General features: G+C 40.5%; 9 protein-coding genes and 1 long non-coding RNA gene across 33 annotated transcripts; 5 read left to right on the plus strand and 5 right to left on the minus strand.

Annotated features, from left to right (window-relative positions):
* Window positions 1-8,608: 8,608 nt before the first annotated feature.
* On the plus strand, window positions 8,609-14,773 carry LOC126973481 (uncharacterized). Of its 2 annotated transcripts, XM_050820809.1 has the most exons (3): window positions 8,609-9,179; window positions 11,663-12,134; window positions 14,532-14,773. In XM_050820809.1, the coding sequence occupies exons 1-3, from the start codon at window positions 8,796-8,798 to the stop codon at window positions 14,687-14,689; spliced, it is 1,014 nt and encodes a 337-aa protein (XP_050676766.1). In that variant the 5' UTR covers window positions 8,609-8,795; the 3' UTR covers window positions 14,690-14,773. The 2 variants fall into 2 exon arrangements, with proteins under 2 accessions (XP_050676766.1, XP_050676765.1); XM_050820808.1 differs by lacking the exon at window positions 14,532-14,773 and having other exon boundaries at window positions 11,663-12,401.
* Window positions 10,489-14,205, minus strand: LOC126973479 (uncharacterized). The gene is made up of 2 exons (XM_050820805.1): window positions 12,477-14,205; window positions 10,489-11,521 (listed from the first exon to the last, which is right to left on the minus strand). The coding sequence occupies exons 1-2, from the start codon at window positions 12,909-12,911 to the stop codon at window positions 10,838-10,840; spliced, it is 1,119 nt and encodes a 372-aa protein (XP_050676762.1). The 5' UTR covers window positions 12,912-14,205; the 3' UTR covers window positions 10,489-10,837.
* Window positions 14,774-44,567: 29,794 nt separating the features above from the next.
* LOC126973484 (uncharacterized) lies at window positions 44,568-47,892 on the plus strand. The gene is made up of 2 exons (XM_050820812.1): window positions 44,568-44,953; window positions 46,752-47,892. The coding sequence occupies exons 1-2, from the start codon at window positions 44,812-44,814 to the stop codon at window positions 47,561-47,563; spliced, it is 954 nt and encodes a 317-aa protein (XP_050676769.1). The 5' UTR covers window positions 44,568-44,811; the 3' UTR covers window positions 47,564-47,892.
* LOC126973478 (uncharacterized) lies at window positions 45,288-48,734 on the minus strand. Its single transcript, XM_050820804.1, has 2 exons — window positions 48,091-48,734; window positions 45,288-46,611 (listed from the first exon to the last, which is right to left on the minus strand). Exons 1-2 carry the CDS (start codon window positions 48,417-48,419, stop codon window positions 45,807-45,809), a joined length of 1,134 nt encoding a protein of 377 aa, XP_050676761.1. The 5' UTR covers window positions 48,420-48,734; the 3' UTR covers window positions 45,288-45,806.
* Window positions 48,735-50,154: 1,420 nt separating this feature from the next.
* On the minus strand, window positions 50,155-111,065 carry LOC126973475 (uncharacterized). Of its 23 annotated transcripts, none has more exons than XM_050820785.1 (6): window positions 98,116-99,825; window positions 94,663-96,043; window positions 93,821-93,971; window positions 79,631-80,668; window positions 75,952-76,870; window positions 73,607-74,817 (listed from the first exon to the last, which is right to left on the minus strand). In XM_050820785.1, exons 5-6 carry the CDS (start codon window positions 76,248-76,250, stop codon window positions 73,938-73,940), a joined length of 1,179 nt encoding a protein of 392 aa, XP_050676742.1. In that variant the 5' UTR covers window positions 76,251-76,870; window positions 79,631-80,668; window positions 93,821-93,971; window positions 94,663-96,043; window positions 98,116-99,825; the 3' UTR covers window positions 73,607-73,937. The 23 variants fall into 23 exon arrangements, with proteins under 23 accessions (XP_050676737.1, XP_050676738.1, XP_050676741.1 ...); XM_050820798.1 differs by lacking the exons at window positions 73,607-74,817; window positions 75,952-76,870; window positions 79,631-80,668 and adding exons at window positions 90,232-91,421; window positions 92,556-92,672; window positions 92,898-93,130 and having other exon boundaries at window positions 98,116-99,830; XM_050820802.1 differs by lacking the exons at window positions 73,607-74,817; window positions 75,952-76,870; window positions 79,631-80,668; ... (1 more) ...; window positions 94,663-96,043; window positions 98,116-99,825 and adding exons at window positions 90,232-91,421; window positions 92,556-92,672; window positions 92,898-93,130; window positions 100,037-100,187; window positions 110,944-111,065.
* LOC126973485 (uncharacterized) lies at window positions 73,167-75,915 on the plus strand. Its single transcript, XM_050820813.1, has 2 exons — window positions 73,167-73,670; window positions 75,138-75,915. Exons 1-2 carry the CDS (start codon window positions 73,484-73,486, stop codon window positions 75,749-75,751), a joined length of 801 nt encoding a protein of 266 aa, XP_050676770.1. The 5' UTR covers window positions 73,167-73,483; the 3' UTR covers window positions 75,752-75,915.
* On the plus strand, window positions 89,792-92,519 carry LOC126973487 (uncharacterized). Its single transcript, XM_050820814.1, has 2 exons — window positions 89,792-90,295; window positions 91,742-92,519. Exons 1-2 carry the CDS (start codon window positions 90,109-90,111, stop codon window positions 92,353-92,355), a joined length of 801 nt encoding a protein of 266 aa, XP_050676771.1. The 5' UTR covers window positions 89,792-90,108; the 3' UTR covers window positions 92,356-92,519.
* Window positions 101,635-107,091, plus strand: LOC126973488 (uncharacterized). The gene is made up of 2 exons (XM_050820815.1): window positions 101,635-102,060; window positions 105,429-107,091. The coding sequence occupies exons 1-2, from the start codon at window positions 101,883-101,885 to the stop codon at window positions 106,022-106,024; spliced, it is 774 nt and encodes a 257-aa protein (XP_050676772.1). The 5' UTR covers window positions 101,635-101,882; the 3' UTR covers window positions 106,025-107,091.
* Window positions 103,872-107,378, minus strand: LOC126973474 (uncharacterized). Its single transcript, XM_050820779.1, has 2 exons — window positions 107,086-107,378; window positions 103,872-105,392 (listed from the first exon to the last, which is right to left on the minus strand). Exons 1-2 carry the CDS (start codon window positions 107,376-107,378, stop codon window positions 104,474-104,476), a joined length of 1,212 nt encoding a protein of 403 aa, XP_050676736.1. The 3' UTR covers window positions 103,872-104,473.
* Window positions 111,066-115,352: 4,287 nt separating the features above from the next.
* LOC126973490 (uncharacterized) lies at window positions 115,353-119,772 on the minus strand. The gene is made up of 2 exons (XR_007731360.1): window positions 119,606-119,772; window positions 115,353-117,892 (listed from the first exon to the last, which is right to left on the minus strand). It is a non-coding gene; the product is annotated as an uncharacterized LOC126973490 (long non-coding RNA).
* Window positions 119,773-121,896: the final 2,124 nt, after the last annotated feature.

The following is a 121,896-nucleotide window of genomic DNA, read 5'->3' on the forward strand; positions in this document are numbered from 1 at the left end:
ACTAAACAATAACAATTTATTACTTGTTTGCAATTTAAAGGAAACCTATCAAAAATCGTACCAACTTAGTTGTTCTCTGCTCAGGAAAACCAGTTTTACCAGTGGGAGGCTCCGATGCCGGCCAGATTATGGGTACCACAACGGCGCATATTTCTGCCGTAAAGCAGTAATGTGTAAGCATTAATGTGTTTAGGCGCTGTAGCTAGTCAAATTACTGGACAAATGAGACTTAACATCTTGTCTCAAGGTGACGAGCGCAGTTGTATTGTAGCGCTCAGAATTTTTGGGGTTTTTCAAGAACCCTGAGCGGCACTGCAGTGTTATGGGCAGGGCGTATCAACTACCATCAGCTGAACGTCCTGCTCGTCTTGTCCCTTATTTTCATAAAAAAAAGTATTAAACTTACAAAAATAAACAATTTTTTTACAAAGCTTATCCATCTATTAATTTTTAAAAATATTAAAACATTCGAATAACACAATAATACTAGTTTTTAATACCTTGTTTAGGTTATTGGTAAGTAATTGTAAATAAAATATCGATAGACTGGAATTGTGGGGTATGCCCTGCCCTAGTTACACCTTAATTTGTTTTCGCCATTTTAGTTTGTTGATTCAGTAATCAGTTTTCCGGGTATTGTGTACGATCTGTCAGAGCGTCCGTGAATCCAAGTGAGTGTCTTACGTACGGCGCGATTGTTTTAAGTGATGGACTGTATTTATTAATTTAACTTTCTAAAAGTTCAAGTGGAATGTTTAAATCAATTTTCATTTCTTCGCTTATAATTAAGAACTTGTTTACGAGAAGAGAAGTAACAACCGACGTTGTCACTCCTCGGGGTCAAAGTACGTTGCCTAAACAGACTGTTTTATTTTTTCTAATTAAATTTTGATATTTATTTTCTTTGAAAATTTCACTTTTATAATTTAGGGATTTTAATTTAATAATAATTTTTTCTATGCTTCTATGGACCAGTATGACTTGTAGTTTCATTTATTTCATATATATGCAAACCATTCTGAATACCAAGATCAGTTTTAGAAAATGCTCTAAAAAAAGAGAGACTGTTACTAGAAATAAACAAATCAATAGATACCCAAACTCTGGTTGCCACCGGTCTACCAAACTGCATAGTGGATAGAACAGACAGAGAAAGCCTTAAAGAAGTAAATGACTTATTTAACTGTATAAGAGGACTTAAAAGTTTAAAAAGGCAAAACGACACAAAGAAAAACTTAGGCACAGGAAATAAATACAAATAGCCAGAAATAAAACAAAAAATCATGCAACAAATAAAAATCTAGCAGGATTTGTGAGAATAAAGGAAAATTAAATAGAATTCATCCAGAGAATGTTAGCTGGTATAACTATGAAAATAAAACCACCTATGACAAAAACCTTAATTCTAATTCAATATTAAAACTTGAACTGAGTAATGAAGATCCAAAAAACTTAAATTCCCTCCACTTATTAAGATTACGGTGATGTTATTAAGAATACACTAGAAGCCAAGGGGCTGTATGACCCTGGTTCACGAATAACATTAATAAATTCAAGATTGGATGCGTTCTTATTAATCTAATACTAGGATAGATTCAATACATAAATTTGGGTTGACTCATGATGAGAATTTAAATATCCAAATACATATTAATAATATTTTTGAAGATAAACAGATCGAAAATATGGAAATAAATATAGAAGAAAAAGAATATGCAGTTAACTTCAATGTAGGTATAGATACAAATAAATTTTATAAAGACACAGAATACTTAAATACTGATCAAAGAAAAGAAATTAAACAAAAAAAAGATGTATAAAATTAGAATTGGTCCCTTTGAAATTGAAGAAAAAATATCGGATTCAGTTTTTTTTATATACCGGTCGTGGTACAAGATCTATTCAAATTAAGGTCGTGATAAAAGACTAGATCAAACTTAAACTTCGGCTCACCACGTCGAAAATCTATCTGGTAGATTAGCCCGTAGCTGTTTCGCCTCAAGTAGATTATCCTCGACATTGTCAAAGAATGCGCTTCGTACCTGTTACTTTGCAACTTTTCAGTCGCAGGTACAATATGGAATTGAATTCTGGAGACGGGCCGCGGACTATGAACGAGTTTGTCGCCTACAAAGGCGAGCCGTACGCATACTAGCTGGTATACCGTCGGACCAATGCGTAAGACCTTTCTTTGTGTCACTAAACATATTAACAATACCAAGCCTCCTAATACTACAGGAAGGTATTGTTTATACGCCGGAGCTCACTTACACCGGTATAAAAAAGAGGCGACACCAGCCCGAATTCCAGTCCCATGCACATAGCCTAGAAAAAGCTTCCCGCAGAATACACGCTATGACCCCTTGGGTTTATAATAAACTCCCGGACTATATCACAAGCGTGGCAAATTTTAATACTTTTAAATATAAACTTAAGAGATGGCTAATTGAGCGTTCGTTAAGTATGTATGACGTGTAATAGTATTTACGAATAAAAACCTGAACTTGAACTATATCATGTCACAAAGCTCATTCCTATGCCTGTTGATTTTTAGATTTCACAGCTAAATTTTACTCAACTAAAGTTGAAAAATTGCATTTCCAGGGGGGTGAGGTAAGCTTTGTGTTGACATTTGAGTATGTACCAATCAGTTCAGCCACCAGTGGGGAGAATCGAATAGTTACAAATAATCAAATTACAAATGTTTTTTTATAACTTCTTTAAAACTCAGTAGTGTTTGTGAATTTGCTTCAATTTAAAAGTGCAAAAGACCTCTAAGTTTTTATAATAAGAATAGTAAAGCATGAATATTTAATTCTCGATTCTTGTTACGTAAAACTTATCTGTATTTAATAAATAAAACTCTGTTTTAGATGAATCAAATTGTGTTATTTTACAGCAAGAAAATAACTCATGGTCTTATTTTTATGTATGTAAATCTTCATCCCTTTTTTTATGAAAAATGAAAAGAGCTCCTCGTCCGAAATACCTAGTAAGATGAAATTAAATGACACAACCTCAGAAACTGGTAAAGGTATAACAGAATTATTTGCTACTAATTTCCAATCAATATTTCAAAGGATAACAATCATCAATGGTTATAATCTTGATATTAAAACTACATTTCCCCAGTTTTCCGAAATAAGTGAAAGAAACATTTTTAAGTTACTTCGTTCTATTGATCCTAGTAAAGGAGCTGGTCCCGATGGTATTCCGCCATACTTTATTTTAAAAACATGTAGGCACTTATCTTTACCGTTAAATATTATTTTCAAAAAATCCATGCAAACCTCAATTTTTCCTGACTTGTGGAAGATAGCAAATATAGTTCTTATATATAAAAAAGACCATAGAGATAACATCAAAAACTATCGCCCAGTTTCAATATTAAACAAATTTTCCAAAATTTTTGAGCGACAAATTTTATCAGCAGTAACTCCCTACTTAAGTAATATAATAACAGACAATCAACATGGTTTTTTAGAACATCGCTCAACTACATCAAACCTACTTTTGTTTACAAACTACCTAAGTAATAATATAGAGAATGGTAATGAAATTGACGCTATTTACACTGATTTTAGTAGTGCATTCGATAAAGTGAACCATGAGATACTACTAATAAAATTAAAACATTATGGGTTTCATGGAAATCTTCTGAATTGGTTCAATTCTTATTTGAAAAATAGGACTCAGGTTTGTTCTGGGTGGCTATAAGTCCAAAGATTTCACTGCAGTTTCTGGCGTTCCACAATAGTCCCACTTAGGACCGACCCTCCTCTTACAAAACTGTCTCCTCTTACAAAATTAACAAGTCAAGTAACAGTCGTTCGTGATTTGGGAGTACTATTATAAAGTAGAGTAGTGGAGTATTATTATAAAGGCATGGAAAATGTTAGGTTTCCTAAAACGTAACTCTAAGGAATTTAGAAACACAACTACTCATATCTGTCTATTTAACACGCTTCTTCGAAGTACTTTAGAGTTCAATAGCATAATATGTAAACCTTTCTGTAAATGCCACATAAAACGCACGGAAAAAATTTAAAAATCAATTACAAAATTCTTGTCATTCAAAGATGCCTCTCAAATCGATCACGTTACTGTGACAGATTAAATCACTTTAATATTGTTTCTTCCAACGGACGAAAGTTTCTGGACCTTTGCGGCCTTTATAAAATTATACACGGATCCTTAGAACCTAACATAATATCTAACTTAAATTTCTCCATTCCAAGATGTTTACCAAGACAACCGATTAATAAAATATTTTCAAATAATTACTCTAGAACGAATGTGAAACAATACGGTCCTTATAATAGAATATCTACAACATTCAATGATATTAACGATCATGACGTTGACATTTTTCACGACACGTTTAAGTCATTCAGAAATAAAGTTTTAGAAAAAATAACGACCACGGTAGATAATAGTTTGTATTAGATTGTTAATGACTTATTATTCTTACTTTAATTTTTTGTAATTCCACACTTACCACTTTATAATTATTTACATTGTATGGTTTCTAGAATTAGGATTTATTACTAAGTTACTTAATTTTTTCATAATTAAAATGCTGAATGTACCTAATTAGAATAACCAACTTAGAATTAGTATGTAAGTGCAAATCAATTTTTAATGTTGAGTTATTGTTGGTACATCTTAAATAAATAAATAAATAAATCACTTAGTTGTGGCACCAATTTATCACTATTTATATCCTTAAAGTGTACAATGTAAGAAGCCTGTCATAGTTTTATTTTATTAGTACCAGTCCTAACACACACACACTGTAACAATACACCACATACAACACAAGTATGTAGTTCATTCAATTTATTTCCATTGAAAGTATAAGATCACGCATCTCATAATTTCTTTAAATAATATTCTTAATTAATTTCTGAAGTATTGTTGTATTGTATCGTGTAATTAATGTAGTATATAGAATCAGTGTTTGTGTAAGTTCCTTATAGTTTATATATTATTATGTACACCTTCTTAAAATGGCACGTATAAACGACAAAGGTACTGTACCCAAACTATAATAATAAAATTTATTGTCTGGAACTTAATTTAAGTGTACAATATCAGCTTATTACAAACATACATTAAGACAAAAGGGAGTAGGCTCAGATTATGCTGCTTGAAATAATATTTTCATGCAGCGCTGGTTTTCAGCCATCCCCATCTCCCTAAGGTGTATGGTGGGATACATAGTAAAGACGGCAAACTAATAACGATTACAATGCAGATAAAAAAATCTAAACTTTTTCTAAATGTATCAACATCTGTATAAATTATGAGTGTATTTGTGAGTGTGAGTGTCAATGTGTCAGTTTAAATGTAATATGAAACGAGTTGCAAATGTTTTGGTTAATTCATGAAAAATATTTATTTAAGGGAAGTTCTTTCCATACACAATAATTGAAATTTTCAGCTTCCTGTTGTTTTTTAACAATGCCATTTTATATTTACCCTTAAACTGATTTATATTTTTCTATTATATTCACACCCCCCTATACTAAATTGGTGACCCCTCTGAACGCATTATATAAAGAACTATGTCCAGTTCGAGCAAATCTGACCAAAACAGTAAAGTGAATACCCAACCACGAAAGTGCGTTACAATATCGGAACGGTCTTTGCACGTATCACCCGCCCAACAACCATTCATGAATTTACGGATCCTTTTAGGCCGGAAGAGCCCGCAATTTTGGTTTGGACAAGTGGAAGGACAATTTGCTCTAATGAATATTACTGATAATACTACAAAATTTTATCACATAGTAGTAGTAAGTAGAAGATATCCTTACTGGCCCTGCAGATTATAATAAATTAAAATCCGAATTCATTAAAAGATTATCTGTTTCGATAGAGAATAAGGTGAAACAGCTGTTAATGCATGAACAGCTTGGATTACGCAAGCCGTCTCAATTTCTGCGACATTTACAGCATCTGACTTGTCCCGAAATGCCTGAAGACCTTTTAAAGACGATCTGGACCAGTCGTGCCTACCTGCTGTGCATACCTGCTGGATTAGAGCCAATTATTGCGTCCCAGCCGACTTTATCGTTGGACGCATTGGCAAAATTAGAGGATCGTGTTAACGACATCGCGGACCCCACCATACAAGTTGCAGCGGCTTCTCCCTCTTCATCTACGGATGAATTGACTTGCCAGGTGGTAGAGCTGATGCGCCAAGTGAGCGCGCTATTTGCCCAGGTTAGCAGTTCCCGATTCCAGTCCCGTGAGCGCAGGGGCCCTAGACCCCATAAAATTCAACAGTCTTCTACAGGACGGTGCCAGTCAAAAGGCAAGTACCAGAAATGCAATCGGCAGTCAGTAATGGTGTCGAACGACTGCCCCAACCTCTCAGGTTGCCTGTTCATAACGGACCCTCGTTCTAAAATAGAATATTTAATAGATACGGGTAGTGATATGTGTGTTTTTCCTATATCTGCTTTGTGTGAACAGCGTAGTAAAACAAATTATCATCTGTGTGCTGCCAATGGTTCTGTTCAACATTCAACTGAATCTGAATTTAGGTTTACGTCGCGATTTACCATGGCGTTTTGTGTAGCCAACGTTACGAAAGCTATTATTGTAATAGATTTTCTATCACATTATAATATTATAGTTGACGTGAGTAAAAAACAATTGATCGATGGCTTGTAATGCTAATAATTTTAATATTTCTAGTGTTAAGGTTGTGACTAACGGTCATAGTAAATATTATAAGTTGTTAGTCCAATACCCAGAATTAACACGCCCCGCTGGTACTCCAGGTATTGTCAAACACAACACCACACACCACATTAGCACGACCCCTGGACCTCCTGTATCCTATTCCCCTACGCGGTTAGCTCCTGACCAGCTGAAAATAGCAAGGCAAGAGTTTGAGGCTATGATAGCCAATGGGACAGCCCGTCCATCTGACAGCCCATGGTCGTCACCACTTCACCTAGCTCCGAAGAAGGACAATGGATGGCGCCCATGCGGGGATAACAGACTCCTTAACGCAAGAACCATACCAGATTAGTATCCTATCAGGCACATTCAGGATTTCTCACACTGTGTGTCTGGTTGCACTATTTTCTCAGTTATTTATTTAGTGAAGGCATATAACCAGATTCCTGTTTTTAAAGGCGATATCCCGAAGACAGCAATCACCACACCCTTCGGATTGTACGAATTTCCTTTTATGACTTTCGGACTTCGCAATGCAGGTTAAACTTTTCAGATGCTATCCTTACTTGGATGATTTTTTAATATTCAGCAGATCAGTGGAGGAGCACGAAGACCACCTGCGCCAACTTTTTACCCGTATGAGAGATTTTGGTGTTCTGATAAACACAGCCAAGTGTGTCTTCGGAGCTTCTAATATAACTTTTCTAGGCTACGAAATCTCTGAAAAGGGTACAAAGCCTTTGGATAGCAAGGTGCAAGCCATCGCAGACTTCCCTGTCCCAAGAACAGTTCGAGAGCTTCGACGGTTCTTGGGAATGATTAATTCTTACCGGCGTTCTTGCCGAATGCTGCCCAAATTCAAGCGCCTTTAAGCGCTTTGCTTGTACGTTTTGTGAAAGGTTCTCATCCCGTGATTATAAAAGGAAATTCGCTTCAATCATTCTAGCACTGCAAGAATAGCATTTGCGAAGCAACCTTCCTAGCTCATCCTGACAATGGAGTTAAGTTCAGTCGTGTGCGAATACTCATCGTGACAACACCTGTCGTAGTTTGTCATTACCAACCTTTGGCTCAATTGCCTAACTAGCTTACTTATTTATTTATATTTTGAATTTTAAAAATATATTGTTAAACAAAGATGACATCAGTAAAACCACCTAAATTATTAAAAAAACACTAATAATAACCACACACTACACACACACACACACACAGAAAACATAATATTATGCGTAAATTTTTTTTCCTTGCTCGCTTTGCTATATATGTTTTATCTCGAGTAGAATATTTATGAATTCATGATTATTTTTAGTACTTGCACTTATATAATATAAAATCACTGTTGGCCAATAATCTGTACTTTATTACCTAGCTAATAAGAGATGTAATGAGCTGTAGATTTTATGAAAAAAAATAAATAAATATTTAGCATCATGAAGTGTTCCGTATGTCAAGCGCAATTCAACGATGGAGTGCAGTGCAGTGTGTGCAAGAAACATTTGGATTTCGGGTGTGCCCAAATCACTGAAGTTGGATGGAGAAAGTTGGGCTTAAAAAGACGCGCCAACTGGAAAAGCTCGACGTGCCGTACGTCTTCAGCGTCCTCACCAATTTCAACTCCGGAACGGGTAACATTAGAGTCTCTAATGGATGAGATAAGAGAATGAAGTCACAACCCGCTGGGCTGCCAAAACTAATCAATGAATTCAGCCAAGTTAAAAGCGACATAACTGACTTGAAATCTTCAATTGAATTCACTGATGCGAGAATAGTGGACGTTGACAGCGATTATATTGACGAAAGACTGAATGGAATGGAGCAATCTAATGTAGACCATACACGCTACGGTCTACCGGAGAGGTAATCTGTGCAGGTTATGCCTGCGCAGGTAGACCGGAGTGTGTGTGGGAATAGACCTGTGCAGGTTTTTCAAACTGCGCAGGTGACCGGCGCAAGATCGAAAATCGATTCTTTCGAGTGACACCGTACGGTGTACCTGTGCGTGTGTGCGTGTACTCCGGTCGCCTGCGCAGGTCGAGTCAGTTGTTTCCTAGTGTTTCTTTCAGACGGTTGTTTCATCGCTCGCATCTTATTGCCAGAAAATGGCGCCACCAGATTCAACTAAAAAAATCCTTGAAGATTTTATCGAAATGTATAGAAGTAATCCATGTCTTTGGCAAATTAAAAACAAAGATTACCATAATCGAGACAAAAAAGAAGCTGCTTATAAATTACTAATAGAAAAATTGAGAGAAATTGAGCCAGGTGCGAACAAAGATGTAGTTGTGAAAAAGATCAATAACTTAAGAAGCAATGTTAGGAAGAAAAAGAAGAAATATGAGCAATCTTTAAAGTCTGGGGCATCTGCTGATGATGTGTACCGTATTAAACTGTGGTACTACGATTTGTTCAATTTCATTCATGATCAATGCACTCCAAGGGAATCTTCATCCAACTTAGATAGTGATGACGAAAATAGTTGTGAGGTAAGTAAAATATGTCATACTTTGTAGTATAATTTTTTATTGAGTTCAATACATGTAACACATAATTATTTTGTATTTACAGTCATTCTAAATTTCACTAAAGCTTATAATATAACTATTAGTGATGTTCCGGATATCCGTATCATCGAAAATAAAGATCCATATCCGCGTAACGATCCTGTACATCACTAATAACTATGTATTTAGAACTACCTACTCTGCCCGTTCAGCCTTATTTTTTAATTTACATGATCATTTTGCCATGGAACCCTTCCCTCCTGATTGAAATACTTCATAAAATTGTTTCGGACAATCTTCGCGTTGTTCAAAGTATTTCCTGGGTTTCTTCTTTCCAAGTTTTCCATGGTACTATTTTGTGTATTGTATCCTTCAGAAATTATAGTCCCGTTTTTTTTTTTTTTTTTTTTTTTATGGAATAACAAACACGAACAAACGAGCGTACGGGTCACCTGGTGTTAAGTGATCACCGCCGCCCACACTCTCCTGCAACACCAGAGGAATCACAAGAGCGTTGCCGGCCTTTACGGAAGGTGTACGCGCTTTTCTTGAAGGTACCCATGTCGTATCGTCCCGGAAACACCGCACCAGGAAGCTCATTCCACAGCTTCGTGGTACGAGGAAGAAAGCTCCTTGAAAACCGCACTGTGGAGGACCGCCACACATCCAGATGGTGGGGATGATATCGTAACTTGTGGCGTGTCGTGCGAAGGTGAAATTCGGCGGCAGGAATCAGGTTGAACAGCTCTTCGGAACACTCCCCGTGATAAATGCGGTAGAAGACACACAATGAAGCGACGTCTCTACGCAACGCCAAGTGATCCAGCCGTTCACAGAGTACTGGGTCCCCGACAATTCGAGCTGCTCTGCGTTGCACGCGGTCAAATGGATCGAGCTGATACTGGGGTGCGCCAGACCAGAGATGACAGCAATACTCCATGTGAGGCCGGACCTGCGCTTTGTAGAGCGCTAGAATGTGGGCCGGCTTGAAGTATTGCCGTGCTCTATTTATGACGCCCAGTTTCTTTGAAGCCAGTTTGGCTTTGCCCTCCAGATGGCCACGGAATTGGCAATTGCTCGAGATTTCGAGACCCAGTATTCCGATACTAGGCGAGGCTTTAAGGGAAGTGTTCTCGAAGAGCGGTGATACGGCAAATGGGGTTTTTTTAGTGGTAAACGCGAAAACTTGAGTCTTCTGGGGGTTAAATTGGACAAGGTTCAACTTACCCCATTCCGCGACCTTCTCGAGAGAGGACTCGATAGAAGACACAAGTTTCACCCGGCACTGGTCGACGTTTTCCCGAGAGAGGCCTGCATGGCCCGTGTATACGGCATCACCAGTGCTGTCGTCTGCATAGCAATGCATGTTGGCGGTGTCCAACATATCATTGATATGCAGAAGAAACAGCGTGGGAGATAGCACACAGCCTTGGGGCACTCCAGCGTTCACGGGCTTGGGATTCGAGCAATAACCGTCGATAACGACCTGTATGCTGCGCCCAGTAAGGAAGCTGGAGGTCCACTTGCATAAGCTCTCGGGAAGCCCAAATGATGGAAGTTTTGCGAGGAGCGCCTTGTGCCATACACGATCAAAGGCCTTCGCTATATCCAGACCAACTGCCAGGCCTTCCCCCTTGCTTTCAATAGCCGCCGCCCATCTGTGTGTTTTTTTTTTCGTTTTCAGAGTTTTCTCGATAAAAAGATTTTTGAGGTGCATAAGACTTTTTTGAGTGTTCAATTAAAAAGTTATGTAATACACAAGATGCTTTCACTACTTTATCGGTATTTTCGGGTTCTAAATTTATATGAGTATAAAATATCCGAAATCGTGATGCCATTATCCCGAAAGCGTTTTCAACAGTCCGCCTCGCACGAGATAATCTGTAATTCAGAATTTTTCTTTCTTGCGATGTTAAATCTGCCTGCCGAAACGGTTTTATCATATCGGGGCGTAATGGGAACGCGTCATCTGCCACAAATACAATTGGGTAATTTCGGTTGCTTCCTGTTAACAATTCACTGCTTGGAATACGTAAATCACTATTTTCTAATTTTTCAAAAAATTTAGTGTTTTGTAGAACCTCTCCATCGGATATTCTGCCATTCATGCCAATGTCTATATACATAAATTGGTATTTTGCATTAACAATTGCCATAAGAACTACGCTATGTTGCCCTTTATAATTATAAAAATACGATCCACTATTAGCCGGTGGAACAATCGCTATGTGCTTTCCATCTATTGCACCAAGATAATGAGGAAAGTTCCATCGATCTTCATACATCTTTGCTATTTCCTTCCACTCTTCTTCAGATGTAGGAAACTGTAATATAAAAATAACAGATTTATCATTTATACAATAAGCAGTTATTTTTGATATGAAATATCTATAACGGCAGGACACAAAAATATATCATAATTATTTTATGTTATTAACATAATATGTAATTATTTATGTTTTTAGAAAGACAACACTGAAGACTCTTCAAATGCCGCTGAAGAATATTCATCCAACAGCGTATCTACCGACAACGAGGCTCGATCAACATCGTCAAATAATAATAATTCATCTCGCCCACCAAAACCTTGTAAAACAAAAAGAAAAGATGAAAGCTTAGCAAATGAAGTATTGGAATCGGTACGAGATCACTTTAAGCGTCCTCGCCCAATTGTAACAGAAGATAGGTGCGATATTATTGGAAAAAATGTGGCGATGAAATCGAGGGCTTTAGATGCGAAACAAATAATAGTCGCAGAAAAACTTATAAATGATTTACTTTTTGAAGCAGAAATAGGAAACCTCACTCCCGAGCATGCCTATATTAACATGAGAGATATTTTGAAACAAAATCAACGAAGCTATGTTCCTGCTCAGCAATATCGACAACATGCATATCAGTCCTCTCCTAATTCCAATAGGGCATATACCCCTGTAAGTTTTGTTTCTTCCGGAAGTCCTAGTCCACCCTGCCTTCCATTTCCCACTAGTCAAAATTCAGAGTATATTTCTCAATCATTTCATACTAGCCATCTACTCAACAGTTCCCAAGGCAATCCTTACTCGCCACAAATACGAACACCTACAATTCCAGGAAATCAGCCCAATGAAACAGATGTAGTTTTATCGATTCCAGATTCGGCAGCGACATTCCTTAATAATTTCAATGTTGATAATTAATAATTTGTACGCGACACTTTTGTACTTTAATGATTAAAATTAAAATCGTATTTTTTTCAATAAATATTATCTGTAATATAGCAGTGTTTTAATGACTTACCTTCAAATAATCTCTTCTAAGTACTTTATACAAAGCCTCACATATTTCAGGATTAATTTTACCAAGTGCCTGAGGCGAAATAATTGTTGAAAACTTTAGGTCCTCATAACTTCTGCCAGTTGCGAGAAATCTCAATGTAACTGATAATCTTTCGTGCGCAGAAATACTATTTCTAATAACTGTGTCTTCTTTTTTTATCATAGGAGTTACCATTTCAAGTAGTTTAAGGTATGTTTTCTCGTCCATTCGAAGATAGTTTTTAAAATCTTCTGGTTCAAATTTCAATTCATTTATTAAATTAACATGACTACATGTTTTCCTTTTCAATAACCAATGCTTACACCACTTTCTTCGCTTGTTTTTCGTATCATTTTTCTTCAAAATTAAAGCAAGACCTAGCAACGCCAGCGTGTCATCGTCCATATTCGATGCCATCGCAAAGAGAACTGAAGACCGCTCCGATACACCGGAACGTCCCCATACACGCTACCATTGTTCGGTTGACCTACGCAGGCATACCTGCACAGATTACCTCTCCGGTAGACCGTAGCGTGTATGGCCTCCTTAAGGTAACGTGCCCTTCAAAATGAAGTTGCAACATTTAGGCGTCAGTTGTCTGAAAATGACCAGCGGTCCCGGCAGAATAATATAGAAATCAAAGGCGTTCCAATACGTATCACAGAGAATTTATTCAGCATTGTCGAGTCCATTAGTAAAAAGATCGATCATAGCTTTGCAAAAAATCAGATAAATTATCTGTATAGAGTGCTGATATACAATTCGAAGGAGAAACTAATCATAGTAAGCTTTATGAATAGGTACGTAAAGGAGGATTTTTTAGCTGCAGCACGTAAATATAAAAAAAACACTGATGCTGACATTGGATTTACCGACTGCGATAAAAGAATATATCTGAATGATCACCTTAACGCCCAATCCAAGGCATTGCTAACAAAAACAACTGGCGGCGGAAAGGAAGTATTCATATGTTTGGGTGAAATTTGGCAAAATTCATATCAGAAAAAATGATACATCTCCAGTTAAGATTATCTCCTGTGAAGCAGATCTACAGAAATCTTTTTTTTTCCTAATAACGTCATTAATTACTCATACAGTGTTAAATGCATTTCGTGCCAAATGTTGCCATCCCCTGGCTCTGCCGGCACCCGGCTGTCTCGCTATTGTCTTTGCTACCGGTTTGCGATTCATTACATTCGCATTTCGAGCGCACTTAACAAACATACGCCTGCCTTTGTCACACCGCTTGATCTATCCGATACGTCTACTATCTATTGCCTGCTCTGTTTCACTTGTTCGCTAAGCGACCTTTTGCTAACAGCTCACTGATGCATTTGTTATCGGCTGCGCTCGCGCTCGTGGTCGCTTGATAACGTAGATTTTGCGATGTTATTACCCCAAATGTAACGTATTATCGGATATCTAGGGATATAACTAATAATTATATATTTGTTTCATATTGTTAGAGAGAGAATTCAAGAGAGCAATTCCAAATAATCCTAAGAGAGTAGTTGAGGGCAAAATCCAGAAAGAGGACCTACTGAAGCTTAAATCAAGAGAAAGGGTCGTGATTATTGCGGATGAGCAAGGGAGAGGTACTCAAAGAATATTGCAAAATTTGACTGGGCCCATGTATGAGGTCACTTGTTTTCTGAAACCAGGTGCAAAATTAACTGATATACTTCTTTCCGAGACAAGTTTGATACAAAGCTTAACAAAAAATGATGTTGTCATTATAATAGGAGGCACTCATGAAACTAATCCCTACGATTTTCAACTAAGTTTGAATAGATTTTTCTATAATAACACACATACAAATATTGTAGTAAGTGAAAAACTTATAAATGATTTACTTTTTGAAGCAGAAATAGGAAACCTCACTCCCGAGCATGCCTATATTAACATGAGAGATATTTTGAAACAAAATCAACGAAGCTATGTTCCTGCTCAGCAATATCGACAACATGCATATCAGTCCTCTCCTAATTCCAATAGGGCATATACCCCTGTAAGTTTTGTTTCTTCCGGAAGTCCTAGTCCACCCTGCCTTCCATTTCCCACTAGTCAAAATTCAGAGTATATTTCTCAATCATTTCATACTAGCCATCTACTCAACAGTTCCCAAGGCAATCCTTACTCGCCACAAATACGAACACCTACAATTCCAGGAAATCAGCCCAATGAAACAGATGTAGTTTTATCGATTCCAGATTCGGCAGCGACATTCCTTAATAATTTCAATGTTGATAATTAATAATTTGTACGCGACACTTTTGTACTTTAATGATTAAAATTAAAATCGTATTTTTTTCAATAAATATTATCTGTAATATAGCAGTGTTTTAATGACTTACCTTCAAATAATCTCTTCTAAGTACTTTATACAAAGCCTCACATATTTCAGGATTAATTTTACCAAGTGCCTGAGGCGAAATAATTGTTGAAAACTTTAGGTCCTCATAACTTCTGCCAGTTGCGAGAAATCTCAATGTAACTGATAATCTTTCGTGCGCAGAAATACTATTTCTAATAACTGTGTCTTCTTTTTTATCATAGGAGTTACCATTTCAAGTAGTTTAAGGTATGTTTTCTCGTCCATTCGAAGATAGTTTTTAAAATCTTCTGGTTCAAATTTCAATTCATTTATTAAATTAACATGACTACATGTTTTCCTTTTCAATAACCAATGCTTACACCACTTTCTTCGCTTGTTTTTCGTATCATTTTTCTTCAAAATTAAAGCAAGACCTAGCAACGCCAGCGTGTCATCGTCCATATTCGATGCCATCGCAAAGAGAACTGAAGACCGCTCCGATACACCGGAACGTCCCCATACACGCTACCATTGTTCGGTTGACCTACGCAGGCATACCTGCACAGATTACCTCTCCGGTAGACCGTAGCGTGTATGGCCTCCTTAAGGTAACGTGCCCTTCAAAATGAAGTTGCAACATTTAGGCGTCAGTTGTCTGAAAATGACCAGCGGTCCCGGCAGAATAATATAGAAATCAAAGGCGTTCCAATACGTATCACAGAGAATTTATTCAGCATTGTCGAGTCCATTAGTAAAAAGATCGATCATAGCTTTGCAAAAAATCAGATAAATTATCTGTATAGAGTGCTGATATACAATTCGAAGGAGAAACTAATCATAGTAAGCTTTATGAATAGGTACGTAAAGGAGGATTTTTTAGCTGCAGCACGTAAATATAAAAAAAACACTGATGCTGACATTGGATTTACCGACTGCGATAAAAGAATATATCTGAATGATCACCTTAACGCCCAATCCAAGGCATTGCTAACAAAAACAACTGGCGGCGGAAAGGAAGTATTCATATGTTTGGGTGAAATTTGGCAAAATTCATATCAGAAAAAATGATACATCTCCAGTTAAGATTATCTCCTGTGAAGCAGATCTACAGAAATCTTTTTTTTTCCTAATAACGTCATTAATTACTCATACAGTGTTAAATGCATTTCGTGCCAAATGTTGCCATCCCCTGGCTCTGCCGGCACCCGGCTGTCTCGCTATTGTCTTTGCTACCGGTTTGCGATTCATTACATTCGCATTTCGAGCGCACTTAACAAACATACGCCTGCCTTTGTCACACCGCTTGATCTATCCGATACGTCTACTATCTATTGCCTGCTCTGTTTCACTTGTTCGCTAAGCGACCTTTTGCTAACAGCTCACTGATGCATTTGTTATCGGCTGCGCTCGCGCTCGTGGTCGCTTGATAACGTAGATTTTGCGATGTTATTACCCCAAATGTAACGTATTATCGGATATCTAGGGATATAACTAATAATTATATATTTGTTTCATATTGTTAGAGAGAGAATTCAAGAGAGCAATTCCAAATAATCCTAAGAGAGTAGTTGAGGGCAAAATCCAGAAAGAGGACCTACTGAAGCTTAAATCAAGAGAAAGGGTCGTGATTATTGCGGATGAGCAAGGGAGAGGTACTCAAAGAATATTGCAAAATTTGACTGGGCCCATGTATGAGGTCACTTGTTTTCTGAAACCAGGTGCAAAATTAACTGATATACTTCTTTCCGAGACAAGTTTGATACAAAGCTTAACAAAAAATGATGTTGTCATTATAATAGGAGGCACTCATGAAACTAATCCCTACGATTTTCAACTAAGTTTGAATAGATTTTTCTATAATAACACACATACAAATATTGTAGTAAGTGAAATACTCTATAATAGAACCTTAAATGAAAATAAGTTAAATTACGATTTAAGATTTATATGCGAAGTAGAAGAAGAATGAAACGAAGTATGCAAATACGACATATATGCCAGGACTCATAAAGGATATTTTACGCCTTGAATATTGAAGCAAAATAGACAGTTATAAAAAACAAATAAAGAATACGCAGAGGAATATTAAAAATACAGAAAATAAAGCTACCCAAACTGAACATGGTCAAAGTGAAGGTGAAAACGGTAATGAAATACAAGAGGAAAAGGACAATGCCAAAAAATATATTCTTGAAATAGAGAAAAGTGGAGCTAACGGAGACAGTGCAGAACCTAATATTTTTTTTCGAGTCTCATAAGTTATACATATTATATCAAAATATTAATGGACTTATTAATAAATCTGAACAGCTGGTAGTACAACTCGACGAATTAGAACTTAGCAAAAATATTTTTATAGATGTACTTTGTTTTACGGAACATAATTTAATTGAACACGATTGTGAGCTGCTTAGGATATCAAATTTTCGCATTGCTTCTGCATATTTTCGTAATAATAGAAGCGGTGGGTCAGCCATACTTGTACGAAATTGGGTTAAATTTAAAGAGTTAATGGATATCACACGCTTAAGCGTACCAGGTGTTATAGAATGTAGTGGAGTCGACCTAATAGATCAAAGCACAATAGTAATATGTATTTATAGACCACCAAAACTCGATAAATTTACCTTAGACACATTTTTTGACAGTTTATACAACATACTTAATAAAAATTGCTTCAAAAAAAGGAAAATCATTATCTGTGGTGATATAAATATAGACGTGTTAATAAATAATAAAATTACGCAAACCCTTAATGAATTAGTACATGGTTTTAATCTTAAATTAGCACTTAAACAGCCAACGCGCTTAGTAAGTGGCACATGTATCGATAACTTTTTGACCAATATTCGGAGCTATAGCTGTTCTGTTGAAGAACTGGCTCTATCAAACCATACAGCACAAATTTTCAGCTTTACTGTTAAAAAATTTAGTCGGATAGCATACTGGTTTATTTTAAGAAGAGACATTAGCGAAGAAAACTTGAGTAAATTTAAGGAGTATTACATTTTGGGATGTTTATGAAACATCTGAACCAAATGAAGCATACAATAGATTTTTCGCAATGTTCTCACTTCTTTATTATCTCTGCTTTCCTTACATTAAAATAAAAATACAGTGAATTAGAAAACCAAAGTGGATATCAAAAGGAATAAGACAATGTTGCAAAAGGAAACGAGAGTTACTATGGAAATATAGAAAAAAAAAACTTAATAATAAAAATAAACAAAATTACAAAGTGTATGGAAAGCGTTTAAAAAATATCATCAAACTAACACAAAAATCCCAAAATGATTATAAAATAAGAAATTCGCATAACAAATCTAAGACTACATGGGACATAATAAATGAAAACAGATTAAAACTCAATAATTACAAAATTGAACGTATTAAAAAAGGCAACGAAATAATAAGTGACCCCTTAGAGATTGCACAAGCTTTTAATGAACATTTTCTTAGTCGTAAAATTTTGTCAACAACTAATGAAAGAGCAAACGCTAACTGGAACAAGCCGAATTCAATTTTTATGAAACCATCATCGCCTACTCAAATAAATAATATCATAAAAACACTAAAAAATACAAATAGCACTGGGTTTGATGAAATTTGTACCAAAGCAGTAAAATATGTATCTGATATAATATCGCCAGTTTTGTGTCATATTACAAATCTATGTGTAGAGAATGGTGTATATCCAGATAATTTAAAAACTTCAATTGTGAAGCCACTCTTTAAAAAACAAGATAGGGAAGACATGGACTGTTATAGACCAGTTACACTTATACCAATTTTCTCAAAAATAATAGAAAAGTATATTTGTAATAACTTAAACGATTATTTTGAAAAGAATGAAATATTAACCGAAAAGCAAAAAGGCTTTAGAAAAATAAATCAATTAATTTAGCAATTTACAATTTCTTGAAGGAAGTCATTACTAATGTAGATAAAAGAAAGCATGTATGCGTACTTTATATGGACCTCACTAAGGCACTTGACTACGAGGGGCGGTCAAAAAGTTCGCGGAATGGCGGGGTTGGCGGGGGTGAGGTCGCTCCTCCAGGTAGCCGCTACTTGAGTAACTCATAATTACTATATATGCCAATTTCTAGCCTAATTGGGTCATTAGCTTTCGAGTTACAAACGAGTGAACAAGTAAATCGGGAACAAACTAGCCACTATGGAGAAAATTGAACATCGCGCCGTCGTAAAGTTCCTCACCAAACAAGGAAAAACGCCTCAAACTATTTTGCAAGAGATGTTAGCTGTTTACGGAGACTCTGCTCCTGGTAAAACCATGATTTACAAATGGCACGGCCTTTTCAAGCAAGGAAGGGAGTCAATTGAAGATGATCCTCGACCTGGACGGCCCATTGAGGCCACTACGCCGGAAATCATTGAAAAAGTTGAAAAACTTGTATTGGAAGACGGAAGGTTGAAGAAGAAACAACTTGCAGCATCAGTTGGAGTATCAGAAACCACAATTTTAAATATTCTTCATCAACATCTTGGCATGAGTAAAGTGTGTTCAAGGTGGGTCCCGAGAATGCTCACGCCGCTGCAAAAACGTGAGCGCGTCAACTGTTCCCGCGAGTATTTGGACCGCTGTGGAGAAGTTAGGGAAGAAATTATGGCCCGAATTGTAACCGGTGATGAAACTTGGGTTCACCACTATGAGCCTGAGTCAAAGCAGGAGTCGATGCAGTGGCACAAAAAAGGCACACCACCCCCAAAAAAATTTAAAGTGTCGCAATCGGCCGGAAAGATCATGGCGACTATTTTTTGGGATACTGAAGGTATTCTTTTGATCGATTATAAAGAACGTGGTGTTTCTATAACGGGAGAGTACTACGCTTCCCTATTGGACCGATTAAAAGAAGCTATTAAAGAAAAAAGAAGAGGAAAACTGACAAAAGGTGTACTCCTTTTGCACGACAACGCGCCCGTTCACACGAGTCATGTTGCGACGGCTGCCATTCATCGATGCGGTTTTGAACAACTACGCCATCCACCCTACAGTCCAGACCTGGCCCCTAGCGATTTTTATTTATTCCCAAAGATGAAGAAAGAGCTGCGTGGAAAAAAATTTAGAGACGATGATGAAGTCAAGTCGGCGATTTCGGCGTATTTTGACGCCCAAGACAAAACCTATTTTTTCGACGGTATTAATAAGTTATATGCCAGATCCCAAAAATGTATTCGTGTTAAGGGGGAATATATTGAAAAGGAAAAATAACATAATGTATCATTTCATCTTTTTTCCCAGTCATTCCGCGAACTTTTTGACCTCCCCTCGTATGTCGATCATCAAACATTATTGAATAAGCTAAGCGTGTACGGGGTTAGAGGAAACAGCTTATCACTTCTAAAATCATATCTAACGGGGAGGCAACAAATGACTCAAATAGCGATGTTAGTACGGCATGATAAAACAGATACACCATACATATCGGAGTCAAAAACCGTAACCACTGGAGTACCGCAGGGAAGTATATTAGGTCCATTGTTGTTCATAACATATATAAACGATTTCCCTACGGTAACCAACCATGAGATGATTTTATTTGCTGACGACAGCACAGTGATATTTCTAGGTGAAAATTTAGATTCTTTTGAAAGTGACATTAATAATACTACAGGCAATATTATAAACTGGTTGACATGTAACAATTTAATCATAAATCTTGACAAAACTAGCATAATGACATTTGTAAATAGACGCAATAAGATAGCATTGAACATTAATTATCTAAGTAAAAAAATATCTGAAATAACACAAACAAAATTTTTAGGCCTACATATTGATGATTGCCTAAATTGGAAAACCCATATTGAAAATTTGTGCATGAAGCTAAATAGATTTTCATTTGCATTGCACATGCTGTCTAAAGTAGTAAACCAGTCCGCAGTGTTAGTAGCTTTTAACGCATATGTCACATCAAATATTCGGTACGGGATCATATTTTAGGAAAATTCCACAGATAAGGATAGAGTCTTTAAATGTGAGAAAAAATGTATAAGATCTATTTTTCATTTAAGCCCTACTGATTCCCGTAAACCATATTTTGATAAATTTAAAATACTTACTTTAGGCACGGGCCTATATATATATGAAGTGCTAGTATTCATTAGAACAAATGATCAACTATTTAGTAACTCTGATAGTAAACGCAGAAAAAATAAAATATGTTTCACGCAGCATACAACGGTACTTTTTGGTAATAGTATATTTAATATAGCTCCTCAGCTATATAATAAACTACCAGCATCATTAGCGGACCAAAACTTAAATATTAACTCTTTTAAAAATAAAATTAAGGAATTTTTAATGACGAAGAAATATTATTCAGTTAAAGAATATTTAACAGACATGAATGCATAGTCATTAGAATAAGTTAATTCAGATATTTCAAATTAACATTTAGTAAGCAAATTTTTATTTTTCACATTTTTATAATATTATGGTGGATAGACTTTTATGAATAATTTGGTTTTTATGTTGTATGTTTTTCACGGTAAACTTAGAGTAAGAATTGTAAAATATTATTTTAGCATGCCTACCGGGCAGATTGTTAGCACCTATGATTATAATATAACACCAATGTACCCACTCAATCTATGCAAATAAATGACTTGATTTGATTTGATTTGTTATTTGTCGTTTTTTTACTTATATAATGCATTTTTACATGTTATCTTTTTGTTACTTTGTTATACATACTTCTGTTATACGCTATTATTATTATTAGCTATTATTATTACAAATGAATGATACGAACTCATTAGTATATTGTATACCACCAAAATGTACGTGCTCTTAGGTCAAAAACGACAACATCTTTTAGAAATCTTAGTTACAGCGCATATGACATTATAGTGATCACTGAAACGTGGCTAGTGGATGGTATGATGAATTCTGAACTATTTGATGAACGTTACATCGTATGGCGGCGCGACCGTGATTTTAATTTGACAAATCAATCAAAGGGGGGTGGGGTACTTATGGCTATACGTAAGGACATAGCTTCTATTGCTCAACCGCAGTTTTATTCTTCAGCTGAAGACCTTTGGATTACGATCTCGTTAAAACAAGCTAGGACTGTAGTTAAAGTCCATTTGTGTGTTATATATTTATGCAAACAGAATTTAGGTTACTCATTCTCTGATCAATTACGGAACTTTTTTACCAAACTCGATGATGTCGTATTACAATATCTTTTGGACAAGTTTTTATTAATAGGCGACTTTAACATGAGCTCAATATTGTGGTCTTCTGACGACCGCCTACCATTCATGCTACCATCATCCAACTGTAATAGCGGTTCTGATGAACAGTTTATATTAGAAGAAATGAGCTTTCATGATCTTTGCCAATATAATGGAATTCGTAACAATTTTGACAGAATTCTTGACTTAGTTTTATCGAATGATAATGTCAAAGTTTTAGGTTGTGATGATCCACTGGTACCTATAGACCCACATCATAATGCATTGTTAATAATGGTTAGTTATATCGATATTGATCCCCTAAAGCCGCATCGTACTCAAAAATTTTATGTTATAAAGGAAATTATTCAATTATAAATAATAATATTTAAAAAATAAACTGGCAATATGAATTTAACTCGCGTAGCTTATCGGAAGCTGTTAACTTTTTCTATTTAATACTGAACCATCTAAAAAAAATTACATACCTTACAAAACTATCACAAGTGGAACATTTCCGAAATGGTATACGTCATCTTTAAAGAAATTACTAAAAGAGAAAGATAAAGCTTTGCGTAAATATAAAACTTATAACAATGCGTCAGATGAGCTTTGCTATCTACGTTAAGAGATAGGGCTAAATTACTAGAAAGAAAATGCTATTACGAGTATATAGAAAGAGTTGAAAAATCACTGGTTAAAAATCCTAAAACGTTCTGGTCTTTTATAAAATCACGTAAAAATTCGAATAGTACACTTAACAATATTAAATATCTTGATAATATAATATATAACACCGGAGATGATATATGTGAGGGTTTTTCTAATTATTTTTATTCGACATTTCTTTCTACTTCTCCTCCCAGCGGATCTTTACAAGCTATCACTTTTCAGTCCGCCTCCTCAAATTTATCTCATATATCCGAGATTAACATTGATGTTAGTGCCATTAAAAATATTTTAAAGAAGTTAGATCCTACCAAATCAGCTGGTCCTGACCATATTAGCCCTATATATTTAATTAATTGTGCCGAAACTCTAGCCATACCTATTGCACCATTATTCAAAAAATCACTTAGTAGTGCCATAATGCCGCCAATTTGGAAATCCGCATTTATCACGCCAGTGCATAAAAAAGGATCTAGGATGGAGGTCAATAATTATCAACCTATCTCTAAATTACGCATTATCGCGAAAATATTTGAAATAGTGATATATAAACAAGTATATACCGGTCTTAGGAACTCATTTCATTACACCCAGCAGGGCTTTCTGCGTGGTCGATCTACTGTGTCCAATTTACTGCTACTAAATGAATCCATCTCGGAATCTATGGACTTGGGAGGCCAAGTTGACGTAATTTATACGGACTACACGAAAGCATTTGACAAAATTGACCATACGATCCTAATAACAAAGTTGTACGCAAAACGTTGTAAAAGAATAAGGGACTTGCACCGATGGTTTTCGTCGTACATTGAGCGAAGGTCACAGGCTGTACTTTTTCATTAGAACCGCTATTACAGTTGGATGGTAGCATGAATGGTAGGCGGTCGTCAGAAGACCACAATATTGAGCTCATGTTGAAGTCGCCTAATAATAAAAACTTGTCCAAAGGATATTGTAATACGACATCATCGAGTTTGGATAAAAAGTTCCGTATTGATCAGAGAATCAGTAACCTAATTTCTGTTTGCATTAATATATAACACACAAATGGGCTTAAACTACAGTCTTAGCTTGTTTTTACGAGATCGTAATCCAAGGTCTTCAGCTGAAGAATAAAACTGCGGTTGAGCAATACCCAAACTTCTTCAAAGACCTTGCCACATGCAACCACGTATTCCTCAGAGAAGACGCGTCACGTGGCTCACTACCGCCTGCATACACTGGAACACACGAAGTCATGACAAGAGGAGACAAATATTTTAAAATGAAAATCAAAGCCAAAGGTACAACAGTAAGCATAGACCGCCTTAAGCCAGCCTATTTATTGTCACCTTCACCTCATACTATTCCCTCCTCTGATTCCACACCTTCCGGTCTTCCCAACCATTTCCCGACTCTCCCGTGGCAAATACTACACGTTCCGGGAGGAGAGTTCGAATTTCCAGATTTCTATCGCCCTAACCCGGTCTCTGGAGGGGAGTGATGTGGCTAACACATATTATTTTAGTATATGTATTTTATCATATGTATATACTACACAAACAAGTAATTAAATATTTTATTTCATATTTATATACCTATTAAAACACAATAAAATCAGGCATTACACTAAAACACAGAAAATTCAGACATTCATTACACTCATACAAAATAATTATAATATTTATTATTTTCTGACAGAGTCGCGGTATACGCATAGTATGCGTATCGCGACTAAATATGCGGGTAGACAAAAATATTTCTGGTCACCTGATTCAAGTATTTAGTTAATGCAATTTATTTCCATTGAAAGTATAAGATCATGCATCTCGTAATTGTAATTTCTTTAAATAATATTCTTAATTAATTTCTGAAGTATTGTTGTATTGTATCGTGTAATTAATGTAGTATATAGAATCAGTGTTTGTGTAAGTACTTTATAGTTTATATATTATGTACTCCTTCCTTCCGTGTTGTTGTTTTTATGACAAAGGTACTGTACCCAAACTATTATATTCACACCCTATACGCTAAATATGTACTAGTCGACGTATTGCATAGGCTGCCCATCAACCTTGACCTTATGTTTTCTGCTGTTGGTCACGATTTTGGTCATAGTCGTGTTCATATGAACCCCAACCTGCAGGCTTGCCGTGCTTAGTTGTTACAGCATGGACTCGAGTATAGCTGCTATATGAGGAAAATAACAATGTCATCAGCAAAGCGTAAATTACTGAGATGCTTTTGATTGATAACCACGTTCATTGACAACAGTACCGCCAGTATCTTAAAAAATTCTTCTTTAGTAGCTGTAAAACGTTAAGTAGTTTATTCAGAGAAAAACATTCAGAGAAAAGAAACAAAGAGATCGAAACTCCCAAAGAAAATACCGATTGTATGAAACAATTCAACTTCATAGAATTGCTACATCCCTAATTCCTATATATTTATGTAAGGAGTGGCAACATAAGAACGACGAAATTAACATTTTTTATATTACCATCAAATCTCATTGCACGTTTCATACTTAATTGATTTTAGCGACATCTAGCGAAATCAAAAATTATATATTTTGACAATTTAGACAAACGTCCAGGCTTACTATTGACTAACTAATAACCTCATCAGCCTTATGTTATAAAATACGCAAAATTTCAACAAAAAATACAACACAATTTACAGTTGCAAAATATTTTTTCTTATATTTTGCAACTTTAAATTTTATTTTAAGAACAGTTTAATGTCCACAATTGCAATAGGTTATCCATAAATTATAAATATTACATAGCGAAATATTTTATCTATTCAAAGATCATTTTTCGAGTTTATGAAGAACAGCATGATTACAAGATGAGCATATTGACGTGTCATAGGAAAAAGGTATACTTTAGCAATAATTTACTTTCTAGGAAAGTTGAGACGCTAAGCCGTCGCTGGAGAAGTCAAATATTCTACAATAAAAAGCATGAAGCAATAGCTGCCTATTACGAAGCCAAAAGAAAACAAGATGGAGAAATTATTATTGCTTTAAAAAAAGGAAATAACAATTAGAAAGAGAAAATGAAAGTATTTTGTAAATCATAACATAAGTGATATGATTTGTATACAAAACGAAATTAAGACTGTATATATCAAAAAATAAAACAAATCTTAATTAGAACACTGAAATAGTGGAATGCTTTATTGATGATTACAGTCGCATGATAATGATATATTTTCTAAAGAAAAAGAGCGATGTTTTTGCATGTTTTCAGAAATTAAATCAAAAGTGGAAAATCAGATAAACCGAATAATTTAAACATTCATTAAGATGACCAAACATGCGATTACCCACCACAAATCAAACACTTATACACCCGAACAAAATGGTTTGTCACTCGTTTCTATTAAAATCAACACTAAGAAATACGGCACCAAATGTATTAATTATTAATGCGTTATTTCGGCATTGATTACTATAATGTCCGTAATGTTTACATTTGACATTTCCAAGACCGCCTTCTTTCTATTGTCTTTGAGAGTTTCGTCGTGTTGGCTTTGGTTGACACACGTGTGGTGTTTTTCGGAGTGTTTTTTTTTTGTTGAAAAGTGACCGGTTTTTGTGTTTTACCTATTGTTTATTGGTGGTGGTGTTATTTAGTGTGTTGGGAATGCAGGTGGAACCCCCTCCGGTTCCACCAGACCCCGATGGGTCTAGAAATACGTCTCGACAGGCTGCCTCCTCTCGGAACCGGCATGTCGAATCCGATGAGCCCGCTACAGAAAGCAGAAAGAAAAAAATCAGGTTCAAATCCCCCCACGCGTCCGTACAAACTTTGTACACGCATCCTTCGTTCGCTGAAGGCCCTAAAGGTTACAGTAAGGATGACAAAAGTCCGTTTATAGTTCACGTTTCCAGGGAGGTCTCGGACCCATCTTCAGGCACATCTATCCGTGCATTGAAGTTTGGACTGTTCCTACACCAAAATAAATTCACGCACATTGTTAACCCGCGAGCACTCGCGCTATGAGCATTTTGCTCACAGCAAATTTAAAACACGCGCCATTTTGTCAAATTTATTCGTACGTACATCGTTCATTTGGTAGCTGAGTTTTATTCCGTCCCCCACCCCTGTATGCAGTTCACTTCTCGCCAGTGTGCGCCAGTCACTTGGACGAGGTGGTTTGTTACGCCGTGTACCATCAGGCGGCGTTTTGCTCATCGCGCGAGTATCGACGTAAGTACTTTTTTTTACTCATGACTTAATTTTTTTTCATCTTAAAGACAGTTTAACTGCTACTTTTATGTAATATTATGATTTTACATTACTGAAATAGTAATCTATTATGTATTTCTATTATAGATGGATCGTGATCGAAGAGACGAACAAGTTTTGGCATGGTTGATGGAGGAAGATTTAGAAGACATTGAGGACCCGTCTTTTAGAGCCGATGATATTGAAAGCGATAGAGACAGTGAGCACAGTCATCATTCCACTAACACCGAACAATCGTCATCGGAAGTAGAAGGTGAGGTTTCTTCAATTTCACTGGGCAATCAGCTGTGTTACGTAGGCAAAGATGGGTGTACAAAATGGACCTATAATCCACTTCGTTCCAATGTGAGAACAAGAGCTCACAACATTGTCGAAAAACAACCAGGGGTAAAACCAGTGGCTAAAAATGCTGACTGATATAGTTCGCTTTACAAATATCCACATTAGAAAAATCAAGGACCAATTCTCAAGGGAGAGAGATTGTAACGTAGTTTTATAAAACTCAATATAATCAAATATAAACACATATAATAAAACTAAGAATAATTAATAATAGCCTTAATATTGTCTACGGATCTCTGAATCCATCATACGTATCATCGCGATGCGTGCCCCGCACCTTCCTCCACCCGCGACGTGTTAGACGGCAGTCGGCGGTGGGGACAGAATTTCTAGTCTCGAAGGAGAGCGCACGTTCCTTGGCTGCGCGAACCCTACATTGTTCTCGTGCCATTATAATACTTGAATAACTACAACTTTCATATATTTTTTACACGTTATTAGGTTAACATACTACTTAACAAACTATTAAATAAATAAAGTCAGTGTCATCTAGGGTAAGTTGTACAAATAGTTATACATTATAGTTTATTGTATTTTAATTAATATTCTGCTTGCTTTTTAAAGCTAAGAGTGTCATGGCGAGTTAGGAAATTTCCGTTAGCTGTTATTATTGCTGTTGTAATAAATACTTCTCAGATTATTAGTATAATTTAGTTTGTTAGCTTTAGTAATATGATTTAAATATTAGTTTATGTTTTTTTCAATAATATTAGAATATGTTTTGATTAATGCTTGGTTCTTTAAATAGATTATTTTGATATATTGCTTTTTCTAGCTACGTAACCATTGCTGATTTTAATTTATATATGCCACCACGATTTTCTTCCCTTGTGCTAGCTAGACGTAGCTTCTGGATTGCCTTAAGCTCCGCGTAGGTTTTCCAACAGTACAAAAGTTATAGCTGTGTGATAATCTTGGCAATCATTACAGGAACACTGTTGGACTTCTATACCTGTCCTACGTCGTATGCCACAGTTTTGAACCTGGATCCGGACAACATAGTGAAGTCACACGTGTCAGGAGATTGGGAACCGAAGGGGTGTACGGTATTTCTGGGACCGAGACTCTGCGAGCAAATTATGGCCTCGGCTTTACCCTCGACCTCTTAAAATCTTTATTAAATATAATTTAAATATAGTTTTAAAAATTGCCACGTTGTTCTTATTTCTATCAACCGCGCAAATAGCAACGTGACAAGATTGCAAAGAGATTGATATTGTAGAACTAAAAGCCTTTATTGGTATTTTGTACATGGCTGGTATAAAAAAGATGAATCACTTAAATTTGAAAGAGATGTGGGACAAAGATGGCACGGCACCTGATATTTTTAGAGCTGCTATGAGTCGCAATAGGTTCCTTTTGTTGATGAGAGCTATAAGGTTCGATGACATAAACTCCCGCTCCGAAAGGTCAAAGTATGACAATATTGCTCCAATTCGTGAATTATTCGAATCTTTTATCGCAAAGTGCCGAGCCAATTACCAAGTAGGAGAGAACGTCACTATTGATGAAATGCTCGAATCGTTCCGAGGACGATGCAAATTCCGCATGTATATAGCAAACAAACCAGCTAAGTAGGGTATAAAAGTATATGCTTTGTGTGATTCAAAGAATTTTTATACAAGTAACTTAGAAATTTACCCGGGAAAGCAACCGAACGGTCCACACAAATATGATAATACTACATCTGCAGTGGTGAAACGTTTATCACAAGATATTTTGAATACAGGCAGAAATATTACGGCTGACAATTATTTTACATCGATTCCATTGGCCGATGAATTACTAGCTGCACGGACTACTATCGTTGGTACACTTGGAAGAATAAAAGGGAAATTCCCCCATTTTTTCTCGACATCAAACAAAGACCAAAACCTAGTATCTTTGGTTTTCATAAGAGCAAGGTTCTGGTGTCTTACGTACCAAACAAAAAGAATAAAAAAATGTTCTTATGATAAGTACACTTCATAACGACGACCGAATCGATCCAACTACTGGAACTAACGCGAAACCCGAAATTATCACCTTTTATAATAAAACGAAAGGAGGTGCTGATGTTGTAGATCGACTAAAAGAAGAGTATTCTGTGGCAGGAGTGGCATGTAGATGGCCGCTGATTTTTCACGATCCTAAACATAGCCGGAATCAACAGTCAAATCATTTACAAAGAAAATACGGGTATAATCATCACGCGCAGAGACTACTTGAAACAACTAGCTCTTCAACTAATACAGCCACATATCCAAAGAAGAAGCACCTTCCAAAATATTTCATATCCTCTGCAGCAAGTGATCAAACGTTTTGTACCAGAATCTGAGTTACCAGAAGAAGAAAAACCAAGTGGTATCTGCGCGGTTTGCCCAAGACGCAAAAATCGCAAGACCAAAAAGAGCTGCATTTATTGTCAAAAATTTTTATGTACCGAGCATAGTCGTACATTATGTGATATGTGTAAAGCTCGCGTATATGACGAAGGTTAATTATTTATACTTAGTTTAGAAGTTTTTTTTTTTTTTCATTTTTTCCGTAAGACTGCCTTACAAGACTGGCAAATTAGTTCCTATGATTGTTAATTAAAATAAAAAAGATTAATATTGTTAAATTTTTCAATATATATTTTGTAGAATAAATAATGTGTATTTTATTTAATAAAATATTTTTTTATTCATATTTTTTGGTAAAACTTGCATTTATTGACATTCATAAACGTGAGCAAAATGCTCTACACGTGAGTGCTGATGTAATTTTTGAATTGAGGCGCGAGTGCTGGCGGGTTAAGGACGGTGTTAAAAGTGTTGGCCGCAACAGAGTAAGTGTCGAATTTTCAAACGCTCAAGCAGGTAATGACTTTCTAAGTAACCAAATTCTGACTTTAACAAAATATAAAGCAGAAATTTTGACTTTTAACATTACTCGGATGGGGCTAGTCTGAGGCGTTCCTGTAGACTGGTCTATGGAGGACTTTGTTGAATCCCTGGAACTGCCGATTGGCTGTGGCGACGTTTTGAAAGCCCACCGCTTTAACCGCAAGAACATCATTGAAGGTATTGTCGAGTGGGTGCCCACTCAATCGGTTGTTTTGACTTTTAGAGGCCAGATGCTTCCCTCAATTTTTTTTCATTTTATACGTCCCTCCCCGTAGAAATCTATAAATTACCGACTATTCCCGACAGTGACTGAATTGATGTCGTTTTGGCCACATTAAAGCATAGTGTAGGTCTAAGCCCAGGTGTTACAGATGTGCCCAGCTCCACACAGGCGAGTCCTGCAATGTTCCAAAAGAAAAAGCTTCCTGCTTGCATTGCTCAGGCAGTCATTTTGCGTCGGATAAGAACTGTCACAGTTTTTACGCCAAAAAAACATAAAGCTTATTATGTCTCAGGATAATATATCGTATTTAGATGCATCGGCTCGTTTCCCCCCAGTCTACAGGTCATATGCGGAGATGACAAAGGAGTTCTTCTCCTCTCCTACATTCTCCCCTCTGCCCGTTAACTCTTCCCAACCTACCAACTCATCTCAATGGGTTGCTCCAACCCTAAAAGATCCTATCGGGAGACTATTATTCGCTCTCCTCGCCTCCGTACCCCCTTAGCAAAGGGTTAAAATAAGCATGCCCATGACGCTTTCATCAATCTCCCACCCTCCTCTCTTCGCAATGGCTGTGCTCTTGGCAACAGCCAACCCGACTTCCTTCAATCCCAGGGAAAAATGTTAGAAGACCTTTCGTCATTGCTCCTCAGCATCGTTGCTCCATGCAGCGAACTTCCATTACCGCCCAACGTTGCCCAAAATCCATCCCGTCTTTTTAAGATCTTGAACAATGGCCCCAACAGTTCTTCTGCAATGGAACTGTAAAAGTATCCGTACTAAGAAACAAGATCTTATATCATTAATTAACCTTCATAGCCCTGTTATAATTGCCATCTCGGAGACATGGCTGAGACCTGGAGCCCGATTTCAAGTCCCTGGTTTCTTCTGTTTGCGGGATGACAGAGATGAGGGCTATGCGGGTAGTGCAATTTTCATTCGGCGAAAGATTTATTTTTCTTCTATTCCTATCCCTCCTCACAGTAATCAGATTAATGGTGTTGCTGTGAGAGCTGTAAATATTTCCTTCCTCTCTTTGTATATTCCACATCCAAGCCCCTCCCTTATTCCAGAAATTGAACCTATTCTAACTTCTCTCCCCAGTCCCACTGTGATTATGGGTGATTTTAACGCCCACCACACTTTGTTGGGGAGTTACAACTGTGGCGGGTTTGCTCCGTTGTTGGTTGACATCTTTGAGGATATGAATCTTTGTATCCTGAATGATGGCTCTCCGACCTGTAGAGTTTACCCCAATCAGAACCAAAAATCGGCAGTAGATCTATCCCTTTCTTCAACTTCCCTTGCATCTCAGCTATCCTGGCAAACTCTTCCTACTACCTATGGTAGCGACCACTTCCCTATTATCCTTACTCTGAATAATAGGTCAATTCCTCTCCCCAATCCTAACCCCTTACTTAAATATAAATTGCGTAACGCAGATTGGTCTCGCTATACTCTAACCGTGGATGATTTGTTGGACTCCCTTCCTGATCTTCAGTGTGATGGTAACCTCTTGACTAACTATGAACAGTTTGTCAAATCTCTTAATTCTTCGGCCGATTCCAATATTCCCCGTAAAAATCTTTCTGTCTCATATAATTTGCCTTCCCCACCCTGGTGGGATGGGGAATGCAAAGACTTGTTCAATGAGAGAGTGGCAGCAGAGAAAGAGTACGCAGCCCAAGTGGCAGAAGAGAACTTCATTAATTATAAACGTATTGATGCTAAAACTAAAAGGATGGTATCAAAAAAGAAAAAGCTTGGCAGGACTAAGTTCTGTGAATCACTTAACCCCAGATCGCCTTCTTCTATTGTTTATAATCTATAGTCGAGACGAACTTTAATCATATTTTCAAATATTTTACCAAGACAAGAAGATAAGGATATTGCTCTGTAAGAACTGGCAAGCTCCGGAGATCTGTCAGGCTTGAGTATGGGGATAACACATTGAGTTTTCCATGACTGCGGAATAATTTTCTTATACGAAAGTAGATTGAGGATATCAAGGAAAACCTTTTCAGCAGAATCATCTAAATTTATTAATAATAATGTAAGGATAATCGTCGAGACCTGGAGTTGTGTTTTGATTGTAAACTCTTTGTAAATTCATTCCATGTAAATAAAAAGAAGTAAGTAAAAATTTTGAATTTTGATCATCATTGTTTAATTTATATAAATTATCTAAGTCATTAGTCTCAGTGAAATCTCTTTTATCAGATAAGTTCTCTAGAAATGGAGAAATAAATTCATCTCCATATGATTTATTGCCTACTCTTACACCTTTGAACATTTTAATGAGATTCCAAATCTTACTTATTGATTTACTTAGTGTTATTGTGTATTTATTTGTATAACTTAAGTTTTTGTTCGTCTCCCGTGATCCGTCAGCTGTTATAAAAATGATGACGCGAGGAAACAAAGCCCGCCAAACTGAGGAACAGCTCCAACTAACCCTCGTGGAGCTAAGGAAGTACAAGTGACAATACGAACAGCTTCTTAAAGAAAGGGACGACAATGAAATTGAGGTTATTGACATTACTAAAATAAAAATTTAAAAACTGAAATGTGACAAAAGCACTCAATGGGTTTGGGCAGTATAGAGGAGAATACGAAGAAACTTTAGATCTAGTGGTAAAACTAAAATCCCAGCTTTATGAAACTGAGGTTGTTAGTAACTCTCTTAAAACATCACATGAAAGTTCCAAGGCTTCTCAAACCCAGTGCCTAATTAATTATTTGGTTGGAAAGGCCCCTGATTTAGTGTCACCAGCCCATATATGCAATAATAAAGCAACTAATGTTAGTGTGGACTCTGTAGCTTTCCACCCAATTAATTTAAGTAAAAATAAATTTAAGAAATATGTTAGATTGCAAAAATTCATAAAATAAACAATAAGATTGTAAACCAAAATAAAATTTCATGTGCAAAATTTTCTAAACTATACCGGGAAAGAAATCAGCTGAAATTACAGAGTGAAGAACTCTGTATAGATTTGGAAAATATTAAAAGGGATTACAAGGAAAGTGTGAGCTCTCTTCAGTCTGAGCTATTAACCTTATATAAAAATCTGAATCATGTTTCTCAGCAATATGAGATTTCTAAAAAAGACTATGGCCATCCATGGCCGATATGTGTTCAACATATCGGCTATGGATGAATTGATTGAGTTAAGTACCTATAACACAGAGTGTTTTATTTCAATCTCTAAAATGTATAATAATTGCAACCGTCAGTTTTCTCGAAGCCCTTCTGGCAAAAAGAGTAACAGAAAAATCTATACCTCCGTCTGTGGGGGTTCACACTTCTCCTGGTATTGTAAACCAACCTCCACAAATACATTCTTCCCAGAAGAAACATATAAAGATCTACAGTGATGATCTGGGAAGAAATATGGCGTTAATTTTTCATAAAATAAGTAACGGGCAGTCAGTAACCAATACTTGCATGCCAGGGACAAATTATTAAACGAATTTTAAGTGATACTCACTGCTCTAATACTTCTGTTATTGCAATGATTGCGAGAAGAGATAATTTAAATAAAAAAAATCTACAAAAACTATACAGTGAATTAAATAGGTTAGAAATAGCTCATCCTATAATGTACACATTGCCATATATGCTGGATTTGCCACAGGAAAACAAAATACGATACAATTTAAACAATTTGTTTACCCTATTGTCTCATTCTCATTATTTGACATGTAATGATAATATATCTATTATATATATAAAATTGGAGGTGTGTGTCCCTATATTTCACCTTGCAGCCAAAACTACGCATCGCAGACCAAAAGTGTTTGTATGTGGCAATAGGTACAAGGTTCCCATTGTGCACTATGGTGGTTGCAAGTCGATAATTATAAGGGTGTAAAAGATACGGGGGTTGAAAGATGTTAACTTTGAAAATGTGACTATTATTGATCTAAAATCGTCTGGATTGTTCAGGAAATTTCTGGAATGTTCTAGAAAGCTTTAATATGTATACCAATGTTCTGATCGATCGAAAATGTTCTAGAAAATTCTAGAATGATCTAGAAAATTCTAGAATGATCTAGAAAATTCCAAAATGATCTGGGAAGTTCTAAAACGATATGGGAAGTTCTAAAATCGACGTTTAGAATCTGATCGAATGAGAATGTTCTAGAAAATTCTAGAATGATCCAGAAATGTTTAGAATGATCTGGGAAAGTCTGGAATGATGTAGGGAGTTCTAAAATCTACGTTTAGATTCTGATTAAATAAGAATGTTCTAGAAAATTCTAAAATGATCTGGGAAGTTCTAAAATCTACATTTAGATTCTAATCGAATGAGAATGTTCTAGAAAATTCTAGAATGATCCCGAAATGTCTAGAATGATCTGGAAAATTCTAGAATTATATAAAGAGTTCTAAAATCTACGTTTAGATTCTGATTGAATAAAAATGATTTAGAAAATTCTAGAATGATCTAGAAATTTATCGAATAATCTAGAACATCCAAGAATAATTTGGATATCTTTGGAATGTATTCCAAGGCTCTGATTGATCAAATATATTTGAAATGTTCGAAAAAATTCTAGAATCACCTAGAAATTTCTAGAATTATCTAGAATATTCCAGAATGTTCCAGAATGTTTTAGAAATGATTTATATGCCACGGTTTTGAACGATTAAGAATGTTCTATATATTACTAGATTGATCTAGATTGTATGCTAATTTTCTGATCAATATAGAATGTTCTGGAAATTCCTCCAATGATCTAGAAAGCTCCAAAATGTATCTCAACTTTTTGATAGATTAGAAATATGCTGGATCGTTCTAGAAACTTTTAAAATTTCTTGAAATACTTAAATGTCGCAATTATTAGAACAATCCGGAAAATTTGGTCGGTAGTGTGGATAATTTTTGCGACTATATACGCCGAAATGTCAAACCCGTGCTTCAGTCGATTTTTTATAAGAATTGTATAACGAAAAAATAAATATTAAAAATTAAATAATCATAAATAACAGCGTATAGTGTTTTTTTAAGTGAAGAATCAAAAGTTTTAACGTGCAGTATACTATAGTATATACAATACACAATATTGTTTCTATTTTTTTTAGTTTTTTTATTTTAGTGCAGTGTGAAAAAGGTGAAAAAAAAATTAAAATATTACTAACGATGCCGAAACGTAAATGCGTATTCTCACGTTCTCGAATTGTATCGAAAAGGCAAAAAATGTCATGGAGAAATGAAACTACAGACGAAAGAGAACAACGTCTCACATTACTTCGAGAAAATTATCATCAAAGTCGAAATAATCAGACTGAAGAGCAGCTTAATGATTCTAAAGAAACGGACCGAATCAGAAAAGATTGCAAAGAAAAAGAAAGACAAATGAACAGGCAGATGATAGAAGAATACAAAATGCAATAAGAATGCGTGATCTTCGACTAAATGAACAAATGGAGGCTCAAGTTTCTAAAACAACTGTATATTCTGTTCGTCAAAAACGTCGGGAAAAATACAGTCTTGAACAAGAGGCGTTTCATTATAATCCTACTAGAAATAATTTTGAACATTCAAGTATAGTGATCGGAAGAATGAATGAAGTATGCAAATTTTGTGAAGCTAAAAAATTCAAAGGAGAAACGCAAAGTATATGCTGTTCAAGTGGCAAAATTAAATTACCAGAGTTAAAATCACTGCCACCGGAATTTCTAGAATATATGAAAGATTCTCAAAATTCACAAAATTCTAAAGAATTCTTACAACAAATTAGAAATTACAATGCATGCTTTCAAATGACTTCATTTGGAGCAACTGCAGTAATTGAAGAAAAAGGATTTAATCCAGTATTTAAAATACAGGGACAAGTATATCATAAAATTGGATCATTATTGTCACTCCCAAATAATACTCCGAAGTTTTTACAAATTTACTTTGTAGGAAATGAAGAAGACGAACTGGATCAAAGGCTTTCAATTTTTACAAAATTGCGTCGAGATATAATTCTTCATTTACAGCGCTTTCTACATGAAAATAATGAGTTGATAAAGATATTTAAGACTGCGATGGAAAAAATGGTTTCGGATAATTATAAAATAATAATTCGGGCAGATAAAAAGCCAATTGGCGAACACGAAAGACGATTTAATGCACCTCAAGTAAATGAAATAGCCGTAGTTATGGTGGACAATGAAAGTAGTTATATGGATATTGTGGTACAACGAAGAAGTAATAAGTTGGAACGCATCGCTGAAACTCATCACATGTATGACGCCTTACAGTATCCACTAATATTATGTCATGGTGAAGACGGTTACCATTTTAATATTCAGCATGTTGATCCACAAACAAATAGCCCTACAAACAAAAAAGTTTCTTCCAAGGAATTTTACGCATATCGGATAATGGAGAGAGTGAATAAATACAATCATATACTCAATTGTCGGAAATGTTTTTACAGTTTATTGTTGATATGCAAGCAAAAATAGAAGCAGAAAGATTGTTATTTATTCGTCTAAATCAAAATAAATTACGAACGGATGAATATATTCACTTACGAGATGCGGTAGCCAATGATGGGGATGTTGAAAATTTGGGACGATTAGTAATTTTGCCTTCTACATTCATTGGTAGCCCTAGGCATATGCTTTAATATGCACAAGACTCAATGGCGTATGTGAGAAAATATGGTCGTCCTGACTTATTCATAACGTTTACGTGCAATTCGTCATGGAAGGAAATTAAAGATGAGTTACAATTTGGACAAAAGTCACATGACAGACATGATTTAATTGCGCGCGTGTTTAAACAGAAACAAGTAAAATTCATTAATGCAATTGTGAAGAGTTGTATTTTCGGAAATGTTAATAGCTGGATGTTCTCCATTGAGTGGCAAAAGAGAGGGTTGCCACACTCACACAATTTAATTTGGCTGAAAGAAAAAATTCACTCAAATCAAATCGATGACGTTATTAAAGCAGAATTCCCAAATCCGGTTGAAGATCCTGTTCTATATGAAATAATCGTGAAACAAATGATACATGGACCTTGCGGGGCACTTAATATGCAATCACCCTGTATAAAAGATAATAAATGCTCAAAACGATATCCAAGATCATTTTTGAGTGAGACGCAAACGGGAGATGATGGATATCCGCAATACCGACGTCGACCACCGAGTGAAGGAGGATTTACAGCAAAAATTAGAGTACGGGGTGAAGAAATCGAAATTGATAATCGATGGGTTGTCCCTTATAATCCGTTATTATCGAAAATGTTTAATGCACATATAAATGTAGAATATTGCAGTTCAGTTCAATCAATTAAATATGTGTGTAACTATATTAACAAAGGAAGTGATATGGCTGTCTTTGAAATTACAAATGAAAATAGATATGATGAAATTTTAAGTTATCAAATGGGACGATATATAAATAGTAATGAGGCAGCTTGGCGTATATTGGGGTTTCCGATTCATGGCAGGGATCCAGCTGTTTTTCACTTAGCAGTTCACCTTGAGAATGGGCAACGGGTATATTTTACTAATCAAACAGCACAAAAAGTTGCAAACCAACCTGTTAATACTACGTTAACTGCATTTTTCGAAATGTGTCGAAGTGATCTGTTTGCTAGAACTCTTCTTTATGGAGATGTTCCCAGTTATTACACATGGGACTCATCGCGAAAAGTATTTAATCGACGAAAGAAAGGAGTTTCGGTTGAAGGATTTAAAGGTGTCTTTAAAGATAAAGCTATTGGTCGAGTATATACGGTACATCCAAAGAATGCTGAATGTTTCTATTTACGTCTACTACTTCATGAAGTACGTGGACCAACTTCTTTTGAAGATCTTCGAACAGTAGATGGTTACATTTGCGAAACGTATCGTGAAACATGCCAGCGTCGTGGTTTATTAGAAAATGATAATCAATGGGAGCAGGCAATGAAAGAGGCAGCAGAAACAGCAACAGCGAATCAACTGCGAGAACTCTTTGCTATAATTCTAACATCGTGTAATCCTTCAAATCCGAATAGACTATGGCTGAAATATCGTGATAGCATGAGTGATGATATTCTAGCAAGACTACGTAGAGAAAATCAAGATATGAATATTACATTCAACGATAATATTTATAATGAAGCTTTGATAATTTTAGAAGATCGATGTTTCGCAATATGTAATCAAACTTTAGTTACTCTCGGAGTGCAATCTCCTAAAAGAAACGAATTAAGCGTGACTAATTCTGAATTATCAAAAGAACTTAATTATAATAAAGATGAATTGCAACGTTACATTGAAGGAAATGAACCAAAATTAACACGAACACAACGAATAGTATATAACACAATAATAAATCGTATTGAGACGAATGCAGGAGGAATAATCTTTTTAGATGCACCCGGAGGTACTGGAAAAACTTTCCTCATTAATTTGGTCCTAGCTACAATTCGGGTGAAAAATGAAATTGCATTAGCATTGGCATCCTCTGGAATTGCCGCGACATTAATGGAAGGTGGAAAAACGGCACATTCTGCACTAAATTTGCCATTAAATGTAGCTGAACAAGAATTCTCAGTCTGTAATATCACAAAATTTTCTGTACGTGGCCAAATTTTAATAAGATGCAAACTTATAATATGGGATGAGTGCACGATGGCTCATCGAAAATCACTGGAAGCGCTGGATAGAACATTACAGGATCTTCGGAAAAATACAAAACTAATGGGAGATGCTTTATTGCTACTATCAGGGGATTTTAGACAAACGTTACCAGTTATTCCAAAATCAACACCAGCTTACGAAATAAATGCATGTTTAAAGCGATCAATTTTTTGGAACAATGTTGAAAAGTTATCACTGACAGAAAATATGCGAGCGTTAATTACTGGAGATCCAAAAGCACAAGAGTTTGCCGACAATCTTTTGAAAATTGGGAATGGCACCTACCCACTAGATCCACAGTCTGGTAAAATAATTTTAACTGAAGAGATATGTCATGTGGTAGACACCGAAGAACACCTTATAGACAAAATTTATCCATCCATACAACAAAATTATTTAAATAAGACATGGTTGTCTGAGCGAACAATTTTGGTTACAAAAAATGATGCAGTAAAACGAATAAATGAAAAAATACAGGAAATGATACCGGGAGAGGAAAAAATCTATAAATCAATAGATACAATGATGAATCAAGATGAAAGTTTAAACTTTCCAACGGAATTTTTAAATTCATTAAACCCACCTGGTATGCCTTCTCATGAATTAAAGCTAAAAATTGGATCACCACTCACCAGTCATATTAATGCGAAATCTTAATACGCCAAAATTGTGCAATGGTACAAGATTATGCGTAAAACAAATTTTGAACAACATCATTGAGGCAGAAGTTCTCACTGGCAAAGAAAAAGGAAACTTGGTTTTTATACCAAGAATTCCAATAATTTCGAATGATTTACCATTCTATTTTAAACGGTTACAATTTCCTGTACGATTAGCTTATAGTATGACTATCAATAAGGCGCAAGGTCAGACGTTCCGATTTTGTGGAGTTAATTTAAAAGAATCCTGTTTTTCACATGGTCAACTCTATGTAGCTTTTTCACGCGTAGGACAGAAAGAAAATTTATTTGTTTATGCACCAGAATGCAAAACTGTAAATGTAGTATATAAGAATGTATTTCAATAAAAATGTTTAGGATATCAGTTAATGTTAGATGATAAAAGATATTAATGTCTACTTAGTCGTAAGATTTTAATGTAAAAATAAGTAAGATCAATAAATTAATAAGAAAAAAGAAAATGTGTCTTTTATGTGAAAAAATTGTGAAGTAAGTAGTGATAGATTATTAACATTAACAAATAAGTATACAATTAAAAATGACCCAGCGAAGCGGGTATTCATAGCTAGTGATCTAATAAAATACTGATAATATACATTAAAAGTTCTTGACCGTAATTCGAAGCTTATATTTGAGATAGGCACTTCCGTTTCCCGTAGATTCTACCAATTTTTCATACTCTTTTGTACCTGTGGATGACGTATTTCCTGTGTCTCACCGGCAGTGGCGCCACTAAAGCTTTATAAAGGGTTTGCAGTGCCATTTTGGCAGTGTTGCCGATCTGTGGGGAATTCCCCAAAACGTGGGGAATTTTATACTTATGCGGGTATAAAATGGGGAATAAAATTTTTGGCGAATTGTAGGGAATTGAGGGAGTTTCATTTAATAAAGAAATAATTTTCTAAAAGAATTTGTTAAATTCATTAAATTAAAACATTTTAAATATAAATGAGATTAAATTCGATAAAAAAAAATATTTCCTTATTCAAGTCAATCATTCTTCCCGCTCATCTTGCCACGCCAATCTTTCGTCGGTAATTAAAATATCTTCATTTTTGACTCCTTCTACTCGTATTTCCTCTTCATTGTTCCCGTTAGAAATTTCTAATTCGTCTTCAAATGGCATTAAATGGCAAAGCACGAAAATGAAGTCACCTTAAATATTAAATATTCTCTATGAATTACAAATATAATACAAAGTTATTTTTAGCATGATTAAATTTCAATAACAATAGCAATTTTATACTTATCAATTACCTTGTTTTTTTTTTAAAATACATAATAATTCTTGTTATTTATTATAACAATCTTCATGTCACCAAATTTGTCCGTTACAGGATCAATTTCTTCAACAAAATTCTGCATTTTATTTTTTAAGTTAATTTTTTTTTTTAAATCTTACAGGTTTTAAATTATAAAATGTAACACTATACACTACTATTACTTGAATATCTTTAATATTTATTTTACTTTTCTTTTATTTTTAATTTTAATTATAATCACTCTAATAATTTTTTTTTTAACTTTTAACAGCAATTGTTATCAATAATTTGAACGTGCACTACTTTATTGTTGTATTGTAAATGCTGATCATATGTTCTGCCGCTGTTCAATTGTTTTGCTTATTATGTTTAGCTTACAATAAATTGCGTATATTCGAGTCGGAGAGAGTAAAAGTTTTTTATCTTTAATGTTTTTCACGATTTTACATACAGTATTCATAGTGTATTTTAAATTACAAAAATATACATTTGGTAGAAATTAATTCTAGAAATAAAATTATTCTTATTGGCTTTTAAGTATGGATAATTGGTTGCAAAAAAAACGACACAAAGCCGAAGATAAAGATGATGAGGTAAGTCAATAATATATATTCAATAAATTCGTTGGTGATAAATAGGTAAAATTTATTTATTAAGCACAGAGATTATAAACTATTAGTGATTTAATTTTAACTAAAATATTTGTAAATAATTAAATTTATTTTTGTATTTTAAATATATATATATATATATATATATATGCAAGTGTAAATATTTAATTATTTTTATGCAATTTTATATCAGATAAATGTATTTACAACTCACTTTTTTTCCAATTTAATTAATTTATTTATATTTTTTAGTCAGTGGTAATGGACAATAATGCGGTCAGTAATGAAGTTCTATGTAGCAGTACTAGTACAAGCAAAGAAACATCCGATGAAACCAAAAAAAGAAAAACACCAAAACGATTTAACAAATTTAATGAAAATTGGTTGAATCAGGCTCAGTTTAAGGGATGGTTGAAGAAGAAACATTCAGAATTAAAGAATGGCCACGATCTAGCTGAATGTACTGTTTGTGTAAAAACACTATCAGCCCACAAAAGCGACTTAATTCGTCATCTAGAGTCTGATCAGCATAAAAAATGTTGGAAAGACGTCAGTTCGTCAAGCAAATTAACATCAATCTCGGAAATGTCTGATTTAGAAACTCAAACACGTCGGACAGAAATCAAAATTGCAGCAATGTTGGCTTCGAACGACTTACCATTTCTTTTCGTCGATACATTGGTTCCACTGTGTGCCAATGTATTCACAGACTCCAAAATCGCAAAAGAAAATGACCTTGGGACGAACTAAAGCTACGTCAATTGTAAAAAATATTTTAAGTGAAGCATTTTCAAATGAAATTGTAAATTTACTGTGTGCCCAAGGACTTTATTATTCAATAATAATGGATGAAACTACCGATAAAAGTGTAAAAAAGCAGTGCGCATTTACAATAATCTTTTTCAATCAAGAAAAAATGGAAGTTCAAACTCATTTTTTAGATATGATTGAATTACCAGGTGGTACTGCTAATGAACATTATGAAGCGCTGAAAAAAATGTTGTCGATTCGGAAAATACCATTCACTAACATGATAGGCTTTTCTTCTGATACATGTAATACAATGACAGGAGTAAATCATTCTGTATTTTCTTTACTAAAAAAGGATATACCTCATATAGCATGCATTAAGTGTTCCTGTCATATGCTCAATCTATCTGCAAATAAAGCATGCTTAAAGCTCCCACGTTCTGTTGAAGATCTTATTCGGAATCTTGGATCTCATTTTAATAGAAGTGCAAAACGGATTGATGCGTTTAAAGAATTCCAAGAATTTTTTGGAGTAAAAATTCACAAAATCCTGACATTAGCACAAACTCGCTGGCTATCGGTTAAAGGCTGTGTTGATCGTCTCTTGGAACAATATGTTCCATTAAATCATTATCTAAGACAAACTGTTTTTGATGATCCATCAAAAACAACAGAAGATATGTTGTCTACCATGGAGAATAAATTTACAATAATATATCTAGAATTTATGTCTTATGTTCTTGGACTAACAACTGATTTTAATATCTTATTTCAGTCAGAAAAGCCTCTTTTGCACATTTTAAAGCCAGAAGTCGAAAAATTGGTGAAACAAATCAGTGCTAATTATATGAAAATTGATTATATCCGATCTTGTAAAGAAATTTTAAAAGCTGATTTTACAAATTTAGATAATTTTGTCGATATCAAGAATATATATTTAGGAATACAGGCTGATAAAAGTTTGAAAGAGATTAGAGAAAATTCAAATATACCTGATTCATCTATCGTAGATTTTTTGAGAACTTGCCGCGCATTTTATATAGAACTTGTTACGGATATTACCTTAAACTTTAGTTAGATTTGATTTTAGCGATCCTATATTTGATATAATAAAGATAGTTAATCCAAAAGTGGCTCAAAAATTTGAAGTAAAATCATTAAATGATGTTTTTGTTCGATTTCCGATTTTATGTAATAATGTTGACCAACAACAAGCGGATGTAGAATGGCGAGATCATGCTTTATTAAACTACGATGAATTAAATTTAGATGCATCAAAACCAGCAGATGAATATTGGACCGATGTATTTAATTTAAAAAACAAAAGTAATGTCTGTTTATTTCCAAACCTGAAAATTGTAATTACTGCACTGTTGTCCCTCCCGTTCTCTAACGCTTCTGTAGAACGCGCATTTAGTAATTTAAAAAAAATCAAGACAGATAACAGAAATAAATTAAATACCGAAACTGTTAGTGCTATTATGATAACTAAGAATGGTCTTTCAAAAAACAGCGGTTGCATTAAATTTGAACCATCAAAAAAAATGATTAATTGTAAGATTCCTAAATAAGTTATATTATAATATTTTTTTAATTAAATTTGTTTTGTCACATTTTGTAACATTTAAATTGTTCTTAGTAAAATTATTAATAGTTATCATCTTTATTTTATTTCTTTAATGAGTATCATTATTTTTCTTTAAATTGAGTTCATAATACCGTTAAATTTAAATTATCGCGCTATTATAGAGATTGGGGAATGAATGGGGATTTTTTAAATTACTAGTGGGGAATGTGGGGAATTTGATCTCAAAACCAAGCTGTTCTTACCCCCCATGGGTCTGGATATGCAAGACGTCAAACGTATGAGGAAGGATCGCCTGCTGCATCTACTTGGTCGGAAAGTACTGACTTAAATTTCTCTGATTTTTGAATTATTGTAATATGTCGCGCTGTTTACCTACTTAAAATAAACAAGTTAAAATAAATTTTGTTTCAATTTCAATACACCTCAGAAATCACACTACAACTGCTACAATCAGACTACTATACTCCAAATACAATCTGAATATTTGTATTTTCATCCAGTATTTTCTTGGAATTGACTTTTTTTGAACTTTTTTAATTTTATTCGTAAGTAGTAGAGCACAACAAGTTCTTCGTCGGCGTCCATCTCGCGAGTTCGCTACGTATTGAATGGCGCGAAACTACGACTTATACGACTCACGACGCAGTGTGAACAGGTACATCAGACTTTCGACTTTTAGTAATATGCGACTTAAGGCCTGGACACACCTGTCATACAGCCTTCCGATCCGACTACGGTCATACAGCGGGACGACTGTATGATATGGGAATAAACAATGGTTTGGAATGCAGTAGGTCTCACCTGTCCGACACGCGACCCGTCCTACTCCCACCCGTCTCCGATTCCGGTATCCCGTCATGCTCCGACATTGCAGACCATTCGTTTACTTGATGCGGGAAGGTTGTCGGTGGCAGTTTTTGTGTTAAATTCAGTGAAATGGCGGGTATAAAAGCGGAGGAGCTTATTGAAACTGTCCGAATGTTTCCAGCTCTCTATGATCAGGCACAAGAGCAATATAGAAACTCGGAGTACAAGGACATTATGTGGAAAAAAGTTGCGAAGAAACTAAATGTAAAAGGTAAAAACATTTGTATATTTGTTGTTAAGTTGTTGTGTTTTAAACTAAGCTATTAAAATCTTGTCATAATAACAATATTTAAATCCACTTCCACATCTAGGGAAGGGGTTTCCTGTTGGAATTGTGAATTAAAATAAATAAATTAATTAATTCCGAAAATATTCAAGGGATTTATTCGTTAGGAATATACCGGGTGTTTCAAAAGTCAGTTTACCGAGTTAAAACATAAAAATGTTAACAATGACCTTCACAGTTGATTTTATCATTGCTCAAAAACAGGTTGAGCAACATTAGTTACGAAAGCATTGTGTTTATTAAATCAGTTTACCTCAATTAGTTTGGTAAACTGACCTTTGAAACACCCGGTATTTATTCTTATCTATAGTAATTGACGAACGTAAGTGAGTCTATGATTAGAGAGTAGACTCGATCTGCATTTGGATTTTCTGTCTGTCTGTCTGTCTGTCCGTATGTCTGTCACGCGATACCGGCCGCAATTTTGAAGATAGCGGCTTGAAATTTGGCAAATTTTTGCTATCTTTTGTACTTGTATTATTTCAATTTGTTTTGCTATTTTGCATTATAATTAATTCAACACATTGATTTTGTGCAAGTAAGTTTTAAACATATTCTTTATTGTACACAGGTTCTCACAAATTTTCAAATTTTTTAAAATATAAAACCATAATGTTTAGTTGTAAGTAACACAAGAAGAGCTATAAAATACTCATAGTTTCGAACAGTTCCAAGGAAGAACAACTAACTTATTAACCTATGAAACACTACCCTCTTCAGAGTTGAAGAATTGCTTAAACTGCTCTCTTACATTGAATGCTTCACGATTTTCCCCTCCTCAGCGACGAGGAAAATCCTGAAGACGAGATTTCTCCACTGGAGTTGTGTCTGTATTGTCACTTACTTCTGGCACTTTGTAGTCTTCGTTAATTCTAATGAAGTTATGTATGATACATGCTGCAAGAACTACCCTTGTTATGTTGTCAGGATTTCCTTGGAGAGGCCTCATGAACATTCGAAATTTTTGCACCATAATGCCAAAGACATTTTCTGACATTCTTCGAGCTCTGCTCAATCTGTAGTTGAAAATTCTTTGCTCGTTAGACAAGTTCTTTCCAGGAAATGGCCTCATGATATTTTTTGTGAGGGGGAAAGCTTCATCGGCAACTATAACCATGGGAAGTTCCATGTTTGTTCCTGGGAGGCCTTTTTTGTCTGGGATGTTAAGTTGGTTTCGAGATAGTTTTCTACCTAAATTGGAATTCGCCAAAACACCACCATCAGAGTTTCTTCCGTAGCTTCCCACGTCTACAAAAATAAAATTGTAACGAGCATCAACTAGCGCTAAAAGAACAATGGAGTATGTTTTCTTGTAGTTCCAATAGAGGCTTCCTGATGCTTTTGGAGCTTGTATTGTCACATGTTTTCCATCCAAAGCACCAATGCAATTGGGAAACTGCCACCTTTCCCAAAATTCGATTGCTATTTCATTCCACCTGTCCTCTGTCGGAGCTGGCATTACTTCGTTTAAAAGTACTTCAATTACAACTCTGCTTGTACGATGAACAATGGAACCAACTGTACTTCTTCCCATTCTGTAAGTGAATGAGATGGTCTTGAAAGAATCTCCAGTAGCAAGAAACCTGTAACAAACAACTTATACTAATACACATACAAACTATATTTAATCAATAATTATTAATAATTTAATAAGGTTTTTTATTTTCCTGCTATGATGCTATCTAATTATAATAGTTTTAATTATACATTTTTGATTCTTTAGGTCAAGAGGAGGAATGTAAAAAGAAGTGGAACGGAATTCGTGACAGTCTGCGAAGAGCGAGACAAAAACGGAAAACCAAATCTGGACAGGCGGCTATATCTTCAAATAAATACAAATTTGAGACCATTCTTGAATTTCTGATTCCTCACCTCGCCGAGCGGAAAGGTATAGGTAACGTTCCTGATGAAGCGGAAGAAAATAATGAAACCCAACCCACTGATGACCCCCAAATGCAGAACCTAAACAATGATATAAATGCAGATATAAATGAGTATGTCTCTGATGGGACTGCAGAATCCGAGTCGTTGCTACCACCTAGAACTCCATCAGCTAGTCGAGTTTCTATCGACAACAGGACTCCATCTGCAAAACGCAAAAGAAAGCTCCCACATACCGAAATGAAACCTGGAGAATCTGCATCATCTCAGCTAATGGCATATTTATTGGCTGAGAAAGAAGCTGAGAAGAAAAAAAAACCTAGTGACAATGACGAACAGCATCCCGTTGATGTATTTTTGTCTGGAATTGCTGCATCTCTGAAATCACTGGATCCTCTGCGCTTACATTCTGCCAAAGGGAAGATCTTTAATATTGTTCAAGAGTATGAACTAGAGCAGCTTCGTGAAAATAACAACCGAAAAACTGCTATGGTTGTTACAAGGAATGTGTCCTCTGACACAACATCTTTCACACTGTCAGAAGAAGAAGGATCGTGTTTAGATGGACATCTTTCGAGTGGTGTACCACAAACATCATCATCTCCTGCTGTCAATGCTGACACGTACACCAACGTAACATTTTTTCAACTTTAATAAATCTATGTTTTGATGTAACTATGTAATTACATATTAATAAATTCTCTTTTGAAAAATTCCTTGTGTCTACTATGCTCTAATTCCAGTAAAAAGCAGTAATGTATTGTCCCTGTACCAATGATTCTTGCTTTGCCGCAATATAGTTCTTTGTTGATTTAAAGGAAAAAGCACTTTCAAAAAAGTAAAATACACTTAGGTGTGAAGGGGATTAGCAAGCATTTTACATCCCTATAGTTTATAGTTTGTTACGGCTGAACCATTTTTTATGAAGATTTACTCACACACTATGATTGTAATTAATTTTATTTTATGACAATATCTTGATGTAAAATGGCCACTATCTTAAAAAGGCTTGAATAATTTTAATAACAATTTATTATAACTACGTTTAATATTTTACCTAATTTTTAAGTGTCATGTCAATATCTTAAACAGAGTCAGAGATAGGCTTGTTAACAGATTTTAAGTGACCGGCATTTATAAACGGATGATTCGACAACTATGTAAATTACAAAGTATCTTACCTTAAAAATGTAGCCAAACGGTGTCTAGGAGTGATAGTTTTTCTAAAATACGTGTCTTGCATGGCTAATCTTTCTTGGAGTTTAAGTTCCAACCGATTGAATGTATCCATCGGCATTCTAAAATAATGACAAAATTTTGTTTCGTCGTCCAACAGGTGAGGTAAAAGTGTGGCAAACTCTCCTTCTTTGTCTCGTGTTTTCCACGCATCATGAACCCAATATTTACGTTTTCCACTACTCTTCATCGAAGACTTCGCATTAAGTCGATCTTCTTCATCTAAACAAATAGCCACAATAGCTAAATCACGATTGCTAAAATGTTTCAACATTCGCGGAATATATTCGCAACCGTTTCAACTGGCGATTTCGAGTAGACTGAGTGTCAAATCTGAAAAGAGCAGGAAGTGGGCATGACATGTGTGCTCACCCCTTTCCGATCCCGCACCGATCAGATTCTTTAAGCAATATCGGACCGGAGTCGGATCGGAAGGCTGCATGACAGGTGTGTCCAGGCCTTTATGACTAGTGTGAACGGGCTGTTAGGACTTTTGGCGAGAACCTGAATTGGCGCGGTTTACAAAAAAAATTAAATTTCAATTTTATATTAATAATTCAAGTATTTCTCATTGTTTTACTATTAAAAATAATTAATAATATAGTGAGTGGCTGCTGAGATGGAGGGAAATTATTAAAAGAATGTAATAAACCTAATGAAATCTGCTGCGTAAATTTCAGTGGATCTCATTTAGCAATCTCTAAACTATGTCCAATTAAAATTAAGAAAATTATAAAAAAAAAAGTAACATATTCAAGTGCTATATCTAAGAATTTAAATACAAGAAAAGAAATAGATTTTACGCAAGCGAAAAATAATGCTACTTGCTTCGTATTTGTATAGAAAAAATACAGAATAATTCATCAGATATGATTTTTTACTGTACACCGTGATTTATGCCTAATAAAGTTCATTGATTTTATAAAATTTAATTTTATATTGATTATTATATATAGCTACATTGATGATATCAATTATTTGTACATAAAATAATAAAAACATACAGACATAACAAACAAAACCGAAATGTATTTACAGTAAGGGTCGTAAGTAATTTTTACAATATTACTAACGACGGCTCCCAAAAAGTTTTAGTTTACAATTATTCGTTTTTGTATCTTATATTATGAATGCCGTTTTGTTGGGAGTTTATTACAATAAGATAATGGGAGAACAAGATAATGATCCATTAATTCTTCTGCAGTTAGCAAGGGATATACTGAATAAACTCCTATGTAAGCAAATAGCACTCACTGTCTACGTCCGCTTCCTACCGTAAAATTTGTTTTTGTAGTTTGATAGTGCCGCTGCTTGTATACGCACTTGTTTATTAAAAATTATTCCATTTCGTATTACATTCACTGTAACAACGCCTATTTTACATTATCTTCAAAAATATTCTACCTCGATCATCCCACAACAGATACAATCAATATTTTGTCATTTCTGTACATTAACCTATGTCCCGCACTCGAGACTCGAGTCGCGTTGCGGCGTGCTTAGGGCGCGTTCCCACCGTGTCGTGACGACAGATAATCGTGTAGTTTTAAGTGTCGTGGCTTATATGTTTAAATGGAGGTGTTCACATTTAGAACGACACAATTTACTGTCGTCTACGACAGTTTTTGCAGTGACGACACTTTGTCGTGACAGTGGGAACGGCAAGCACGACAGTCGTAAAACGATAAAAAAATCGTGGACGGCAACTCTATGTAGACCACGTGTTTTCCCTTCCCTCTCGCACCCGCGCGCCCCTCGCGTCTGTACTTGGTTTACCTTGTGCGTGTTAGAACTTGTCAGACTCCTGCGCATGGTGGACGTATAACAATGGCTAATAATATAACACCGGAAGTTTTAATTCCACTTGTTGAACAAAGGGCTGTCCTTTGGGACAAAACTTTAGACATTTATAAAGACAAAGGTTTGAAATTAGCCGCGTGGAGAGAAATTTGTTGCGTTTTTGAACCTAATTTTGACAAGTTGGAGGAAAAGGAAAGAAAAGATTTCGGTAAGTTTCTGAAACTTTTTATTTATTATGATACGTGTGCTGTAATGTTTTGCCAAGGTACGGAGCCTATTTCAGATACAAAATAGTCGGAAAATTGTAAGCGCACTGCGTTTCCACCACCTTCGTTTGGACGCAGCTGTGTTGCAGGCATGTTTACCAGGGGCATAACGGTTGGGGTATTCTCCAAGTATATAGCGTCTTTTTTTATTAAAAAATTATGTAATACCGTACAAGCCTTTACAACTTCAATAGCTGTTTCTGCACATACATCCAATGGTCTATGCAAGATCCTCCATTTATTGGATAAGATACCAAAAGTGCATTCAACATATCTTCTCGCGCGGCTTAGACGGTAATTAAATATCTTTTTCTTATTGTCTAAATGAGTACCGCCATAAGGTCGCAATAAATTTTGTGACAATGTAAAGGCTTCGTCTCCAACAAATACATATGGTATTTCTTCTTGCATATTTTCGTGTAATGGCGTGGGTCTTGGTATATTTAAAGTACCATCATTTAGTTTCTTCCAAAAATTGGATTGTTTTAGGATAGATGAATCACACTCTTTTCCGTATGAACCAATACTAACGTAAATGAAACGGTATTCTGAATCAACAATTGCAAATAAAATAAAAGAAAAATAATCCTTATAGTTAAAAAACATAGAACCACTATTTATTGGCTTTGTAATCCTTATGTGCTTGCCGTCCAGCGCACCGAGGCAATGAGGAAAATTTGCTTTCGTTTTAAAAGCTTCAGCGATCGCTCTCCATTCTTCTTCGGTATTGGGCAACTTTAAATATTCTGCACTTAATACGCTCCAAATAACAGAACACGTTTCTTTGATTATTTTGCTGATGGTTGACATTCCCACTCTAAAATTATAATGCAGTTGTTTAAACGAACATCCCGACGCCAAATATCTGTAAATAAATACAACAGCTATTATAATACGCTTATATTCGAGGACCAATGCCCTAACATTATAATTATGTATAAACATATAATCAGTCTAATACGTAGTCCCTTACTTGTTCACGGAAACATCCGGGGATACTAGTGGAAAAACTCGATCTTAGTATAGTTTTTTAAACTCTGAAAAACGTGCAGATGTTTGCATGAACAATAATTTGACTACGTATTAGACTGATTATATGTTAATACATATAATGTTAAATCTATACACAAACAAATTTTAATTTTAAGTCTATTTTACTTTTACAGCTACACAGATATCTACAAAGTGGACACATATTCGAGATGCATTTATGAGATCCCTGAAAAATGAAAAAGAAAAAAAGCGATCTGGTGCAGGCGCAAAAACTACTAGGCCGTATGTTTATAAGAATCAGCTGTCTTTTTTATTAAAAGTTACTGAGCCCCGTATGACCTCTGATTCATCTAATGAGCCTAATAATTCTATATCTGATACATTAAGTGATGCAGCACCTTCTACTCAAAAGAAAACTAAGACTGACACATTAGATGATAAAATGTCACAATTTCTAGATTATAAATTAAATAATCAAGAACACCCACATGTGTCCTTTATTAAAGGAATTTTACCATCTTTGGCATCATTCGACAATGATGAAAATTTTGAATTCCAAACGGGTATTATGCAACTGATTGAAAAAATTAAAAAGAAACGCCTTCGTAATAATTTATATGATACTTATGCAAACTATGGTGACTATCAAAACCATTTATCACAACCGACAGGATATTTTACACAAGATCCAGGTGCATCAACTTCGACTAGCAATCAAGTTATGGAACCGGCTTCATCACCAAATTCAGTCTATACTAATTTGTCTGATAGCACACAAGATTCTTTTAATTTTGACAATATATAATTTAAAGATGTCTTTACTTATAAAACGTGTAACTCTAAAATAAATCTCTAAATAAATAAATGTATAAATTAATAAAGAATTTTCATTTTATTTACTTACCTTAAAGTTATCACTAGTCTTTCTTCGGCACTTATACAATTTCTGAAATGTGTGTTTTCTCTTCTAAGATTGTCTGCAAGTCGTACCAGTAGGCTATCAAAGGTGGTGACAGTCATTCTTAAATACTCATAAAACTTTCCATCATCACTTTTTAATTCTTCTATATAACTCTGACATAATCCTAATGGAATTCTTTTCATTAACATTGGATGTACCCAGTACTTTCTTTTCATTGCTCGCTTCATTTTCCTTCTTTTCAAAAAGAAAAACATTATTAAAATTTCATCTTCGTCCATTGAACTCAGGAGAGTAAACGCACTAGTAATCACCAAGCGAACGCAGAGGCGACTAGATTTGTAGCTTGCTGATGATGCGAGCGATCTGAGCGATCCAATGGGAACAGCTAGATACGACAGTCGCTAAACGATAAAAAATGTTGACGACAAACAATCGTTATAATGGGAACAGGTAGAGACGACAGTCGTCGAACGATAAATTAGTCGTTACGACATAGTTGGAACGCGCCCTTAGGCGATCGGCGATGTCATGGCGTCATATTTATTCTGTTACAGAAATAATGAAATCAAATAAAATTAGTCACGTATTCTAAGAAAGAAATTTTTGTCGTCTGCAAACATATAATGTTGGCTGTGAGTAAAGCAGCTTTCTATGTCGAATAGACAATAGATTCAAGGAAAATATTGCTGAACAAAGATTTGAAAGGCTGCCATTTCATTAGGAATGATGCGGTTCGTAAATTAATACAACCACCATAATATCATGGTACTTACAAAGTTTTTGATAGGCAAGGAAAAAATTCTTCTAACAGCACTGACCTCTATACCACTGGACTGGAGGCTATCAAAGTGCTTTTGTGCCTGTTTGAGTTACAAAAACACCTGCTTACGATGCGATAAAAATTGTATTTTATAAAATGCGTAAGTCGAATTTAAGCGTCCAAAAACCTTTCCTTAAATATCCATTGGAAGTTAAAATACCAGCAATATATTCAGTCTTTTTTTATTTTAGTCTAAGCGCTGTTAATTTATTGACCCGCAATGCACGTGTGTGCATTGCTTTAACGCAGCATACTTAATAACGCGACGAGTTTTCGTTCGACATCAAATTTGATCCAATTTTGTTTAGAACTTGTGCCAACGAAATTCGTTTTGCTATCCCTACCGGATTAGCAAGTGCATTTTAGGATAAAAAACATACAGTGACATAAAGCTAAAACTATTAAACTGACCACTGTATAGGCCTTATTATTCACCCCATGTCCCTGGCCACAAGGGTTCGGCTGTACAAAATGAACTCATGATTGCGGCAATGACAGATATGAAACCTCTTCTCAAAAGCCGGGAAGACGCAAATAAGGAACTGGCTGGGGCTCAACAATCGGAAGATGACATATCTATTCCATCTACTTAAGCTTTATTAGGAACCTCCAAAATGTTAACTCGCCTAGAGCAGAGTCATCTCAAGTTTTAATCAATAATGGAGCAATTCATAAAAAAAACTTTCAACCGCCAGAAAGCTACGAAGAAAAATATATTTTCTCCGATGTATCCGACCAGGAGGAGATCATACCCCCTGCACTGCCTACAACCATGTCAGCAAAGCCCTGCCAGCCTCCAGCTTCCTCTGTTGATTAGGATTTTGATTGAACTCCAAAAACAAAGCAACAAGATCCGCACATACCAGCCCCTAAACTACACTATGCTATACAGGCTACAGAGTGTCAACGTTTAGGCGACAGATCTTTCAGTCAAATTTTATATGCCGAGGCCCAAAAGAATATTCACATTAAAGTATTTAATGAAACAGAAATTGAGGAAGACATTAGAAACAATCGTCCATGGCCACCGTGCTGAAACAGCGTAAAATTATCATCTGGGATGAATGTACTATGGCACACAAACATTCAGTTGAGGCCTTGAACTGGACATTGAAAGATATTAAAAAAACCAACAGTCTATTTGGCGGCACTCTGTTGGTCCTTTCAGGTTATTTCAGACAAACCTTTCCCGTTATACCCGTTCAACATATGCTGATGAGATCAACGATTGCTTAAAATCATCTCCATTGTGGCGTAATGTTGAAAAGGTACAGCTGAAAGTAAATATGCGCGTTCAAATGCTTCAAGATCCATCCGCTGAAACATTCTCAAAGCAACAAGCAAGATATTCTCATTGAACAAATATTTCCCGATGTACACAAACAGTACATAAATCATGAGTGGCTTGCAGAAACAGCTATTTTAGCGGCAAAAAATGTAGACGTTGACAATTTAAATCTGAAGATACAACAGTTGTTGCCAGGGAACTTGGTATCTTTTGTGTATGTGTACACACGTGTAAACTAACAAGTAACAAACGACATAAAATATTAATGATTAAACAGTGTGCTACAGACGACCTTGCGTTTTAGTTGTGTCCGTCCTAGTACTGAATATTGGCGACGAGGATGTGTTCAAATTTAGTAACCTTACCAAACTTTGACCACAATTCACAATCATGGAGGACGTGGAAGTGTAGACTTACACAGTGGTTCCTGAAAATAAACCTGAAAATCATGGTTAGAGGGTACATTCGAGATTCCCATTGAATCAGCCTTCTAGCAAGGTCGACCACCCAAGACTGTTGGAGAACTAAGTGAGCATAGTAAAAGAAGAAAACGGAAGAAATAAGGGCCTCCGTAGGTGAAGTTATTGTTCACGCTGCCATATCTGTGTTGCAGACAACGGGATATAGGACGGCCTCGAAAGTGCTTAAAGATATTACGAACTCACCAACACGGGCTAGTACATATAGAAAAGCCTATAGTAGAGTTACCGACAGCGATGAAGTACCTCAATTGACGCCTCTGCAAGCACTTAAGATGTCCGATGAAGCTGATCTTACGAGACGACAGTATGAGATAGTAAGTAAGGGCAACAAATCCACAACATTTCCCTTGCTATGATCTTGTTTTGAAACCAAAACTAGAGTGCTATCCGCCGAAAGAATCCCTAAGAGTTACGGCCATTTGCGCGGAAATTAATCTACAATGCCTAATGGATCTAATCGTAAAACGATTATCAAAAAACCTAGAAGATGTGATAATTCGGCAAAAGGAGCAAGAAAGGAAATCGTTTATGATAGTCTGTAAATGTGGTTGTGACTGTTCTCAGAAATCCAAATTTAAGCAAAGTAACGATAATCTCCAGCGATTGCCAATTCCGTGGCGAGCAAACCTGGATAGCAAAGCCAAATTGGCTTCGAAGAAACTGGGCGTCATAAATAGAGCACGGCAATACTTCGCTGCGCTATACAAAATGCATGTCCGGCCACATATGGAGTATTGCTGTCATCTGCGGTTTGGCGCACGCCATTATCAGCTAGATCTATTTGACCGCGTGCAAAGCTGCTCGAATTATCGGGGTCCCAGTGCTCTGTGAACGACTGGATCACTTGGCGTTGCGTAGAGACATCGCTTCATTATATGAACAATGAACCGTTTCACCTGATTCCTGCCGCCGAATTTCACCTTCGCACGACACGCCATAAGTTAGGATATCATGGATGTGTGGCGGTCCTCGACAGTGCGGTTTTCAAAGAGCTTACTTCCACGTTCAACAAAGCTGTGGAATGAACTTCCTTGTGCGGGAAGATACGACATGGGTACCTTCAAAAAAAGCGCGAACACCTTCCTTAAAGGCCGGCAACGCTCTTGTGATTCCTCTGGTGTTGCAAGAGAATGAGGGTGGCGTTGATCACTTAACACCAGGTGACCCGTACGCTCGTTTGTCCTACTATACTATAAAAAATATATCTATCTGTCTGGAAATTGAGATACCAAAGCCTTCAAAGGTATTGAACACAAGCCGGAGGTTTTTTGAAAACCCCGAATTGGCTTCAGACGTCACAGGTATTAACTTAGAACTGATTTACAGATTCAAGGTTATTTTAGATACTATTTCTAGTGGCCATAAAATTGATGCTGAAAAATATGATAAGTATGCGTACGACACAGCAAAATTGTACGTAGAACAGTATGGTTGCCACCCAATGACGCCTACTATGCACAAGATAGTGGTGGACATAGAATCCAAATCATAAAAAGTTCGCTGCTTCCAATTGGACAGCTATCGGAAGAAGCTGCAGAAACCCGAAACAAGCAATTCCGAACGTATCGGCTAAACTTTGCCAGAGAGTTTTCTAGGGAAGAATGTAACTTAGATGTATATTATAGGCTCTTGTTACGTTCAGATCCCTTCATTAGTTTGAGACAAATAAGAAAACCTTCACGTAACGCTTTTCTTCTTGAAACGGTTAAACTTTTATTACCTGCTGACCCAAACACACTGTCAGTAGAGACATCTGGTCCTGAAGATACCGATTTTTAACGTAATTTTATATTTAAGGAAATCTTGTTAAATTCTGTTTCCATTCATTTGCATATTTTTGTGACTATAGCTCTGTTATATATTCCTGTACTTTATAACCTGACAAATATATGTATGTTTTTATAAAAACGTTTTCTTTATTTTAATTGAACTTAGAACTAAAATAACCCCAATAATTTTAATTAATTAATCATTAAAATTATGTATGTGCGCCGGTGCTAAGGCGTTTATTCTGGCACTCATATACAAAAGGCGTAGTCCCTGACTCATGGAAGACAGCCCTTGTCCGTTTGATCCAAAAAAAAAAGGAGACAGTTCGGATACGGCAAACTACAGTCCTATAGCTATTACATCCCGGTTCTCCGAAGTCATGGAGAGCATAATTAACCGCCAGTTCTTGGTATACTTAGAGGGTTACCAGTTGATTAATGAGCGATAGTCATTTGGGCTTACCCAGAGCTTATGCAAGTGGACCTCCAGCTTCCTCACTGGGCGCAACACACAGGTCGCTATCGACGGTTATTGCTCGAATCCCAACCCCGTGAACGCTTGAGTGCCCCGAGGCTGTGTGCTATCTCCCACATTGTTTTGCAGACGACAGCACGGGCGACATGGACCTTGCCCAATTTAACCCCCAGAACTTCAAAAAAAAATCATTTTTTGTATCAACGCTCTTCGACAACACTTCCCTTACAGCCTCGCCTAGTATCCGAATTCTGGGTCTCGAAATCTCGAGCAATTGCCAATTCCGCGGCCATCTGGAGAGCAAAGCCAAATTGGCTTCAAAGAAAGTGGGTGTCATAAATAGAGCACGGCAATACTTCAAGCCGGCCCACATTCTAGCGCTGTACAAAGCGCAGGTCTAGCCACATATGGAGTATTGCTGTCACCTGCGGTTTGGCGCACCCCATCATCAGCTAGATCTATTTGACCGCGTGCAACGCAGAGCAGCTCGAATTGTCCGAGACCCAGTGCTCTGTGAACGACTGGATCACGTGGCGTTGCGTAGAGACATCGCTTCATTGTGTGTCCTCAACTGCATTTATCACGGGGATTTATCCTATGAACCGTTTAACCTGATTCCTTCCGCCGAATTTCACCTTCGCACGACACGCCATAAGTTAAGATATCATCCCCACTATCTGGATGTGTGGCGGTCCTTGACAGTGCGGTTTTCAAAGAGCTTACTTCCACGTTTAACAAAGCTGTGGAATGAACTTCCTTGTGCGGTGTTTCCGAGACGATACGAAATGGTAATATTCAACCCAGGTTGTATACCCAAATATTTTGCATGTCAACCAGACAGAAAAATAATAATATCCAACCAAATAGCACGACCATATTTGCGTAAGAAACAGCGAATGATGACTCTTGAAGAATGTGAAACAACAGCAACAGAAGAAAGTAGTATGATCCCAGAACAAGTTGGTTGACTAGAAATTGCTTTAGAAAGTGCAGGTACATATTTTTTTGTAAGTACTGTAAAAATATTACCTTGGTTAATACATACACACGGACGGTCGCCATCCTGACTGTTTTCGACATCGCGCACAGCTTCTACAAAGAATACTAACTCATACAAGATCCTAGTGAACGAAAACGACAGCGCGATAGACTAGACTCACTCGACAGCGCGATAGACTAGACTCACTCGACAGATACTTTAGGACCAACGGATACGGAGGCTGGTTCAGGCAGACCAAACTGACAACCGAGCCACGATGGACGTAAAACGCGGTGCAAGCCATCAACCGTTACAACTACGCCGTCGACGGAGTCATAGAGCGAGTACACCCGTGGTTCTATTGGCGGACTGAACGCACACAATTCTCCAATAATTTAAACACCTACGGTCCCTGGGAAGACGAATCATCATTCAAACTATCTCATATTCTAGCTCCCGCGGCGATGAAGGTAGGAGCGATTATAGGTGTGGGACTCGCTGGATGGGGTATTTACCAGCTGGCGAAACGATTCACTTCCCCAGCCTCCTCAGACCTGCTCAACTGTATTATTACCCAAAGCACGTCAACACCACACTCGCCGCCTACACTAAGCGTCACCGTGCCCAGCGGACAGCTCAATATGAACCAAATTATGTCGCTGCTTGCTATAAACACATCAAAAAGTTTAGAAGTCAAGTCATCAGCAACTCGAAGAGGCCATCCATGGCTTACGAGCAGCACAAGAGCTTGCTGACACACTGCGGCCATTTGACAGCGAAACGGCCGTGGAATTCCTGAACATCCGCATGTACGGGCAGAAGATAACAGATAGATATCGAGCCCAATGAGCCGTACTGCTCACGCAAGAAATGGACAGACAGGGCTTGCGGGACCTCACGCGACGTGGTCGCATAATCCGGGACGCGGTCGAAATGCACATCCAGACCAAACTGACAACTGAGCCACGATGGACGTAAAACGCGGTGCAAGCCATCAACCGTTACAACGATGCCGTCGACGAAGTCATAGAGCGAGTACACCCGTGGTTCTATTGGAGGACTGAACGCACACAATTCTCCAATAATTTAAACACCTACGGTCCCTGGGAAGACGAATCATCATTCAAACTATCTCATATTCTAGCTCCCGCGGCGATGAAGGGAGGAGCGATTATAGGTGTGGGACTCGCTCGATGGGGTATTTACCAGCTGGCGAAACGATTCAGTTCCCCAGCCTCCTCAGACCTGCTCAACTGTATTTATACCCAAAGCACGTCAACACCACACTCGCCGCCTACACTAAGCGTCACCGTGCCCAGCGGACAGCTCAATATGAACCAAATTATGTCGCTGCTTGCTATAAACACATCAAAAAGTTTAGAAGTCAAGTCATCAGCAAATCGAAGAGGCCATCCATGGCTTACGAGCAGCACAAGAGCTTGCTGACACACTGCGGCCATTTGACAGCGAAACGGCCGTGGAATTCCTGAACATCCGCATGTACGGGCAGAAGATAACAGATAGATATCAAGCCCAATGAGCCGTACTGCTCACGCAAGAAATGGACAGACAGGGCTTGCGGGACCTCACGCGACGTGGTCGCATAATCCGGGACGCGGTCGAAATGCACATCCAGACCAAACTGACAACTGAGCCACGATGGACGTAAAACGCGGTGCAAGCCATCAACCGTTACAACGACGCCGTCGACGGAGTCATAGAGCGAGTACACCCGTGGTTCTGTTGGAGGACTGAACGCACACAATTCTCCAATAATTTAAACACCTACGGTCCCTGGGAAGACGAATCATCATTCAAACTATCTCATATTCTAGCTCCCGCGGCGATGACGGTAGGAGCGATTATAGGTGTGGGACTCGCTGGATGGGGTATTTACCAGCTGGCGAAACGATTCACTTCCCCAGCCTCCTCAGACCTGCTCAACTGTATTATTACCCAAAGCACGTCAACACCACACTCGCCGCCTACACTCACATTAACGCGCGCTCACACACGAAACATTGCGATCAACCAGTAAATTAAAAATAATTCAGTTAAAGTGATAACTACGAGTTTTTAGTGATAAAAACACAAGTGCAATCATTCACCTACAATTATTCTGTGAAATATCTATATATAAACAGTCTCTGTAAGTGTTTCTAATCATTTATTTTACTTTATAATTCGTATAAAGTGACAACACAAACAAAACGTATAAGCGACGACAAATATTGCGTGGCGTTTTTATTTTAACTTACCCTCAAAGTTTATATTTGATATACTTGAACAATATTTCACGAAAAAGTATTTCGTGGCTTTTCTACAAATAAACAATCACCATAAATATTTGAACATGGATTGCTTTAAATGTTTAAAAAATCTTAACGACAAGGATACTATTAAATGCTCTTTATGTAGTATGAGTACACATTATTACTGCGTGGAACTTACTGAAACAGACTTCAAAAAGATATTACCCATGAACAAAATTAAATGGAAGTGTCCTACATGCAAGGGTAAAAAGAATACTAGTGCTGTAGGAACATCCATCTCACCTAAAGGAGGTATAATATCGTCATCGGTTTTGAATGTTGACACCGAGACCCTCACCCGATACATAGACACTAAATTGGCGAGCTTCAGGCAGCAACTGCGTGAAGACATCAGCTCGGCTGTTTTGGAAGTTTCTAAAGCACTTCGAGATGATATAAACAAGCTCGAGCAGCGTATGGACTCTTGGGATGAACGGTTATCGCAACTGGAGAGGGATCACTCATTTCATTCAAATGAAGCATTAGGTAGTGATATCAAGCAAGAAAATAACGCGCTTCGCACAGACCTACATTTACTGACGACAAAGTTTGATGAGCTCGACCAGGCTTCTCGTAGCTGTAATGTCGAGATACAAAACATACCAGAGCGGAAAGGCGAAAATCTAATACAATTGTCGTTAGAAATTAGTAAGATCCTAGGCGTCGAGTTGAATCATAGTGATATTAGGAACGTGCACCGCGTGGCTCCAGGCCTACCCACGACCCGCCCCAAGAACATTATATTGCAACTGACAACTCGACGGCAACGTGACGACCTAATCGGTGCCGCGCGATCGCGAAGGTCACTTACGACGACTCAACTGTTTGGTACACCAACAAGTGCCGCCGCGGCCGTTTCCACCACCAATATCCGCTTCTTTATAAACGAACACCTAACTCTTAAAAACAAAATTCTTTTTAGTAAGACTCGCACATTAGCTAAGGAAAAGGGTTATAAATATGTATGGGTAAGAAATAGTAATATATTAGTACGTAAGAAAGATGATTCAAGGATAATTCATGTGCGATGCGTTGATGATTTAGCCAAAATATCATGACTCCTACAAATTATTATCACATGTTTATTGGTAGACCTTTTATATCTCTTGTTTTTTGTCGTCACTGCAAACTATTACGTTTTGTTCTTTATATTACCTAAAATTATTTACGTGCTATGGAAAGACTCAGGTGATGACGATACACGGTTACTTAAGCTTAAATATGATTTAATGTATTGCTTATGTACATCAGCTGAAAGAAAAATGTACAAATTTTATTTATTAGAATTCACTTTATGTCCCGGGATACTAATTTATGTACGCTTTTACAACTATACTTCCTTTTTTACGGTGTTTAATTTATGTTTTAATTTTATTATTATAAGGTTGTTATTGCCACAATATTTTAAAATCATCTACACATCATGTACTGTATTAGAAACACTTGATTCATATATTATAATAATTATTCACCACATGGAGGAACACGCACACTATCTACTGAAAAGAATTGTTAACGTATTATTATTAATTAAAAATATTTATGAAAATGATATACTTCTTAAAAAATGAACTCAAATAACCTTACTATATTTTACCAAAACTGTGGAGGGCTTAAAACCAAACTTTCTGAATTAAGACTCAATATGCTATCTTGCGACTATGACATAATTATACTGGTAGAAACCTGGTTAACTGGCTCAATTCGAGATGAGGAAATACATAATGATAATAATTATGTACTATTTCGACGTGATAGAAATCTGGCACTGTCTGGTAAAAAAGGGGGAGGGGGCGTATTAGTAATGGTAAGGAAATACCTAAAGGCTATCCGAATACCTGATATTGAAGCTGAGAACTTAGAAGAGATATATATATACTTTCCTTTACTCTCCGGACTGTTATTAAATGTGTTATATGTTCCACCGGCCGCTAGCAACAATTTATATAACCAATATTTTAATAAACTTCACGATGTATATTCTAGTGCACGTTACCAAAATTTTCTTATAATTGGAGACTTTAACTTACCTCATTTGAACTGGTCTTCCATTTGTCAAGACACTTTATTGTTCTCCACCGGGTGCGAGCCATCTAAACTACTAATATACACTATGTCCTTTATGAATTTAAGACAAACCAATATTATTCAAAATGAAAATGGAAGACTCCTTGATTTAGTATTATCTACTTTAACAAACCGTATCGAGCGTTCGGATGATCCTTTGCTTAATACGGTACCTCATCACCCACCTTTGGACATATCGTGTAGTATAAATACTTTAAATAATAATATTATGCCCTGTATTGCTAACATTAAAAGGAATTATTATAAAGCAGACTATTATCTAATTAACAGCGCAATAGAAGAAGTGGACTGGATTTCTCTCCTATCTTCTCTTTCAGCCGAAGAAGCCGTGAATGTCTTTTACAAACAAATTCAAATAATCATCAACTCTCATGTTCCTTTTGCCAAAATTAGTTCATCTAAATTCCCCACCTGGTTCTCTAAACCTTTAATTAAATGTTTAAAACGCAAACTCAAAATATGGGCCCGTTGGAAATCTTACAAAAACCTGCGTGATTATCAGGAATTTTCACTATTACGTAAACGAGTTAAATTGCTTCTTACTACATGTCATAATAAGTACATTAACAACGTTGAAAACTCCTTGAAGAATAATATTAAATTTTTCTGGAAATATGCATCTTCTTTAAAAGAGTCTAACTCAGGTTATCCTCGCTTAATGTGGTATGACGGTGTCGAATCTGATGATCCTAAATTCATAGCTGATATGTTCTCTAAATATTTTCACTCAGTCTTTGAACCCGGTTTCGATGGAGCATATAGTATTGACCAATTTGAAAATATAAGTTGCGACGCCGATCATACTCCGCTAATTGACAATGTACGTCTCCACAGACCCAATATTTTAGCAGCACTCCAAAATATCGACCCCAATAAAGGCGCCGGTCCTGATAACATTCATCCGGTTTTTCTAAAGCGTACTTGCAAAACGCTATCTATTCCTTTGGAAATTATTTTTAATAAATGTTTATCCTCTGGTTACTTTCCTAGTATCTGGAAGATAGCTTATATTACGCCTATATTTAAAGCAGGAGCAAAAAATCAAGTCGCAAATTATCGTCCGATCTCTATACTGTCATCTATTCCAAAAATTTTTGAGAAATTGGTACACCAAGTCGTATACACTAAGCTAAAACACACAATCATAGAACAGCAACACGGTTTCGTGGCTGGCAGATCTACTTTGTCAAATCTTCTTGTTTTCACTGATTATTTATTTAAAGGCGTTGACAATAAAAACCAAATTGAAACAGTCTACACAGATTTCCAAAAGGCATTTGACAAGGTGGACCACCTACTGTTACTAAAAAAATTATCATACAACGGTATAAAAGGTAACCTCTTGCGTTGGTTTGCTGCTTACCTAAGTGCCCGAGTACAATCGGTAGTTATTAATGGTTTCATCTCCCCTACAGTTAACGTAACGTCAGGCGTACCTCAAGGCTCTATACTTGGTCCATTGCTTTTCACACTTTTTATTAATGACATCTCTGATTGCTTTAAGTCTTGTAAGTTTTTATTATATGCAGATGATTTAAAATTGTATTCCCATATTGTTGACTTCAATGATGTCCTGCTTATGCAGGAAGACTTGAATAGGTTAGATGTCTATTGCAAAAGTAACAAACTATTTTTAAGTTACACTAAATGTAAGCATATCTCTTTTACGAAAAACAAAAATAAAATTGAAACGAGATTTACACTAGGCGATCAAGAACTTGAAACAGTTACCTGTATTCGTGATCTTGGGGTATACCTTGATGCCAAGTTGACACTTAATGACCACATTGATCACATAGCGAATAATGCATATCGTATGTTAGGCTTTATTACACGCGTCTCTAAGGCATTTAAAAATAAAGATACATATATGTGTCTTTTTCGAACACTTGTGCTGTCTCAGCTTGAATATGTCACCCCAATATGGAATCCGCTGTATAAGGTATATGACCATCAGGTCGAGATGATACAAAAGAAATTCTTGCGTATCCTAAACTTTCGCTTGGGTGGACGTCGAAACCACTACAAGAATCTCTTAAAACAATTTAATATTCTTTCATTAAGCCAGCGACGGAGTTTAATTGAATTAGTCACTCTGAGAAAAATATGTACGAGTGAAATCATATCCTCAGAATTGCTTCAGTTAATCGATTTTCATATACCAGCCCGTGCTACACGCTCTAATAATTTATTTCATCTCTCAAAAACCAGGACAAATACTGGTATACGTACGCCACTGCACAGAATGTTTGCTCTCCATAACTCTAGATTTAATGATGTAGATATGTTTTCGTGTTCCTCTAAAACTTACAAACTCAGAATAAAACAAATCCTGGCACAAACAGAGTAAGTTAGAAATCACGTAATTTCATCTAAATTGTAACAATGTCTACCATGCATTATGTTAGATTTATTTATCAACTGGTTGTCTGCAACTAAGTGTAATGTAAGTGTAAATTTAAATATTAAGTGTACTTAGTGAAACTGTTGAAGGAGACATCCTTGTGTCCATATTTCTATTTTTACTTTATCTACTTTATGTTTAAGGATGTATCTGTATTTGTTTCCAAATAAATAAATAAATAAATAAATACACTAAGCGTCACCGTGCCCAGCGGACAGCTCAATACGAACCAAATTCATTCGCTGCTTGCTATAAACACATCAAAAAGTTTAGAAGTCATGTCATGAGCAAATCGAAGAGGCCATCCATGGCATACGAGCAGCACAAGAGCTTGCTGACACACTGCGGCCATTTGACAGCGAAATGGCCGTGGAATTCCTGAACATCCGCATGTACGGGCAGAAGATAACAGATAGATATCAAGCCCAATAAGCCGTACTGCTCACGCAAGAAATGGACAGACAGGGCTTGCGGGACCTCAAGCGACGTGGTCGCATAATCCGGGACGCGGTCGAAATGCACATCCAGACCAAACTGACAACTGAGCCACGATGGACGTAAAACGCGGTGCAAGCCATCAACCGTTACAACTACGCCGTCGACGGAGTCATAGAGCGAGTACACCCGTGGTTCTATTGGCGGACTGAACGCACACAATTCTCCAATAATTTAAACACCTACGGTCCCTGGGAAGACGAATCATCATTCAAACTATCTCATATTCTAGCTCCCGCGGCGATGAAGGTAGGAGCGATTATAGGTGTGGGACTCGCTGGATGGGGTATTTACCAGCTGGCGAAACGATTCACTTCCCCAGCCTCATCAGACCTGCTCAACTGTATTATTACCCAAAGCACGTCAACACCACACTCGCCGCCTACACTAAGCGTCACCGTGCCCAGCGGACAGCTCAATATGAACCAAATTATGTCGCTGCTTGCTATAAACACATCAAAAAGTTTAGAAGTCAAGTCATCAGCAACTCGAAGAGGCCATCCATGGCTTACGAGCAGCACAAGAGCTTGCTGACACACTGCGGCCATTTGACAGCGAAACGGCCGTGGAATTCCTGAACATCCGCATGTACGGGCAGAAGATAACAGATAGATATCGAGCCCAATGAGCCGTACTGCTCACGCAAGAAATGGACAGACAGGGCTTGCGGGACCTCACGCGACGTGGTCGCATAATCCGGGACGCGGTCGAAATGCACATCCAGACCAAACTGACAACTGAGCCACGATGGACGTAAAACGCGGTGCAAGCCATCAACCGTTACAACGATGCCGTCGACGAAGTCATAGAGCGAGTACACCCGTGGTTCTATTGGAGGACTGAACGCACACAATTCTCCAATAATTTAAACACCTACGGTCCCTGGGAAGACGAATCATCATTAAACTATCTCATATTCTAGCTCCCGCGGCGATGAAGGGAGGAGCGATTATAGGTGTGGGACTCGCTCGATGGGGTATTTACCAGCTGGCGAAACGATTCAGTTCCCCAGCCTCCTCAGACCTGCTCAACTGTATTATTACCCAAAGCACGTCAACACCACACTCGCCGCCTACACTAAGCGTCACCGTGCCCAGCGGACAGCTCAATATGAACCAAATTATGTCGCTGCTTGCTATAAACACATCAAAAAGTTTAGAAGTCAAGTCATCAGCAAATCGAAGAGGCCATCCATGGCTTACGAGCAGCACAAGAGCTTGCTGACACACTGCGGCCATTTGACAGCGAAACGGCCGTGGAATTCCTGAACATCCGCATGTACGGGCAGAAGATAACAGATAGATATCAAGCCCAATGAGCCGTACTGCTCACGCAAGAAATGGACAGACAGGGCTTGCGGGACCTCACGCGACGTGGTCGCATAATCCGGGACGCGGTCGAAATGCACATCCAGACCAAACTGACAACTGAGCCACGATGGACGTAAAACGCGGTGCAAGCCATCAACCGTTACAACGACGCCGTCGACGGAGTCATAGAGCGAGTACACCCGTGGTTCTATTGGCGGACTGAACGCACACAATTCTCCAATAATTTAAACACCTACGGTCCCTGGGAAGACGAATCATCATTCAAACTATCTCATATTCTAGCTCCCGCGGCGATGAAGGTAGGAGCGATTATAGGTGTGGGACTCGCTGGATGGGGTATTTACCAGCTGGCGAAACGATTCACTTCCCCAGCCTCCTCAGACCTGCTCAACTGTATTATTACCCAAAGCACGTCAACACCACACTCGCCGCCTACACTAAGTGTCACCGTGCCCAGCGGACAGCTCAATATCAACCAAATTCTGTCGCTGCTTGCTATAAACACATCAAAAAGTTTAGAAGTCATGTCATCAGCAAATCGAAGAGGCCATCCGTGGCATACGAGCAGCACAAGAGCTTGCTGACACACTGCGGCCATTTGACAGCGAAACGGCCGTGGAATTCCTGAACATCCGCATGTACGGGCAGAAGATAACAGATAGATATCGAGCCCAATGAGCCGTACTGCTCACGCAAGAAATGGACAAACAGGGCTTGCGGGACCTCACGCGACGTGGTCGCATAATCCGGGACGCGGTCGAAATGCACATCCAGACCAAACTGACAACTGAGCCACGATGGACGTAAAACGCGGTGCAAGCCATCAACCGTTACAACGACGCCGTCGACGGAGTCATAGAGCGAGTACACCCGTGGTTCTATTGGCGGACTGAACGCACACAATTCTCCAATAATTTAAACACCTACGGTCCCTGGGAAGACGAATCATCATTCAAACTATCTCATATTCTAGCTCCCGCGGCGGTGAAGGTAGGAGCGATTATAGGTGTGGGACTCGCTGGATGGGGTATTTACCAGCTGGCGAAACGATTCACTTCCCCAGCCTCCTCAGACCTGCTCAACTGTATTATTACCCAAAGCACGTCAACACCACACTCGCCGCCTACACTAAGCGTCACCGTCCCAGCGGACAGCTCAATATGAACCAAAGTCTGTCGCTGCTTGCTATAAACACATCAAAAAGTTTAGAAGTCATGTCATGAGCAAATCGAAGAGGCCATCCATGGCATACGAGCAGCACAAGAGCTTGCTGACACACTGCGGCCATTTGACAGCGAAACGGCCGTGGAATTCCTGAACATCCGCATGTACGGGCAGAAGATAACAGATAGATATCAAGCCCAATGAGCCGTACTGCTCACGCAAGAAATGGACAGACAGGGCTTGCGGGACCTCACGCGACGTGGTCGCATAATCCGTGACGCGGTCGAAATGCACATCCAGACCAAACTGACAACTGAGCCACGATGGACGTAAAACGCGGTGCAAGCCATCAACCGTTACAACGACGCCGTCGACGGAGTCATAGAGCGAGTACACCCGTGGTTCTATTGGCGGACTGAACGCACACAATTCTCCAATAATTTAAACACCTACGGTCCCTGGGAAGACGAATCATCATTCAAACTATCTCATATTCTAGCTCCCGCGGTGATGAAGGTAGGAGCGATTATAGGTGTGGGACTCGCTGGATGGGGTATTTACCAGCTGGCGAAACGATTCACTTCCCCAGCCTCCTCAGACCTGCTCAATGTATTATTACCCAAAGCACGTCAACACCACACTCGCCGCCTACACTTAGCGTAACCGTCCCAGCGGACAGCTCAATATGAACCAAATTCTGTCGCTGCTTGCTATAAACACATCAAAAAGTTTAGAAGTCATGTCATCAGCAAATCGAAGAGGCCATCCGTGGCATACGAGCAGCACAAGAGCTTGCTGACACACTGCGGCCATTTGACAGCGAAACGGCCGTGGAATTCCTGAACATCCGCATGTACGGGCAGAAGATAACAGATAGATATCGAGCCCAATGAGCCGTACTGCTCACGCAAGAAATGGACAAACAGGGCTTGCGGGACCTCACGCGACGTGGTCGCATAATCCGGGACGCGGTCGAAATGCACATCCAGACCAAACTGACAACTGAGCCACGATGGACGTAAAACGCGGTGCAAGCCATCAACCGTTACAACGACGCCGTCGACGGAGTCATAGAGCGAGTACACCCGTGGTTCTATTGGCGGACTGAACGCACACAATTCTCCAATAATTTAAACACCTACGGTCCCTGGGAAGACGAATCATCATTCAAACTATCTCATATTCTAGCTCCCGCGGCGGTGAAGGTAGGAGCGATTATAGGTGTGGGACTCGCTGGATGGGGTATTTACCAGCTGGCGAAACGATTCACTTCCCCAGCCTCCTCAGACCTGCTCAACTGTATTATTACCCAAAGCACGTCAACACCACACTCGCCGCCTACACTAAGCGTCACCGTCCCAGCGGACAGCTCAATATGAACCAAATTCTGTCGCTGCTTGCTATAAACACATCAAAAAGTTTAGAAGTCATGTCATCAGCAAATCGAAGAGGCTGTAGCGGCCAAATCCGCTACTTACTTCCGCACCGCCGCTTATGTTCTTGGACCACACGACATCACGCCACATCGTACGATCTATGACGACAGCCTACGTCACGGGTGGTGCGAGCTGCGAACCGGCTGCATCGCGTGCGCGTCCCCGCGCCCGCGCTCCCGCCGCACACCGCGGGCCCTGCGCCCGCCGCCACAGCTAGGCCTCCCGCGCCCGCGCCCCGCGCGTCGCATAAATACCAGAGGCGATCGCCCGCGCCACGCATTCTGCACATTTATTTACCTCGCGCTCACAGCTTTCCGCTTGCTTTATTTTTGCTTTGTATAGACGCTCATTTCATTCTACATTTTGTAAAGTATTTCTTTTAATTAGTAGTAAATTCAACCTTTCATCTTTGACTCAATCTTTCATTCTTACTTCGCTTCAAACAAATATCATAGCATCCCTAGCTCAGCCAGGGGTAGTCATCGAGAAGTCGTAGGAGTAGAATACGTGCTACAGTGGTGACCCATCCGACAAGTGACACATGACGTTAAAATCCACAATCGAACAAAGCAAGTTCTCATCATGACAAACAAGACCCCATTAGCCTTAATTGCAACCGCCCTAAACGAAATTAAGTACCAATTTGAAGAAGAGCTCACTCCTGACGATCCAAAATTGACCATAATCCACACCATCACTCCTGAACAGATTCACTCCTCGGGGTTCGTCAAGTCAAATTCAAAGTCAAAAATAAAGAGCCAAATAAGTGATTACATCTCCAATTATGTCCAAGCGAAACGCATCAAGACCAGATCCCAGTCAGGGACTGACATGTTAACCTCTCTCAGGAAAGACGCAGGTATAGTTTCTAAACCCAGAGAAGAAAGCACTCAAGTCCAACTGTCAAAAGAAACCCTTGCCCTCTCTAGACAGACAGAAATTATAACAATTGCTACACAGCCTAGTACTTCCAACACCACTGAAATAGATGATACTTTTGACGACGAGTTAGAGGCTGATCCAAACCAAACCGAGATGTCAAAGCGATATCCAGCTCTTCCCAGACACCCATGTCCAAAGAACCTCTTTATCGGCAATATGCATTATCCGTACCTTAACAGCTTATACACAACCGACAGACACTCTTATCCTAAGAAGTGGAATAATCTCAAAAACAATGACCCCGACCAAGCCTGGCATTCTCTTAATCAGACTATGATAGTTTTCCTTAATACAAGGTGGCAGCACCAAGGAGTCCACTTCGGGGTAGGAGAAACACCTGTCGACTCAATGAGTTATCATGATCTTAAATCATCTATACTAAAAACGATAACTGAAGCTCATGCTTCCCAAGGGAGCCCCTCGAATCAGACATCCTCAGGGAAGTCAGCCCCTAGTCCTGGTGGCGACTTGTTATTAAGATTAGAAAAAAGCCTAGGTAGGATAGAGGAGGCAACCAGGGTCTTGACCTCTCATGTCACCAAGGTAACCGGAAGAGAGGTCTCTGCAACCGCTCCCCAAGTACAACATCAACCTCAACTTTCAGGGGTTCCGTCTACTTTGACTCCGCAGAAGAGACCCTACGAGTCTGAAAGCGAAGAGGAGGTCCTTGCAGGGTGATATCTGACACCATCGATCACCGAACATCCCAGAGGAAAATCAGGTATTTTGTTTAAAAAAAAAAAAAAAAAAAAAAACTGTAGCACGTATTCTACTCCTACGACTTCTCGATGACTACCCCTGGCTGAGCTAGGGATGCTATGATATTTGTTTGAAGCGAAGTAAGAATGAAAGATTGAGTCAAAGATGAAAGGTTGAATTTACTACTAATTAAAAGAAATACTTTACAAAATGTAGAATGAAATATATAATAATATAATAGCTGACAGCATGTCTCGGGTTGAAGAGATGACAACGCCCCTAGATTACCAGTCCCTCGCCCGTGCCCAGGATTCTGATGCTGAACTTCAAAACTTACTCGTAAGTGGGTCAGGCCTAAAATTAGAAAAGGTCATGCTAGAGAACTCTGATATTCAGGTATTCTGCGACACTTCTACTCAATACACCAGACCTTTTGTTACTTCAGCTTTCCGACGTCAGGTATTCAACACGTTACATAGTCTAAGTCATCCCGGAGCAAAAGCCACAGCGCAATTGGTAGCACAACGCTTCGTTTGGCCGGGTATTAAGAAGGACTGTCGACAATGGGCCAAAGAGTGTCAACAATGTCAGCGCAGTAAAATATCTCGCCACACATCAGCTCCATTAGCAAAGTTCACAATGCCTTCAGCTCGCTTCCGTCAGGTCCATATGGACATAATAGGTCCCTTACCTTCTTCTGTTGGTCACAGGTACTGCCTCACCATGATCGACCGCTTCACTCGATGGCCGGAGGCCATGCCCTTGCAGGACATCACTGCAGAATCCTGCGCTGCCGCCTTCGTAACTGGGTGGATTGCGCGGTTCGGTTGCCCCGAGAGCATCATAACCGACCGCGGCCGCCAGTTTGACAGCCAGCTGTTCAAGAGGGTCGCCGCGCTGGTAGGCGCCGACCACCGCACCACAACAGCTTATCATCCCGCAGCAAATGGCCTCGTAGAGAGGCTACACCGTCAGCTCAAGGCCGCTATAACCTGCCACACCAGTGCTCAATGGACGGAGGCATTACCTCTCGTGCTGCTGGGCATACGCAGCGCGTGCAAAGATGACCTGCAGGCGTCTACCGCGGAATTAGTCTACGGCGAGCCACTCCGCTTACCTGGACAGTTCCTTCAGCCCATACGGGACGACCACATCGACGTTACCGACTTCGCCAGCAGACTGAAACAGCACATCACTAAGCTGTCACCAACATCTACGTCATGGCACGGACAACGTACATTCTACGTGCCCAAAGACCTACAGCACTCCACTCACGTGTTCCTGCGCCAGGGTCCTGTAAAACGGCCGCTACAAGCCCCGTACACCGGACCCTACAAGGTACTACGTCGGGGCTCCAAGTCATTTGACATAGAATTCCAGGGTAAGACGTCAACAGTAACGATCGACCGTCTCAAACCAGCATATATCGCAGATGACAACTTATCAGGAAAAGACACACAAACACAGACTGTACCTACACAAAAGGAAACTACGGAAGAAGAACACATCAGAACTACAAGAAGTGGACGAAGAGTCAAGTTTCCCGACTACTATCACCCGTAGTCACGGTCTCAGTGGGGGAGTACTTGTAGCGGCCAAATCCGCTACTTACTTCCGCACCGCCGCTTATGTTCTTGGACCACACGACATCACGCCACATCGTACGATCTATGACGACAGCCTACGTCACGGGTGGTGCGAGCTGCGAACCGGCTGCATCGCGTGCGCGTCCCCGCGCCCGCGCTCCCGCCGCACACCGCGGGCCCTGCGCCCGCCGCCACAACTAGGCCTCCCGCGCCCGCGCCCCGCGCGTCGCATAAATACCAGAGGCGATCGCCCGCGCCACGCATTCTGCACATTTATTTACCTCGCGCTCACAGCTTTCCGCTTGCTTTATTTTTGCTTTGTATAGACGCTCATTTCATTCTACATTTTGTAAAGTATTTCTTTTAATTAGTAGTAAATTCAACCTTTCATCTTTGACTCAATCTTTCATTCTTACTTCGCTTCAAACAAATATCATAGCATCCCTAGCTCAGCCAGGGGTAGTCATCGAGAAGTCGTAGGAGTAGAATACGTGCTACAAGGCCATCCGTGGCATACGAGCAGCACAAGAGCTTGCTGACACACTGCGGCCATTTGACAGCGAAACGGCCGTGGAATTCCTGAACATCCGCATGTACGGGCAGAAGATAACAGATAGATATCGAGCCCAATGAGCCGTACTGCTCACGCAAGAAATGGACAAACAGGGCTTGCGGGACCTCACGCGACATGGTCGCATAATCCGGGACGCGGTCGAAATGCACATCCAGACCAAACTGACAACTGAGCCACGATGGACGTAAAACGCGGTGCAAGCCATCAACCGTTAGAGCCAGTCCACACGGCGCGTTGCGTCAGCGTTGCGTCGACGCAGCGCTACCACTGCGTTGTTTTACATACAAATAACCAAGGTGTTCACACGGCGCGCTGCGTCGTCGCAACGCACACATGACGGACAGCAGCCCCCGAGACGAAGCGGGAGGGGGTGTACTCGTGCGACGTCGGAGCGTCAGCGCTCAGTTGCTTGTGCGTTGACAGAGAGGATACACGGAAGCTCATTTCGTTTTACGTTTACGTTTTTGTATTTAGTTTTATTTGCAGGGTAATTAGTTTTATTTGCAGGGTAAAATGAATACCATTGAAGAAATTGACATAGATTACTTGATTACATTGATACAGGAAAGGGAAATTATATGGGACAAGTCAAACGTAGATTTTAAAAATAAAAATTTAAAAACAAAAGCCTGGGAAGACATATCAAAAGTTTTATTTCCTGATTACGAGAATTTCACAGCTGAACGAAAAAATAAAGTTGGTGAGTTCACAGTACAGATATTTATTTTTTTTTTTATTTAAGAGGGCTTTCAAGATTTTCTTGCACCGCCAATTCCGCGATCAGTACAAAATTAATATCTCGACACTCTAAAATTTTAAAACTTAGGGAATTTAGATTAGCGTGAGTACTATTTTATTACTTAGCTCAAAACTAACCTAGACTACACTGAGTAGGTATAAAATATTATTTTTTTACTGATCGCGGAATTGGCGGTGCAAGAAAATCTTGAAAACCCTCATAATACAATTATACCTTATTTAGCTGCCAAGGCAGAGTTCCTCTAGTCATAAAATAGGTCGCATATTGCTGTCTTATGACATTCGGTGCTGTCTGTTCTTCATGTACGGGTTGTATTGGGAGAAATTCATCAACACTTATAGCAAATTTATCTCTTTGTCTAAAACCATCTCGATCAGCGACAAAATTGTGTAATACACAACATGCTTTTATAATGTCAGTAGCGAAGTCATAGGACACGTCTATCGGTCTGTGAAAAATGCGCCATTTGTTAGCCATAATCCCAAAAGCGCATTCGACATATCTTCTGGCTCTGCTTAGACGGTAATTGAAAACCTTTTGTTGTAAGTCGAGATTTTGACCGCCATATGGACGCATAATATGTTTGCTCAGTCCAAAAGCTTCGTCACCCACAAATACATACGGGGTTGGTATATTGCTACCAGAGAGTGGCTGGGGTTGAGGTAGTGGTAAGTTGTTGTTAATCATTAGCTCGTACAGTTTAGAATTTTGTAATATGGTTGAATCGCATTCTTTTCCGTATGCACCGATGTCGACAAATACGAATTTGTAATTTGAATCCACAATAGCTAGCAACACAATCGAAAAAAAGGCTTTATAATTAAAAAAAAGTGAGCCACTATTTGCAGGATTACACACGCGGATATGTTTGCCGTCGATGGCACCAACACATTGAGGAAAATTTGCCTTTACATCAAAACCCCTCGCTATTGTTTGGAAACTTTCAGTTGTCAGTTCAGGGATGTTGTCTCGAAGAAGATTGGTCCATATAGCACGACAAACTCTTTGTATTATATATGCAATAGTAGATTTTCCCCGTTTGAATTTGAAATGTAAATCAGTTATTGAATTTCCACTTCCTAGGTATCTGAAAAGAAAATAATTATTATAATATGCATTTATGAGATAGATAGATACCCGAAAAAAAATACTGACATATTCAGACATCGATAGCAAATAACTTTCTCTATGTAACCAATTAATTCTAGAATCGCGAAAAAAATAGCAGCTGTTGCATACATTTTGATTCAGTAGGTATTGCTTTTTGTATGTAACAGCTGTTATATTTTCACGATTCCAGAGTCGGTCACATAGTGTTTGTTAACGATATCTGAATATGTCATTAAATTTTATCGAGAAATTCACTATGTATAAATTATTAAATCATGTTTACTATTGGTTTTGCAGGTAATGATTTAATAAAAAAATGGAGAAGTGTAAAAGATAATTACTTCAGATATTCAAAAAAATTAAAAGAAGCATCAAAATCGGGCTCGGGCGCTACGAAACTGAAGAAGTATCATTTATACAATCAACTCCTTTTTTTGAGAAAAGTGGAACAAAATGCCACCGAATCTAGCTTAGACTCGCCTAGAGAAATCAACAATGAATCTACGTCTACAAATGATGACATTACCACAGACAACACTCCGCGCTATGTTCCAGTCGCGCGCAAAAGGGCAATGCAAATGGATGAGTTTGAAAGAGAAGGACTAAAACTTCTCAAGGAGCCGGAAAATCGCCATATGTCCTTTTTCAGAGCTATATTGCCATCTATTCAAGAATTTTCCGACCGAGAAACTCTCCGTTTCCAAAGTAAAGTTATACAAATTATAGATGAAATGCGGTATGGACAAACATCATCATATGTGAGTGGCCCATCAACGTCTCACCAACCACCATATGGGTATCAAACAGCAAATTTTCAAAGTACATACATTTCTGATTTTAATAATTCAATTACATCTCCAGAAACATCTCAAGCAAGTGAAGAAACTGAATACGATTTTTCTAATTTGTAATTACTGGATGATATCTCTCTTAAATAATGTCTAAATTTAAAATTATGACAATTGCTGATTATTTGTGAGTTGATTACTCTCTTAAATAATGTCTAAATTTAAAATTATGACAATTGCTGATTATTTGTGAGTTGATTACTAATTAAACAAACCAAAAAAACTGTTATATTTTTATTACTTAAATATATTTATATAGTTACCTTAAAGTGATTCCCAGCATTTCTACTGGTTCCACTGGATTCCTCATATTAGTATAGTTTTTTCGTATGTGTGGTTCTAAGGACTTCAATAAACATTCGAAGCTGGATACACTCATTCTAAAAAAATTATAAAACTTCTTTTCGTCTAATAGCAACTCCCGATATTCTAAAAAAAAAAACTGTCCATCACGATTTCTTAATGAAATGAAAGGACTGATCCAGTACCGTCTTGTGATCTTGCGTCGATTTCGGCGGTGACGTAGTAATAGGAGCAATGCTAGACGTCTTTTCCGATCCATGATTTGCTATAGACTGACTGCGAATTTTTTTCAAAATACTTGCCGCAACTGTGCGTCGCCGCTGCGCCGACGGAACGTTGACTGCGTCATAGTAACGCTGCAGCGCCCGTGTGGCCGGCTATGCGTCAAAATATTTGCGTTGCGACGACGCAACGCAACGCAACGCGCCGTGTGGACACGCTCTTACAACGACGCCGTCGACGGTGTCATAGAGCGAGTACACCCGTGGTTCTATTGGAGGACTGAACGCACACAATTCTCCAATAATTTAAACACTTACGGTCCCTGGGAAGACGAATCATCATTCAAACTATCTCATATTCTAGCTCCCGCGGCGATGACGGTAGGAGCGATTATAGGTGTGGGACTCGCTGGATGGGGTATTTACCAGCTGGCGAAACGATTCACTTCCCCAGCCTCCTCAGACCTGCTCAACTGTATTATTACCCAAAGCACGTCAACACCACACTCGCCGCCTACACTAAGCGTCACCGTGCCCAGTGGACAGCTCAATACGAACCAAATGCTGTCGCTGCTTGCTATAAACACATCAAAAAGTTTAGGAGTCATGTCATGAGCAAATCGAAGAGGCCATCCATGGCATACGAGCAGCACAAGAGCTTGCTGACACACTGCGGCCATTTGACAGCGAAACGGCCGTGGAATTCCTGAACATCCGCATGTACGGGCAGAAGATAACAGATAGATATCAAGCCCAATGAGCCGTACTGCTCACGCAAGAAATGGACAGACAGGGCTTGCGGGACCTCACGCGACGTGGTCGCATAATCCGTGACGCGGTCGAAATGCACATCCAGACCAAACTGACAACTGAGCCACGATGGACGTAAAACGCGGTGCAAGCCATCAACCGTTACAACGACGCCGTCGACGGAGTCATAGAGCGAGTACACCCGTGGTTCTATTGGCGGACTGAACGCACACAATTCTCCAATAATTTAAACACCTACGGTCCCTGGGAAGACGAATCATCATTCAAACTATCTCATATTCTAGCTCCCGCGGCGATGAAGGTAGGAGCGATTATAGGTGTGGGACTCGCTGGATGGGGTATTTACCAGCTGGCGAAACGATTCACTTCCCAAGCCTCCTCAGACCTGCTCAACTGTATTATTACCCAAAGCACGTCAACACCACACTCGCCGCCTACACTAAGCGTCACCGTCCCAGCGGACAGCTCAATATGAACCAAATTCTGTCGCTGCTTGCTATAAACACATCAAAAAGTTTAGAAGTCATGTCATCAGCAAATCGAAGAGGCCATCCGTGGCATACGAGCAGCACAAGAGCTTGCTGACACACTGCGGCCATTTGACAGCGAAACGGCCGTGGAATTCCTGAACATCCGCATGTACGGGCAGAAGATAACAGATAGATATCGAGCCCAATGAGCCGTACTGCTCACGCAAGAAATGGACAAACAGGGCTTGCGGGACCTCACGCGACGTGGTCGCATAATCCGGGACGCGGTCGAAATGCACATCCAGACCAAACTGACAACTGAGCCACGATGGACGTAAAACGCGGTGCAAGCCATCAACCGTTACAACGACGCCGTCGACGGTGTCATAGAGCGAGTACACCCGTGGTTCTATTGGAGGACTGAACGCACACAATTCTCCAATAATTTAAACACCTACGGTCCCTGGGAAGACGAATCATCATTCAAACTATCTCATATTCTAGATCCCGCGGCGATGACGGTAGGAGCGATTATAGGTGTGGGACTCGCTGGATGGGGTATTTACCAGCTGGCGAAACGATTCACTTCCCCAGCCTCCTCAGACCTGCTCAACTGTATTATTACCCAAAGCACGTCAACACCACACTCGCCGCCTACACTAAGCGTCACCGTGCCCAGCGGACAGCTCAATACGAACCAAAGTCTGTCGCTGCTTGCTATAAACACATCAAAAAGTTTAGAAGTCATGTCATGAGCAAATCGAAGAGGCCATCCATGGCATACGAGCAGCACAAGAGCTTGCTGACACACTGCGGCCATTTGACAGCGAAACGGCCGTGGAATTCCTGAACATCCGCATGTACGGGCAGAAGATAACAGATAGATATCAAGCCCAATGAGCCGTACTGCTCACGCAAGAAATGGACAGACAGGGCTTGCGGGACCTCACGCGACGTGGTCGCATAATCCGTGACGCGGTCGAAATGCACATCCAGACCAAACTGACAACTGAGCCACGATGGACGTAAAACGCGGTGCAAGCCATCAACCGTTACAACGACGCCGTCGACGGAGTCATAGAGCGAGTACACCCGTGGTTCTATTGGCGGACTGAACGCACACAATTCTCCAATAATTTAAACACCTACGGTCCCTGGGAAGACGAATCATCATTCAAACTATCTCATATTCTAGCTCCCGCGGCGGTGAAGGTAGGAGCGATTATAGGTGTGGGACTCGCTGGATGGGGTATTTACCAGCTGGCGAAACGATTCACTTCCCCAGCCTCCTCAGACCTGCTCAATGTATTATTACCCAAAGCACGTCAACACCACACTCGCCGCCTACACTTAGCGTAACCGTCCCAGCGGACAGCTCAATATGAACCAAATTCTGTCGCTGCTTGCTATAAACACATCAAAAAGTTTAGAAGTCATGTCATCAGCAAATCGAAGAGGCCATCCGTGGCATACGAGCAGCACAAGAGCTTGCTGACACACTGCGGCCATTTGACAGCGAAACGGCCGTGGAATTCCTGAACATCCGCATGTACGGGCAGAAGATAACAGATAGATATCGAGCCCAATGAGCCGTACTGCTCACGCAAGAAATGGACAAACAGGGCTTGCGGGACCTCACGCGACGTGGTCGCATAATCCGGGACGCGGTCGAAATGCACATCCAGACCAAACTGACAACTGAGCCACGATGGACGTAAAACGCGGTGCAAGCCATCAACCGTTACAACGACGCCGTCGACGGAGTCATAGAGCGAGTACACCCGTGGTTCTATTGGCGGACTGAACGCACACAATTCTCCAATAATTTAAACACCTACGGTCCCTGGGAAGACGAATCATCATTCAAACTATCTCATATTCTAGCTCCCGCGGCGATGAAGGTAGGAGCGATTATAGGTGTGGGACTCGCTGGATGGGGTATTTACCAGCTGGCGAAACGATTCACTTCCCAAGCCTCCTCAGACCTGCTCAACTGTATTATTACCCAAAGCACGTCAACACCACACTCGCCGCCTACACTAAGCGTCACCGTCCCAGCGGACAGCTCAATATGAACCAAATTCTGTCGCTGCTTGCTATAAACACATCAAAAAGTTTAGAAGTCATGTCATCAGCAAATCGAAGAGGCCATCCGTGGCATACGAGCAGCACAAGACCTTGCTGACACACTGCGGCCATTTGACAGCGAAACGGCCGTGGAATTCCTGAACATCCGCATGTACGGGCAGAAGATAACAGATAGATATCGAGCCCAATGAGCCGTACTGCTCACGCAAGAAATGGACAAACAGGGCTTGCGGGACCTCACGCGACGTGGTCGCATAATCCGGGACGCGGTCGAAATGCACATCCAGACCAAACTGACAACTGAGCCACGATGGACGTAAAACGCGGTGCAAGCCATCAACCGTTACAACGACGCCGTCGACGGAGTCATAGAGCGAGTACACCCGTGGTTCTATTGGCGGACTGAACGCACACAATTCTCCAATAATTTAAACACCTACGGTCCCTGGGAAGACGAATCATCATTCAAACTATCTCATATTCTAGCTCCCGCGGCGATGAAGGTAGGAGCGATTATAGGTGTGGGACTCGCTGGATGGGGTATTTACCAGCTGGCGAAACGATTCACTTCCCCAGCCTCCTCAGACCTGCTCAACTGTATTATTACCCAAAGCACGTCAACACCACACTCGCCGCCTACACTAAGCGTCACCGTGCCCAGTGGACAGCTCAATACGAACCAAATGCTGTCGCTGCTTGCTATAAACACATCAAAAAGTTTAGGAGTCATGTCATGAGCAAATCGAAGAGGCCATCCATGGCATACGAGCAGCACAAGAGCTTGCTGACACACTGCGGCCATTTGACAGCGAAACGGCCGTGGAATTCCTGAACATCCGCATGTACGGGCAGAAGATAACAGATAGATATCGAGCCCAATGAGCCGTACTGCTCACGCAAGAAATGGACAAACAGGGCTTGCGGGACCTCACGCGACGTGGTCGCATAATCCGGGACGCGGTCGAAATGCACATCCAGACCAAACTGACAACTGAGCCACGATGGACGTAAAACGCGGTGCAAGCCATCAACCGTTACAACGACGCCGTCGACGGTGTCATAGAGCGAGTACACCCGTGGTTCTATTGGAGGACTGAACGCACACAATTCTCCAATAATTTAAACACCTACGGTCCCTGGGAAGACGAATCATCATTCAAACTATCTCATATTCTAGATCCCGCGGCGATGACGGTAGGAGCGATTATAGGTGTGGGACTCGCTGGATGGGGTATTTACCAGCTGGCGAAACGATTCACTTCCCCAGCCTCCTCAGACCTGCTCAACTGTATTATTACCCAAAGCACGTCAACACCACACTCGCCGCCTACACTAAGCGTCACCGTGCCCAGCGGACAGCTCAATACGAACCAAAGTCTGTCGCTGCTTGCTATAAACACATCAAAAAGTTTAGAAGTCATGTCATGAGCAAATCGAAGAGGCCATCCATGGCATACGAGCACCACAAGAGCTTGCTGACACACTGCGGCCATTTGACAGCGAAACGGCCGTGGAATTCCTGAACATCCGCATGTACGGGCAGAAGATAACAGATAGATATCAAGCCCAATGAGCCGTACTGCTCACGCAAGAAATGGACAGACAGGGCTTGCGGGACCTCACGCGACGTGGTCGCATAATCCGTGACGCGGTCGAAATGCACATCCAGACCAAACTGACAACTGAGCCACGATGGACGTAAAACGCGGTGCAAGCCATCAACCGTTACAACGACGCCGTCGACGGAGTCATAGAGCGAGTACACCCGTGGTTCTATTGGCGGACTGAACGCACACAATTCTCCAATAATTTAAACACCTACGGTCCCTGGGAAGACGAATCATCATTCAAACTATCTCATATTCTAGCTCCCGCGGTGATGAAGGTAGGAGCGATTATAGGTGTGGGACTCGCTGGATGGGGTATTTACCAGCTGGCGAAACGATTCACTTCCCCAGCCTCCTCAGACCTGCTCAATGTATTATTACCCAAAGCACGTCAACACCACACTCGCCGCCTACACTTAGCGTAACCGTCCCAGCGGACAGCTCAATATGAACCAAATTCTGTCGCTGCTTGCTATAAACACATCAAAAAGTTTAGAAGTCATGTCATCAGCAAATCGAAGAGGCCATCCGTGGCATACGAGCAGCACAAGAGCTTGCTGACACACTGCGGCCATTTGACAGCGAAACGGCCGTGGAATTCCTGAACATCCGCATGTACGGGCAGAAGATAACAGATAGATATCGAGCCCAATGAGCCGTACTGCTCACGCAAGAAATGGACAAACAGGGCTTGCGGGACCTCACGCGACGTGGTCGCATAATCCGGGACGCGGTCGAAATGCACATCCAGACCAAACTGACAACTGAGCCACGATGGACGTAAAACGCGGTGCAAGCCATCAACCGTTACAACGACGCCGTCGACGGAGTCATAGAGCGAGTACACCCGTGGTTCTATTGGCGGACTGAACGCACACAATTCTCCAATAATTTAAACACCTACGGTCCCTGGGAAGACGAATCATCATTCAAACTATCTCATATTCTAGCTCCCGCGGCGGTGAAGGTAGGAGCGATTATAGGTGTGGGACTCGCTGGATGGGGTATTTACCAGCTGGCGAAACGATTCACTTCCCCAGCCTCCTCAGACCTGCTCAACTGTATTATTACCCAAAGCACGTCAACACCACACTCGCCGCCTACACTAAGCGTCACCGTCCCAGCGGACAGCTCAATATGAACCAAATTCTGTCGCTGCTTGCTATAAACACATCAAAAAGTTTAGAAGTCATGTCATCAGCAAATCGAAGAGGCCATCCGTGGCATACGAGCAGCACAAGAGCTTGCTGACACACTGCGGCCATTTGACAGCGAAACGGCCGTGGAATTCCTGAACATCCGCATGTACGGGCAGAAGATAACAGATAGATATCGAGCCCAATGAGCCGTACTGCTCACGCAAGAAATGGACAAACAGGGCTTGCGGGACCTCACGCGACGTGGTCGCATAATCCGGGACGCGGTCGAAATGCACATCCAGACCAAACTGACAACTGAGCCACGATGGACGTAAAACGCGGTGCAAGCCATCAACCGTTACAACGACGCCGTCGACGGTGTCATAGAGCGAGTACACCCGTGGTTCTATTGGAGGACTGAACGCACACAATTCTCCAATAATTTAAACACCTACGGTCCCTGGGAAGACGAATCATCATTCAAACTATCTCATATTCTAGATCCCGCGGCGATGACGGTAGGAGCGATTATAGGTGTGGGACTCGCTGGATGGGGTATTTACCAGCTGGCGAAACGATTCACTTCCCCAGCCTCCTCAGACCTGCTCAACTGTATTATTACCCAAAGCACGTCAACACCACACTCGCCGCCTACACTAAGCGTCACCGTGCCCAGCGGACAGCTCAATACGAACCAAAGTCTGTCGCTGCTTGCTATAAACACATCAAAAAGTTTAGAAGTCATGTCATGAGCAAATCGAAGAGGCCATCCATGGCATACGAGCAGCACAAGAGCTTGCTGACACACTGCGGCCATTTGACAGCGAAACGGCCGTGGAATTCCTGAACATCCGCATGTACGGGCAGAAGATAACAGATAGATATCAAGCCCAATGAGCCGTACTGCTCACGCAAGAAATGGACAGACAGGGCTTGCGGGACCTCACGCGACGTGGTCGCATAATCCGTGACGCGGTCGAAATGCACATCCAGACCAAACTGACAACTGAGCCACGATGGACGTAAAACGCGGTGCAAGCCATCAACCGTTACAACGACGCCGTCGACGGAGTCATAGAGCGAGTACACCCGTGGTTCTATTGGCGGACTGAACGCACACAATTCTCCAATAATTTAAACACCTACGGTCCCTGGGAAGACGAATCATCATTCAAACTATCTCATATTCTAGCTCCCGCGGTGATGAAGGTAGGAGCGATTATAGGTGTGGGACTCGCTGGATGGGGTATTTACCAGCTGGCGAAACGATTCACTTCCCCAGCCTCCTCAGACCTGCTCAATGTATTATTACCCAAAGCACGTCAACACCACACTCGCCGCCTACACTTAGCGTAACCGTCCCAGCGGACAGCTCAATATGAACCAAATTCTGTCGCTGCTTGCTATAAACACATCAAAAAGTTTAGAAGTCATGTCATCAGCAAATCGAAGAGGCCATCCGTGGCATACGAGCAGCACAAGAGCTTGCTGACACACTGCGGCCATTTGACAGCGAAACGGCCGTGGAATTCCTGAACATCCGCATGTACGGGCAGAAGATAACAGATAGATATCGAGCCCAATGAGCCGTACTGCTCACGCAAGAAATGGACAAACAGGGCTTGCGGGACCTCACGCGACGTGGTCGCATAATCCGGGACGCGGTCGAAATGCACATCCAGACCAAACTGACAACTGAGCCACGATGGACGTAAAACGCGGTGCAAGCCATCAACCGTTACAACGACGCCGTCGACGGAGTCATAGAGCGAGTACACCCGTGGTTCTATTGGCGGACTGAACGCACACAATTCTCCAATAATTTAAACACCTACGGTCCCTGGGAAGACGAATCATCATTCAAACTATCTCATATTCTAGCTCCCGCGGCGGTGAAGGTAGGAGCGATTATAGGTGTGGGACTCGCTGGATGGGGTATTTACCAGCTGGCGAAACGATTCACTTCCCCAGCCTCCTCAGACCTGCTCAACTGTATTATTACCCAAAGCACGTCAACACCACACTCGCCGCCTACACTAAGCGTCACCGTCCCAGCGGACAGCTCAATATGAACCAAAGTCTGTCGCTGCTTGCTATAAACACATCAAAAAGTTTAGAAGTCATGTCATGAGCAAATCGAAGAGGCCATCCATGGCATACGAGCAGCACAAGAGCTTGCTGACACACTGCGGCCATTTGACAGCGAAACGGCCGTGGAATTCCTGAACATCCGCATGTACGGGCAGAAGATAACAGATAGATATCAAGCCCAATGAGCCGTACTGCTCACGCAAGAAATGGACAGACAGGGCTTGCGGGACCTCACGCGACGTGGTCGCATAATCCGTGACGCGGTCGAAATGCACATCCAGACCAAACTGACAACTGAGCCACGATGGACGTAAAACGCGGTGCAAGCCATCAACCGTTACAACGACGCCGTCGACGGAGTCATAGAGCGAGTACACCCGTGGTTCTATTGGCGGACTGAACGCACACAATTCTCCAATAATTTAAACACCTACGGTCCCTGGGAAGACGAATCATCATTCAAACTATCTCATATTCTAGCTCCCGCGGTGATGAAGGTAGGAGCGATTATAGGTGTGGGACTCGCTGGATGGGGTATTTACCAGCTGGCGAAACGATTCACTTCCCCAGCCTCCTCAGACCTGCTCAATGTATTATTACCCAAAGCACGTCAACACCACACTCGCCGCCTACACTTAGCGTAACCGTCCCAGCGGACAGCTCAATATGAACCAAATTCTGTCGCTGCTTGCTATAAACACATCAAAAAGTTTAGAAGTCATGTCATCAGCAAATCGAAGAGGCCATCCGTGGCATACGAGCAGCACAAGAGCTTGCTGACACACTGCGGCCATTTGACAGCGAAACGGCCGTGGAATTCCTGAACATCCGCATGTACGGGCAGAAGATAACAGATAGATATCGAGCCCAATGAGCCGTACTGCTCACGCAAGAAATGGACAAACAGGGCTTGCGGGACCTCACGCGACGTGGTCGCATAATCCGGGACGCGGTCGAAATGCACATCCAGACCAAACTGACAACTGAGCCACGATGGACGTAAAACGCGGTGCAAGCCATCAACCGTTACAACGACGCCGTCGACGGAGTCATAGAGCGAGTACACCCGTGGTTCTATTGGCGGACTGAACGCACACAATTCTCCAATAATTTAAACACCTACGGTCCCTGGGAAGACGAATCATCATTCAAACTATCTCATATTCTAGCTCCCGCGGCGGTGAAGGTAGGAGCGATTATAGGTGTGGGACTCGCTGGATGGGGTATTTACCAGCTGGCGAAACGATTCACTTCCCCAGCCTCCTCAGACCTGCTCAACTGTATTATTACCCAAAGCACGTCAACACCACACTCGCCGCCTACACTAAGCGTCACCGTCCCAGCGGACAGCTCAATATGAACCAAATTCTGTCGCTGCTTGCTATAAACACATCAAAAAGTTTAGAAGTCATGTCATCAGCAAATCGAAGAGGCTGTAGCGGCCAAATCCGCTACTTACTTCCGCACCGCCGCTTATGTTCTTGGACCACACGACATCACGCCACATCGTACGATCTATGACGACAGCCTACGTCACGGGTGGTGCGAGCTGCGAACCGGCTGCATCGCGTGCGCGTCCCCGCGCCCGCGCTCCCGCCGCACACCGCGGGCCCTGCGCCCGCCGCCACAGCTAGGCCTCCCGCGCCCGCGCCCCGCGCGTCGCATAAATACCAGAGGCGATCGCCCGCGCCACGCATTCTGCACATTTATTTACCTCGCGCTCACAGCTTTCCGCTTGCTTTATTTTTGCTTTGTATAGACGCTCATTTCATTCTACATTTTGTAAAGTATTTCTTTTAATTAGTAGTAAATTCAACCTTTCATCTTTGACTCAATCTTTCATTCTTACTTCGCTTCAAACAAATATCATAGCATCCCTAGCTCAGCCAGGGGTAGTCATCGAGAAGTCGTAGGAGTAGAATACGTGCTACAGTGGTGACCCATCCGACAAGTGACACATGACGTTAAAATCCACAATCGAACAAAGCAAGTTCTCATCATGACAAACAAGACCCCATTAGCCTTAATTGCAACCGCCCTAAACGAAATTAAGTACCAATTTGAAGAAGAGCTCACTCCTGACGATCCAAAATTGACCATAATCCACACCATCACTCCTGAACAGATTCACTCCTCGGGGTTCGTCAAGTCAAATTCAAAGTCAAAAATAAAGAGCCAAATAAGTGATTACATCTCCAATTATGTCCAAGCGAAACGCATCAAGACCAGATCCCAGTCAGGGACTGACATGTTAACCTCTCTCAGGAAAGACGCAGGTATAGTTTCTAAACCCAGAGAAGAAAGCACTCAAGTCCAACTGTCAAAAGAAACCCTTGCCCTCTCTAGACAGACAGAAATTATAACAATTGCTACACAGCCTAGTACTTCCAACACCACTGAAATAGATGATACTTTTGACGACGAGTTAGAGGCTGATCCAAACCAAACCGAGATGTCAAAGCGATATCCAGCTCTTCCCAGACACCCATGTCCAAAGAACCTCTTTATCGGCAATATGCATTATCCGTACCTTAACAGCTTATACACAACCGACAGACACTCTTATCCTAAGAAGTGGAATAATCTCAAAAACAATGACCCCGACCAAGCCTGGCATTCTCTTAATCAGACTATGATAGTTTTCCTTAATACAAGGTGGCAGCACCAAGGAGTCCACTTCGGGGTAGGAGAAACACCTGTCGACTCAATGAGTTATCATGATCTTAAATCATCTATACTAAAAACGATAACTGAAGCTCATGCTTCCCAAGGGAGCCCCTCGAATCAGACATCCTCAGGGAAGTCAGCCCCTAGTCCTGGTGGCGACTTGTTATTAAGATTAGAAAAAAGCCTAGGTAGGATAGAGGAGGCAACCAGGGTCTTGACCTCTCATGTCACCAAGGTAACCGGAAGAGAGGTCTCTGCAACCGCTCCCCAAGTACAACATCAACCTCAACTTTCAGGGGTTCCGTCTACTTTGACTCCGCAGAAGAGACCCTACGAGTCTGAAAGCGAAGAGGAGGTCCTTGCAGGGTGATATCTGACACCATCGATCACCGAACATCCCAGAGGAAAATCAGGTATTTTGTTTAGAAAAAAAAAAAAAAAAAAAACTGTAGCACGTATTCTACTCCTACGACTTCTCGATGACTACCCCTGGCTGAGCTAGGGATGCTATGATATTTGTTTGAAGCGAAGTAAGAATGAAAGATTGAGTCAAAGATGAAAGGTTGAATTTACTACTAATTAAAAGAAATACTTTACAAAATGTAGAATGAAATATATAATAATATAATAGCTGACAGCATGTCTCGGGTTGAAGAGATGACAACGCCCCTAGATTACCAGTCCCTCGCCCGTGCCCAGGATTCTGATGCTGAACTTCAAAACTTACTCGTAAGTGGGTCAGGCCTAAAATTAGAAAAGGTCATGCTAGAGAACTCTGATATTCAGGTATTCTGCGACACTTCTACTCAATACACCAGACCTTTTGTTACTTCAGCTTTCCGACGTCAGGTATTCAACACGTTACATAGTCTAAGTCATCCCGGAGCAAAAGCCACAGCGCAATTGGTAGCACAACGCTTCGTTTGGCCGGGTATTAAGAAGGACTGTCGACAATGGGCCAAAGAGTGTCAACAATGTCAGCGCAGTAAAATATCTCGCCACACATCAGCTCCATTAGCAAAGTTCACAATGCCTTCAGCTCGCTTCCGTCAGGTCCATATGGACATAATAGGTCCCTTACCTTCTTCTGTTGGTCACAGGTACTGCCTCACCATGATCGACCGCTTCACTCGATGGCCGGAGGCCATGCCCTTGCAGGACATCACTGCAGAATCCTGCGCTGCCGCCTTCGTAACTGGGTGGATTGCGCGGTTCGGTTGCCCCGAGAGCATCATAACCGACCGCGGCCGCCAGTTTGACAGCCAGCTGTTCAAGAGGGTCGCCGCGCTGGTAGGCGCCGACCACCGCACCACAACAGCTTATCATCCCGCAGCAAATGGCCTCGTAGAGAGGCTACACCGTCAGCTCAAGGCCGCTATAACCTGCCACACCAGTGCTCAATGGACGGAGGCATTACCTCTCGTGCTGCTGGGCATACGCAGCGCGTGCAAAGATGACCTGCAGGCGTCTACCGCGGAATTAGTCTACGGCGAGCCACTCCGCTTACCTGGACAGTTCCTTCAGCCCATACGGGACGACCACATCGACGTTACCGACTTCGCCAGCAGACTGAAACAGCACATCACTAAGCTGTCACCAACATCTACGTCATGGCACGGACAACGTACATTCTACGTGCCCAAAGACCTACAGCACTCCACTCACGTGTTCCTGCGCCAGGGTCCTGTAAAACGGCCGCTACAAGCCCCGTACACCGGACCCTACAAGGTACTACGTCGGGGCTCCAAGTCATTTGACATAGAAGTCCAGGGTAAGACGTCAACAGTAACGATCGACCGTCTCAAACCAGCATATATCGCAGATGACAACTTATCAGGAAAAGACACACAAACACAGACTGTACCTACACAAAAGGAAACTACGGAAGAAGAACACATCAGAACTACAAGAAGTGGACGAAGAGTCAAGTTTCCCGACTACTATCACCCGTAGTCACGGTCTCAGTGGGGGAGTACTTGTAGCGGCCAAATCCGCTACTTACTTCCGCACCGCCGCTTATGTTCTTGGACCACACGACATCACGCCACATCGTACGATCTATGACGACAGCCTACGTCACGGGTGGTGCGAGCTGCGAACCGGCTGCATCGCGTGCGCGTCCCCGCGCCCGCGCTCCCGCCGCACACCGCGGGCCCTGCGCCCGCCGCCACAGCTAGGCCTCCCGCGCCCGCGCCCCGCGCGTCGCATAAATACCAGAGGCGATCGCCCGCGCCACGCATTCTGCACATTTATTTACCTCGCGCTCACAGCTTTCCGCTTGCTTTATTTTTGCTTTGTATAGACGCTCATTTCATTCTACATTTTGTAAAGTATTTCTTTTAATTAGTAGTAAATTCAACCTTTCATCTTTGACTCAATCTTTCATTCTTACTTCGCTTCAAACAAATATCATAGCATCCCTAGCTCAGCCAGGGGTAGTCATCGAGAAGTCGTAGGAGTAGAATACGTGCTACAAGGCCATCCGTGGCATACGAGCAGCACAAGAGCTTGCTGACACACTGCGGCCATTTGACAGCGAAACGGCCGTGGAATTCCTGAACATCCGCATGTACGGGCAGAAGATAACAGATAGATATCGAGCCCAATGAGCCGTACTGCTCACGCAAGAAATGGACAAACAGGGCTTGCGGGACCTCACGCGACATGGTCGCATAATCCGGGACGCGGTCGAAATGCACATCCAGACCAAACTGACAACTGAGCCACGATGGACGTAAAACGCGGTGCAAGCCATCAACCGTTAGAGCCAGTCCACACGGCGCGTTGCGTCAGCGTTGCGTCGACGCAGCGCTACCACTGCGTTGTTTTACATACAAATAACCAAGGTGTTCACACGGCGCGCTGCGTCGTCGCAACGCACACATGACGGACAGCAGCCCCCGAGACGAAGCGGGAGGGGGTGTACTCGTGCGACGTCGGAGCGTCAGCGCTCAGTTGCTTGTGCGTTGACAGAGAGGATACACGGAAGCTCATTTCGTTTTACGTTTACGTTTTTGTATTTAGTTTTATTTGCAGGGTAATTAGTTTTATTTGCAGGGTAAAATGAATACCATTGAAGAAATTGACATAGATTACTTGATTACATTGATACAGGAAAGGGAAATTATATGGGACAAGTCAAACGTAGATTTTAAAAATAAAAATTTAAAAACAAAAGCCTGGGAAGACATATCAAAAGTTTTATTTCCTGATTACGAGAATTTCACAGCTGAACGAAAAAATAAAGTTGGTGAGTTCACAGTACAGATATTTATTTTTTTTTTTATTTAAGAGGGCTTTCAAGATTTTCTTGCACCGCCAATTCCGCGATCAGTACAAAATTAATATCTCGACACTCTAAAATTTTAAAACTTAGGGAATTTAGATTAGCGTGAGTACTATTTTATTACTTAGCTCAAAACTAACCTAGACTACACTGAGTAGGTATAAAATATTATTTTTTTACTGATCGCGGAATTGGCGGTGCAAGAAAATCTTGAAAACCCTCATAATACAATTATACCTTATTTAGCTGCCAAGGCAGAGCAGCATATTGCTGTCTTATGACATTCGGTGCTGTCTGTTCTTCATGTACGGGTTGTATTGGGAGAAATTCATCAACACTTATAGCAAATTTATCTCTTTGTCTAAAACCATCTCGATCAGCGACAAAATTGTGTAATACACAACATGCTTTTATAATGTCAGTAGCGAAGTCATAGGACACGTCTATCGGTCTGTGAAAAATGCGCCATTTGTTAGCCATAATCCCAAAAGCGCATTCGACATATCTTCTGGCTCTGCTTAGACGGTAATTGAAAACCTTTTGTTGTAAGTCGAGATTTTGACCGCCATATGGACGCATAATATGTTTGCTCAGTCCAAAAGCTTCGTCACCCACAAATACATACGGGGTTGGTATATTGCTACCAGAGAGTGGCTGGGGTTGAGGTAGTGGTAAGTTGTTGTTAATCATTAGCTCGTACAGTTTAGAATTTTGTAATATGGTTGAATCGCATTCTTTTCCGTATGCACCGATGTCGACAAATACGAATTTGTAATTTGAATCCACAATAGCTAGCAACACAATCGAAAAAAAGGCTTTATAATTAAAAAAAAGTGAGCCACTATTTGCAGGATTACACACGCGGATATGTTTGCCGTCGATGGCACCAACACATTGAGGAAAATTTGCCTTTACATCAAAACCCCTCGCTATTGTTTGGAAACTTTCAGTTGTCAGTTCAGGGATGTTGTCTCGAAGAAGATTGGTCCATATAGCACGACAAACTCTTTGTATTATATATGCAATAGTAGATTTTCCCCGTTTGAATTTGAAATGTAAATCAGTTATTGAATTTCCACTTCCTAGGTATCTGAAAAGAAAATAATTATTATAATATGCATTTATGAGATAGATAGATACCCGAAAAAAAATACTGACATATTCAGACATCGATAGCAAATAACTTTCTCTATGTAACCAATTAATTCTAGAATCGCGAAAAAAATAGCAGCTGTTGCATACATTTTGATTCAGTAGGTATTGCTTTTTGTATGTAACAGCTGTTATATTTTCACGATTCCAGAGTCGGTCACATAGTGTTTGTTAACGATATCTGAATATGTCATTAAATTTTATCGAGAAATTCACTATGTATAAATTATTAAATCATGTTTACTATTGGTTTTGCAGGTAATGATTTAATAAAAAAATGGAGAAGTGTAAAAGATAATTACTTCAGATATTCAAAAAAATTAAAAGAAGCATCAAAATCGGGCTCGGGCGCTACGAAACTGAAGAAGTATCATTTATACAATCAACTCCTTTTTTTGAGAAAAGTGGAACAAAATGCCACCGAATCTAGCTTAGACTCGCCTAGAGAAATCAACAATGAATCTACGTCTACAAATGATGACATTACCACAGACAACACTCCGCGCTATGTTCCAGTCGCGCGCAAAAGGGCAATGCAAATGGATGAGTTTGAAAGAGAAGGACTAAAACTTCTCAAGGAGCCGGAAAATCGCCATATGTCCTTTTTCAGAGCTATATTGCCATCTATTCAAGAATTTTCCGACCGAGAAACTCTCCGTTTCCAAAGTAAAGTTATACAAATTATAGATGAAATGCGGTATGGACAAACATCATCATATGTGAGTGGCCCATCAACGTCTCACCAACCACCATATGGGTATCAAACAGCAAATTTTCAAAGTACATACATTTCTGATTTTAATAATTCAATTACATCTCCAGAAACATCTCAAGCAAGTGAAGAAACTGAATACGATTTTTCTAATTTGTAATTACTGGATGATATCTCTCTTAAATAATGTCTAAATTTAAAATTATGACAATTGCTGATTATTTGTGAGTTGATTACTCTCTTAAATAATGTCTAAATTTAAAATTATGACAATTGCTGATTATTTGTGAGTTGATTACTAATTAAACAAACCAAAAAAACTGTTATATTTTTATTACTTAAATATATTTATATAGTTACCTTAAAGTGATTCCCAGCATTTCTACTGGTTCCACTGGATTCCTCATATTAGTATAGTTTTTTCGTATGTGTGGTTCTAAGGACTTCAATAAACATTCGAAGCTGGATACACTCATTCTAAAAAAATTATAAAGCTTCTTTTCGTCTAATAGCAACTCCCGATATTCTAAAAAAAAAAACTGTCCATCACGATTTCTTAATGAAATGAAAGGACTGATCCAGTACCGTCTTGTGATCTTGCGTCGATTTCGGCGGTGACGTAGTAATAGGAGCAATGCTAGACGTCTTTTACGATCCATGATTTGCTATAGACTGACTGCGAATTTTTTTCAAAATACTTGCCGCAACTGTGCGTCGCCGCTGCGCCGACGGAACGTTGACTGCGTCATAGTAACGCTGCAGCGCCCGTGTGGCCGGCTATGCGTCAAAATATTTGCGTTGCGACGACGCAACGCAACGCAACGCGCCGTGTGGACACGCTCTTACAACGACGCCGTCGACGGTGTCATAGAGCGAGTACACCCGTGGTTCTATTGGAGGACTGAACGCACACAATTCTCCAATAATTTAAACACCTACGGTCCCTGGGAAGACGAATCATCATTCAAACTATCTCATATTCTAGCTCCCGCGGCGATGACGGTAGGAGCGATTATAGGTGTGGGACTCGCTCCATGGGGTATTTACCAGCTGGCGAAACGATTCACTTCCCCAGCCTCCTCAGACCTGCTCAACTGTATTATTACCCAAAGCACGTCAACACCACACTCGCCGCCTACACTAAGCGTCACCGTGCCTAGCGGACAGCTAAATATGAACCAAATTCTGTCACTGCTTGCTATAAACACATCAAAAAGTTTAGAAGTCATGTCATCAGCAAATCGAAGAGGCCATCCGTGGCATACGAGCAGCACAAGAGCTTGCTGACACACTGCGGCCATTTGACAGCGAAACGGCCGTGGAATTCCTGAACATCCGCATGTACGGGCAGAAGATAACAGATAGATATCGAGCCCAATGAGCCGTACTGCTCACGCAAGAAATGGACAGACAGGGCTTGCGGGACCTCACGCGACGTGGTCGCATAATCCGGGACGCGGCGAAATGCACATCCAGACCAAACTGACAACTGAGCCACGATGGACGTAAAACGCGGTGCAAGCCATCAACCGTTACAACGACGCCGTTGACGGAGTCATAGAGCGAGTACACCCCTGGTTCTATTGGAGGACTGAACGCACACAATTATCCAATAATTTAAACACCTACGGTCCCTGGGAAGACGAATCATCATTCAAACTATCTCATATTCTAGCTCCCGCGGCGATGACGGTAGGAGCGATTATAGGTGTGGGACTCGCTGGATGGGGTATTTACCAGCTGGCGAAACGATTCACTTCCCCAGCCTCCTCAGACCTGCTCAACTGTATTATTACCCAAAGCACGTCAACACCACACTCGCCGCCTACACTAAGTGTCACCGTGCCCAGCGGACAGCTCAATATCAACCAAATTCTGTCGCTGCTTGCTATAAACACATCAAAAAGTTTAGAAGTCATGTCATCAGCAAATCGAAGAGGCCATCCGTGGCATTTGAGCAGCACAAGAGCTTGCTGACACACTGCGGCCATTTGACAGCGAAACGGCCGTGGAATTTCTGAACATCCGCATGTACGGGCAGAAGATAACAGATAGATATCGAGCCCAATGAGCCGTACTGCTCACGCAAGAAATGGACAGACAGGGCTTGCGGGACCTCACGCGACGTGGTCGCATAATCCGGGACGCGGTCGAAATGCACATCCAGACCAAACTGACAACTGAGCCACGATAGACGTAAAACGCGGTGCAAGCCATCAACCGTTACAACGACGCCGTTGACGGTGTCATAGAGCGAGTACACCCGTGGTTCTATTGGAGGACTGAACGCACACAATTCTCCAATAATTTAAACACTTACGGTCCCTGGGAAGACGAATCATCATTCAAACTATCTCATATTCTAGCTCCCGCGGCGATGACGGTAGGAGCGATTATAGGTGTGGGACTCGCTGGATGGGGTATTTACCAGCTGGCGAAACGATTCACTTCCCAAGCCTCCTCAGACCTGCTCAACTGTATTATTACCCAAAGCACGTCAACACCACACTCGCCGCCTACACTAAGCGTCACCGTGCCCAGCGGACAGCTCAATACGAACCAAATTCTGTCGCTGCTTGCTATAAACACATCAAAAAGTTTAGAAGTCATGTCATGAGCAAATCGAAGAGGCCATCCATGGCATACGAGCAGCACAAGAGCTTGCTGACACACTGCGGCCATTTGACAGCGAAACGGCCGTGGAATTCCTGAACATCCGCATGTACGGGCAGAAGATAACAGATAGATATCAAGCCCAATGAGCCGTACTGCTCACGCAAGAAATGGACAGACAGGGCTTGCGGGACCTCACGCGACGTGGTCGCATAATCCGTGACGCGGTCGAAATGCACATCCAGACCAAACTGACAACTGAGCCACGATGGACGTAAAACGCGGTGCAAGCCATCAACCGTTACAACGACGCCGTCGACGGAGTCATAGAGCGAGTACACCCGTGGTTCTATTGGCGGACTGAACGCACACAATTCTCCAATAATTTAAACACCTACGGTCCCTGGGAAGACGAATCATCATTCAAACTATCTCATATTCTAGCTCCCGCGGCGATGAAGGTAGGAGCGATTATAGGTGTGGGACTCGCTGGATGGGGTATTTACCAGCTGGCGAAACGATTCACTTCCCCAGCCTCCTCAGACCTGCTCAACTGTATTATTACCCAAAGCACGTCAACACCACACTCGCCGCCTACACGAAGCGTCACCGTCCCAGCGGACAGCTCAATATGAACCAAATTCTGTCGCTGCTTGCTATAAACACATCAAAAAGTTTAGAAGTCATTTTATCAGCAAATCGAAGAGGCCATCCGTGGCATACGAGCAGCACAAGAGCTTGCTGACACACTGCGGCCATTTGACAGCGAAACGGCCGTGGAATTCCTGAACATCCGCATGTACGGGCAGAAGATAACAGATAGATATCGAGCCCAATGAGCCGTACTGCTCACGCAAGAAATGGACAAACAGGGCTTGCGGGACCTCACGCGACGTGGTCGCATAATCCGGGACGCGGTCGAAATGCACATCCAGACCAAACTGACAACTGAGCCACGATGGACGTAAAACGCGGTGCAAGCCATCAACCGTTACAACGACGCCGTCGACGGTGTCATAGAGCGAGTACACCCGTGGTTCTATTGGAGGACTGAACGCACACAATTCTCCAATAATTTAAACACTTACGGTCCCTGGGAAGACGAATCATCATTCAAACTATCTCATATTCTAGCTCCCGCGGCGATGACGGTAGGAGCGATTATAGGTGTGGGACTCGCTGGATGGGGTATTTACCAGCTGGCGAAACGATTCACTTCCCCAGCCTCCTCAGACCTGCTCAACTGTATTATTACCCAAAGCACGTCAACACCACACTCGCCGCCTACACTAAGCGTCACCGTGCCCAGTGGACAGCTCAATACGAACCAAATGCTGTCGCTGCTTGCTATAAACACATGAAAAAGTTTAGGAGTCATGTCATGAGCAAATCGAAGAGGCCATCCATGGCATACGAGCAGCACAAGAGCTTGCTGGCACACTGCGGCCATTTGACAGCGAAACGGCCGTGGAATTCCTGAACATCCGCATGTACGGGCAGAAGATAACAGATAGATATCAAGCCCAATGAGCCGTACTGCTCACGCAAGAAATGGACAGACAGGGATTGCGGGACCTCACGCGACGTGGTCGCATAATCCGGGACGCGGTCGAAATGCACATCCAGACCAAACTGACAACTGAGCCACGATGGACGTAAAACGCGGTGCAAGCCATCAACCGTTACAACGACGCCGTCGACGGAGTCATAGAGCGAGTACACCCGTGGTTCTATTGGCGGACTGAACGCACACAATTCTCCAATAATTTAAACACCTACGGTCCCTGGGAAGACGAATCATCATTCAAACTATCTCATATTCTAGCTCCCGCGGCGATGACGGTAGGAGCGATTATAGGTGTGGGACTCGCTCCATGGGGTATTTACCAGCTGGCGAAACGATTCACTTCCCCAGCCTCCTCAGACCTGCTCAACTGTATTATTACCCAAAGCACGTCAACACCACACTCGCCGCCTACACTAAGCGTCACCGTGCCTAGCGGACAGCTAAATATGAACCAAATTCTGTCACTGCTTGCTATAAACACATCAAAAAGTTTAGAAGTCATGTCATCAGCAAATCGAAGAGGCCATCCGTGGCATACGAGCAGCACAAGAGCTTGCTGACACACTGCGGCCATTTGACAGCGAAACGGCCGTGGAATTCCTGAACATCCGCATGTACGGGCAGAAGATAACAGATAGATATCGAGCCCAATGAGCCGTACTGCTCACGCAAGAAATGGACAGACAGGGCTTGCGGGACCTCACGCGACGTGGTCGCATAATCCGGGACGCGGCGAAATGCACATCCAGACCAAACTGACAACTGAGCCACGATGGACGTAAAACGCGGTGCAAGCCATCAACCGTTACAACGACGCCGTTGACGGAGTCATAGAGCGAGTACACCCCTGGTTCTATTGGAGGACTGAACGCACACAATTATCCAATAATTTAAACACCTACGGTCCCTGGGAAGACGAATCATCATTCAAACTATCTCATATTCTAGCTCCCGCGGCGATGACGGTAGGAGCGATTATAGGTGTGGGACTCGCTGGATGGGGTATTTACCAGCTGGCGAAACGATTCACTTCCCCAGCCTCCTCAGACCTGCTCAACTGTATTATTACCCAAAGCACGTCAACACCACACTCGCCGCCTACACTAAGTGTCACCGTGCCCAGCGGACAGCTCAATATCAACCAAATTCTGTCGCTGCTTGCTATAAACACATCAAAAAGTTTAGAAGTCATGTCATCAGCAAATCGAAGAGGCCATCCGTGGCATTTGAGCAGCACAAGAGCTTGCTGACACACTGCGGCCATTTGACAGCGAAACGGCCGTGGAATTTCTGAACATCCGCATGTACGGGCAGAAGATAACAGATAGATATCGAGCCCAATGAGCCGTACTGCTCACGCAAGAAATGGACAGACAGGGCTTGCGGGACCTCACGCGACGTGGTCGCATAATCCGGGACGCGGTCGAAATGCACATCCAGACCAAACTGACAACTGAGCCACGATAGACGTAAAACGCGGTGCAAGCCATCAACCGTTACAACGACGCCGTTGACGGTGTCATAGAGCGAGTACACCCGTGGTTCTATTGGAGGACTGAACGCACACAATTCTCCAATAATTTAAACACTTACGGTCCCTGGGAAGACGAATCATCATTCAAACTATCTCATATTCTAGCTCCCGCGGCGATGACGGTAGGAGCGATTATAGGTGTGGGACTCGCTGGATGGGGTATTTACCAGCTGGCGAAACGATTCACTTCCCAAGCCTCCTCAGACCTGCTCAACTGTATTATTACCCAAAGCACGTCAACACCACACTCGCCGCCTACACTAAGCGTCACCGTGCCCAGCGGACAGCTCAATACGAACCAAATTCTGTCGCTGCTTGCTATAAACACATCAAAAAGTTTAGAAGTCATGTCATGAGCAAATCGAAGAGGCCATCCATGGCATACGAGCAGCACAAGAGCTTGCTGACACACTGCGGCCATTTGACAGCGAAACGGCCGTGGAATTCCTGAACATCCGCATGTACGGGCAGAAGATAACAGATAGATATCAAGCCCAATGAGCCGTACTGCTCACGCAAGAAATGGACAGACAGGGCTTGCGGGACCTCACGCGACGTGGTCGCATAATCCGTGACGCGGTCGAAATGCACATCCAGACCAAACTGACAACTGAGCCACGATGGACGTAAAACGCGGTGCAAGCCATCAACCGTTACAACGACGCCGTCGACGGAGTCATAGAGCGAGTACACCCGTGGTTCTATTGGCGGACTGAACGCACACAATTCTCCAATAATTTAAACACCTACGGTCCCTGGGAAGACGAATCATCATTCAAACTATCTCATATTCTAGCTCCCGCGGCGATGAAGGTAGGAGCGATTATAGGTGTGGGACTCGCTGGATGGGGTATTTACCAGCTGGCGAAACGATTCACTTCCCCAGCCTCCTCAGACCTGCTCAACTGTATTATTACCCAAAGCACGTCAACACCACACTCGCCGCCTACACGAAGCGTCACCGTCCCAGCGGACAGCTCAATATGAACCAAATTCTGTCGCTGCTTGCTATAAACACATCAAAAAGTTTAGAAGTCATTTTATCAGCAAATCGAAGAGGCCATCCGTGGCATACGAGCAGCACAAGAGCTTGCTGACACACTGCGGCCATTTGACAGCGAAACGGCCGTGGAATTCCTGAACATCCGCATGTACGGGCAGAAGATAACAGATAGATATCGAGCCCAATGAGCCGTACTGCTCACGCAAGAAATGGACAAACAGGGCTTGCGGGACCTCACGCGACGTGGTCGCATAATCCGGGACGCGGTCGAAATGCACATCCAGACCAAACTGACAACTGAGCCACGATGGACGTAAAACGCGGTGCAAGCCATCAACCGTTACAACGACGCCGTCGACGGTGTCATAGAGCGAGTACACCCGTGGTTCTATTGGAGGACTGAACGCACACAATTCTCCAATAATTTAAACACTTACGGTCCCTGGGAAGACGAATCATCATTCAAACTATCTCATATTCTAGCTCCCGCGGCGATGACGGTAGGAGCGATTATAGGTGTGGGACTCGCTGGATGGGGTATTTACCAGCTGGCGAAACGATTCACTTCCCCAGCCTCCTCAGACCTGCTCAACTGTATTATTACCCAAAGCACGTCAACACCACACTCGCCGCCTACACTAAGCGTCACCGTGCCCAGTGGACAGCTCAATACGAACCAAATGCTGTCGCTGCTTGCTATAAACACATGAAAAAGTTTAGGAGTCATGTCATGAGCAAATCGAAGAGGCCATCCATGGCATACGAGCAGCACAAGAGCTTGCTGGCACACTGCGGCCATTTGACAGCGAAACGGCCGTGGAATTCCTGAACATCCGCATGTACGGGCAGAAGATAACAGATAGATATCAAGCCCAATGAGCCGTACTGCTCACGCAAGAAATGGACAGACAGGGATTGCGGGACCTCACGCGACGTGGTCGCATAATCCGGGACGCGGTCGAAATGCACATCCAGACCAAACTGACAACTGAGCCACGATGGACGTAAAACGCGGTGCAAGCCATCAACCGTTACAACGACGCCGTCGACGGAGTCATAGAGCGAGTACACCCGTGGTTCTATTGGCGGACTGAACGCACACAATTCTCCAATAATTTAAACACCTACGGTCCCTGGGAAGACGAATCATCATTCAAACTATCTCATATTCTAGCTCCCGCGGCGATGACGGTAGGAGCGATTATAGGTGTGGGACTCGCTGGATGGGGTATTTACCAGCTGGCGAAACGATTCACTTCCCCAGCCTCCTCAGACCTGCTCAACTGTATTTATACCCAAAGCACGTCAACACCACACTCGCCGCCTACACGAAGCGTCACCGTCCCAGCGGACAGCTCAATACGAACCAAATTCTGTCGCTGCTTGCTATAAACACATCAAAAAGTTTAGAAGTCATGTCATGAGCAAATCGAAGAGGCCATCCATGGCATACGAGCAGCACAAGAGCTTGCTGACACACTGCGGCCATTTGACAGCGAAACGGCCGTGGAATTCCTGAACATCCGCATGTACGGGCAGAAGATAACAGATAGATATCAAGCCCAATGAGCCGTACTGCTCACGCAAGAAATGGACAGACAGGGCTTGCGGGACCTCACGCGACGTGGTCGCATAATCCGTGACGCGGTCGAAATGCACATCCAGACCAAACTGACAACTGAGCCACGATGGACGTAAAACGCGGTGCAAGCCATCAACCGTTACAACGACGCCGTCGACGGAGTCATAGAGCGAGTACACCCGTGGTTCTATTGGCGGACTGAACGCACACAATTCTCCAATAATTTAAACACCTACGGTCCCTGGGAAGACGAATCATCATTCAAACTATCTCATATTCTAGCTCCCGCGGCGATGAAGGTAGGAGCGATTATAGGTGTGGGACTCGCTGGATGGGGTATTTACCAGCTGGCGAAACGATTCACTTCCCCAGCCTCCTCAGACCTGCTCAACTGTATTATTACCCAAAGCACGTCAACACCACACTCGCCGCCTACACTAAGTGTCACCGTGCCCAGCGGACAGCTCAATATCAACCAAATTCTGTCGCTGCTTGCTATAAACACATCAAAAAGTTTAGAAGTCATGTCATCAGCAAATCGAAGAGGCCATCCGTGGCATACGAGCAGCACAAGAGCTTGCTGACACACTGCGGCCATTTGACAGCGAAACGGCCGTGGAATTCCTGAACATCCGCATGTACGGGCAGAAGATAACAGATAGATATCGAGCCCAATGAGCCGTACTGCTCACGCAAGAAATGGACAAACAGGGCTTGCGGGACCTCACGCGACGTGGTCGCATAATCCGGGACGCGGTCGAAATGCACATCCAGACCAAACTGACAACTGAGCCACGATGGACGTAAAACGCGGTGCAAGCCATCAACCGTTACAACGACGCCGTCGACGGAGTCATAGAGCGAGTACACCCGTGGTTCTATTGGAGGACTGAACGCACACAATTCTCCAATAATTTAAACACCTACGGTCCCTGGGAAGACGAATCATCATTCAAACTATCTCATATTCTAGCTCCCGCGGCGATGACGGTAGGAGCGATTATAGGTGTGGGACTCGCTGGATGGGGTATTTACCAGCTGGCGAAACGATTCACTTCCCCAGCCTCCTCAGACCTGCTCAACTGTATTATTACCCAAAGCACGTCAACACCACACTCGCCGCCTACACTAAGGGTATAAACTGCGTTAAGCGTGCCTCTCGCGTGTCCATACAAAAACGACCCGCGCGTGCCCATGCGCGTGCACACGCTCGTGAGCCCGTCGCGTGATACTTCCGTGCAATGGGGCACGCATGCACGCGACGTGATCACGCATCACGTTGGACGGGTCCACGCGCGAAGCCCGCTAGCGGGTGCACGCGCGTGCTTGTTCAGTTGACAGCGCTATCTCGAACCGACCGCACGCGCGTGCCCGGCCCATAACAAAAAATGACAAATTTTGATACAGAAAGGGTAATTGTTGAAGTTCAGTGTCGTCCTGCCATATGGGACCAATCAAGCGAAATATTTAAAGACCGGGACGCTAAATCAAAAGCATGGCTAGACATTTGTAAAGTACTGTTTGAAAATTTTGATGACTGGAGTGAAGCAGAAAAAAACATACAAGGTAAGTACCTACACTCTTTTTTTATTTTATAATAACGTAGGTTAGGTAAACTATTCTTTGCGCCTAATTTTTATTTTTAATAATCTATGCAATTAGTTATATAAAGGGTGTCCAGCGGGAATTTTTCAACTTTAAATAAACGTTACTCATTTGTTAGCGGGGTTAGGGCTGCGGAGGGGGTGACGTTAGAAGCGACGTTTCTGCGGATTTGTCAGTCGCCATGAGTCATTGGTCGGGCGCGCACCGCGCGTATGCGGTGGAACAATATTTGTTGAACGGCAATTCGCCTATTCGAGCGCGTCGTGCTTTTTGTTTGCATTACAACATTCGGCGATTAAGCGATGGTCCGAGTACGCAGCTTATCAGAACGTGGGTGCAAAGATTTCGAGAAGAAGGGACAATGATCAATAGGCCGCCACCAGGACCGTCTACGTCGGCAGCAACACCAGAACGAGTGGCACAGGTGCGTCAAGAAATTCTTAGAAATCCAAGGAAATCAGTAAGAAAGATTGCCGCCTCTACAGGCATTAAGAAGTCAACTGTGCATACGATTTTGAAAAAAAAACTAAAGCTTCATCCCTATAAAATGCAAATTGTCCAAAAATTGAATGAGAACGATTATGTTTCAAGAGAAAGGTACGCCAGAACGGCTTTGCAACGATTTCGAACCCCCAGAACACTTGGAAACATATTGTTCAGCGATGAGGCACATTTTCACATCGGGGGTTACGTAAACAAGCAAAATATGCGTTACTGGAATCCCAACAACCCAAGAGAACGTCATCAGAAAAGTTTGCACTGCCCGAAAACCACAGTATGGTGCGCCATCTCAGCTCAAGGAATAATCGGACCGTATTTTTTTAATCAGGGGGAAACTGTGGATACCTCTGTATACTGCCGCATGATTGATGAGTTTTTAGTGCCGCAATTGCAAGTTTTTCCAGGACGCAACAATAGGACACATTTCCAGCAAGATGGGGCAACCCCGCACACTTCCAGGGTGTCCATGTCGAAGTTAAGGGACATTTTCCCTGGAAAATTAATAAGCAAGTACGGAGACATAGCCTGGCCACCACGATCGCCTGACTTGACGCCCTGTGATTTTTTCTTGTGGGGATACCTCAAGTCCAAAGTTTACTGTAATAATCCCCGCACCATATCTGCCCTACAAGAAAATATCCGGCGTGAAATTGATGCAATCCCCCAAGCACTGTGTTCGCGCGTATTCGCCAATATGAGGGTTCGCTTACAAGAGTGTGTTACGCGAAATGGACGTCACTTGGAGGACATTATTTTTAAAAAATAAAATCCGCAGAAACGTGCTTTGTTTTAAAAATATAATAAATATTTTGAGTTTAATAATATGTTTTTTATTTAAGTTTAAAAAACAAAATTTTCCGCTGGACACCCTTTATAATTAGTTATTTCAATTGTATTTGTGTCAATTAAATGTTTTCAACAATTAATCCAACTATAAAATTAAAACTCGGAATATTTACAATAATTTACCTATGTAAATATAAAATCATGCTTATATTCAAAACTAGTGCAGAGATACTGCGTATTTCTGAACATTGTGAAATTCGTGTGAACAATGTCCCATAATATTGGTATGGTTTTATATAATTATTGCTCGATAAATTCCAAAGTTCTTTCTTTCGGCCACGCGGTCGCCGCCATTTTGCGCGTCACGAGACAACCAGTATGTTCACGACTGCGAGCTTCACACTACTTCACACTATCGGTGTATTTAGGGTTCAAAATCATTTTAGGGCAGAAACAGTGGATCGGTAGGTAAATAAATAAAACAATTATCAACTAAAATATTTATTATATTGGTTTTAGAATTGGGCTAGTAACTTTGTAAAATAAGCGTGCGTTTTGTAGTTTTGTAGGTTTTTCTTTGACATCTCTCAACTTTAGTTTACAACAATCTAAGTTATTTGGTTACATCCTATGATTTTATATAACTAGATTAGTTATACGCCCGCTTTCAAAGGCAAGAGCAATGGAAGGTAATTGCCTACCATGCAGTTAGTCACGCTCCAATCGGTGTCGCGTCTACATGTGTTTGAGTACCAATAATATTTTAGTAAAAAAGATGCCTACTTGTGTTTTTAGACACTGTACAAACTACACATCACTGGATGTGTAATGAAAGAAAAAAAGTTTCATTTTATGCGTAATTACATAACATTTTACCTATTTAATGTAAGAATACTGAATTTCTTATAATTTTCGACTGTCATGGCGGCGCAACTGGTTACATCCGATGAATTTAACAAATAAAATCATTAGGTATAAAATGTCTGCTATGCTGCTGTCAAAATATGCCTGCTATGTTAATAAAAAATGTGTGGTAAAAAACCGTGAAAATTCAATTATTGAATGTACATAAATTATAAAAAAGCCTTCAATAAATACTGCGATCTTGCCATGACAGCTGTCCGTCTGCAACGAAATAATCTGCGAAGCTATCGCGTAATGTATACGAATCTCTGTGGGTATTTCCAATTAACCCCCGAACTGAACGTATATGGTCTGGTATAATGACAATATCATGAAAGTCATTAATTTGACTTCTTGATCTTATAAAATTATGCAAAATACAAATTGTTTTAAGAAAACAAATTGCTTTGTCTTTTCCAACGTTCAATGGACGATGGAGTATGCGAAATTTATTAGCCATGATACCAAATGTACACTCAATATAACGTCGCGCTCTCGTTAACCTATAATTGAATATTTTTTTTTTGTAGTTTAAATCGAGAGCTCGAGCATATGGCCGCATGACATGGCTAGATAACCCAAATGCTTCATCTCCTACAATAATATAGGGCAAAGCTGCGGTTGCAGCAATGTTGGTTGGTTTATCATTGTGTATTACGGGCAATGCTTTGGCAGGAGGAATATCTATTAAGTCATTGTTGATTTGTTCGTACAATCGGCTTTGTGTGAAAATTGCGGAGTCAGATTCTTTACCCTGCACTCCCACGTTTATATAGGTAAACTCATAGTTGGCGTTACACATTGCAAGCAGTACAATAGAATAGTAATGCTTATAGTTGTAATAGAGGGAACCACTATGTGGAGGTCTTATAATGCGTATATGTTTTCCGTCTATTGCACCTATGCAGTTAGGAAACTGGGCTTGCGTTAAAAAACCTTTTTCAGTCTCTACCCATAGCGCACGGGAAAATTTTGGTATACATTCTTCCTTTAACCTTTCAATTATAATTTGACAAACTTCTGTTACTATTTTTCTGACCGTGGTTAGTCCTGTCTGATACGCCAGATGAATATCGACGAAGGTATGTCCACTAACTAAATATCTGTAATAAAATAAAATACCTGTGTTATTGTTTCAGTGAAAAAGCTGCAGCAAAGATGGAAAACTGCAAGAGACACTTATATAAGAGTGAGGTCTACTAAAAAAAAACTTAAATCAGGCTCCGGTTCCAGGGCAAATAAAACATACGTTTACTATAACATGCTGTCATTTTTAGATTCAAACTCGAATACTCAAGGAGAAGAATCGGCAGACAATTTTAATCAGTCAGTAGAGCAAAACGCGTCACCGAGAACTTCACAAAATAATACGATTATTGAAGAAGATTTGATTAATGTACCTAGCACCAGCTCCAGCGTTACCAAAGAAACACGATCTTCCAAGAAACGTAAGTGCGAATCGCCAACTGATTTCGAATTAGAGTTGTTAAATTACGTGAAGAATAACACTGCAGATAATATGGACGAAGACTTGAATTTTTTTAAGTCATTATTACCAACTGTAAAAAAATTGAGTTGCTTTAAAAAATTATTATTTCGTACGAAAGTATTACAAGCTTTAATTGATATTGAAAAAGAAATGATTATTACCATTGATGACCTTTCATTAACGCAAAATACGGTAACGAATGATTTAGAATCCTTAAATGTAAGATCAGATACGAACAATGAATAAATAGGTAACAAGAAAGACTTTGAAGATTTGATTAAGACTGTTTAATTATTAAGAACAAAAGAAAGAGAAGAACATGAAGAACTATTTAAGTTAGTAAAAAGCGCAATTTTATATTTATATTTTTCTGGTCTCATGTGCAATTATTATGATATACAAGGGCATTCGCCAAAAGTTTACAAGCCTTGAGGTGTCATGTTCATAAGGAAAGAAACGGGGTCGATTCGGACACTTTTATCTTAAACCCTATTTTGGGGTCAAATAAAAAAGTGTATCAATAGACCCCTTTTTTACTTAATGGACCTTTTTTTTGAACCTACTCATAACATTGCTCCTTCATATGTCCTCTTCTTAAATTTAATCTTTTATGTAGTAAACTGTGATTATGATTGTGATGATAAATAAGAATTTAAAATAATATTAGTACCCGATCTAGTAATAGAAGGGAATAATTAATAAGGGAAATATTCATATGTAAAAACTTGCAATCAATATGCGTCATTATAATTAATACTTTGTAAGGTAGGTATATTATTATAATTAAGACATTTAGACTTATTGTACTGTTTTAACTGTTATTGTGTTTTTTTATTTTAAACTTGAACCTGTGATTTTATTAGTGTATTTCAAATGAATAATCAATGACTAATTGTAACGTAGCGTTTATGCAAGACACTGTGATGACTGTTGTGATTAAGTATATAAAAAAATAAGTGAATAAGTAGGTATAGATAAAAAAAAACGAAAAAGATAAAACTGTGTAATTTAGAAATAACAAAATATAATTAATAAATATAAGAAACTGTGATTAATATGATGATTAATAAGTGTGCGGTTATGTGTTTCGGTCCGTGAACCACATCAAGAAAAACATTTTAAGCCATATTCAGGTGTCACTGCCGAAACAATAAGAACTTCTTCTTCTTTCTTGCTTGATGTGGCTAAACAGTAATGTGACTTACATAAATTGGCAAAAAATATGAGTGTTCTAAACTTTTGTTAAATAATGACTGTTTTTTTACATGAATAAAGATGATTATTAATATCGAAATGTCTTTACTTACCGCAATGTCATTGCAAATCGTTCCATTGGTGATACGATTGACGTAGATTTCAATCGTAGATTGTTAGTCTTCAAATAGGGCTCCAGTTTTGAATATAATTCATCATAGACTTGTAATGAAACTTTAAAATATTTGAAAAAAAACCTTTCATTTTTTCTTAATATACCAAACTTCACCACGAATTCCCCGCACAGTAACCTAGATTCAACGAACGGGCTTACTGGCTGGCGTCTTTTTTTGGCAATTCGTCGTCGCCGTCGTCTTGATAAATAATACAACATTAATTTATCCATTATTACTTATTCGACTGTACACCTCCAACGTCAAAATTGTACTGAGAAAACTGCGTACGCGGATGCACGCGCCGATGCCCGCGCATAAGCACGCGAACGTGCTCACGTGCGTGCACCAGAAGCGTGGCCCGCGACGTGCTCACGTGCGTGCACACGCTTAACGCAGTTTATGCCCTAAGCGTCACCGTGCCCAGCGGACAGCTCAATACGAACCAAATGCTGTCGCTGCTTGCTATAAACACATCAAAAAGTTTAGGAGTCATGTCATGAGCAAATCGAAGAGGCCATCCATGGCATACGAGCAGCACAAGAGCTTGCTGGCACACTGCGGCCATTTGACAGCGAAACGGCCGTGGAATTCCTGAACATCCGCATGTACGGGCAGAAGATAACAGATAGATATCAAGCCCAATGAGCCGTACTGCTCACGCAAGAAATGGACAGACAGGGCTTGCGGACCTCACGCGACGTGGTCGCATAATCCGGGACGCGGTCGAAATGCACATCCAGACCAAACTGACAACTGAGCCACGATGGACGTAAAATGCGGTGCAAGCCATCAACCGTTACAACGACGCCGTCGACGGAGTCATAGAGCGAGTACACCCGTGGTTCTATTGGCGGACTGAACGCACACAATTCTCCAATAATTTAAACACCTACGGTCCCTGGGAAGACGAATCATCATTCAAACTATCTCATATTCTAGCTCCCGCGGCATTGAAGGTAGGAGCGATTATAGGTGTGGGACTCGCTGGATGGGGTATTAACCAGCTGGCGAAACGATTCACTTCCCCAGCCTTCTCAGACCCGCTCAACTGTATTATTACCCAAAGCACGTCAACACCACACTCGCCGCCTACACTAAGTGTCACCGTGCCCAGCGGACAGCTCAATATGAACCAAATTCTGTCGCTGCTTGCTATAAACACATCAAAAAGTTTAGAAGTCAAGTCAACAGCAAATCGAAGAGGCCATCCATGGCATACGAGCAGCACAAGAGCTTGCTGACACACTGCGGCCATTTGACAGCGAAACGGCCGTGGAATTCCTGAACATCCACATGTACGGGCAGAAGATAACAGATAGATATCGAGCCCAATGAGCCGTACTGCTCACGCAAGAAATGGACAGACAGGGCTTGCGCGACCTCACGCGACGTGGTCGCATAATCCGGGACGCGGTCGAAATGCACATCCAGACCAAACTGACAACTGAGCCACGATGGACGTAAAACGCGGTGCAACCCATCAACCGTTACAACGACGCCGTCGACGGAGTCATAGAGCGAGTACACCCGTGGTTCTATTGGAGGACTGAACGCACACAATTCTCCAATAATTTAAACACCTACGGTCCCTGGGAAGACGAATCATCATTCAAACTATCTCATATTCTAGCTCCCGCGGCGATGAAGGTAGGAGCGATTATAGGTGTGGGACTCGCTCGATGGGGTATGTACCAGCTGGCGAAACGATTCAGTTCCCCAGCCTCCTCAGACCTGCTCAACTGTATTATTACCCAAAGCACGTCAACACCACACTCGCCGCCTACACTAAGCGTCACCGTGCCCAGCGGACAGCTCAATATGAACCAAATTCTGTCGCTGCTTGCTATAAACACATCAAAAAGTTTAGAAGTCAAGTCATCAGCAAATCGAAGAGGCCATCCATGGCTTACGAGCAGCACAAGAGCTCGCTGACACACTGCGGCCATTTGACAGCGAAACGGCCGTGGAATTCCTGAACATCCGCATGTACGGGCAGAAGATAACAGATAGATATCGAGCCCAATGAGCCGTACTGCTCACGCAAGAAATGGACAGACAGGGCTTGCGGGACCTCACGCGACGTGGTCGCATAATCCGGGACGCGGTCGAAATGCACATCCAGACCAAACTGACAACTGAGCCACGATGGACGTAAAACGCGGTGCAAGCCATCAACCGTTACAACGACGCCGTCGACGGAGTCATAGACCGAGTACACCCGTGGTTCTATTGGAGGACTGAACGCACACAATTCTCCAATAATTTAAACACCTACGGTCCCTGGGAAGACGAATCATCATTCAAACTATCTCATATTCTAGCTCCCGCGGCGATGACGGTAGGAGCGATTATAGGTGTGGGACTCGCTGGATGGGGTATTTACCAGCTGGCGAAACGATTCACTTCCCCAGCCTCCCCAGACCTGCTCAACTGTATTATTACCCAAAGCACGTCAACACCACACTCGCCGCCTACACTAAGCGTCACCGTGCCCAGCGGACAGCTCAATATGAACCAAATTCTGTCGCTGCTTGCTATAAACACATCAAAAAGTTTAGGAGTCATGTCATGAGCAAATCGAAGAGGGCATACGAGCAGCACAAGAGCTTGCTGACACACTGCGGCCATTTGACAGCGAAACGGCCGTGGAATTCCTGAACATCCGCATGTACGGGCAGAAGATAACAGATAGATATCGAGCCCAATGAGCCGTACTGCTCACGCAAGAAATGGACAGACAGGGCTTGCGGGACCTCACGCGATGTGGTCGCATAATCCGGGACGCGGTCGAAATGCACATCCAGACCAAACTGACAACTGAGCCACGATGGACGTAAAATGCGGTGCAAGCCATCAACCGTTACAACGACGCCGTCGACGGAGTCATAGAGCGAGTACACCCGTGGTTCTATTGGCGGACTGAACGCACACAATTCTCCAATAATTTAAACACCTACGGTCCCTGGGAAGACGAATCATCATTCAAACTATCTCATATTCTAGCTCCCGCGGCATTGAAGGTAGGAGCGATTATAGGTGTGGGACTCGCTGGATGGGGTATTAACCAGCTGGCGAAACGATTCACTTCCCCAGCCTTCTCAGACCCGCTCAACTGTATTATTACCCAAAGCACGTCAACACCACACTCGCCGCCTACACTAAGTGTCACCGTGCCCAGCGGACAGCTCAATATGAACCAAATTCTGTCGCTGCTTGCTATAAACACATCAAAAAGTTTAGAAGTCAAGTCAACAGCAAATCGAAGAGGCCATCCATGGCATACGAGCAGCACAAGAGCTTGCTGACACACTGCGGCCATTTGACAGCGAAACGGCCGTGGAATTCCTGAACATCCACATGTACGGGCAGAAGATAACAGATAGATATCGAGCCCAATGAGCCGTACTGCTCACGCAAGAAATGGACAGACAGGGCTTGCGCGACCTCACGCGACGTGGTCGCATAATCCGGGACGCGGTCGAAATGCACATCCAGACCAAACTGACAACTGAGCCACGATGGACGTAAAACGCGGTGCAACCCATCAACCGTTACAACGACGCCGTCGACGGAGTCATAGAGCGAGTACACCCGTGGTTCTATTGGAGGACTGAACGCACACAATTCTCCAATAATTTAAACACCTACGGTCCCTGGGAAGACGAATCATCATTCAAACTATCTCATATTCTAGCTCCCGCGGCGATGAAGGTAGGAGCGATTATAGGTGTGGGACTCGCTCGATGGGGTATGTACCAGCTGGCGAAACGATTCAGTTCCCCAGCCTCCTCAGACCTGCTCAACTGTATTATTACCCAAAGCACGTCAACACCACACTCGCCGCCTACACTAAGCGTCACCGTGCCCAGCGGACAGCTCAATATGAACCAAATTCTGTCGCTGCTTGCTATAAACACATCAAAAAGTTTAGAAGTCAAGTCATCAGCAAATCGAAGAGGCCATCCATGGCTTACGAGCAGCACAAGAGCTCGCTGACACACTGCGGCCATTTGACAGCGAAACGGCCGTGGAATTCCTGAACATCCGCATGTACGGGCAGAAGATAACAGATAGATATCGAGCCCAATGAGCCGTACTGCTCACGCAAGAAATGGACAGACAGGGCTTGCGGGACCTCACGCGACGTGGTCGCATAATCCGGGACGCGGTCGAAATGCACATCCAGACCAAACTGACAACTGAGCCACGATGGACGTAAAACGCGGTGCAAGCCATCAACCGTTACAACGACGCCGTCGACGGAGTCATAGACCGAGTACACCCGTGGTTCTATTGGAGGACTGAACGCACACAATTCTCCAATAATTTAAACACCTACGGTCCCTGGGAAGACGAATCATCATTCAAACTATCTCATATTCTAGCTCCCGCGGCGATGACGGTAGGAGCGATTATAGGTGTGGGACTCGCTGGATGGGGTATTTACCAGCTGGCGAAACGATTCACTTCCCCAGCCTCCCCAGACCTGCTCAACTGTATTATTACCCAAAGCACGTCAACACCACACTCGCCGCCTACACTAAGCGTCACCGTGCCCAGCGGACAGCTCAATATGAACCAAATTCTGTCGCTGCTTGCTATAAACACATCAAAAAGTTTAGGAGTCATGTCATGAGCAAATCGAAGAGGGCATACGAGCAGCACAAGAGCTTGCTGACACACTGCGGCCATTTGACAGCGAAACGGCCGTGGAATTCCTGAACATCCGCATGTACGGGCAGAAGATAACAGATAGATATCGAGCCCAATGAGCCGTACTGCTCACGCAAGAAATGGACAGACAGGGCTTGCGGGACCTCACGCGATGTGGTCGCATAATCCGGGACGCGGTCGAAATGCACATCCAGACCAAACTGACAACTGAGCCACGATGGACGTAAATCGCGGTGCAAGCCATCAACTGTTACAACGACGCCGTCGACGGAGTCATAGAGCGAGTACACCCGTGGTTCTATTGGAGGACTGAACGCACACAATTCTCCAATAATTTAAACACCTACGGTTCCTGGGAAGACGAATCATCATTCAAACTATCTCATATTCTAGCTCCCGCGGCGATGACGGTAGGAGCGATTATAGGTGTGGGACTCGCTGGATGGGGTATTTACCAGCTGGCGAAACGATTCACTTCCCCAGCCTCCTCAGACCTGCTCAACTGTATTATTACCCAAAGCACGTCAACACCACACTCGCCGCCTAAGCGTCACCGTGCCCAGCGGACAGCTCAATACGAACCAAATTCTGTCGCTGCTTGCTATAAACACATCAAAAAGTTTAGAAGTCATGTCATGAGCAAATCGAAGAGGCCATCCATGGCATACGAGCAGCACAAGAGCTTGCTGACACACTGCGGCCATTTGACAGCAAAACGGCCGTGGAATTCCTGAACATCCGCATGTACGGGCAGAAGATAACAGATAGATATCAAGCCCAATGAGCCGTACTGCTCACGCAAGAAATGGACAGACAGGGCTTGCGGGACCTCACGGGACGTGGTCGCATAATCCGGGACGCGGTCGAAATGCACATCCAGACCAAGCTGACAACTGAGCCACGATGGACGTAAAACGCGGTGCAAGCCATGAACCGTTACAACGACGCCGTCGACGGAGTCATAGAGCGAGTACACCCATGGTTCTGTTGGAGGACTGAACGCACACAATTCTCCAATAATTTAAACACCTACGGTCCCTGGGAAGACGAATCATCATTCAAACTATCTCATATTCAAGCTCCCGCGGCGATGACGGTAGGAGCGATTATAGGTGTGGGACTCGCTGGATGGGGTATTTACCAGCTGGCGAAACGATTCACTTCCCCAGCCTCCTCAGACCTGCTCAACTGTATTATTACCCAAAGCACGTCAACACCACACTCGCCGCCTACACTAAGCGTCACCGTGCCCAGCGGACAGCTCAATATGAACCAAATTCTGTCGCTGCTTGCTATAAACACATCAAAAAGTTTAGAAGTCATGTCATGAGCAAATCGAAGAGGCCATCCATGGCATACGAGCAGCACAAGAGCTTGCTGACACACTGCGGCCATTTGACAGCGAAACGGCCGTGGAATTCCTGAACATCCGCATGTACGGGCAGAAGATAACAGATAGATATCGAGCCCAATGAGCCGTACTGCTCACGCAAGAAATGGACAGACAGGGCTTGCGCGACCTCACGCGACGTGGTCGCATAATCCGGGACGCAGTCGAAATGCACATCCAGACCAAACTGACAACTGAGCCACGATGGACGTAAAACGCGGTGCAAGCCATCAACCGTTACAACGACGCCGTCGACGGAGTCATAGAGCGAGTACACCCGTGGTTCTATTGGAGGACTGAACGCACACAATTCTCCAATAATTTAAACACCTACGGTCCCTGGCAATTTGTGTAATTCGTTGAATGGGCCCAAAACGAGATTGCCGTTGTTCCTGATTTTCATAAGCGAATTTTGTTTAGCGGTGAAGCGCATTTCTGGTTCAATGGCTACGTCAACAAACAAAACTGCCGCATTTAGAGTGAAGCTAATCCTCAAGTGTATGTTGATACACCGTTACATCCAGAAAAACTGACTGTTTGGTGCGCTTTATGGGCTGGTGGAAACATTGGTCCGCACTTCTTCAAAAACGATGATGGCCGGAACGTTACAGTCAATGGTGATCGGTATAGAGCCATGATTACTAACTTTGTCATTCCTAAATTGAACAACCATGATGTCCACGAGCTGTGATGATTTGTTTTGAACCTGTGAATTGGCCTCCAAGATCTTGTGATTTAACACCGTTAGACTACTTCTCAGTCAGGCTTCTAAGGTTTAATGTTTACTACAGAAAGGAAGTTGTTCAGTATGTTCTTAAATCTATGGAAGAAAACAACATCCTCTTTTGCGAGAAAAGCTTGGTTTTCTGTTAGCAAAACCGTAATTGCTTCAAAAAAGTTGGATTCAAAGTGACGAATATATCTGAACTTGAGAGCCGACAACAGGAGCTAGAGATCTATGCAACGTTAGTAGGAAGTAATGTAAGAATGACTTAAATGAGCAGCAGGCGACTTTTGAGGATTTCGTTTCTATGGATGATAATGTACTCATTTCAGAGGAGCTCATTGATGATGAGATAGTTGTTATGTATTCTTCTTTAGACACAGAAGAAGAAGAATACTGTGAAGAGACTCCAGTATAAATTTCAACACGTGAGGCAATGGAAGCTTAAGAAACTTTACACAAGTATTTCGAAATGTCAATATAGGAAATATTGAATGTGGTATATTTTGTATTAATATTGTTTTTTGTATCAGGCCTACCTAATAAGCTCGGGTAGTAAAGTAGTGACTCGTCAATACATATTTGACCAACTACAGAATCAAAAATTAATACCTTTAAATGAAAAACTTGACTTTTTTAAAATTTTCTACTTATGAGCACATCAAAGAGGCTAAAGAAGACTTAAAAAAAATATTTTATGATGTAAAATTACAAATTAAGCAACGATGGGCAAATGGAAATAAATGTTTTCCTGAAAATAAACCAATCATGGTTAGGTTAATGTACCCTACATTCGAGATTCCCAGTGAATCAGCCTTCTCGCAAGGTCGACCACCCAAGACACTGTTGGAGAACTAAGTGAGCGTAGTAAAAGAAGAAAAACGGAAGAAATAAGGGCCTCCGTAAGTGAAGTAATTGTTCACGCTGCTATATCTGTGTTGCAGACAACGGGATATAGTACGGCCTCGAAAGTGCTTAAAGATATTACGAACTCACCAACACGGGCTAGTAAATATAGAAAATCCTATAGTAGAGTTACCGACAACGATGACGTACCTCAATTGACGCCTCTGCAAGCACTTAAGATGTCCGATGAAGCTGATCTTACGAGACGACAGTATGAGATAGGAAGTAAGGGCAACAAATCAACAACATTTCCCTTGCTTTGATCTTGTTTTGAAAGCAAAACTAGAGTGCTATCCGCCGAAGGAATCCCTAAGGGTGACGGCTATTTGCGCGGAAATTTATCTACAGTGCCTAATGGATCTAACCGTAAAACGATTATCAAAATACCTAGATGTGATAATTCGGCTAAACGAGCAAGAAAGGAAGTCGATAATGAAAAGGGAAACCGTTAGCGACACCCACTCGTGAGCATCATAAGTGTTCACTCACGAGTCCAGCTGCGTGGTTGAAAAATTAACACAAGTTGGAGCTAAACGCCTAAATGAACCAACCATACACGACGAATAACCAATTTCGTGAAATTCACGTGTGCCACCGTCAGGCACCATATATATCCAGAGATACCTGCCCAGATAAATAATCTTTATTTTTTTCAGAGATTTTATACATTTTTTGATACCTTAACAGTTGTTTTTTGATTTAATATTTGTTAGGATAGCGTCATCTGGAACCGTTTTAAAGGTTTATAAACATAGGATATATTTCTAGGATTTTGGGCGAAATGCCACGACATTACGTCAGTAAGTCGGAACGAGGACAGCACTAGAGAAAAACTGGAGGAGGCAGTAATTAAAGCAAGATCAGGAGTCTATAGTGGGTACGAGGCGGCAGTACGATACAATATACCTATAACTACGTTGATGGATCATGTTAGTGGCAGACACGGTCATAAATCACAAAGGTAAAATCTAAATTACTTCGTAAAACATTTCCTTAAGGCTATTGGCAACTCTCGCCCTGTATTGCTTACATATGATCGACATTCTACACATATTGATTTACAAGTCATTGAAGAAGCAAAAAAAGCCAATGTGACTATTCTTAAAAGTCCACCCCATTCGAGCCACTTACTACAGCCATTAGATCTATCGGTCATGAAATCTCTTAAAGGTTCATGGGATGAAAAGTTGGTGAGGTGGCAAAGAATGAATATTGGAAAAGCTTTGCCAAAGAACGAATTTGCTTTTATTATGGCGAACACTTTCGATCAGCTCGAAAGTGTTGGCCATAACAAAAAAAATGGATTTAGAAAAGGTAGAATTTACCCGTGTGATGACAGTGTGATAAGCGACGATAAGTTTGATCCGAATTCATTAGAGATGGAAAGAAGGGCAAAATAATAATGCAAAGAAACGATATGAAGATATTAATATGGTAACGCGGATTCTATCTCAATTACACCAACGATAATTCCTACCATAGATGATTTCGAAATTGCTATCACAACAAACCCCTTCAATGTTCGTACTTTCTCCAATACCCAGCCAGCAGCAAGACTATCCTCTGATATAGCGTAATCGCCGAAAGCGTTGTCAATTCCAGATAGTGAAGTAAATTTTCCTTTGGATTTGGCTCTGCTATTGTTGCAAGAAGGCACTTCTTTGCCATCAACTTCAACGATTCCTATCACATTGACAGATTTTGACATCAACTATTAATGCACCAATAACTCAAAATGTAGTTACAAACACACTTTGATATATTTTCTAAATTTCCTTTACAAAATGCGCCATCACCTTTGTCATCAATTTCAAGGATGTCTACAATGTCGATGACAAATATACATGGAAGAGAAGTTGTCAACCATTCGCCTGCTTTGGGAAATAATAGCTTTGAAGTATTAACTCCCATATCTTTGCAAGGAAATAATATGACGTTTAAAGATTTGCTACTATCGCGAGTGAAATGTGCAAATTCAAGTAAACCTGAAAACATTAAGAGAAAGAGGATTACTTACGGAGCAGAATTTATAACAAACGAAGAAGTTCTAGAACGGATACGAGAGAGTGAAAGATTGATCAAAGAAAAAGTTGAAAAGACAAATGAAGCCATAGAATAAAGCAAAACTGTGCAAGAAAAAACAAGTAAAAAGGGGAAAGGAAATTAGAAAATAATTAAGAAGAAGAACACGACTCGTTCTTCATGTTCCTCAAGCAATGAATCTAATGTCGTTGTATAATTCAGATGCATTGGATTATATTAATATTGAAAAATTTCAAGCTTTAAGTAATGACGAAAATATTATTTGTAATAAAAATGAAGATCCTTTTCTGTCGATTGAAAATTCTGAAATAATTCAAAACATGAACAGGGAATATGGAAATATAATTTTTGATGAAGATCCACTTCTGTCAGTGGAAAATGCTGCAGCCATAAGAGCTATAGAAGACTGGTATAAGTCAAATATTGTACTAAAAAGACAGTCAGACATTTCGTTGGACATATAATATAAAAATTTATAATGATGGAAAACCAACGCTCAAATTTTTGCAAAGACAGAGAAAGACTGAATTATTTTATTATCCTCACGTTGACGATATTAGTTCTATATATGATGAAGATATAATAACTTTATTTCCAAATCCCATCATCAGCAGACGTGGAGAATTAAAATTCTTATTTAAGTTTTCTAAGTTTAACGTTCAGTAATAATTATATCATAACATAAATATTGACCCATGAATATTGTAACGAACTACGCCCCATATAAAATATAAAAATGTAACAAATCAGACGATCTTACTCTTTATAGAATACAAACCTATCATCGGAAAATTTGTAAACAAGACAAACTATACCCACATTATGTTGATCTTTCCCACGCACCATCTATTGCTGGTTTTCTATATTTTAGCATTTCTTGTAAATTATTTATGAATTTTCTATGCTCATTAGAAGGTCAATGATGTGATGTTCTTAAACTACAAACTCTTCAAAATCTGTTTGAGAATGAACTTCGATTTTTTTATGGCTGTCAAACCCCGGCGCACCTTATATAATGTAAACTATAAAAACCTTTTCATTGCAATCCTATGAAATTTGGCAATGATAAATGTCCTAACAGAGAGTTGGATATAAGAACAAATAGGAATAAAAGTAATTAGTAACAAGTTGTATTCCTCGAATTCAATTCCAAGCTACCCAAATTTCTCACAACTGGTGTTTTTCGAGTTCACACATCTTTAAACAACACTCTAGTGGTCATCATCATGTACAATCTTTGTCACTTTACAAATGTTATTGAACCAAACTAAAAAATTTCTCAAGCTGATGCCAAAGTTAATAATATAAGGTATTGTAGACTGTTAAGTTGTGAAGAATGAATAGTGTGGACTCACCACTCTATTCATTCTTCACATTCATAATAAAAATTAATTGAGAACTTTAGTCAGATATTATGTGGTTCTGTAGCCGAGTTTTCAAAGCAAGACACAATATATATATTAAAGTCCATGATGAGCAGACTTGCCAGTAGCACTAATGTCCTCCTCAGCACATTGGCATTTAGACTAGACAGTTCTCTCTGGAAAACTTGGAACAAGGCTTATATTAGCACTAGTAGGTGCAAGATGTTTTATAAGGTAGATTTAAGGATTAGTGATAGGAACTAACATAGATTTAAGTGAATATATAACAAATTATTGATTTTTTGTTGAATACTGTACTAATATGTTTTTAATTATATTATGTTTTATTGCGGAAAGAAAAATCCAGCAGATTATCTTTAGTGTATCCCAATGGGTAAGTACATCCATTGGGGAGACTACAGGGAGTACTATTGAGATAGAGCTGCAGAAGTTCTCTGGGTATAATATGTACACCAATATGATACTGAGCTGGGTTGGGACTATGTATGGGTAGGAGATTGAATATACATTTGGGAGATTTGACTGGGAAACAAAGAAGGAGAAGAGCGAGAAATGTCGGCAAAGGATTACCTCACATGAAGGAATTGGACTGATGCTTCAGAGTAGAAAAAATTCTCTTGTGACATCACTAGTTTGATGGTTTTTTGTCTCAAATGTTTGCCGGCATTTTGAAGCCAATACCAGTGTGAGGTTGTGTGTAGATGGAACATTCTCTTTTGGCGGCAACATGTCCAAATTCACAGCATTTGTTACACTGAATAGTTGGATATTATTACATATATTCATATGTCTCCACTGATTGGGAAAACAATAAAGAGGTTTTGACCAATGAATGTTAAGCACCATGGTTAGGGTTGGAGTCCAATTAGGTGTATTATTACTGTAAGTATAAACCAACTGAATTGATCCAACTGTTTGTGCAACTGTATTTTTCTTATATAATTGTGAAGATTCTGCATCTTTTTATGTAGGATATGCATCATTTTGTCTTTAAAATCAAAAAATCCTTAGTAATCAAAGAAAACATAACATGTAATATGGAATAATCAAAGAATAAAATAATACTTAGGAAATAATATTACGAAGACTGAAGATCATAGAAAAGGAGACTATCGCTACGCGAGTATACTTATTATCAAAGTATAAAGAAAAAGAACACAATTTCCTAACGAAGATGATGATGATGAAGGCTCAACAATGAAGACTGAAGAGCAGCTGCAGCACAAAACACTATTACTCTTAATTCTAACAAAACTGGAGAGTCTGATGACTGCAGGACAAAGAATATTATATTTATTCTAACGAGATGCACAACGAGAATGCTAAAAAAGTTACTCTATGATGCTGAATGCTCGATTAGATCAGCCTAGCCCACAGAACACTTTAACGAGGCCTAGCCTAGCGAAACTCCAAAAAGAATTTAAACACTACGAAAGTTTCACTCGATTTTATGAAACGTGAAGTAAATTGATAGATTGACAAATGGCGGCCAAATCATAAAAAAACGAAGTTGAAGCGTTACGTGAAACAAAAAATTGTAGCTAAGAAATTGCTGACACGTGATCAATGATGAATTTTTTTTTTTTTGGGATTTTATGAACTGGTAACTAAGACCTTTAAGTCAAGTCTTTTTTTATTATCTAAATATGTATACTTTTCATTTCACAGTACACTTATCACTTCAGTTTATTTTATATTGTATTCTTAATATATTGATATAATGGTTTATAACTTCTTTTGTCTCTTAATAACTCAATCAATCAAGTGGAGGCGGGCGGGATGAAGAATCACTGATTTCACTAGCCAGCACCAATGATATTATTTAAAAGTGTAGATAGGTTACGTAGACAACATTCGGTATTTGAAAATGATACACTAACGCACACATGAATTATTTAACATTGCAATAGCACACTACATTACAAATACACGTCAAAGAAGGATAGTAAATGCAATTATCGCAAGCGAAAAAGAGATGACTCTAATTTGCTTATTGCTTCGTATTTGTATAGAGAAAATACAGTTAATTCATCAGATATGATTTTTTACCGTACACCGTGATTTATGCCTAAATTACAATTCATTCATGAGTTCATGTAGTAAAAGCTATAAAGCAGTAAAACTGCATTGAAATTAGGTAGATAATGTGTCATTGATTTTATCTATATATATAAAAATGAATTGCTGTTCGTTAGTCTCGCTAAAACTCGAGAACGGCTGGACCAATTTGGCTAATTTTGGTGTTGAATTATTTGTGGAAGTCCAGAGAAGGTTTAAAAGGTGAATAAATAGGAAAATGCTGCTAAATTAAATAAAAACAACATTTTTTTTCCCTTGATGTGTCCATACAAAATTTCTATGAGAGAATTTATTGACGCGCAGTTTGACAGTTCTGCTGTGAAACAATTTCATAACAACAGCAGGGTGCATATTTTACGAAGTAATTTTTGATGTTATGATATATTATTGACAAATTCATATAAAAACATTATTTTATTTATTATATACAGAACAACGTCTGTCGGGTCAGCTAGTAAGAAAATAATTTAATATTGATTATAATATATAGCCACATTGATGATATTAATTATTTATATATAAAATAATAAAAAACATACAGACACCACATTTTTACAATTTTACTAACAACTACTCCCAAAAAGTTTGAAGATTACAATTATTATTTTTTGTATCTTATATTATTTATGAATGTCTTTTTATTGAGGGTTTATTACAATAAGGTAATGGGAGAAGAAGAAAATGATCCATTGATTCTTCTGCAGCTAGCAAGGGATATACTGAAAAAACTCCTACGTAAACACATAAGCACTCACTGTCTACATCCGCTACCTACTCTAAAATTTGTTTTAGTAGTTTAACAGTTCAGCTACCTATATACGCACTTGGTTATTAAAAATTATTACATTCACTGCAACAATCTCAAAGAAGGGCAGCTCATATAACAAGTGAGGTATTAGGTAATCGACAGTTCGTTCGCCGTACATGTTGCAGGCCCGTAGAATCAACAAACCGGTTCTAAGTTATGGCTCTTGCTTGTATAGAATGTTGATAGGATGTTCTATCTTTTGCACTGTTATTTTTGGGCAAGATTTTGCAATGTTGAAATATTTCATTCTCGTTTTGTTTTAATTTTCGAAACATATTTGCAGATAAGTAATGTATTTTATAATAGAAGATTGTATATTTGCTTCAGATATGTGGAACATGTACGGCCATAGCTTGTTAAGCCATATTGAATATAGGATTCCGCTAATGAATTATAAATCATAATTTTTACTTTAAAGGAAATTCTTTTTTTTAATATTTTTATATTACCTAGGAACTTGCGTAACTTATTGCTAATGTGTTCAATGTTGTAGCTCTAGTTGAATTTTGAATCAATTATTAGGACAGGACACCTGCAGGTTCCTAGCCCATGCAGACAAGAAAAGCGGTTGCTCTCTGCTGTCGTCTTCTTCATTTTAGCACGGTTTACTCGTTGGGGGAGTGGCTGCTCCCCTTTGTGGTCATCTTTTTAGAGCTGAAGGAGCGCCTGTTCCCTCAGCTCAGGTGTCAGGTCTGGTGAGTTGTCGACGGTTTGCACGTCACTCTTCATCCTCGTGCCG

This window comes from Leptidea sinapis, chromosome 29 (genome assembly GCF_905404315.1).
Source record: "Leptidea sinapis chromosome 29, ilLepSina1.1, whole genome shotgun sequence".
In the NCBI taxonomy this organism is placed as follows: Eukaryota; Metazoa; Arthropoda; class Insecta; order Lepidoptera; family Pieridae; genus Leptidea; species Leptidea sinapis.

What these genes read in the sequence shown, in the direction of transcription:
- LOC126973481 (XM_050820808.1), top strand. Translation starts at nt 8,796, where the DNA reads ATGGCGCCACCAGATTCAACTAAAAAAATCCTTGAAGATTTTATCGAA. An exon ending in ATGACGAAAATAGTTGTGAG is followed by an intron (nt 9,180 to 11,662) that starts GTAAGTAAAATA and finishes TTATGTTTTTAG; the next exon opens with AAAGACAACACTGAAGACTC.
- LOC126973479 (XM_050820805.1), bottom strand. Translation starts at nt 12,911, where the DNA reads ATGGCATCGAATATGGACGATGACACGCTGGCGTTGCTAGGTCTTGCT. An exon ending in TTAGAAGAGATTATTTGAAG is followed by an intron (nt 11,522 to 12,476) that starts GTAAGTCATTAA and finishes TTTATATTACAG; the next exon opens with TTTCCTACATCTGAAGAAGA.
- LOC126973484 (XM_050820812.1), top strand. Translation starts at nt 44,812, where the DNA reads ATGGCGGGTATAAAAGCGGAGGAGCTTATTGAAACTGTCCGAATGTTT. An exon ending in GAAGAAACTAAATGTAAAAG is followed by an intron (nt 44,954 to 46,751) that starts GTAAAAACATTT and finishes TTGATTCTTTAG; the next exon opens with GTCAAGAGGAGGAATGTAAA.
- LOC126973478 (XM_050820804.1), bottom strand. Translation starts at nt 48,419, where the DNA reads ATGTTGAAACATTTTAGCAATCGTGATTTAGCTATTGTGGCTATTTGT. An exon ending in CGTTTGGCTACATTTTTAAG is followed by an intron (nt 46,612 to 48,090) that starts GTAAGATACTTT and finishes TGTTTGTTACAG; the next exon opens with GTTTCTTGCTACTGGAGATT.
- LOC126973475 (XM_050820780.1), bottom strand. Translation starts at nt 52,404, where the DNA reads ATGGACGAAGATGAAATTTTAATAATGTTTTTCTTTTTGAAAAGAAGG. An exon ending in AGACTAGTGATAACTTTAAG is followed by an intron (nt 51,077 to 52,108) that starts GTAAGTAAATAA and finishes ATTTATTTACAG; the next exon opens with ATATTTGGCGTCGGGATGTT.
- LOC126973485 (XM_050820813.1), top strand. Translation starts at nt 73,484, where the DNA reads ATGAATACCATTGAAGAAATTGACATAGATTACTTGATTACATTGATA. An exon ending in TGAACGAAAAAATAAAGTTG is followed by an intron (nt 73,671 to 75,137) that starts GTGAGTTCACAG and finishes TTGGTTTTGCAG; the next exon opens with GTAATGATTTAATAAAAAAA.
- LOC126973487 (XM_050820814.1), top strand. Translation starts at nt 90,109, where the DNA reads ATGAATACCATTGAAGAAATTGACATAGATTACTTGATTACATTGATA. An exon ending in TGAACGAAAAAATAAAGTTG is followed by an intron (nt 90,296 to 91,741) that starts GTGAGTTCACAG and finishes TTGGTTTTGCAG; the next exon opens with GTAATGATTTAATAAAAAAA.
- LOC126973488 (XM_050820815.1), top strand. Translation starts at nt 101,883, where the DNA reads ATGACAAATTTTGATACAGAAAGGGTAATTGTTGAAGTTCAGTGTCGT. An exon ending in AGCAGAAAAAAACATACAAG is followed by an intron (nt 102,061 to 105,428) that starts GTAAGTACCTAC and finishes TTATTGTTTCAG; the next exon opens with TGAAAAAGCTGCAGCAAAGA.
- LOC126973474 (XM_050820779.1), bottom strand. Translation starts at nt 107,378, where the DNA reads ATGGATAAATTAATGTTGTATTATTTATCAAGACGACGGCGACGACGA. An exon ending in CGATTTGCAATGACATTGCG is followed by an intron (nt 105,393 to 107,085) that starts GTAAGTAAAGAC and finishes ATTTTATTACAG; the next exon opens with ATATTTAGTTAGTGGACATA.